Consider the following 144,179-nt stretch of genomic DNA (forward strand, 5'->3'; position numbering starts at 1 on the left):
AAGCTTAAACTCAATAATCCCATGGAGTCCTCAATTTCCTCCATTCCCCATTTATTCCATATTCTTCTATTTTTCTATCTAAGATCATTGTGTTATTATTGGCATATTCCCTCTTTATCATTCATTCACATCATATAGATTGCATTACTTATTTCATTTAGATAGTCATTTTTCCACAAAACATTTATCACATAGGTTGCACTTAGTTTGGATCGCATAAATAGAAGATACTTAGTCGTCCATGTAACATTACATTCAAATTGCATCATAAATCATTTTACATCTACAAATCCATCACACATTTGCATATGTTCATATCAGAAAGCATAAAACACTCATCTTGCATCCAAAAATGTGTCAACAAAAAATCATAAACATACATGTATAAGCATCCACACTGCATCACAAATACGTCAGTACAACATATCCATAGTGATATCCATACATCACATCACAAGAAAAACAAAGAGAGTTCATCATAATAGAAAGTACACATCATCCATCATCATCAAATCATGTACATATATAAAAAGAGGTAAATGTGTCTGTCATAATACAATGATTGCCCCAAAGGGTCAAAATATGATGCACAAGAAAAACAAGGAGCTAGCTCTCCTCTCCTATCTCTCCACCCCGCTCTACTGTACCTCCTCCACCTGATCCTCCTGCCTCCCCCCCTGCTGGTGGCTGAAAACCCACTGATCCCCCTGTCTTCTGACTCTGAGATTACTGCTAACTATGGGTCCTATGAGACCGCACACTCTTAGTGTACAAGGTTGCTTGCTGTGCTATAGGCACTTCTTTGCGATACAACCCCCTATAGTACTTTGCCTCTCTAGCTACCCTCTCTACCCTGTCCCACTATTGCATAATATCAACATATATCTGCGCCAGCCCTACAGGAACCAATATCTAGTGGGTTGCATCCCTCTCTCCCCACAGGCATGTCACATCCACCTCGACCCTTTGTACCTTGGCCTGTAGCCCTACTAACTCAGCATCCTACCTATGAATAACATTCTATAGCCTTGTAATGGCTATCCCTGTTTGGGCCTCCTCCAACATCCTCTCTGACTCCTCTTTCTCCTCCCTTAAGGCATCCACCTCTCCCCTTGTAGTATGGAGGCTCTTTGTCACATTAGATATCTCCTATGTCAACCACTCCACCTCTACTCCCATACTCACATACCTCCCGTAGATAAATATCAACTGCATCTAACTGATACTCAAGGATAACACCACGAATGAGGATCTTCAAGATCCTCCAAAAATCCAAAAGAGTAAATGTGGCCTCTCCAATCGAAAAATGGAAGGTGTTATACCGACTATCCCACCTCTCCACTAGTGCTATTATCATAGCAGTATGCACTTGTATCCTCGGCCACCTACCTACATAATGTAATCCCAGAGCATCTAGAACCTCTAGCTCATCATGGCCTAACTCATGATATAGGCTCATCATAGCAAGCCAATGCTCCCTCAAAGACAGCGGTCCCCTCTCCACCTAGATCCATCAAACCAAATCATTACTTCCATACCCAAAAAATTCTCTCCTTCCCTCTAGAACCAGCCATAGCCTCCTCCTATTACAAAATTCTAAGCCAAAACTTCATTTCCCCCTTCCCAAGCACACGCATTGATCCATATAGTACTTGTGCTAAAACCATGATGCTCGCACCAATCGGCAGGTGCTTGCGCCAACAAAGACTCCATCCTTGCTCTGACCCCCCTCCCGGACCCATCAATGGGAGTGCCCGCATAATCCCTTGGGTGCCCGCTAGTCGGTCGGTCAAATCATCAGATCATATCGGTGTGATGATCATGCACTGGAATGCGGTCCATCTCTCCTCTTCTTCTTTGCTCTGATTGGCTCCAAGGCTTGTGTGTAATAATGACTCCTCATTGGGCCCATTGTGGCTTATATGGGCCCCTATGAGGGCCCCTTTCCGCCATGGTCTTGCATTTTCTATTCTTCCTTTCAAATTTTCCATGGCTGCTTCATATTTCTTGCTCACTTATCTCTTCTACTCAAATTCTTCTTCCTTTATTTTCGATAATTTTTCATCTATTTTTTCGAAAAAATTCTCGAGGGGGCATACACCTCCCATGCTTTATGCTAGGGCATCATATTCTTCTTCTTTTATCTTCTACACATCGCCAAATTTTCCACTACGTAAAAGAGGGGCAAAATGTAGACACTTCAAAATAATTATTTTAATTATTTTTTAATTTCTCACATAATTAATTTATTAATTAATTATGCAAATTCTAATTCTCCTCAATATTAATTAATTATAATTAATATTGTCACTATAGTGTGATTGATTTATTTAATAAATCAATCCGTCTTTTTATTCTTCTAAAAATTAAATCTTCTCAAATCCTCCTCTTAGCTAATTAATTTCAATTAATTAGTTAACCTACATGATTCCTACAAATCATCTTCCTAATCCATCATTAACCTAATAAATTCTTCTAGAAACTCCCTAAACTCACTTAACCTTATTCTTCTAATTTTTAATTCTCTCCACTCATTCTCTCTCCTAGTCAAATCCTCCTACAAATCCTATCCCACCTAACCTTTCCACTAATCCCCCTCCTAATGAATTGCTAGTGGCTAATCATCATGATTAGCCATAAATTCAACTCCTTGTCCCTTCCATCCAACCACTATCCTTAAATGCTCTTTTCCCAGGTGAATGTGAGATTTTCAAAATATCACATTCCTCTAGGCATCTCATCTCCAAAGGAATTTTTAATTCCTTCTTATTCCTCCAATCCCCATGATCATCCCTTTTTGAAGAATTTTAAATTCTTCCTCCCCATTTTTCAAGCAATGTCCCATTTCTTGCTCTTCTCAAGACTCATTAGGAAGTCTTCCCAACGCACATTGAGGAGTGTGGAGATAAGAAATGCCTTTAAGGCATATCTCTTGGTCTCCACACCCTCTCTTGGGCCTTGTGTGAGCTCACAATAAATCCTGGCCCTCCATCTTGGATCCATCCTAGCCATCCATTTTTCCTCTCCTCTTCCTATAAATTGAGGACTCCATTCCTTCATTCATCATCTTCAAGGTTAGTAAGCTTATGTTGTTATTTTGAGCCTAGAAAATCACCATAGTATCCTTACCATGCCAAAATCATCCCTCATCCACACTTAGTCATCTCATCCATATCATTCCTTAAGATCCATTTTTAATCCATTTGTACTAAATATTGGAGAGGCATCCACATCAAGTTGGAGGCACATTGAGCACACTTCAACTCCATCTAAGCTCCATCTGAAGGAGAAGGTAAAAAGGTTGTGAGGTATATGCATTTTATTCATGTTTTCATTTGATTTGAGTTATGTCTTTTGATTTCATGTGTTTTCATGTTTGATTTGCATGTTTGCTATCTAATCCATCTCACTCTCCTTTTCACCATCTTCACAACCCTTTACCTGGTTCAACTATGTCCGATACATGGTCAAAATCCACTAATGCTTCAATCTGGTTCATTTGTAGTTCTCTAGGAAGTTGATATGTATCTAGGGTTTGCAAAGATATACAAGACTATTGGTCAACCCACTATTTTGATTCGCATTCATCCCACATAAAATGCATACACGAAGAGCAAAAGCATGCAATCTGTCTAGTATAAATAACTAGTGATGTTGCATTTGAACTTCTAAATGAATGCATGTCACTTGGTCCAGTAAGTGTACAATAATCTAGATAGTTTCAATGTTAGATTCACTTATTAACCAAAAATATCTAGAAACCATAGACTTACTTGCATTACCTGGTCCAATCGTAGAGTTACACCATTGCACAATTGTTTCTACATCTATCAACATTGCATGACCTTTGTACTTCAATTCCTCTTCGGTAAGGAGGTCTTTTCACACATGCTCCTACACCATCATGCTCTCCCTTTCCATGCCCCGCCTCAATGAAACAAACAATAGTGTCGAGGGGGAAAGTGTCCTTACACAACTTGAATTTCTCATCTAACCACCTAGCTCTATGTGTGTGACCTATATAATCATACACTAGTTTCTCTTGAAACATCTTCATAAAATCAGCTACACATATATCCCTTTTCACTAACTCACACCTCTTTAATTATTTTCCATCTTTAACACCATATGTGACTAACTTATATTTTCACAATGGTTCTTTCACTATTATTTTTGAAAGTTCTTAACCCCAAAATTTTCATTGTCTCTCAAAATTTCAGATTTTTAATCATTTCAACAACTAATTGGCATATTCCACTTTGATTTAAGTTTTCAAAATAGTAATTCCAAATTATTCTAACCGTTCTTCTACAAGTTCTTTCGGAAATTTTATCATGCATTGGCTTCACAATATTTTCATCAATATCTATTAGGAACTTTGGTTTTCTACAAATTATTCTAAGAGGTGTTAAGATTGGTGCATGCTCCTCATTTTCATTAGGTGCATTATGTGCATTGATCATATCAAATTCAAATGGTATATCTTCTTCAATTTAATTAAGATGTGCATTCACCGAACAATTTTCAAATGGTGTATGTTCATTGCATTCATTAGGTGCATTCACCATATGTATTTGAATTGGTGTATGTTGATCATTTTGATTTGGTGCATTCATCATATTGATTTCAATTGTTGCATGTTCATCACTTTCATTAGGTGCATTAGATGGTGTACCTTCACATAATCTCCTCATATGCTCCCTTTGTCTTTCCTTTGTTGCCTCTCTTTGTTCATTTTTTCCTCTCTTGTTCTTTCACATTGTCCTACACATAACATCATGATGACAATCCACAATTAAATAGAAACAAAACAACAAATGATCATCATTTTGTTATAATCTAAAGTAACAATAATAAAATAACTTTAAAAAAATAAAATACAAGACAAATCAATAATGATCAAAGCAAAAAAATAGAAAATGATCATGATTTTGTTATAATATAAAATAACAATGATAAAATAACTTCAAAAACAATCCAATATACAAGACAAATCAATCATTCGAAAGAAAAAGTGATAAAAGAATATGAAAACCTAACTGTTACCATCCTAGAAAATCATGTGCAAAAGCAGTGGGGCCTTCAAACAACTTGTAATGCTGGTTTTTAGGCCATTGGGACTAAAATATATTAAGATTTTCCCATAACCCATACGGGTTATGTAGAACTAGGAAAAGGAGAGGGGGAGAGGGAGAGGGAGAGAGAGGCAGATTGGGGAAAGGAGAAGCAGGGAGGGAGAGAGAGGGAGATTTGGAAAAGGAGAGGGGGAGAGGGAGGGAGAGAGTGAGGGAGAGAGAGAGAGAGAGAGAGAGAGAGAGAGAGAGAGAGAGAGAGAGAGAGAGAGAGAGAGAGAGAGAGATGGATGGAGAGGGAGAGAGGGAGATTGAGAAAAGGAGAGGGGGAGAGGGAGAGAGAGGGAGATTGGGAAAAGGAGAGGGAGAGAGAGGGAGATTGGGAGAGAGAGAGAGAGAGAGAGAGAGAGAGAGAGAGAGAGAGAGAGAGAGAGAGAGATGGAAAGAGAGGGAGAGAGGGAAAAGGAGAGGGAGAGAGGGAGAGGGAGAGAGAGAGATGGAAAGAGAGGGAGAGAGGGAAAAGGAGAGGGAGAGAGGGAGAGAGAGAGAGAGAGAGAGAGAGAATAGGGGATAGGAAGAGAGGGAGATTGAGAGAGAAAGAGAGAGAGAGAGAGAGAGAGAATAGGGGATAGGAAGAGAGGGAGATTAGGAATAGGGGATAGGAAGAGAGGGAGATTGGGAAAAGGAGAGGGAGAGAGGGAGAGGGAGAGAGAGGGAGATTGGGAAAAGGAGAGGGGAAGAGGGAGAGAGAGGGAGATTGGGAAAAGGAGAGGGAGAGAGGGAGATTTGGAAAAGGAGAGAGAGAGAGAGAGGGGGATGGAGATTACAAAAATAATCTACTTCATACATAACATATTTTTTAAACAAATTAATATAAATTTCTAAATATTTGTCTAGTATAGGTATGGATAAGATGGTTTTTTAACAAGATTATTAGGTTAGACTAGTTCATGAATATATAAAACAAGAACCCTTCTTAAAATAAATTTAAGATTTTGAATTTTAGAGTGGTCTGGTAAGTGAAATATTTAGAAAAATAAATTGATGCATATCTTTTAGCCACATACACAACTTTACCTACCACCAAGGTGGTTTCTAACAACACATGCATCTGGATACCACACACACAATTTTAATGATCATATATGTGCTAAGAACTACTTGTAGCATCATAAATTATCACTGGTATAATTTACACCTCATGTTTGCACTCCTGATTTAGTGCTTTAGCATGTCCTATACCCATCCCCTCTCTCGGTTTGAATTATGTCCTAATTGATAATTTACCTAGGGAACCCTAAATAAAGATATTTTTATCAATCTATTTTCATCTAAGAAATCAAAGTCTCCATTTACAAGCAATCTAATATTCATGCATCCTTGAAGAATTCATTATCAAACATTTTTAGATATCTTGAAGGTTGCATATTCATCCTTCAACCATTGTGAAGCAAAACTACATCAATCTTGTGTAAGGGTGTGTGTGTGTGTGTGTGTGTGTGTGTGTGTGTATGTGTGTGTGTGATTAGGGTTTTTCTATTCATGTGTTTGTCACATTACCATTACATACAACATCTGTGATTACATTCAAAGAGCAAAGCATCATCATCAATAATTGCATATCTGACGTACATCTATTCAACATCAATTTTAGTATTTGCATGATTTAATTCAAGGTTAATTCCTAAACCAAGGTTTGACTTAGGAAAATCCTTATTCCCAACAATTTCCCCTTTCTTTATTTGTGCAGGAAACAAGTACAAAGTTGCATTTGGGAGGATCAACAAAATTCATAGAGAAAAACAAGTTCAACTTTCAACAATGAGAAATTCAGAGGACCATAACAAATTGATAATACCTGATTCTGAAAAATCAGGTTGAACTTTTGGGAATAGATTCCAAACATATTATTTCACCTAGATCCATTTTGTTAGCTTCATATGACATTTGTAGCTCATTGTTTCTACCCATTGACTTCATTTATCACCTATTTTTCTCTAATCTTCAACAATCAAATCAACTCAATTTAAGGAGGAGAAAACCCTACCAAAAGGAACCAAGAATCTGACTAGAATCTTAGTCTTATGAGGATAGATCTATTAGATTCCTCTCATCCCTAATGTAATTGTTAATTAGGTCATTTGATCATTTTATTATCTTAATTTAACACTAACGCCTATTTTTTACCATTACACTACCAAGGATGCATTTGTAGGCCATATACACACCAAGACTGACCACATACACATTTTCTCCTAAACCTAATTCTATCGCATTTTTAGCTATCCTAACTTTGACTCTTATTAATGACACAATAAATACATGAAATTGACCAAAGGAAGATGTGCTTACTGGCTCATTGTACTCCTCTCTCATTGATATCGATGCATACGCTCGAAACTGTGGTATCACTCTGTTATGTCAACCATCTCTGCAACCACTATGCTCTCCTTTCTAAGCTCTGATTTGCACTATGATCTCTAAAAGTGATGGATGCAAATGAGGAGATCATTCCCTTAATCTTCTATATATAGGTGTTGTAATCCTAATTGGTCGTGGTACCCCTCTGTGATCTCCATGATCCCTCGTGACCTCTTCTAACCCTATTTTCTGCCAAACTAACCCATGCCTTTCATTGCTTGGTCTTCCCTATCATCTCTTTCTATCAAGTATTATCCAAACTTTTTCCAAATTTTCACCTAATCTCTCGATGGGGCATTATACAACACTCCAAACTAAGACAAGTATCAATTAAAAATTTTATTCTTTGAAACAATGTGATAAATTGCATTGTCTCAAAGAGAGGAAATTGTAAACCCCTTAAATTATCTTTTAATTACATAAATATTTATTTTATTTAATTAAATATTTATCCTAGTTCCTTCTATTAATTCAGTAAATATTTTTTATTATTTAATTAATTCATTAGCCTCTTCCATTATTAATTAAATAAATATCTTAATTTATTTAATTAATTCACTAAGCCTTTTCTTTATAATTTAAATAAATATTTATTATTGATTTAGATCTTGCCTCTCTCCTAAATTAAATAGATATTTCTATTTATTTAATTAATTCACTCTAGTTTTTCTTATTTTAATCTTAACCCTCTAACTTGTTCACATGGATCATAATCTAAATTCGTACACATGTGACAAGTGTCAATCATCTCTTCATTCACATTGTTTATTTGTTTTATTTATTTAGTATTTACTTACCCACCCTTTCTTACTATTGGTCCTTGGGAGTAGTATTTGAAGATAATATTATTTTAAATCATTTTCTCTCTATTTTTGGTGTCCAAGTATGGCTATGGTAATTTTCTTGGAAACAATAATGAAATTATATTTTTATGGTTCATTTATTTATTGTTTATTTGTTTATTTATTTAGTGTTTACTTACCTACCCTTTCTTACTATTGGTCCTTGGGAGTAGTATTTGGAGATAATATTGTTTTAAATTATTTTCTCTTGATTTTTGTGAAGGGTTGATAATTTTCTTATTATTTTTATTTTTGGTGTTGAGGTATGGCTATGATAACTTTCTTGGAAAAAATATTGAAATTATTTGTTTATGGTTCATTTATTTATTGTTTATTTGTTTATTTATTTAGTGTTTTACTTACCTACCCTTTCTTACTATTGGTCCTTGGGAGTAGTTTTTAGAGATAATATGATTTTAAATTATTTTCTTTCGATATTTGTGAAGGGTTGGTAATTATTATTATTATTATTATTATTATTATTATTATTATTATTTTGATTTTTGGTGTCGAGGTATGGCTATGGTATTAAAATATGATTGCCAGGAATTTTTGGCTAGGAAGTTTCTGGGGATGATTTGTGCATATGCTTGAAGATTTAGAGATTGGCCTTTCAAATTTTCTTGTTGTTGTGCATGCTTGGAAGGAGTTGGCTGGGATTCTGGATTTTGGCTGGTAAGTTTCTTTGGAGTTTTGATGTTGGATTTGGAGATGATTTTTGCATATACTTGAAGATTTGGATATTGGCCTTTTGAATTTCTTGTTGCTATGTATGCCTGGAAGGAGTTGGCTGGGATTGTGGATTTTGGCATCTCAAATTTGGTTGTACCTTTCTTCAAACTACTCTATTTTGCATTTGCTTTTACTATGGTTTCAAATTCTTAATATTTCAATTTTGTGCGATGCTCTATCCTGTATTTGTTGTTTGGGAAGGTTTGTTGTGATTGCCCTTGGAGGCTAATATTTGTGTTGCTGGGAATGAAGTTTTGTGTGATGTAAAATAAAATGCTTAACTATTATTAACTAGTCCAGAAGCTCTTAGACTGACAAAACAATGACATAATATATGATAAAATTTAAAATCATAAAAAATAACTAGACTAGTATTGAAAATAAGAATACCTTTCCACAATATAAGCCAAATTCTTACGTTTACTTTGGTTTCAAATTCTTAATAAGTGGAAGAGGAGGAAGAAGAAGAAGAAGAGGAAGCAGTAGCGCTAGACAATGAAGAAGAGAAAGAAGAATGGCTAGGATATATAAACTAGGGAGAAGCAGCTAAGGAGGATATATAAAATCATCCTCCAAAATTTATGAAGGGTGAAATGAAAGCAATTATTTTCTATTATTATCAGACGTAGGCATATCTGAGCTGTCAATGGTGTTGTTGCCATTCTGTGGTCACCATTGTGACTGTTAAGAAACCTTCGCAATCAATAGCTTACTGGATAACTTTTTATTTATTTCAGACCAGCCAATGGCTCTTTGGAAATACCTATGCTTATTTTATTTCATACTAGCTTCACATTCTGCTTTCATTTTATGTCTTAATATTCCACAACATCGTCACTCCATTTACTTTCATTCTTTTTGTTATTTCTTAATGTTGAATACTGTTTCATATTTCCTTGTTTTAAAATTTTTAAACATTGTCATAGGATGAGAATTGGTAAGATAGTTTTGACTTCCAAATATCAGATTATACATAACCATATAGAGCACAGCTGCACATATGTAATGGTAATTAATGTAATACAATATTTTCTAGGCTTATAAAGCTAAAGAATAAAAGAACTCATTCTTTATGATAGGATATGTAAAATAAAAATTTTGATTTTTTGATTGGTCTTTGATCTAATTTTGATTCTTTGATTGGTCTTTGATTGGTCTTTGATCTAATTGGGATACTGAGAAATAATGAGAAAGATAGGGATATAAAGATCATCTCTCTCCCTTAGCTTGCATGAGTAAGTGAGTTGGCTTGGGCAATGGGTTTGCTCCCCATCAGTCTTAGGTTTGACTCCCTTCTGAGTTTAAGAGGGGGGATTGCTTTTCGGCTACAGATTCACCCCCTAGGGGCTAGTCTCACCTCTAGCTCACCCTTTAGTGAAAACGCAAGGTCAGGGTCATTGGGATTGGGGATACCCTCAGTATCAATAAAAGAAAAGAGAAAAAATGATCTCTCTCCCTCTATATATATCCATTCATTTGTATTCCTCTCTCTATCTCGTTAACTCTCCCTTCATCTCCACCCCTCTCTTCTCTATCTTTATGACTATATCTACCTCTCAATCCCTCCCTCTTTCTATCACACTCTCTAATCTATATCTCTACTATATCATACCTCTATTTATCCCTGCCCCTCTCCTTCTCTATCTAACTATTTATATGTATTTGTCTCTCCCTCTATCTCCATATCTCTCTCTCACTCACAAAAACTTTGTTTCTCCCTCCCCATGTCTATCTCCATATCTCTTTCTCAAACATACACTCTTTGTATTCCCCTCCCTATCTCTATCTATCTACCCTCTATCTCCATTACTTATCTTATCACCTCCTTTATCTTTCATTCGTGCCCTCTCTCTCTCTCTCTCTCTCTCTCTCTCTCTCTCTCTCTCTCTCTCTCTCTCTCTCTCTCTCTCTCTCTCTCTCTCTCTCTCTCTCTCTCTCTCTCTCTCAAACACACACACATTATAGATCACATGTTCAAGTTCTAAGTCTTTATTGAAAATTTTCAAATTAAATTTGAATTTCATATATATTAAAAGATGGTGTTTTGGTGACCTTTTGAGATTTACAATATGTTGGTGATCTTGTACATCATCATGCTTATGTATCTTAAGAAAATAGACCTCCAGAGCTCATTTTGAACATGTAAATTTTTTAAGTACATGTACAAGTATTTTAACAAATTATGTGTGTGTATATGTATGTATGCATTCATGCATGTATGTATGTATGTATGGGTGAAACCACATTAATGGTTCCTAGTTTACCCATGAAGGAAATTTACGGGTGTGGGAATTTCTTTTAAAAAAGGTTCATATGAATTGAAAAGGTTCACTCGAACTACCCTTATGCATTCGAGCGAACCTTCTTATGGGGGGATAATTCAAGTGAACCCTAATTGAAAAATGGGTAAATGCATAAAATATTATTTTTTAGGAGGTTTGCTCAAACCCCCCTTCAAGAGAACCCCTAACAACCATTTTCAACTTGTCATCTGGTCTCCATTGAGGTGGTTAGAGAGAACCCTACATGGAGATTTTGTGAGTGAGTCCCATCAGCACTAGTCAGCGCTCCTTAGTAGTCACCATTCAACCTACGTTGTTCCTTTTTTCTTTTTTAATAGTGTTATTTTTTTATTAAATTTATTTTTAAAATTAGTAACTAAAATAGTTTTTGTTTGTTAATTAGATAATTGTATATTTATTATTTTTCTCAGCATTTTAGAAAAACGTTAGGAAAAACTTAGAAAACTTAGATATTAAACTAAAACATAGAAAAATGTTAGAAAACCTAGATAATAAATTAGAACATTATAAAATATAGAACCTCTATGACCCATTTAGCATCCTAGTACACAACATGACCCCTAAGGACACCATATGAACCCTTAGAACAATATGATGTCCTAAGGGGTCATATGATCTTCTAACACCATGTGTGACCCCTAACGACACCAAATGACCCCTTAGAACACTAAATGAACCATTAGGACCATATGATGTCATAATGGTTCATATGGTGTCCTAAAAGGTCATACAATGTTCTAACACAATGTGTGACCCCTTATGACCCCTAATGACACCAAATGACCCCTCAAGACACTATATGAACCATTAGGACCATACGATATCCTAATGGTTCATATGGTGTCCTAAGAGGTCATACGTATTTTAACACCATGTGTGACCTCTTAGGACCCCATATGACCCCTAACGACACATATGACCCTTTAAGACACTATATGATCCACTAGGACCATCTATATATATATATATATATATATATATATATATATATATATATATATATATATATATATACACTTCTTTACATATAATATTATTTAAAATACCTTATAGTATTAAATATAATTTTATCATCTATTTGTATTTAAAATATATAAAATGATTTATATTTATTATTATATATAATATTTAATATAATATAAATTATAATATTTTATATTTTGTATTATTTTTAAAAATATTTTTTAGTATTTATTTAGAGACGAAGAGATACTAGGAAATAATGACAAAGATAGAAATATAAAGATCATCTCTCTCCCTTAGCTTGCATGGGTAGGTGAGTTGGCCTGGGTGATGGGTTTGCTGCCCATCGGTCTTGGGTTTGACTCCCTCCTGAGTTTAAGAGGGGGGATTGCTTGTGGGCTACAGATTCACCCCCTAGGGGCTAGTCTCACCTCTGGCTCACCCTTAAAAGGAAACACAAGGCCAGGGTCATTGGGATTGGGGATACCATCGGTTTCAAAATAAGAAAAAAGAAAAAAAAATATCTCTCTCTGGCTATATATATCCATTCATTTGTACTCCTCTCTCTATCTCTCTCCCTTCATCTCCACCCCTATCTTCTCTATCTTTCTGACTATATCTACCTCTCAATCTCTCCCTCTTTCTATCCACCTCTCTCTCTCTACCTCTATTTCTATCACTCTCTCTAAATCTATATCTCTACTCTATCATATCTCTACCTCTCTCCTTCTCTATCTATCTATTTATATGCATTTCTCTCTCCCTCTATCTCAATATCTCTCTCTCTCTCACTCACACACACCTTGTTTCTCCCTCCCTATCTCTATCTCTCTACCCTCTCTCTCCATTACTTATCTTTATCACCTCTTTTATCTTTCTTTCTTGCACCTCTCTCTCTCTCTCTCTCTCTCTCTCTCTCTCTCTCTCTCTCTCTCTCTCTCTCTTATAGACACACACACATTATAGATCACACGTTCAAGTTCTAAGTCTTGATTAAAATTTTTGAAATCAAATTTGAATTTCATATATATTAAAAGGTGGTGTTTTGGTGACCTTTTGAGATTTACAATATGTTGGTGATCTTGTACATCATCGTGCTTATGTATCTTAAGAAAGATAGACCTCCAAAGCTCATTTTGAACATGTAAATTTTTTAAGTACATGTACAAGTATTTTAACAAATTATGTGTGTGTATATGTATGTATGTATGTATGGGTGAAACCACATTAATGGTTCCCACTTTTACCCATAAAGGAAATTTACGAGTGTGGGAATTTTGTTTTTTAAAAGTTTGAATATGAATTGAAAAGGTTCTCTCGAAATACCCTTATGGGTTTGAGTGAACCTTCTTGTGGGGGGGATGGTTCAAGCAAACTATAATTGAAAAATGGGTTCGCATAAAATATTATTTTTAGGAGGTTCGCTCAAACCAACCCCCTTCAAGAGAACCTTTAACGGCCATTTTTTTTAACTATCTATATAAACTAAAAATGACAGATGAACTTTCATTTTCAACTTGTCATCTAGGCTCCATTGAGGTTGTTAGAGAGAATGCTACGTGGAGATTTCATGAGTGAGTCCCATCAGCACTAGTCAACACTCATTAGTAGTCGTCATTCGACCTACGTTGTTCCAAGTGCACAAAATTACCTTTTTTCTTGTTTAATAGTGTTATTTTTTTGTTAAATTTATTTTAAAAATTAGTAAATAAAATAGTTTTTGTTTGTTAATTAGATAATTATGTATTTATTATTTTTCTCATCATTTTAGAAAAACGTTAGGAAAAAATTAGAAAACTTAGATACTAAATTAAAACATGGAAAAATATTAGAAAACCTAGATAATACATTAAAACATTATAAAAATTAGAACCTCGATGACCCATTTTAACATCCTAGTACACAACATGACCCCTAAGGACACCATATGAACCCTTAAAACAATATGATGTCCTAAGGGGTCATATGGTGTTCTAACACCATGTGTGACCCCCAACGACACCAAATGACCCCTTAGAACACTATATCAACCATTAGGACCATATGATGTCATAATGGTTCATATGGTGTCCTAAAAGGTCATACGATGTTGTAACACAAAGTGTGACCCCTTATGACCCCTAATGACCACTCAAGACACTATATGAACCATTAGGACCGTGCGATGTCCTAATGGTTCATATGGTGTCCTAAGGGTTCATACGGTATTTTAACACCATGTGTGACCTCTTAGGACCCCATATGACCCCTAATGACACATATGACCCTTTAAGACACTATATGAACCACTAGGAGCATATGATGTTCTAATGGTTCATATGGCATCCTAAGGGGTCATATGATGTTCTAACACCATGTGTGACACCTTAGGACCCCAAATGACTCCTAACGACACCATATGACCCCCTGGGACACTATATGAATCGTTAGGACCATATTATGTCCTAATGGTTCATATTTTGTCCTAAGGGGTCATACGGTGTTCTAACACCATGTGTGACCCCTTAGGACCCCATATGACCACTAACGACACCATATGTCCCCATAGGACATTATATGAGCCATTAGGATCATACGATGTCCTAATGGTTGATATGATGTCCTAAGGTTTCATACAGTGCTTTAACACCATGTGTGACGTCTTAAGATCCCATATGACCCCTAACGATACCAAATGACCCCTTAGAACACCATATGAACCATTGGGACCATATGATATCCTAATGGTTCATATGGTGTCCTCAAGGGTCATATGGTGTTTTAACACCATATGTGACCCCTTAGGACCCAATATGACCTCTAACAATACTATATGACCCCTTAGGACATTATATAAACCATTAGGACCATGTGATGTCCTAAGGTATCATACGGTGTTCTAACACCATCTGTGACCCCTCAAGACCACATATGACCCCTAATGACACCATATGACCCCTTAGGGCACTATATGAATTATTAGGAAAAATTTGATGTCCTAATGGTTCATATGGTTTCCTAAGGGGTCATACGGTGTTCTAACACCATGTGTGACCCCATATGACCCGTTAATACATTTTTGTACTATAAATATATTATTTTAATTAGTATATTATCTATTCTTCCCCTCTCTTCCCTTAATTTGAATACTCTTTATCTATTTTAATTTAGTGATCTTTAATGATCTCTCTCTCTCTCTTTCTCTCTCTCTCTATTGAATATTACATAATTAAGAAAAAATAAAAACTTAACAATTTTAATTTAATGTTTTAATTTGAATTCTCATCGTGTGTGTGTGCGCGCTCATGTACACTTACATAAATTCTAGCTTTATGGTCCACCTAGATAGATGGAGGATCAAGCTTCTCATGCATTGCCTACACAACATGAACATGTGCCAAATGGGTACCATATTTTATCACAATGACCAGGAGGTATAGAAATTGAGATCTATTCTAGATGAGCCATAAATGGACCAGTGTGTACAAGCATACATGCTAATCCATTTATGACATTTTGTAGACATTGAGGGATTGTTTGGGGAGACACACATCATATTCCCCACAGGTTATTGATTCTAATTTTAAACAATTGAGGGCTGAAGTGAGGGGTAGACATACCTTGGAGGATGTGCAAAAGGTAAACCCCAAGGAAATCATTAAAGAATAATTTTTTTCCTAGTATTAGGAAAAGAGTAAGGTGAGAACATACTAGGTGACACGATGCATTGAGCCACTAGTGGCAGCAAAGATATACCCATGTTTATTAGTTTCTCATGGACATTATCCTAATACTGATCAAATACCATTATAATTTGCTCAGCAGGTGTACACTGACACTCACTTGGGTATGAAACCCAACCACCTTGACTTGATAGGATATTACAAACAGGGGAGGGGTAGAGTTGACCTGATAGAGATTTATATCATAGGGGTGCAGCTTGTTGGTCAGATATTTCTAGCGATAGCCCCAACCCTCGCCCCAACAACTAAGCATATTTTGATTGCTTCTTAGAGAGAAGCAACTGATACCATATGAGATATTGCATCAACAACAACCATGCTTTTTTTAGATAAGCTGGGTAGATATATCATGACTTGACCGCGTTCGAGATCAGCCACAAGTGCATCTTCCAGTCACGGGGTGTCTGATTTAGAACAGTATATTACTTATGCCATCCCCACACAAGATGATATAGCAACTATATCAGGAGGTGCTCAGCATATACAAATATCTCAGTATTTATCCGAGGACCTCTTACATGAATACCATTTAATTTCATCCCAACTTCAGATACCATTGGTTGATGTTAAAGATGAGATTTTTAGAGGCATGCAAGCTACTGCATCAACTCATACGTAGGGACATTCTCAACATTCTCATCACTCTATGTATGTTCTGGGTGACCCACCTATAGTTCAATCTGTTGTTGCAAAGGAGGAGATACAAGTTGATCAGGTCCATACCATAGATGAGGGCTTGGATTTATTTGAGCAACAACTACAGGATTTCAGTCGGACTGGTTATATGGATATGCTACTAGCATTAGACACTTCATCGATGCCCAGTATATTTTAATAGTCTATTTGATAATTTAATATCCATACATGTAGAGATATTTAATTTATATTCTACTTTTGTAGTGGTCGATTGGACATCCATTAGACCAGGACTCTCACTCAGAGGGTCTCTTTGTTCATGGCTGACATGATTTAGACCCATCTAACACTTTCTAGCATGTGTCAGGCTGCAGTATATATGTTTATCTTTATGTATACATGGACTTTCATAGACAAAATTTTTTCATTCAAACTTACTTTATATATAGACTTTACTAGACATGTGTTGTTTGTTTACCTTTATATATACATTTGATAATTATGTATATAAATTTAAAATTAGATATATATACATCTTAATTGTACACATGTCCCCTTAAGACATGTATTCAAATTTACACATACATGTCCTAATTTAATATCTAATTTCATACAAATGCATTGAATGAAATGAATATGTATCCTAATTTAGTTTACATACATATTAAATTATTTAAATAAATTACAAATTATCATATAAATTTTACATTAGATATATGTACATCTTAATTGTACATGTCCACTTAAGACATGTACTCAAATTTACACATATATTTCTTAATTTAATATGAATTTTCATACAAATGCATTTAATTAAATGAATACATCCTAATTTACTAAAATACATACATACTAAATTATTTGAATAACTTACAAATTATGCACGTGCATTTAAAATTAGATATATACATCCTAATTGTACATGTGACCCCATTAAGACCTATTCAAATTTACATACATGTCCTCGTTTAATATCAAATTTCAGACAAATTTGTGCTTTTAATTGAATGAATACATGTCCTAATTTACTTTATAGACATGCTAAATTATTTTAACAACTTACAAATTGTGCATGTGCATTTAAAATTAGATATATACATCCTAATTCTGCATGTCCCCTTAAGATATTTTCAGCTCATACACATCCCAAATGACTTTACATACACATGTGTACTATTATTTAACATCTACATTAATCATAATCCTAATTTAATATAATTGAAAATTTCATATTTAACGAAAAGTATGTATGTATGTATGTATGTATGTATGTATGTATGTATGTATGTATGTATGTATGTGTGTGTGTATGTATGTATGTATGTATATATATGTATATGTATATGTATATAGGTTCTAGGATAAATTCTTGATTCTCTTTAGATTCATATGCAACATCATGTACATAATGCAAATAGCAGAGACCAAGTAATTTATAGACCTTGGCTATATAATTATATAAATTTGAACTTAGGTTTTTAAGAAGTACATGTCATAATTTGTAAATTAAATATATAAATGCATGTATATACATACATATGTAAGATATATTTATTTTAAAATTTTGCTTAGATATATTTATGTACTTTCTTATGTACAAAAAATGATGAAAAAATGGATCAAGACAAGATCCTGTTGGGAATTCAAATTTTATAAAATTTGAAGTACCATTGACAAGAAAAAGTGATTATAACATGCACAATATCAATGTTTGGAGACCAACTTTAGTGGACTATATTTGAAAATCAAGTGATCGTCATGACGAATGGCTTGGTAGGAACCTTTATATGTCATAAATGAATATACATGATAGGTTGTGGACCCTTGTGATCAGTATTTGATGCAGTCGATTTTTGTACTCTAAGAGGAAGCATTACTTTGCACATAGGATAAAATACATAAATGATCACACTTGAGGGTCAATATCTTAATGCCTAATGTGTTTCCTATCAAACCAATTATTCCCCACAATTTTCCTAACTATAAAGAAACCCTATGTCTATTTAGAGAACCTCGGGACACCATTTACTATTTTTCCCAAGTCTAGTCCAATTGCCATTTGTTCAGTTTATTACTTACACAATGTAAAGTTCATCAAAGTGGCCTTTTGTGGACATCAATATCTTGCATCTAGATGACTCCCATACCAAACCAATTTGTCCCTACAATTTTATATACTACAAGGAACTATTGTGCAAAATTTTCAAGGTCGTAGCAGCTCAATTGACATTTTTACAAAACCCAAACTGTATGTGATTTATTCAATTTTGAATATTTCAGTATGCAAGAACTTCCAAAATGCCATCTTAGAGAATTAATATTTTGACAACTATTAATCTTCAAGCAAAACCATATTGCAAACTTGCTTATGTCACTTCCATGTACATTCTTGCAAGTTTGCATGGTCATCGGATTCCATTTGATAGTTTTTCAAACCTCGGACTTTTCATGTTTTGAGTTTACAAAATAGCATTTGTTCAAGGCATCTTTAGAGGCCATCTTCGATAGTGAATATTTTACACACCAAGATGAGTTCTACAAAACCATTTGTTGTTGTACATTTTTTGTTTATATTCATGCATTCTCACCAATTTTCATGATCATTGGACATCATTTGATAATTTTTTGAAGCCAAAACCAGATGAAGTTTGCAGAGATTTGTTGAAGTTCATGACAGTTTCAGAATGATCGACTTTGACCTTGAATATCTTATAGAGAAATTGGAAATGTGCAAATCCCTTTGGCAAGATTATTCATTATATCTTAATAAATTCATATGTCTAATGGTGACCTCTGAGGTGAAGATTTGATATTTTTTCAAAGGTCATTTTGAATGCCGTAGAGACAAATTTTGACCAAAAAAAAGTTACAAATTTTAAAATTTAAAGAACAACCCAGTTCATAATTTTATCTCAAATAGGAGCAGCTTTAATTTCATGGGTCTAGGAATCATAAAATGCTCACAATAAAATCTCTAAACAGGACTAAAAGGACTTCATCTAAGAGACATTTTGAAGTCTCTTAGATATCTAAGAGGCATGACATATCTAAGAGATAGTTGTGGAGACTCTTAAATAAGTGAAGTTTCTTAGATAAGTTTCATCAAAGAAACATTTTGAAGTCTCTAAGATATCTAAGAGTCATGGCATATCTAAGAGACACTTTTGATGCCTCTTAGATAAGTGAGATCTCTTAGATAAGTTGTTATGTGAAATTATTTCATGGGAGAAAGAAATTTTGGATTTTTACTCAAAGATTTGTATTTTACCAGTAGAGTGAAAATGCAAAATAGAACTGCGATTTCATTTATCTAGAAGTGAAAATGAAAATATTCGCAGAATATGCTAATGTCTTATTTTTTAGCGAAGATATTGGAAGATAAAGTTAAATGTTTTCAAGGGAGATAATATGGGCAAAAAAAAAGCTGCCAAATGAAAATTGTTATTCACTAGAGGATCATGATAATGGAAAAACTGATTTTCTGCCAGCCCATACTATTTCACCCGAAAGTAAAATATTTTTATAGAAGATTACAAAGGTGGTAAAAAAAAAAATAAAGGATCATGGAAGAAAAATATTTACAAGCAGGAGATGAAATATTTTATTAATGAAACATATAATTATTTTAAGTCTTTATGTATTTAGGCAAATAATTAAATTAATAACTTTATAGCCAAACAATGTAACAATCTGAAATGCTCCTTCATTTTGTATAAGAAGGAAATCAGGACTAGTGAGGATAAAAAAAAGGGAAGAAATGGTAATAACACCATTATAAAAAGACTCCTATGAAATATTTATCTTCTTCTTAATATTGTGAACAAAATAGAATTGAATGCTTTCTAGATTTGGTTTCACGTTTTATATTTGCTAAAGTAGTCAAGATTATTTGAGGATTCCTATATATTGTGGATTTATTATTCTATTAGTTTGAATATCAAAGGTATTTCTGATTGACCAAAGAATTTTTAACATTTTTATATGATTTGTCTGTTTGGTTCTCTTAAGGAGAGATTCATACAAGGTATGAATTTAAAAACTATCTAATAGGATGCTGCAAAACCATTAAAGAGACATAAGATTGACTCTCGTGCCCAATGGATAGAAGGCACTGATCACCTAAAAAAAATCTTAAAATATTACTTTTACATATATTTTTCAGTTTCAGTTTTAGAGGTAGGAGTAGGAAGTAGGCTTGTACTTGCAACTATCTATTTCAGACATTCATGTCAGTTTGAAGTAGAGGGTGATTTAGTTAATGTTATTATAATCTTCTTAAACACATTGAAGGTACACCTACCTTGGTATTGCAAAACTAGAAGTACAAGGGAGTTTCATCATTTTTTATCAAACCTGTTCGTTGACAAAATTCGATGTTGAGCCTAATCACAAAACTTGGGATACTTTTAGGGTTCAACAACCTGCAATTTTGGGAACCAACAAATTGGTGACTCTATTTGGGACACACATGAAAGATTATCATTGAGGAGATTCTTGAATTGTTGAACATGGAGTTTATTGCAGCTTGTTTTGAAATTGTAAAAGGTGGCTCTACTAGAGTGATGAATCTATAAAATAATTTGGTACAGGTTGATCAGGTCCATATCATAGATGAGGGCTTGGATTTATTTGAGTAGCAGCTATGGGATTTGGGCCGGACTAGTTATATGGATATGCTACTAGCATCAGACAATTCATTGATGCCTTGTATATTTTAATAGTCTAATTGATAATTTAATATCCATACATGTAGAGATATTTTATTTATATTCTACTTTTGCAGCAGTCTATTGGATATCCATTAGACTAGGACTCTCACTCAGAGGATCTCTCTATTCATGGATGACATGATTTAGACCCATCTGGCACTTTCTAGCATGTGTCGGGTTGCGGTACACATGGACTTTCATAGACATATTGCTACATTCAAACTTATTTTATATATAGACTTTTCCAGATATGTGTTGTTTGTTTACCTTTATATATACATTTGATAATTATGTATATAAATTTAAAATTAGATATATATACATCTTAATTGTACACATGTCCCCTTAAGACATGTATTCAAATTTACACATACACATCCTAATTTAATATCTAATTTCATACAAATTCAGTGAATGAAATGATTATGTATCCTAATTCAGTTTACATACATATTAAATTATTTAAATAAATTACAAATTATCATATAAATTACAAATTAGATATATGTACATCTTAATTGTGCATGGCCCCTTAAGACATGTATTCAAATTTACACATATATGTCTTAATTTAATATCAAATTTCATACAAATGCATTTAATTAAATGAATACATCCTAATTTACTTAAATACATACATACTAAATTATTTGAATAACTTACAAATTATGCAGGTGCATTTAAAATTAGATATATACATCCTAATTATACATGTGACCCCATTAAGACCTATTCAAATTTACACAAATGTCCTAATTTAATATAGAATTTGAGATAAATTTGCATTTTTAATTAAATGAATACATGTCCTAATTTACTTTACATACATGCTAAATTATTTTAACAACTCACAAATTGTGCATGTGCATTTAAAATTAGATATATACATCCTAATTGTGCATGTCCCCTTAAGACATTTTCAACTCATACACCTCCCAATTTACTTTACATACACAAATGTACTATTATTTAACATGGACATTAGTCATACATCCTAATTTAATATATTTGAAATTTGCATATTTAACTAAATGTGTGTATGTATGTATGTATGTATGTATGTATGCATGCATGCATGCATGCATGCATGTATGTATGTATGTATGTATGTATGTATGTATGTATTTATGTATTTATATATGTATGTATGTATGTATGTATGTATGTACGCATGTATATGTATATGTATGTATGTATGTATGTATGTATGTATGTTTTTATATATATATGTATATACACATGTACATGTATATGTATATGTATATGTATATGTATATGTATATTAAATATATACATGCATTTATATACACACATATGTAAGAGATTTATTTTAAACATTTGCCTAGATATACTTATGGACTTTCTTATATACAAACAAAGATGAAAAAATGGATCAAGACAAGACCCTATTGAGAATTCAAATTTTGCAAAATTTGAAGTACCATTGACAAGAAAAAGTGATTATAACATACACAATATCAACGTCTAGAGACACACTCTAGAGGACTATATTTCAAAATTGGGTGATTGTCATGATGAATGGCTTGGTAGGAACCTTTATATGTCATAAATGGATATATATGACAAATTGTGGACCCTTGTGACCAGTATTTGATATAGTCAGTTTTGTACTCTAAGAGGAAGCATTACCTTGCACATTGGATAACATACATAAATGACCACCCTTGAGGGTCAATATCTTGGTTCCTAATGTGTTTCCTATCAAACCAATTATTACCCACAATTTTCCTAACTGTAACGATCCCCTATGTCTATTTGGAGAAGCTCATGACACCATTTACTATTTTTCCGAAGTCTAGTCCAACTGCCATTTGTTCAGCTTATTACTTGGGTAAGTGCACCAAGATGGTGAACAGAAAAGTGGCCACATGCTAAAAAAAAACCAATTTTTTCATAACTCGTGCGGGTTGTAAAAACTCAAAAATTTGCTAGGCTTGGTAACACCAAGCCTAGAGAAAAATAATTTAAAAAACCAAAAGTTCCTCAAAAACCATACGGGTTTTGAGAAACATTATTTTTAGGTGTAGGCCACGGGTTTTGGCCATTTTCAATGCCAAAACCCATGGAACAATAGCAAGGAAAAACCAAAAAAGCATAGAACCCGCACGGGTTTGCAACTATTTTGGATTTTCCCAACATTGAGAGCAATTTTCAACAATTGCACCCCATTGAATATGTAAGATTTGATTGGTTTAATTATTTTTGTTTGCATTTTAATTGAAGTAGGGTTTTTTAATTGATTTAAGTTTTGTTTTTATTAATTTGATGTTAGATTCTTCAAGCAATCCCCCATAACTAAATAGACAACAAAGACCTCCTCTTGCAGAAGCAACATAAGAAAACCATGTAAACATTGCACAAGAGCAACAAGAAAACCCTCAAAATCCTCAAAATGTTGCTCCTCAACAATCACTGCCACCACAAAACCCTCCATGTCCTCCATTAGATCATGTAGATGCCACACAAGAGGATCTCATCAATCGCCTTAAACAAATTAATACCAAAATTTCTATATTGGTGAATAGGTTGAGGTCCTCTAGCCTTGAGCACCACTCAATCCTCTCTAGAACACTAGAAACAATGGCTTATAGTGCAAATGAGGTATCTAGGGAGGTTACGAAATGGGGTTCATGGAGGGATAGATGTTGAACATTTTATGCGGATGGGTTGTCATATGATCAAGTGAAGAAAAAGGGCATAGGTAAAGTTGACATATGTGCTCTTTTCAGCAATCTTGTTACCAGTAACAACCTATAACTAAATAGGACTCAGTTTCCTATACATTGGTGTATTCATGCTAGACTGAAAGAATCTTTTTGGGATAGGTGGTATATGGTCTTTGACCAACCACCTTGTAATAATTGGGAGGTGATTCTATATTTTTTGAGAAAGTTTTACTGTGAGTTTATCCTCGGCGAGAAGCTGAATTACTTTGACATCCTATAATTTTAGGGTAGAGGGAGAGGCTCTTTGCATGATAGACCTAGGTCCCATAGGGTGGTAGAACCATAGCATAGGATATTTACAGCTCCTAAATCCATGGTTCATGTCATTGTTACTATATCCTTGAACGATTCTATGGAATTACAGACTCTTCAGGCAATTGTATTATTAACTGATGTCATTGTTCAGCATGGCACATAGTTGGTCAGAGCAGAGGATGTACCAACACCTACAACACCTCCTTCATTAGCAATACCTCCATCCTCAACGACACCTCCTTCATCAGCAACACCTCATGCATCATTTGGCATGAGCTAGCCCACTCAACATATGTGCCCCACCTACCACGGTGTATGTTTTGGTGTAGACAATGACACAAACAAGGATGGTTTGATATCTCATTCATGTACATGTTGCTGGAATAGATGTCATGCTTCCACTATAGAGGATGTGGCCCTCACCAACGAACTAATCAATATGTTGTACCCTCTCTATTAGACACAGGTGCGTTTAATTTTGTTTATGACATGTTATCAATTAAGTGACTAAATCTTATAAAAAGAAATGAATTTTTATTTTTAGAACAATTTAAAGTGACATATAAATAAAATACATTGTAGGGTGCAGTAGGTGGTTGGAGTAAACCACATACTTTTCAGTTGACTCCATGGTCACGAGTAGTTTCGCCACCAGAGGTAAAGATTTGTAAATTTGTTAAAAATATAATAATACATTGGTTTCAAAATATCTTTTGTTAATTATATGTATCATTACTTGGTATTTAATAGGGCTTATCAGTGGCTGAGATGTCCCAACTTGATGATATCATGCTTTCGTCCATTGAATTTGGCCAAGATAGCTTTACGGTACCATTTAGATTTATATATTTTTTACTTAAGTGATATATTAAATACATGCTCTTTTTCATTATTTTAATTTTTTTCCATTAGTTTACCCCACCTGCCTCAAGGACATCTCGTGTGAGAAAGCTATCCTCTAGCACTCCGAGGCAGAAAAAGATATCCTCTTGGACACCCAAATGACATAAGGTAATTTAGTACAATTTAAATTCATTTGTTGAAATGTATTATGATTAAACATGTATATGTAGATATTGATAAATGCACAAAATTTATTTGTTCTTTATACAAAAACATATGGGTTTTATAGAATTAATGAATGCACCTAATGTCGATGAGGTTCAATAGAGGGAAGAGGTGATATCTTCATATTCACTTTGGATTGCATTTTTTCTTGTTTGAAATAACTAAATCATGTTATGTCTATATCATATGTTATCATTTTTCATACAGGAAATGGTAATAGTTGCATTAGATTCGACTAGGCCTCCTGAAGCTATAGGAGAACTATATGAGGCTTCGGTGTGCATTTGTTCTACATATGTTAAAATATTTGTTTTATCTAGTTTGTCAACAACTTTGGGTTATTAACTTGTATGATTGTCTTTAACCTATTACAAGCCCCTCCCAAACTTCCTACTGTTATTATACCATTCCATTTCAGTAGAAGTCCTACACATATATTATGGGATCTATCTAACTATATATATATATATACACTTCTTTACATATAATATTATTTAAAATACTTTATAGTATTAAATATAATTTTGTCATCTATTTGTATTTAAAATATATAAAATGACTTATATTTATTATTATATATAATATTTAATATAATATAAATTATAATATTTTATATTTTGTATTATTTTTAAAAATATTTTTTAGTATTTATTTAGAGACGAAGACATACCAGGAAATAAAGACAAAGATAGAAATATAAAGATAATCTCTCTCCCTTAGCTTGCATGGGTAGGTGAGTTGGCATGGGTGATGGGTTTGCTCCCCATCGGTCTTGGGTTTGACTCCCTCCTGAGTTTAAGAGGGGGGATTGCTTGTGGGCTACAGATTCACCCCCTAGGGGCTAGTCTCACCTCTACCCTTAAAAGAAAACACAAGGCTAGGGTCATTGGGATTGGGGATACCCTCGGTATCAAAATAAGAAAAAAGAAAAAAAAAATCTCTTTCCCTCTATATATATCCATTCATTTGTAATCCTCTCTCTATCTTTCTCCCTTATCTCTATGATATTACCTCTCCCTTCATCTCCACCCCTCTCTTCTCTATCTTTCTAACTATATCTACCTCTCAATCTCTCCCTCTTTCTATTTGCCTCTCCCTCTCTACCTCTATTTCTATCACTCTCTCTAAATCTATATCTCTACTCTATCATATCTCTACCTCTCTCCTTCTCTATCTATCTATTTATATGCATTTCTCTCTCCCTCTATCTCAATATCTCTCTCTCTCTCTCTCACTCACACACACCTTGTTTCTCCCTCCCTATCTCTATCTCTCTACCCTCTCTCTCCATTACTTATCTTTATCACCTCTTTTATCTTTCTTTCTTGCACCTCTCTCTCTCTCTCTCTCTCTCTCTCTCTCTCTCTCTCTCTCTCTCTCTCTCTCTCTCTCTTTTAGATAAACACACATTATAGATCACACGTTCAAGTTCTAAGTCTTGATTGAAATTTTTGAAATCAAATTTGAATTTCATATATATTAAAAGGTGGTGTTTTGGTGACCTTTTGAGATTTGCAATATGTTGGTGATCTTGTACATCATCGTGCTTATGTATCTTAAGAAAAATAGACCTTCAGAGCTCATTTTGAACATGTAAATTTTTCAAGTACATGTACAAGTATTTTAACAAATTATGTGCGTGTATATGTATGTATGTATGTATGGGTGAAACCACATTAATGGTTCCCACCCTAAACCCATGAAGGAAATTTACGGGTGTCGGATTTTTTTTTAAACAGGTTCATATGAATTGAAATGGTTTGCTCGAACTACCCTTATGGGTCCGAGCGAACCTTCTTGTGGGGGGGATGGTTCAAGCGAACCCTAATTGAAAAATGGGTTCACATAAAATATTATTTTTTAGGAGGTTCGTTCAACACCCCCCCCCCCCCCCCTTCGAGAGAACCTCTAACAGCCATTTTTTTTAACTATCTATATAAACCGAAAATGACAGATGAACTTTCATTTTCAACTTGTCATCTAGGCTCCATTCAGGTTGTTAGAGAGAACGCTACGTGGAGATTTCATGAGTGAGTCCCATCAACACTAGTCAACACTCATTAGTAATCGTCATTCGACCTACGTTGTTCCTAGTGCACAAAATTACCCTTTTTCTTGTTTAATAGTGTTATTTTATGGTTAGATTTATTTTAAAAATTAGTAAATAAAATAGTTTTTGTTTGTTAATTAGATAATTATGTATTTATTATTTTTCTCATCATTTTAGAAAAATGTTAGGAAAAAACTAGAAAACTTAGATACTATATTAAAACATGGAAAAATGTTAGAAAACGTAGATAATAAATTAAAACATTATAAAAATTAGAACCTCTGTGACCCATTTTAACATCCTAGTACACAACATGACCCCTAAGGACACCATATGAACCATTAGGACAATATGATGTCCTAAGGGGTCATATGGTGTTCTAACACCATGTGTGACCCCTAACGACACCAAACGACCCCTTAGAACACTATATCAACCACTAGGACCATATGATGTCATAATGGTTCATATAGTGTCCTAAAAGGTCATACGATGTTCTAACACAAAGTGTGACCCCTTATGACCCCTAATTACACCAAATGACCACTCAAGACAGTATATGAACCGTTAGGACCGTATGATGTCCTAATGGTTCATATGGTGTCCTAAGGGGTCATATGGTATTTAAACACCATGTGTGACCTCTTAGGACCCCATATGACCCCTAATGACACATATGACCCTTTAAGACACTATATGAACCACTAGGATCATATGATGTTTTAATGGTTCATATCGAATCCTAAGGGGTCATATGATGTTTTAACACCATGTGTGACCCCTTAGGATCCCATATGACCCCTAATGACACCATACGACCCCTTATGACACTATATAAACCCTTAGGACCATATAATGTCCTAATGGTTCATATGCTATCCTAATGGTTCATATGGTGTCCTAAGGGGTCATACGGTGTTCTAACACCATGTGTGATCCCTTAGGACCCAAAATGACTCCTAACGACACCATATGACCCCCTAGGACACTATATGAATCATTAGGACCATATTATGTCCTAATGGTTCATATTTTGTCCTAAGGGGTCATACGGTGTTGTAACACCATGTGTGACCCCTTAGGACCCCATATGACCCCTAACGACACCATATGTCCCCTTACGACATTATATGAGCCATTAGGATCATACGATGTCCTAATGGTTCATATGATGTCCTAAGGTTTCATACAGTGGTTTAACACCATGTGTGACGTCTTAAGATCCCATATGACCCCTAACGATACCAAATGACCCCTTAGAACACCATATGAACCATTGGGACCATATGATATCCTAATGGTTCATATGGTGTCCTAAGGGGTCATACGGTGTTTTACACCATATGTGACCCCTTAGGACCCCATATGACCTCTAACAATACTATATGACCCCTTAGGACATTATATGAACCATTAGGACCATGTGATGTCCTAAGGTGTCATACGGTGTTCTAACACCATGTGTGACCCCTTAAGACTGCATATGACCCCTAACGACACAATATGACCCCTTAGGGCACTATATGAATTATTAGGACCATTTGATGTCTTAATGGTTCATATGGTTTCCTAAGGGGTCATACGGTGTACTAACACCATGTGTGACCCCATATGACCCCTTAATACATGTTTGTACTATAAATATATTATTTTAATTAGTATATGATCTATTCTTTCCCTCTCTTCCCTTAATTTGAATACTCTTTATCTATTTTAATTTAGTGATCTTTAATGATCTCTCTCTCTCTCTCTCTCTCTCTCATATTACATAATTAAGAAACAATAGAAACTTAACAATTTTAATTTAATGTTTTGATTTGAATGTTCATCGTGGTGTGTGCGTGCTCATGTACACTTACATAAATTCTAGCTTTATGGTCCACCTAGATAGATGGAGGATCAATTTTCTCATGCATAGCCTACACAACATGAACATGTGCCAAATGGGTACCATATTTCGTCATAGTGACCAGGAGGTGTAGAAATGGAGATCTATTGGTGCAGGAGCACCTAGCTCATTCTCAGCTTCTTTTTCATCGTAGGTTTGATTTGTGTTATTCTATGTTGGAAAGTTGTTTACCATGCTTTTTGAAGTTGTTCTAGGTTGTTTGGATGAGTTTTGAACTCATTGTGTGGTTTTGGTTTCCTATTTTCAACTTTTGCTCAAAATTGCCAGTTTTGGTGTTGCCTAGCAAAATGTTGTTAAAAGTGAGTTTTTAGTGTGTTTTTGTTTTTGAAAGGTTTTAGACATGTTTTATGTTTGGATTTAAGGTATAAGAAGTGTTTTTAGATGATGGTTAGTTATGGAGGTCAATCTTGTATTTTCTAGGCACCAAAAGTTGTCATTTAGGCATCAAAATGTCAAAATTAAGTGCCTTTGGACATGTACTTGTCCATATAGGAGGTTAACCAACTTGGAGAGGTGTTTAAACTCCTGTTTTAACTTTTGTAAGGGTTGATCATTCAAAGTTATGAGAAGTTTTACAAACTTGCACTGGTTTTTACTTGGTTTTCTCTAGTTTTTGGCTCCATGTGAACAACAGTCCGTACACCTGTTGTACTTGTCCGTACTGTTCTTGTATTTTCTGATTCTAACATGTTTTCCTAAAATTTTCCCTTTGGTGGCATTAAATTTGATTAAGTTTTGAAGTTGTAGTAAAATTGTTTTGATTTCACAGTTTCACTGCCCAGTCTAGGAATTTGGGCAAGAATGCTTGACTAACTTGGTTTCTTGGAGTCTTAAAGTGTTCATGGCTTCTCAAGAACCAGTTGGTCGATTTCTAAATTATGTAAATATGAGTTTTGGTTTCAAGGGTGCAGGTACAAGGTCTTTTGTGGCCATGGAGCCCTAGGCAAGTAAGCCATTTGGCTAGGGTCTTTGCACAAGTATGATGCTTTGCTCTCCCATAGCATTTGCATCCTTTTTGTGAACAGACATATGTGTTGTCTAAGTGTTGTGAGAAAGCAAAGAGACTTCCTAAGTCTGGAAGAGGAAGGTTATATGTTTCAGTTTCATGAATTGTAAGCCAAAACAGTGAGTCACTGTTTGGTAGTTGTTTTCTTTCCTAGTTTGCTCTCCACCATTCATTGGTGTGAAAACCTCTATCCATACTTTGTTTTCTTGTAAAAAAGTACAAGAAAGGAGTAAGCCCTACTCTTGGGTAATGTAAAAACCAAGATCAAACAATGATCTCCTTAGGCAAAAAAAAAAATGTAAAATGCCCAGCAGGCTGCCACAGTCAAGTATGACTTATTTTTGCATATTGTTGAAGTTGTAAATGGATTTTCTCCTCTTCAAATTGCAGGTATGAAGGAATTAATGTATGAATAAGACATATAATTTATTATAGAGCACAAACAAACCTTCAAATATGTGTTTTAACATTGCAAAGTGCAGGTCCAAAATGGAAAAACAGTGAAAAGAGGAAAAGTGCAGTCCCATTTACTTGACAGTGAACTATTTACCATTTGTACTTGCCTAATGCCTTTTGTAGAGGGAAAATTGGATTCCTTCTTGTCTCTAATGTCATTTATGTTCATATGCTTCTGTTATAATTGGAATTTTTCAAAAAAAAAGTGCTTGTGGAAGGCAAAAGTGTAAAATTGTCAAATGTTGCATTTCCTTTGTATGCATATCATGAAAATCTTGGTCTTCACTTTGTGAGGTTTAAACCTTTTTGGTTATGGTCTTTTTGGCCAACAGAAAGGTAGAAATAGGTGTCTTTGAATCATTTTGAGGTTCCCAAGCTTGAAATGTGGTTTTTGACAACAAACCCTTCCAAAACTCTCCTTTTATGCCCATTTTTGGGACAGTCATGGAGAAGGACTTAGCGACCCCCAAACTTGATGAATCTTCAAGAAATCCTAAAAGGGTATCCAAAAATATAAACCTTTCAGTCTGGAAGTCCATCACTTGAACAGGGTGAGCACAAAACCCCGAAAGGAGGGCTAATTGCTTGTAGCCTTTTTAGGCCTAAAAATTGAATTTTGGTCAAATCGAGTACACGAATGGTGAATGAAAAGCACAAAAGACATCAATGATAGTTGAAAAAAGTTTTCCTCACATGAATTTGACACCTTTTGTGGGACAGACCCCAAGAACATAGTTTTAGCAAGCCAGAGTGGTTATGGGGTTGAAGCCTTTCAGCATACAAGAGGTCTTCACTTAGGGAGGTGAAACAAGAGGAAGTTTGAGATGGTCTATGAACCTTTGCACTCTAATTACAGCAACAAATCCTTTAAAATAGTAAGGTCCTATACTTAGTGAACATATAAGTCACTTGAGCATTCCACTTGCACTGCCTCCCTATCATAGTGGTATCAGAGCTCAACTACACTTGAGATGAAGTAGCAGTTTGACAACCATGGTGACAAATGCAGAATTAGCAAAGAAAGTGGAAGACTAGGAAGAAGAAAATAGGTTACTCAAAGAGAAGTTAGATCTCTTAGAGCAGAAGTTGGGTGAAGTAGAAGTGAAGGCAGATGAAGCCAGTAATAAGATAGAGGGAACGGAAGGTAAGGGTAAGCTATTAGCTATAGAGGATGAGACCCCTATACCAGACCCTGTGATAGAGAATGAGCCCTTTTTGAAAGCCTTAAAGGCTATGAGTGGGAGAACACTAGAAGAAGTCCCACTATTCAGTGGTAAAATGGACCCAGAAGTGGTCATGGAGTGGATTGAGGGGCTTGAGAACCATTTTGAGTGTGATGGTGTGACAGAGGCCTAGAAAGTGAAGGTGGCTAAGTCCAGGTTGAGAGGAGCTGCCTTAACATGGTGGAAGTTCATTCAGGATGAATGTGAGAAAGAGGGAAAGAGGCCCATAGCAACCTGGAGGGGAATGTTGTCCAAGATCAGAGAGGCTTACATTCAAGAGGACTATGAAATACAGCTCCATAGGAGAAGGCAAAACCTTAGGCAAGAGGAGTTAGATGTCAACACCTACACTGAGGATTTTTAGAAGTTATGCCTTAGGTCAAAGATTCAAGAGGATGAGAATTTCAAGGTGGATAGGTATCTCAATGGTTTGAGATGGAACATACAGGAAGAGTTAAGTTTGTTGTGCGCCACAACAGTCCAGAAGTGCTATCAACTTGCACTCAAGGTAGAGGAAATGAGTAGGAAGAAGCAAGAGTAGCATAGCAGAGGTAGAGGAAGAGGCAGAGATGGTCGAGGCCATCAAGGCAGTTTTGGGGGAAGACATATAGACCAAAGGTCCCAGGAGGAATCTAAGCTTATTGAGCAAAGTGGGGATTCTCATAGCAAACCTAATTTTAGGGGAAGGGGATCAAGCATCCTAGGAAGGGGTAGGTCTAGTGGCCCAGGTAGAGGGTCTTATTTCTCCACAATGAAATGCTACATCTACCAGAAATTGGGTCATCCTGCTTATAGGTGTCCTGAAAAGCCTAGTTCTTCCCATGGAGGTGAAAGAAAAGTGAACTATGTTTAGGAGGAAGGGAGTAGTACAAGAACTCCAACAATGCACCTAGTACCCGAAGATGGTGAGAGTTTAATGATAAGGAGAGTATTGATGCAAGAACCTCATAAGTGTGAAGTGTCTCAGAGAAGAGCCTTGTTCAGGATAAAGTGCAAAATCTTGGGCAAGGTATGTAAGGTTGTTATTGACTCGGGCTCCATAGATAATATCATCTCAGAGGAGGTAGTTGGCAAATTGAACCTACCTAGAATGAAGCACAGTGAACCCTACAAGGTAACTTGGTAAAACAAGGGGCAACATGTCCTAGTGAATGAACAAGCATGGGTAGACTTCAATATAGGTGAGTACAAAGATAGGATTCTATGTGACATCCTTCCCATGGATGCTTGCCATCTACAATTGGGTAGACCTTGGAAATTTGACAAAAAGGCATGCCATGATGGTGAAAAAAACACATATTCCTTTCAAAAGAATGGCATTGTCTACAAAATTTAGTCCCTTAGTGAAGAGATAGAGAACAACAAACCACAGGCGCCTAAAGTTCCATTAGTCAAGGAAAAAGAGTTCATCCAAACCATGAAAGAGGGAGATGGGATTGGCTATGCACTTGTAGTGAAACCTAAGGAGGATAAGAAAGAAAAACAAGTAGAGATCCCACAAGAGGTGCAACAAATTCTTGATAGTTTTAAGAACATCATCAGTGATGGACACCCAACAACATTACCTCCTCCTAGAGCCATTAGTCATCAAATTGACTTTATACCAAGAGCTTCTTTGCCAAACAAAGCAGCATACAACATGACTCCTGAACAAAACAAAGAGGTAGCTAGACAGATTCAAGAGTTATTGGGTCAAGGATTAATCAGAAAGAGTATAAGTCCTTGTGCAGTGCCCACTATGTTAGCACCTAAGAAAGGGGGCACATGGAGATTGTGTACAGATTCCAAAGCTATCAACAAGATCACAATAAGATAGAGATTCCCCATTCCTAGGATAGAAGATCTGATGGATTGTTTAGGGGGTGCGAGGTATTTCTCCAAAATAGACTTAAAGAGTGGTTACCATCAGATAAGAATAAAAGAGGGTGATGAGTGGAAAACTACTTTTAAAACAAATGAGGGTCTTTATGAATGGTTGGTTATGCCTTTTGGACTCTCTAATGCTCCCAGTACCTTTATGAGGTTAATGAATGAAGTATTCTAGGATTTTCTTGGTAAGTTTGTCGTAGTCTACTTAGATGATATTCTCATCTTTAGTAAGACTAAAGAGGAGCATTTGAAACACTTAGCTATTGTTTTACAAAGATTATCTGATGAGCAGTTAACCATAAATCTTGAGAAATGTGATTTTATGCAGCAAGAGCTAGTCTATCTTGGTTTTGTTGTGTCCAGTGGAGATCTTAAGATGGATCATTCAAAAGTTGCAGCCATTAGAAGTTGGCCAACCCCACAATCAGCCAGTCAGGTTCAGAGTTTTCATGGTCTAGCCTAGTTTTATCGAAAGTTTATCAGAGGATTCAGTGAAATTTGTGCACCCATGTTAGATACAATAAAGGATGGTCATAAGGTTAAGTTTCAATGGACCGAAGCAACCAATAAGGGGTTTGAGTTACTAAAAACTAGAGTTGCTACATAGCCAGTGTTAATCCTTCCTAGCTTTGATAAGCTTTTTACCATAGAATGTGATGCCAGTCATCTTGTAGTAGGTGCAATCTTGAGTCAGGATAATAGACCAGTTGCCTTTTTTAGTGAAAAACTGAAGGATGCAAAGAAAAAGTATTCATCTTATGATTTAGATTTATATGCATTGGTGTAGGCACTCAGGAAGTGGAGGCATTACTTGCTTCCTAAAGAATTTGTTGTGTATACTGACAACCAGGCAGTCAGTTTCTTGAACTCTTAGGACAAACTCAACCATAGACATGTGAAATGGGTAGAGTACGTACAAGCATATACCTTCACTCTTAAGCACAAGAAAGGCCAATGTAACAAAGTAGCTAATGCTTTAAGTAGGAGATTGTTGACTATCTAGGAGATCCAAGTAAAGAGTGTTGGGATAGATTGCTTTTGAGATTTATATCCTAATGATGATGATTTTGCTAGTGCTTATAAAGTTTGTCTTGCTTTTGAGAATCATTTTCATAGTGAGTATGCTGACTATACATTGCATAATGGTTTGTTATTCAGGGAAGGACAACTATGTGTTCCTAAAGGTTCCATGAGAGAAAATCTCATTCAAGAGAAACACAATAGGTGTTTGAGTGGCCATTTTGGTCTCAACAAGACCTTAGAGTTGGTTCAACGTTTTTATTACTGGCCCAAGATGCAGAGAGATGTCCAGAGGTATGTTGAACAGTGCATGATATGTCAGAAGGCCAAAGGACATAGCACTAATGTTGGTTTATATCAGCCACTTCCCATTCCTTCTAGGCCATGGGAATGCATCAGTATGAATTTTGTTGTAGGCTTACCGAGGACAAAAATAGGGCATGATAGTATCTTTGTGGTTGTGGATAGATTTAGTAAAATGGCTCACTTTATTCCTTGCAAAACTACTAATGATGCTAGTCATATTGCTTTTCTTTTCTTTAAAGAGGTTGTCATAATATATGGTTTGCCATCTAGTATTGTATCAAATAGAGATGTTAAGTTTTTGGGTCATTTTTGGAAGACTTTGTGGAAGAAATTGGGTACTAACTTGTCTTTTGGCTCAACTTACCATCCACAGATAGATGGCCAAACAGAGGTGGTGAATAGAAAATTGGGTAATCTACTCAGATGTCTCACCAAGGATTATGGACAAAGTTGGGATCAACTTATCCCATAGGCAGAGTTTGCCTACAATGACAGTGCAAACAGATCCACTGGTAAGAGCCCATTTCATATTGTTTATGGTATGCATCCAAGAGGTGTTTTTGAGTTACATGATGTGACTAACTTGCAACATGTTAGTGGGACAGCAGAAGACATGGCACAATCTCTCAAAGAGATACATGAACAGGTTAAACAGTCTTTACAGGATACCACAGCAAGAGTCAAGGAAAGGGTGGATGCTTCAAAGAGGGATGTCCAATTTATAGTTGGGGATTTTGTGATGGTGCATCTCAACAATTCTAGATTATAGAAGGGAGTTCCTACCAAGTTACAGATGAGAATAATTGGACCTTGCAGGATTTTGGCTAAGTATGGTCCAAATGCTTATAAAATTGATTTACCTGCTGATGTTTCTTTATCTCCTACCTTTAATGTTGCAGATTTGGTACCTTTCAAGGGGTAGCCTCCAACAAAGAATCAAAGAGTTTCAAACATTTCAAATTCCTTTTCTAATCTACCTCTCCCCTCTTCTTCTTCTCTCATTCCTTAACAGGTACATGATTCCAGAATCATCAAGAAGACTAGAAGGCATGACTACTTTGAGCATTTGATCAAATGGAAAGATCAACCAGCTTTTGAAGCCACTTGGATACATAAAATTGACTTCACCAAGGCTGGTATTCCTCTCTCTATACTGCCCAAAGGAGTCACATGACTTCTTTGTCACCAGGGGAGTATGGTGTAGGAGCACCTAGCTCATTCTCAGCTTCTTTTTCATCTCAAGTTTGATTTGTGTTATTTTAAGTTGGAAAGTTGTTTAGCATGCTTTTTGAATTTTTTCTAGGTCATTTGGATGATTTTTGAACTCATTGTGTGGTTTTGGTTTCCTGTTTTCAACTTTTGCTCAAAATTGCCAGTTTTGGTGTTGCCTGGCAAAATGTTGTAAAAAGTGAGTTTTTAGTGTTATTCTATTTTTGAAAGGTTTTAGACATGTTTTATGTTTGGATTTAAGGTATAAGAAGTGTTTTTAGATGATGGTTAGTTTTGGAGGTCAATCTTGCATTTTGTAGGCACCAAAAGTTGTCATTTAGGCATCAAAATGTCAAAATTAAGTGCCTTTGGACATGTACCTATCCATATAGGAGGTTAACCAACTTGGAGAGGTATTTAAACTCCTATTTTAACTTTATTAAGGGTTGATCATTCAAAGTTATGAGATGTTTTGCAAACTTGCACTAGTTTTTACTTGGTTTTCTCTAGTTTTTGGCTCCATGTGAACAACAGTCCATACACCTATTGTACTTGTCCGTACTGTTCTTGTATTTTTTGATTATAACATGTTTTCCTAAACTTTTCCCTTTGGTGGCATTAAATTTGATTAAGTTTTGAATTTGTAGCAAAATTGTTTTGATTTCACAGTTTCACTGCCCAGTCTAGGAATTTGGGCAAGAATGCTTGACCAACTTGGTTTCTTGGAGTCTTAATTTGTTCATGGCTTCTGAAGAACTAGTTGGTCAATTTGTACACTATGTAAATATGAGTTTTGGTTTCAAGAGTGTAGGTACAAGGTCTTTTGTGGCCATGGAGCCCTAGCCAAGTAAGCCATTTGGCTAGGGTCTTTGCATAAGTATGATGCTTTGCTCTCCCATAGCATTTGCATCCTTTTGGTGAACAAAAATATGTGTTGTCTAAGTGTTGTGAGAAATAAAAGAGACTTCCTAAGTCTAGAAGAGGAAGGTTATATGTTTCAGTTTCATGAATTGTAAGCCAAAACAGTGAGTCACTGTTTGGTAGTTGTTTTTTTTCCTAGTTTTCTCTCCACCATTCATTGGTGTGAAAACCTCTGTCCATACTTTTTTTGCTTGTAAAAAAGTACAATAAATGAGTAAGCCATGCTCTTGGGTAATGTAAAAGCCAAGATCAAACAATGATCTCCTTAGGCAAAAAAAAAAAATGTAAAACGCCCACCAGGCTGCCACAGTCAAGTATGATTGATTTTTGCATATTGCAGGTATGAAGGACTTCATGTATGAAGAAGATAGATAATTTATTATAGAGAACAAACAAACCTTCAAATATGTGTTTTAACATTGCAAAGTGCAGGTCCAAAATGGAAAAATAGTGAAAAGAGGAAAAGTGCAGTCCCATTTACTTGACAGTGAACTATTTACCATTTGTACTTGCCTAATGCTTTTTTTGTAGGGAAAATTGGATTCCTTCTTGTCTCTAATATCTTTTATGTTCATATGCTTCTATTATAATTGGAATTTTGCAAAAAAAAAGTGCTTGTGGAAGGCAAAAGTGTAAAATTGTCAAATGTTGCATTTCCTTTGTATGCATATCATGAAAATCTTGGTCTTCACTTTGTGAGGTTTAAACCTTTTTGGTTATGGTCTTGTTAGCCAACAAAAAGGTAGAAATAGGTTTCTTTGAATCATTTTGAGGTTCCCAAGCTTGAAATGTGGTTTTTGACAACAAACCCTTCCAAAACTCTCCTTTTATGCCCATTTTTGGGACAGTCATGGAGAAGGACTTAGCGACCCCCAAACTTGATGAATCTTCAAGAAATCCTAAAAGGGTATCCAAAAATATAAACCTTTCAGTCTGGAAGTCCATCACTTGAATAGGGTGAGCACAAAACCCCAAAAGGAGGGCTAATTGCTTGTAGCCTTTTTAGGCCTAAAAATTGAATTTTGGTCAAATCGAGTACACGAATGGTGAATGAAAAGCACAAAAGACATCAATGCTAGTTGAAAAAAGTTTTCCTCACATGAATTTGACACCTTTTGTGGGACAGACCCCAAGAACATAGTTTTAGCAAGCCAGAGTGGTTATGGGGTTGAAGCCTTTCAGCATACAAGAGGTCTTCACTTAGGGAGGTGAAACAAGAGGAAGTTTGAGATGGTCTATGAACCTTTGCACTCTAATTACAGAAACAAATCCTTTAAAATAGTAAGGTCCTATACTTAGTGAATATATAAGTCACTTGAGCATTCCACTTGCACTGCCTCCCTATCATATATTCTAGATGAGCCATAAATGGACCAGTGTGTACAAGCATACATGCTAATCCATTTATGATAGTTTGTAGACATTGAGGGATTTTTTGGGGAGACACACATCACGTAGCTTGTTGGTCAGATATTTCTAACAATAGCCCTAGCCCTCGCCCCAACAACTAAGCACATTTTGATTGCTTCTTAGAGAGAAGCAACTGAGACCATATGAGATATTGCATCAACAAAAACCATGCTTTTTTTAGATAAGTTGGGTAGATATATGATGACTTGACCATGTTCAAGATTATCCACAGGTGCATCTTATGGTCATGAGGTGTCTGATTTAGATCAGTATATTACTTATGCCATCCCCTCACAAGATGATATAGCAGCTATATCAGGAGGTGCTTGGCATATACAGATATCTCAGTATTTATCCGAGGACCTCTTACATGAATACCATTCAATTTCATCCCAACTTTAGATACCATTGGTTGATGTTAGAGATGAGATTCTTAGAGGCATGCATGCTACTGCATCAACTCATATCTAGGGACATTCTCAACATTCTCATCACTCAATGTATGTTCCGGTTGACCCACCTGTAGATCAATCTGTTGTTGCAAAGGAGGAGATACAGTCTAATCAGGTCCATACCATAGATGAGGGCTTGTATTTATTTGAGCAATAACTATGGGATTTCAGTCGGACTGGTTATATGGATATACTACTAGCATTAAACACTTCATCGATGCCCAGTATATTTTAATAGTCTATTTGATAATTTAATATCCATACATGTAGAGATATTTAATTTATATTCTAGTTTTGTAGTTGTTGATTGGACATCCATTAGACAAGGACTCTCACTCAGAGGGTCTCTCTGTTCATGGCTGACATGATTTAGACCCATCTAAGACTTTCTAGCATGTGTCAGGCTACAGTATGCATGTTTATCTTTATGTATACATGGACTTTCATAGACATAAATTGTTTCATTCAAACTTACTTTATATATAGACTTTCCTAGACATGTGTTGTTTGTTTACCTTTATATATACATTTGATAATTATGTATATAAATTTAAAATTAGATATCTATACATCTTAATTGTACACATGTCCCCTTAAGACATGTATTCTAATTTACACATACATGTCCTAATTTAATATCTAATTTCATACAAATGCATTGAATGAAATGAATATGTATCCTAATTTAGTTTACATACATTTTAAATTATTTAAATAAATTACAAATTATCATATTAATTTTAAATTAGATATATGTAGATCTTAATTGTACATGTCCACTTAAGACATGTATTCAAATTTACACATATATGTCTTAATTTAATACGAATTTTCATACAAAAGCATTTAATTAAATGAATACATCCTAATTTACTAAAATACATACATACTAAATCATTTGAATAACTTACAAATTATGCATGTGCATTTTAAAATTAGATATATACATCCTAATTGTACATGTGACCCCATTAAGACCTATTCAAATTTACACACATGTCCTAATTTAATATCAAATTTCAGACAAATTTGAATTTTTTAATTAAATGAATACATGTCCTAATTTACTTTACATACATGCTAAATTATTTTAACAACTTACAAATTGTGCATGTGCATTTAAAATTAGATATATACATCCTAATTCTACATGTCCCCTTAAGATATTTTCAGCTCATACACATCCCAAATTACTTTACATACACATGTGTACTATTATTTAACATCTACATTAATCATAATCCTAATTTAATATAATTGAAAATTTCATATTTAACTAAATGTATGTATGTATGTATGTATGTGTGTATATATATGTATATGTATATGTATATGTATATGTATATGTATATGTATATGTATATGTATATAGGTTCTAGGATAAATTCTTGATTCTCTTCAGATTCATATGCAACATCATGTACATAATGTAGATAGTGGAGACTAAGTAATTTATAGACCTTGATTATATAATTATATAAATTTGAACTTGGGGTTTTTAAGAACTACATGTCATAATTTGTAAATTAAATATATAAATGCATGTATATACATACATATGTAAGATATATTTATTTTAAAATTTTGCTTAGATATATTTATGTACTTTCTTATGTACAAACAAAGATGAAAAAATGGATCAAGACAAGATCCTGTTGGGAATTCAAATTTTATAAAATTTGAAGTACCATTGACAAGAAAAAGTGATTATAACATGCACAATATCAATGTTTGGAGACCAACTTTAGTGGACTATATTTGAAAATCAAGTGATCGTCATGATGAATGGATTGGTAGGAACCTTTATATGTCATAAATAAATATACATGACAGGTTGTGGACCCTTGTTATCAGTATTTGATGCAGTCGGTTTTTGTACTCTATGAGGAAGCATTACTTTGCACATTGGATAACATACATAAATGATCACCCTTGAGGGTCAATATCTTAATGCCTAATGTGTTTCCTATCAAACCAATTATTCCCCACAATTTTCCTAACTATAAAGAAACCCTATGTCTATTTAGAGAACCTCGGGACACCATTTACTATTTTTCCCAAGTCTAGTCCAATTGCCATTTGTTCAGTTTATTACTTACACAATGTAAAGTTCATCAAAGTGGCCTTTTGTGGACATCAATATCTTGCATCCAGATGACTCCCATACCAAACCAATTTGTCCCTACAATTTTATATACTACAAGGAACTACTGTGCAAAATTTTCAAGGTCATAGCAACTCAATTGACATTTTTACAAAACCCAAACTATGTGATTTATTCAATTTTGAATATTTCAGTATGCAAGAACTTCTAGAATGCCATCTTGGAGAATTAATATTTTGACACCTATTAATCTTCAAGCAAAACCATATTGAAAACTTGCTTATGTCACTTTCATGTACATTCTTGCAAGTTTGCATGGTCGTCGGATTCCATTTGATAGTTTTTCACACCTTGGACTTTTCATGTTTTGAGTTTACAAAATAGTGTTTGTTCAAGGCATCTTTAGAGGTTGTCTTCGATAGTGAATATTTTACACACTGAGATGAGTTCTATAAAACCATTTGTTGTTGTACATTTTTTGTTTTTATTTATGCATTCTCACCAATTTTCATGATCATTGGACATCATTTGATAATTTTTTGAAGCCAAAACTAGATGAAGTTTGCAGAGATTTGTTGAAGTTCATGACAGTTTCAGAGTGGTCAACTTTGACCTTGAATATCTTATAGAGAAATTGGAAATGTGCAAATCCATTTGGTAAGATTATCATTATATCTTAATAAATTCATATGTCTAATGGTGACCTCTGAGGTGAAGATTTGATATTTTTTCAAAGGTCATTTTGAATGCCGTAGAGACAAATTTTGACCAAAAAAACTTTACAAATTTTAAAATTTAAAGAACAACCCAATTCATAGTTTTATCTCAAATATGAGCAGCTCTAATTTCATGGGTCTAGGAATCATAAAACGCTCACAATAAAATCTCCAAAGATGACTAAAAGGATTTCATCTAAGAGACATTTTGAAGTCACTTAGATGTCTAAGAGGCATGACATATCTAAGAGATAGTTGTGGAGACTCTTAAATAAGTGAAGTTTCTTAGATAAGTTTCATCAAAGAAATATTTTGAAGTCTCTAAGATATCTAAGAGTCATGGCATACCTAAGAGACACTTTTGAGATCTCTTAGATAAGTGAGATCTCTTAGATAAGTTGTTATGTGAAATTATTTCATGCGAGAAAGAAATTTTGGATTTTTACTCTAAGCTTTTTATTTTACCAGTAGAGTGTAAATGCAAAATAGAACTGCGATTTGATTTATCCAGAAGTGAAAATGAAAATATTTGAAGAATATGCTAATGACTTATTTTTTAGCAAAGATACTGGAAGATAAAGTTAAATGTTTTCAAGGGAGATAACATGGGCAAAAAAAAAGCAGCCAAATGAAAATTGTTATTCACTAGAGGATCATGATAATGAAAAAATTGATTTTCCGCTAGCCCATAGTATTTCACTCAGAAGTAAAATATTTTTATAGAAGATTACAAAGGTGGTAAAAATACAAATAAAGGATCATGGAAGAAAAATATTTACAAGCAGGAGATGAAATATTTTATTAATGAAACATATAATTATTTTAAGTCTTTATGTATTTAGGCAAATAATTAAATAATAACTTTATAGCCAAACAATGTAACAGTCTGAAACACTCCTTCATTTTGTATAAGAAGGAAATCAGGACCAGTGGGGATTAAAAAAAGGGAAGAAATGGTAATAACACCATTTTAAAAAGACTCCTATGAAATATTTATCTTCTTCTTAATATTGTGAACAAAATAGAATTGAATGCTTTCTATATTTGGTTTCACCTTTTATATTGGCTAAAGTAGTCAAGATTATTTGAGGATTCCTATATGTTGTGGATTTATTATTCTATTAGTTTGAATATTAAGGGTATTTCAGATTGACCAAAGAATTTTTAACATTTTTATATGATTTGTTTGTTTGGTTCTCTTAAGGAGAGATTAAATTCATGTTGATAAATCATAGTAATAAGGTAACTCATTGGATATGTAAGAAGTCAAATAAGTGACAGATTCATACAAGGTATGAATATAAAAATTGTCTAATAGGATGATGCAAAACCATTAAAGAGACATAAGATTGAATCTCGTGCCCAATGGATAGAAGGCACTGATCACCTAAAAAAGAATCTTAAAATATTACTTTTACATATATTTTTCAGTTTCAGTTTTAGAGGTAGGAGTAGGAAGTAGGCTTGTACTTGCAACTATCTATTTCAGACATTCATGTCAGTTTGAAGTAGAGGGTGATTTAGTTAATGTTATTATAATCTTCTTAAACACATTGAAGGTACACCTACCCTAGAATTGCAAAACTAGAAGTACAAGGGAGTTTCATCATTTTTTATCAAACCCGTTCGTTGACAAAATTCAATGTTGAGCCTAATCACAAAACTTGGGATACTTTTAGGGTTCAATAACCTGCAAATTTGGGAACCAACAAATTGGTGACTCTGTTGGGGACACACATGAAAGATTATCATTAGGGAGATTCATGAATTGTTGAACTTGGAGTTTATTGCAGCTTGTATTGAAATTGTAAAAGGTGGCTCTACTGGAGTGATGAACCCATAAAATAATTTGGTACAGGCTAATTAGGTCCATATCATAGATGAGCACTTGAATTTATTTGAGTAGTAGCTATGGGATTTGGGCCGGACTATTTATATGGATATGCTACTAGCATTAGACACTTTATCGATGCCTAGTATATTTTAATAGTCTATTTGATAATTTAATATCCATACATGTAGAGATATTTAATTTATATTATACTTTTGCAGCAGTCTATTGGACATCCATTAGACCGGGACTCTCACTCAGAGGATCTCTATGTTCATGGTTGTCATGATTTAGACCCATCTGGCACTTTCTAGCATGTGTCGGGTTGCGGTACACATGGACTTTCATAGACATATTGCTACATTCAAACTTATTTTATATATAGACTTTCCCATATATGTGTTGTTTGTTTACCTTTATATATACATTTGATAATTATGTATATAAATTTAAAATTAGATATATATACATCTTAATTGTACACATGTCCCCTTAAGACATGTATTCAAATTTACACATTAACATCCTAATTTAATATCTAATTTCATACAAATGCATTTAATGAAATGAATATGTATCCTAATTTTGTTTACATACATATTAAATTATTTAAATAAATTACAAATTATCATATAAATTACAAATTAGATATATGTACATCTTAATTGTGCATGCTCCCTTAAGACATGTATTCAAATTTACACATATATGTCTAAATTTAATATCAAATTTCATACAAATGCATTTAATTAAATGAATACATCCTAATTTACTAAAATACATACATACTAAATTATTTGAATAACTTACAAATTATGCATGTGCATTTAAAATTAGATATATACATCCTAATTATACATGTGACCCCATTAAGACCTATTCAAATTTTTCATAACCAATGTGGGTTCTAAAAATTCAAAAATGTGCTAGGCTTGGTAACACCAAGCCTAGAGAAAAATAATTTAAAAAAGCCAAAGTTCCTCAAAACCCGTACGGGTTTTGAGAAACATTATTTTTGGGTGTACGGCACGGATTTTGGCCATTTTCAATGCCAAAACCCATGGAACAACAACAAGGAAAAACCAAAAAAGCATAGAACCCACACGGGTTTGTAACTATTTTGGATTTTCCTAACATTGAGAGCAATTTTCAACAATTGCACCCCATTGAATAGGTAAGATTTGATTGGTTTAATTATTTTTATTTGCATTTTAATTGAAGTAGGGTTTCTTAATTGATTTAAGTTTTATTTTTATTAATTTGATGTCAGATTCTTCAAGCAATCCCCTTGAACTAAATAGACAACAAAGACCTCCTCCTGCATAAGCAACATAAGAAAACCATGTAAACATTGCACAAGAGCAACAAGAAAACCCTCAAAATCCTCAAAATTTTGCTCCTCAACAACCACCACCACCCCAAAACCCTCCATGTCCTACATTAGATCATGTAGATGCCACACAAGAGGATCTCATCAATCGCCTTACACAAAATAATGCCAAAATTTCTATATTGGTGAATAGGTTGAGGTCCTCTAGCCTTGAGCACCACTCAATCCTCTCCAGAACACTAGAAACAATGGCTAATAGTGCAAATGAGGTATCTAGGGAGGTTACGAAATGGGGTTCATGGAGGGATAGATGTTGAACATTTTATTCGGATTTGTTGTCATACACTCTCTATCAGACACAGGTGCATTTAATTCAGTTTATGACATGTTATCAATTAAGTGACTAAATCTTATAAAAAGAAATGAATTTTTATTTTTAGAATAATTTAAAGTGACATATAAATAAAATACATTGCAGGGTGCAGCAGGTGGTGGGAGTACACCACATACTTTTCAGTCGACTCCATGGTCACAAGTAGTTTCGCCACCAGAGGTAAAGATTTGTAAATTTGTTAAAAATATAATAATACATTGGTTTCAAAATATCTTTTGTTAATTATATGTATCATTACTTGGTATTTTATAGGGCTTATCAGTGGCTGAGATGTCCCAACTTGATGATATCATGCTTTCGTCCATTGAATTTGGCCAAGATAGCTATGCAGTACCATTTAGATTTATATATTTTTGACTTAAGTGATATATTAAATACATGCTCTTTTTCCTTATGTTAATTTTTTTCCATTCGTTTACCCCACATGCCTCAAGGACATCTCATGTGAGAAAGCCATCCTCTAGCACTCTGAGGCAGAAAAAGATATCCTCTCAGACACCCAAACAACAGAAGGTAATTTAGTACAACTTAAATTCATTTGTTGAAATGTATTATGATTAAACATGTATATGTAGACATTGATAAATGCACAAAATTTATTTGTTCTATATACAAAAGCATATGGGGTTTACAGAATTAATGAATGCACCTGATGTCGATGAGGTTCAGCAGAGGGAAGAGGTGATATCTTCATATTCACTTTGGATTGCATTCTTTCTTGTTCAAAATAACTAAATCCTCTTATGTCTATATCATATGTTATCATTTTTCATATAGGAAATGGCAATAGCTGCATCATATTCGACTAGGCCTCCTAAGGCTATAGGAGAACTATATGAGGCTTCGGTGTGCATTTGTTCTTCATATGTTAAAATATTTGTTTTATCTAGTTTGTCAACAACTTTGGGTTATTAACTTGTATGATTGTCTTTAACCTATTACAAGCCCCTCCCAAAATTACTATTGTTATTCTACCATTCCATTTCAGTAGAAGTCCTACACATATATTATGGGATCTAACACAACCAAGGGAAAAGGTATGTCTATCTTAGATCAAGTCCTTTTCACTAAGTGTACAACGAAGTTGAAACTGTCTAGTTAACTCCTTTTGGATCACTTACCATGGATATAGGAAATGGTCGCAACTGATTCCTCTATGACTTTGCCTCCTATGACCACAACACATCCATCTGAGGCTCCAGTATGCTTTAGTTTTTTAGTTTATTCATTTTTAGTTATTATGTGTTATTTGACATATATGTTATTAACATGTATTAATGTTGTTTTACCAGTTACAACCTCCTTCAGGACATCCCATGGATCCTTAGCCTCACACAATTGCAGAAGACAAAGATGAGGTAATCAACATTTAAACTTCAAACAATTTAGAGTTCAGTATTTAGTTATTTTGATGTTATATTGAGAAAATATATCTGATTCGACATCTAAATTGTCCTTGTGTATCCACATGCAGAGCCACATACTGCTTCGAAGAGGCTCGATTTTGATGATCCGCCACAGTTATAGATACCGATAGAGACATATAGTTATAGTTGTGGTCATTGAAGGACAATTTTTTTTATATATTTGACATTTGTATATGTATATATCGACTTTGACAGACATGACACATGCCACATTTTTGTAACTATTATTGATTTGGCATCTATGCCATTTTTTGATATGTACATAGTTATTGTTCATTTTGATATATATGAAACTTGATATTCGATCCAATTTGTTCATTGATATATATGAAACTTGATATTCTTGAAACTTAGTTATTTGCTATTGAAATGTGATCAAACTTGTTCATTGTGTATATGTCTTGAAATGTGATCCAATTTGTTCATTACTTGTAACTCATATGGTGTATACTTCTAAACTATCTATTGCTCATATTGTGTATACCCAAGTACTAACATTGGTAATGTTGATATTGTGTATTTTTATTGAGTGAATTTCCTTTGAGTCCTTTGTGCATGAAGAGATTGGAGTGAAATTATTTCATAAACTCATGCTTATGGAGCAAAGCTCATCATTTCAAAACCAATTAAGACAAGATTTGAGCACACAAAGCAGATTTGAAATTTATCTAAGGATGAGTTAGCTTAGGTAGTGTTTTCATTTAAATTTTATTCCATAACAAATCGGCCTTAGGGTAAGAGACACACCTATTCATCCAAATCACCTATAAAAGAAGAGTTGAAGAACTTATGGATGATCTATGTGAACCTATGGGGTCATGTTGTCACTGCCTAAAAAGGCCTCTCTTGGTTTTAGGCAACTCAATTTCATTTTCTTGTGGTGAGATTTTTTTTGTCGCATAAAAAACTGTCAGTGAGAGGTGGCAAAATAGTGCATCTTTCATTCTGCTTGTCGTGGGAATGAACTGTCAATGCAAGTGCATCTGGGTGGCTATTATTATGCTAGGTTTTCCCTTTTCTTTCTCCCCAAGATGTTTGATCCTTCTAAGCCACCTTGTAGCGACGTTTTCCCTTGAGCGCTCAAAGTGGAAAAAAATGGTTAAAATTTGACGATGCCTAACTCGGAGATCGTGGCACTTATAGATGATCAATTTGAACCTATGGGATCATTTTATCATTGCCTAAAAATACCTCTCTTAGTTACAGACAACCCAATTCCATTTTCTTGTGGTGAGATTTTTTCTGTCGCATCAAAAATCATCAGGGAGAGGTGGAAAAATAGTGCATGTTTCATTCTACTTGTCGTGGGAATGAACCGTCAATGCAAGCACATCCAAGTGGCCAGGTTTACTCTAGGTGTGCCTTTGTCTCACTCCCCAATACGTCTGATCATTCTACGCAACCTCGTAGCGAAGTTTTCCCTTGAGTGCTCAAAGTGGAAAAAAGGGTCAAACTTTGACGTCGCATAAATTGGAGACCATGGCACTTGTGGATGATCCATTTGAACCTATGGGGTCATGTTTTTCTACCTAAAAAGGTATCTCTCATTTTTGGGCAACTCAATTTCATTTTCTTGTGGTGAGATTTTTCCATCGCATAAAAAACTGTCAAAAACTGTTAGTGAGAGGTGGCAAAATATTGCATCTTTCATTCTTCTTGTCATGGGAATGAACCATCAGCACGAGCATGTCCATGTGGTTATGTTTATGCTAGGTGTGCCCTTTTCTTTCTCCCCAAGATGTCTGATCGATCTGAGCCACCTCGTAGCGACATTTTCCCTTGAGTGCTCAAAGTGGAAAAAATGCTCAAACTTTGACGTCGCATAACTCGGAGACCGTGGGACTTATGGACAATCCATTTGAACCTATGGGGTCATGTTGTTTCTACCTAAAAAGGATAATCTTGGTTTCAGACAACTCAATTCTATTTTCTTGTGGTGAGATTTTTTCCGTCGCATCAAAAACCGTTAGTGAGGTGGCAAAATAGTGCTTCTTTTGTTCTGCTTGTCATGTGAGCAAACCATCAACACGAGCATGTCTGGGTGGCCAAAATTTCACTAGGTGTGTCCTTGTCATGCTCCCCAAGACATCTAATCATTCTAAGTCACCTCGTATGGACATTTTCCCTTGAGTGCTCAAACTGGAAAAAATGATCAAACTTTGACATCACGTAACTCAGAGACCATGGAACTTATGGATGATCCATTTGAACCTATGGGGTCATGTTGTTGCTGCCTAAAAAGGCCAATCTTAGTTTCAGACAACTCGATTCCATTTTGTTGTGGTGATATTTTTTTTGTTGCATTAAAAACCATCAGTGAGAGGTGGCAAAATAGTGCATCTTTCATTTTGCTTGTCATGGGAATGAAACATTAGTGCGAGGGCATTTGGGTGGTGAGGTTTACACTAGGTGTAACCTTGTCTTTCTCCTCAAGACATCTGATCTTTCAAGCCACCTCGTAGGGACATTTTCCCTTGAGTGCTCAAAGTGGAAAAATGGTCAAACTTTGACGTCATGTAACTCGGAGAGCGTGGCCCTTATGGACGATCCATTTAAACATATGTGGTTATGTTTTTTCTACCTAAAAAGGCATCTCTCATTTTTGGACAACTCGATTCCATTTTCTTGTGGTGAGATTTTTTCTGTTGTATCAAAAATCGTCAGTGACAGGTGGCAAAATAGTGCATCTTTTGTTCTGCTTGTCATGGGAATGAACCATTAGTGCAAGCACATCTAGGTGGCCAGGTTTACACTAGGTGTGCCCTTGTCTCACTCTGCAAGGCATCTAATCATTTCAAGCCACCTCATAGTGACGTTTTCCCTTGAGCGCTCAAAGTGGAAAAATTGTCAAACTTTGATGTCGCGTAACTCGAAGACCATGGCACTTATGGAAGATCTGTTTGAACTTGTGGGGTCATGTTGTCGCTTCCTAAAAAGGGCTCTCTTGGTTTCAGACTATTCCTACTATCCCTTCAAATGGGATAATTCAACAATAACTCAAAACTTTCCCAAAACACATGGAAAAAAAATTGCATATTCAGATACCCATTTGCAATTTATTTAACATATGTTAGAATCAGACTCACTTATTTATAATCAAATAGTACAAATCTATAATCAAATGGTACAATTTTATTACAAATGTATTTATAATCAAATGGTACAAATTTGGGCTCTCAAAATTTGCAAATTAGCCCCATGGACTCTTTCATATATAAAATTTGGCATCTAATATAAATGATCAAGCTCATTACTATTTATATTTACACAAAATTTCATCTAAATATGCAAATTATAACTCATTGTTTTTTTTTTATACAAAAATTAGCATCTAGATATGCACATTACTACTCATTGTTGTTTTTTAATACAAAAATTTAGCATCAAGATATGCACATTACAACTCATTGATGTTTTTATATACAAAATTCGGCATCTACATATGCACATTACAACTCATATGCATGTAGAGCACATCCAAAAAAATGAAGTTACAACATTTCACAAAAGATATATACAAAATTGTCAAAATTATTCTACCATATTATAGAATTATTATTCTAGATGGCCCAAAATCAATCAAGTGAACCTTCTAGATCAGCTCTAACCCTTAGTGTCTCAAGTATTGTCTCATGGTTTGATTCACGAACTTTCCACAAATCCTTGTTAAGAGGTCTACCATGATATTTAATCAAATGAATATTTGTTGCAATAAGAAGGTTTGAGTAATGAAGAATATGTTTATGTGTCTCAAAGTCCTCAAACAACCAGGCATTAGAATTTTTTATAGGGTACCTACATTTTATAGAAGGATAAGTTAATGTCAAAATCAATACAACAACTACTAAATAAATGAGTTTAAGAGGTCTGAATACAACTCGACACAACAACGGTACCTTCTATGCCATGTCCCTTGTCATGCCCAACTTTCGGGCAAAAACACAAACAACAATTTTTTTTTGAACACTTTACATTCAACCTATGCTTAAATAGTTGTGACAACTTAACAAGTTGTTCCAAATGAATTCTTAATTGATATTAAAATGGGTTCCAAAGAAGCGATGGATTAGAATATAACTAGAAGCCTTAGGTTTCAATAAAACTCCTAGATGATAGAATTAGAATATTACTTACGTAACAATTATGATAACTCCTATTATCACATGGAACAAATTAATTCTATAAGGACAATAATAAATTCACTCAAATGTCCCTTCCATTTTAGTTGTGTTTTATAATACTTAATTAGATCAACTTCTACATTAATGTAATTAATTGGTTCAATTTCAATTATTTAACTAATATCAAGTTTCCTCCATCATTGTTATTATATTCTTCCTTTATAACTTAATTAAATCTTGCATCTATTAATTAAGTATTAATACAATTTTAATGTAATAATATTAATTAATTGAGCAAATAAAATTGGAGTGCCAAACGTTACTATGTTAAATTTATTTATTTAATATAAGGTTCCATATGGGTTAAATAAGTTCACAAGATCAAGTTCATTGACTTATTCTAGAAAAATAAATTATGCCCCTACAATGTCCTCTTACAGATAAACATTTAATAACCTATATTAAATTCTTCCATTTAATTATAAATATCATTAAAAATCTCTAAAAAATATTTATATAACTTAAATCAAATTGTTAAATATTACTCCTTCAAACATTAAATATTAAATATTTGATATTCAACATTTACATTACCCCTTGGTTAAATTTCCATCCTTATCTTGTATAAAAATTCTCATTAATAAACCTCTTTAATAAATTTAACCAAATATGAGATTAACCTTGCTATATAAAAATTAAAACTCAATCTCAATTATCATCCCTAAAATAGGTCAATTGAATAAAATAATATCTTAAACTAAATGGGTCAATTTCCATTTCAAATTTTGAAAAGCATTATTTCCCCCTTTTATTTATTTTATTATTGTTCTCTTTTATAACACTAACTAGGTTTTTATTTAAAATCCTTATGACACTCCTTTTTTTTCTTATTCTTTCCATTCTCTTTACTCTAACCCGTAATTGGGTTAGGGTTTATTTTTGGCAACAACTACAATCTCTTTCTTTTTTACATGCATGTGTGTAGGTGTGAAAGAAGGGGCGGGCATGGCCGAAAATAGAGGGTCGAAGTTCTTTATCACTAAGGGAGGGGCGCAGAGGCGGCGGCGGTTTGTAGGAGGCAGCCCCTATGGTACCCCATAGGGAGCGGCCGCTATCCACTGTGGCTCGCCACAGTGGCGGTTGCTGCCCACTGTGGGTTACCATAGTGGCAGCCACTGCCGTTGGGGGTCCCCCGCAGTGGCGGGTTTCGTCCTGCCCATTCCGGATGACCCACAATGAGTGATGGTCGCTCACTGTGGTTCTTGCAGTGGCGGGTTTTGCCCCACCCACTACGGATGACCCACAGCGAGCGACACTCGCTCACTATGGTGCTCACAGGGGGAAACAAAAGCCCCATCCCGACGGTGGGTAGGGTTTCTTAGCCCTCCCCCATCAGTCTGGTCCAAAAATAATTTATTAACTATTTTTTTTATTTTCTTTAAATGCTTTAAAACATATAACATATAAAATAATATATATATATATATATATATATGTATTTATGTATGTATGTATATACATATATATATATATACACATATGTATGTACACACACACACACACACACATATATATATATAAGTTAGTTATATAAACCAAATGTATATTTTGACAGAAAAAATGCGTGAGGATTTAAATAGATTAAATAACCAGAATGCTAAGATATGATTCATTTTTTTTATTTTTATTTTTTTTAATTTAATTTTCAACTTATCAACATTAATATATATATATATATATATATATATATATATATATATATATATATATATATATATATATATATATATATATATATATATATATATATATATATATATTAACAACAACCTATTCATCTCCTTAAATTCTAGATTACTCATTTATCATTAAATTTATATATTTATACTTTAATGTAAATATGCAGTTATTCTTTACTTTTAAAAATAAATACCACAATTTAGATGAAAATTTAAAACATTAGGGATGAACTTTGCATAGTATATATATATATATATATATATATATATATATATATATATATATATATATATATATATATATATATATATATATATATGATTATGATTAAATCTGCTAAGAATGGGATATATTTAAATAAACTTGTTTTCTATGAAAAACACATAGTTAACTTTTCATTTAAAATAATAGATCTAGACTTGTTTACTTCCTACCATACATGTATTTCAGCTGCAACTTATTTTTCTTTAGATATCATTAAATCAACAACAACAAGATAAATGCAAGATTAAAACTAAATCTTAGAATAACCATTAATTTGTGAGCATAAACTATAGATATAAAGGGATATTTCTTTTCATTTCTTTTCACATAACTACACTACTAACATTTCACCATTTCATTTTTTTTTTTTTTTAGCTTAATAAAGCATAAATAAATTTCATTTCCAATATATTTCAACAAGTAAATATTAATAAAGACTATCTCAAATATCTATAAGGAAATAACTCTATTTTTATTCTTTTCTTTGCAAGAATATGCTCAAGTAATTTACATCTTCATTTCATGATAAAAAAACTTAGACAAATAATTACATTTAATATATCATTGTAATTTTTACAATAGCTAGATTCCAAACTTAGCCTCTGATTTCTACTAAATGAGGGCTTCCCAAATATATACATTTTTGCAACTATAAACTAATAAAATTAGGATCAACTCATAGCCCTTTTTCTTTCCTTCCTTTTTCCAAGAAAACCTGCAATAAAAATCTTTTAAGTTGTGACCATGGAGGCTCACCTCCCAACCTAGGCTTACTAGAAGCCACCCCCGAGCTTGGAGAACCAAGATCTAAATAGGATACACACAAGTAATCCACAAACAAGCAAGACAACTTCATAACATTCACATTCCCATCCCAAGGCTGAACATCATCACTTATGTGATTATGAAAATGGCTGAAGGTGGACTAAGTACGTTGAGGAGAAAAACTGCAAATAGTACAAACACATTGCCATTGCAAGGCAACCAAGAACACATCACAAGTTCCAAACTTGTCCCAACCATTCCTTATGACCCCCAAGGCATACAAGCCAATAAATCTCCCCTTATGACCCCCAATGCATAAACAATCACTATGTAGCAAGGGTCACAAAAATCCCTTGAGAATCACTCTCTTCCAAAGAGAACCTCTCACTCTAAGGTTGTCAAAAAACCCTTCACACCAAGGCCACTTTACCCTCTCAAGGGTGAGTTTGGCCTTGAAAAATCTCAAAACATAAATATAATACTCAACCAAAAATAAAGGGAAGAACGCAACATTATTCCTTCACAAATAAAACAACAATGGGAGAAAACAATGAAATCATACAATCTTTCAAAATAAACTTACAACATACATAAGTAGGGATTCAACCAACCTTGAATCTACCAAAGGGATGCAAAGGATAGTTTGTACTAGAGCTGCCCAAATCCACACTTATTTCTTCTCAAGACTTAACCAAAATCCTATACTAAACTATCAAAACCTCAAGATTCTAAGTCTCCAAAGATGGAGAGTGGGTGATTACCATCCTAAGTCTCCAACCCTTGCCTAAGAAGGCTTCTCTCACTCTTTCCAACCTCTTGAATAAAGTGTGAGCTCTTATTTTTTGTTCTTCCCAACCTCTTATAGGTTACTACAACTGGGAAACTTGTAAGAGGGGAAAAGAAAATGGGGAAGAGGGAACTGACACAAGAAGGGAAGGTTAGCTAACCTAGGAAGAGTCTTCGAAGTTGGATTTTCCCTCATCTTAGGAAAACCAATTTTTGAGGTGTCAAATTGGTCACATGGGAGTGGTTACATGCTTAAAAATTCCCCTAAACTATATGTATACCATATGGACCTTTGGAAAATCCCCTAAACTAATCCTAGGAGTCCATTTGACCCCTTAGAAACCCACCTGAAGTTAACCTACGGGTCAAACTAGAGTTGACGACTCCAAAGACTCTCTGCCCAAGGAAAATCTTGGACCACACTCAAATATTTAAAAAGGTGTTGGTTGATACAATTTCCCTCCAAGAGACATGTCATTTTCCACACACTTTACAACACGTGTCAAGTGACACAATAAAAATACATTACATAATCACACATGGCAATTGTCTCTTTTTCGATTAAACAAATTAATAAATACAATTTAACACACATTCAAATATTTACATTTACAAATAAAACACGATACATACGGGGTGTTGTCTTTCCAAATAGACAACCCCTGGTTTTACAAATGCACAAAGGTCTAGGCTTGATTCTCCATATTGTTTCCATGGTCACATGGATAATTTTCCTAATCATCTCATTTTACACATTAGTAATTCCCAAATAACCACATATAAATTTAACATATAAAAGAATACAATTCAATCACACTGCATACAATTTCCATCATACCAATCAATTTACCATATATCCAATGCAATCCACATAAAGCAATTCATTTAATGACATTATCATAATCCTCATAAATTTCAACCATTCATAAGACATGCATCATATTTCTAACATCATAATAGAGTTTTGTAAATCAAAATAAATGGCATACATCATATCACGATTATCCAAATCAGTGGATCATATAGGATTTAAATCCATAATACATCTAAATGTACTCCATAAGGTGAAATGATTTTGTAACTTGGTTTAATTACTTTTCTCACTAATCTATCCATCTAACATAGCCCATCCTATTGAATTATAGCATTTATTAATATGGTTAACCATGTTCAACTAAGTTAACCAGAGCTTGATCGGGGAGGGGTTCTACATCCTCCTCCCTTAGAGTTCGACTTACTCCTAGAAGTCGCATGTGTAGAATATGAAACAAGGACATAACACTTCCCATAATTTCACTAAGTTACTCTAAACCGTATTTTGCCTACCAGGAAGATGTGTTACTAAAACTAACTTGCTATCATAATTGGCTTACTATCTTCATAAGGTTTAATTCTTAGCATTTTTATTACATTTCTCTTCAATTGTAGGTAGGTGTTTACAAAATTCTATCTTTCCACAACATCCAAATCATATCAATAACACACATCAACTCCCATAATCAAGGTTACACATAATAGTTTAATTATTTAATTTGTAGGAGTCCTACCTTTTTAAGGATTCATGTAAAAACATGTTTATCCCACTGTAATTTTCATCCATACTTGCCACTAAAGAAAATTGGCATCACAGTTTATCCAAAATGAATCTACTTATTTTACATCAAGGTGCCTCATAAGGGTGTTAATTACATATTTGATGAACCGTCCTCAGTGCATGATTTCTTCCAACATCCTTAGGCAACAAGGCATAATCAAGTTTAAGTTCTTCAAATCTACCCATAAGTAGGGTAATTTTCTACTTCTAGGGCCTACAATGCTTAGACTTCTAGGCACCAAGGTTTAAGTTACATAGGGTACATTATTCGCAAACCCCAAACATTAAGGTATATAACAATCCCATTTTAAGGGAGTGAAGAAAAATAATAATACATAATTTAGATATCATTCATGCAAACATCTCCATACAGATTACGAATTAACAAGTCTACAATTATCATCCCTTTTGCAATTCATTAGGGCTAGATCACCCCTTTTTTCTGTTATGAATTTTCTCGCTTAGATTACTCACAATTAATTTCATTTAGGAAGATATTCCTTCATTTATCTTAATTTGAAATAATATTATTTGTTTATTATTTGTTCCTAATTTCACTCCTTGCGGTATTCTCCCTTGACACACTATCAGTGGTTCAACAAACATGATAGACATTACACAAATCACATCACTAGGGCTAGCTATATCAATTGTCAAAATGACCACTTGACACTTTAAAAGATCAAAATAAAAGTTACTTTTTCCAAGTCCAATCAAAAGAAGAAAAATGTCGGCAATTGAAAGATATTAAAACTAGCAAAATGGCAAGTGCCATAGCTCCAATAAAAAGAACATAAATTTAGTGGTCCTTTCATCATAAAAAAAAATATAAAAGAAAGTACTAGCCCCTAGGTCACAATATACTATTCAAAGAATTTGAAAACACGATCGAATCAAAACTTGAAACAAGATGACCATATTAGCCATGCTATAGAGAGTAACCGCAACACATCACCCAAGATCACATGTCCTGAGTGTGTTAGGAAGTGATTATTAGACTCTCAAGGTTCTTAGATTATTTATATTCCTTTATTATTGTAACAACCCACCATGATTCATCCAACAAAAATTGAGTATATTTTTTTTTCTTGTTATGTTTTATTCAATTGCATACTCTGGGCATCCATCCAATAGGATTGGGCATTCATCCATTCGGGATGAGCTTCTAACCATACGGGTTAGGCAATTGTCCATACGGGACGTAAATTCCATCTATCCAATACGGGATAGGCATCTACCCATACGGGGTAGGCATCCATCCAAACGGGATAGGAGATGCTCTGGCCAGAGACTTAGACTCATCGGGACCATTCGGGTCCTGAGCCACTCACTAAGTAATACATTCTTCTAACAAGAATGCACCGAGGTCGCCGTCCTTAGGAGTAATAAGAAAATAATACAAGCTTGAATTCCGCCTCGGAATTTGGCTTAAAGCCTCGGGAAGTCAAGTGAATCCATACGGGATTCCTTCCGAGTATGCATTGGATTAAATTTGATTAACTTATCTTTCAATTAGGATTCTTACTCAACCAAGCCTAGACCCCACCCACGAACGCCTGAGTACGATGGACAACTCCATCCCAAGACTGCCTACATACCCGCTTCGGCACGGGATCAAGGCGTAAAGTATGTAGTTCTATTTTCTAATCTATGGTTTGATGTAAACTGATTTTTGTGGGTACGCAACCCTTTCTAGGGTCAGTGTCCCAGACAGTTTCTCTGCGGTTGCTACCCACAAAGGTAGCATTTAAGCGAAGGCTCAAGATGGCCCATTTCTTGTGGCCTAACAAAATAACTAGAACCTAATTCTTATCATGAGCGTCACCCAATTGCAAATCACCAATATCCCTTCGAGGTGAATAATTAAATAAAAAAATAAGTAAATTTCACGAGGGCTCTTAACTTGACCATCCCTAAGAGGGGTTTACTATGGTTTATCTCAACGGATGTGGAATTAAATTAAAAGTTATCTTATTAAATCATCGGTCCAAGAGGGATTACCCGCCCCTTGGATTTTTAACTTCCAAATGTCCCTTATTACTCCTCGATGATTTATAGGGACGATGCCACAGATGTCGTTAATGCAGCTTTATTAGGCGTTAAGTGCAGTAGTTCAACACGACGGCATTACCCGTAAGCGTGACCCAGAGGCACCGTATATACCGAACGCTGCTAGTTTTAGTTTTCCAACTCCATTTGTTTAGTTTTCTAAACTAACATCATACTTGAATATAATTATGAAATGGATGTACATAATTTAAACCATAACTACTATTTGAACAAAGAATATCATTATTCTACAATTAATTGGATTAATACATGTATTGGCATGGTAATGATAATTGTGAACTTACGAGTAATTGCATGAAAATTAAGGAATACGAAACAATCATAATGAAATGCAAAAGTAACGTCATTTATATTCAAAATGCAGAATGTTTTCTCTATCGCAAGACTTAATTAGTTATAAGGTTACAAATTTCTCATGAGTGACCAAATTGAATAATAATGAGACTTTACTTATCTCCAAAAATTATGGGTCAAATAATCCATTCATTTCTCTAAGGAATTGAAATAATACATTGAATTCAACTCTTGTTAATTTTAAGGAAATTAAATTTAACTAAACAAATGTACATGAAAAAGAAATTAATTTAATTTTAATTTAAAACGATACACAAAAATACTTAAATGTTAAATCGAATGTTAAAACTTCCATCGAAAATTCCTACGGCAATCTCGTTTATTAATATATATATAAAACTAGGGGGTGGGGACCACGGGTCCCGCCACTCCCTACGGTCATGCATGTGCAGGCCCGTAGGGGTTGACGGGGCCACGTGGTCCCCTCCACTCCCCTGCGGCCACTTGCAGTGACCGCAGGGTAGTGGGGGTACCACTAACCCTGCCGGCTTACGGTAACGCCTTTCTGCGCTCGAATGGTTATTTTCGGGCTCTGTGCGTACGTGCGGTTATTTTGGGGTCTGTGCGTACGCAGTGATTGATAATGTATCATTTAAATTGCAAATTGACAATGGGGTTATATAATCTATATATATATATATATTTGTATATATATATATATATAAATATATATATGGTTTCAAATTCTTTACAGGATAATTTTTATTCAAGAAGGTAGGAACAGGTAAAATAACTGAGTAATTCTTGGTTTGTCTCCTTACAGAAACCAGACCTTTAATGTATGTATATATATATATATATATTTTTTTTTTTTTAAATCAGAATCACAGAAAGAGAGAGAGAAAGATTTATCCAGCCATTACAGGAAGGGAGTTGTTCTCAGACTTCTCAGGAAATTGGTTTGTTTCCAGGGTTATTCTCAGAGTCCAGGAGGATTTATTCAACTGGTAATTTCAGTGAGCTCTTTATTCAATCCACAGAGAGTTTTCAAAAAGCAAATAATAATAAGAATACTCCTTAAATGAGATTTGGATAACAATAACCAGAGAGATGAAAGATGGTCCTTCTTAGCTAGAATCAAAAGAATAAGAGGAACAATTTAAATCTGGATCTAGATTTAATATTACATTATATATTTTTTTTTAAAAAAACAGTGAATCTAATTCTTTGTCAAGAAAATTTAATCTACTTCCTTATCAAGAATCTGAAACTATTAATCAACAATTGTTCTATTCTACTCCAAAATTTAAAACTAAATTTTATCAAAGTTTGAAACAATGAATCAACAAATTTATTTTTCTTTCTATCAAACATTTTAATCTACTCCAAATCTGAACTAAATTTTATCAAAATCTGAATAATGAATCAACAAATTTATTTTTCTTTCTATCAAACATTTTAATCTACTCCAAATCTGAACTAAATTTTATCAAAATCTGAATAATGAATCAACAAATTTATTTTTCTTTCTATCAAACATTTTAATCTACTCCAAATCTGAACTAAATTTTATCAAAATAATGAATCAACAATTTATTTTCCAAAATCAAGAATCCAAACAATGAATAAACAGTTTAAAACATTTTAATCTAATTCTTATCAAAGTCTGAAACTAATTTCACGAATGAATTTCATTTTCATAAAATAATCTAATCTAATTTACAACAAGAACAAGATGCACAAACTAAGCTTGAAGGAACCTGGATGCTTGCAAAAATGATGTAGAGTCTTCCTTGATCCTCCAAATTGAAGAGAAATCCTCCCAACAAAACCTTGGCTGCAAATGAAAAATGGACTACAAAGGAGAAATTGCAGAATTTTCTTATGGAATAGCTAGCTTTTCTTTTGAAACTTGTACCTATTTTATAAAGCAAATTTCAAATTCCCACTACCTAATTTTAAATTAAAAAAAAATGAGATTCTCTCCCAATTTGGCCTCCATGCAAATTAATTGGGCTTAGTGGGAGGAGTTACATGCAAGGAGGTGGAGAAGCCTCTAGAAGCTTCTTATTCCTCCTACAACATGTGCCTTAATGTGAGGGAAATTAAATAACTAAATTAAAATGCATTTTCCATGTGTGTGTGGTTTATTAATTTATTCCCTTACAATATTCAATAATTCATCCAAAGAGTATAAATAAAGTTTTGTATTTAAATCAAAAAAAATGATAAAGGAGGGTTGTGACAATTATTTATGAAGTATCTTATACACAAGAGATTGCAATCATTTTATAGATCATGTTCCATTTTAACCTTCACGTGATTACTATCACAAGCAACACTTTCTGATATAATCCGCTATCTATTTAGGGTTATTAACATCCATAATTATATTCTAACAGGTGATTGCACCAACTCTACCATTCTTCATCCATTCTTCTTGGACTTCCATTAATTATCTTAATATGCTAAACCTTGGTTCAATATTACATGGTAACTCATGCATTAACACTTTCATGTCTTACTTACACACAGGGTTGATAGTTTGGTACAAAATTGACACTTGTATACTTAGAAACACTTAGGGTTTGCATAATGTAATCATATAATTTTACTAGGGACCTCATTTGTTCTCTTAGAACCTTATGCTAGCTCCTTGTATTTTCACCTCTAACATCCATCTGATCTTGTCAAGTAGGAGCACATTGCCAAATTACTAACACTTATGGTTAAGAACCATTTGGGGTGGAATAATTGTCAAGTAAAATCAATAACAGTTGACAACTAATTCCTACCCACACATTTCATGGCATATTTCAAATAATGCGGAGAGTTGACTTACCCTCTCCTACTTAACTTATGCAACTTATGAATTCAAGGGGGTGTGCACTCGAGAAGTGACCAACACCCACCCTATTAATCAGAATTTGGTAAAAATAGGTTATCCCTTTCCATATTACTTATTTATATTTACTTACTAGCCAATTTTGGCATATCACAACCTTAGATTTTCTTCAATCCAAATAAATTACCTTATCATCATAATATCAAGTTACCTAATTACAATATAACATAAAGGTGTCCAATAATTACCAATGTCTTAAGACTCCCATAACTTCCAAGTTCTCCTTTAGCTAACCACATAATTCGGCTCCTTATCATTGTTCTCATAAAACATTTTATACTGCCAACTAATTTTCATTAAAACTTTTGGTATTATAATACTACTACACTACCTTTCCATAAGCCATTTCCATTTGCATTCGGTTTCATCCATACTTAATGTTTTTGCATACTTTCACACTTGAGCACCAAAATTTACAAACCTACTTTGGTTGTGCCAAGTAGTTATATTGTGTTCCATATTGTCTTGTATCTAGCTACTAGTCATGATTGGGTTGCACTTTTCTCCTTAGGTTCTGAACGGATATAAGTTAATCATTCCTAGATTATTAGACCATGATTCTTCTACATTCCTTGTACTTCAATAGGGATTTTTCATGATTCCCAAATTCTCTCTACTCTTTTCACCATTTTACTTAGTCCTTTCAAGACTATCTTCCCATAAGGGAACTAGTTGTGGCTTTGCTTTGCTTGTTTCCCCAATTATATAACTACAGAAGAAATTATGGTTTAATGCAATTATGTGTTTTAACCCAAGAAGTTCATGTCTCCTCTCTCCTTTTTTAATTCATCTATAGTATTACTAGGGTTCACTTATCAAGGAGATTGGCATTCATCATTTTAGTCCTTAACTTTAGGGTTATCCAACACTAGCTTCTCTGCATTGCTACGAGAAATTTCTAACAAATGTACTTAATAAGGAACCTAGCATGACCACATGGTTAAGGTACATATTCATTAGGATAGGTTAATGCTTCTTTCTGATATTCGCAAGAGTACCTATTAACTCTTCTTCATTGGTACCTCAAATGGCAGCTCTAGTTCTTGAACCACCATAATTTCACATAGCTTATAAAGTTAACTTCAACTATCTCTATCTTAATTATCTTGTTTATTGTGCCTTTATCTCATGTCTAACTATCTTTCTTGACTTGTCATGTCAAGAACATACCTTGATGGATGGTATTCTTTTAGTTACCTTCAGAGGTATTTTACTGAAGAATTAACTCCTCCTACTTGATTTGATTAGGGCAATTATTGCATTTAGGTTCCAATTGAATGGTAACCTCATAAGTACTAATGAACTAAATTTTGTTATTAAACACCCAAAAATATTTTCATATATATATATATATATATATATATATATATATATATATATATAATTTAAAATTTTCATAGCCTTTGGGGTCTTATTATGCCATAACCATTATGACTAATAAGTTTCAAATTTTAGGGCTTTTAGTGACCCTAGGAACCCCTTTAATTGATATATGTTGATCTGTTGGTTTAAAAGAATTTTCACTTATGTTTCACTTTTTTTATTTCGCAAGTTTCCACCTAGGTATTATAATTCAAAGCCATAGTTCAATTCAACTAAGTTATGAATGTAGCCCATGTTCACTAGTGTATGAACCTAGGGCTTTGATACCAAAATGTCATGCCCAAACTGTTGGGCAAAAACACAAACAACAAATTTCTGTTTGAACACTTAATTACATGCAACATATGCTTAAATAATTGTGACAACTTAACAAGTTGTTCCAAACAAATTCTTAATTGATATTAAAATGGGTTCCAAAGAAGTGATGGATTAGAATATAACTAGAAGCCTTAGGTTTCAATAAAACTCCTAGACGATAGAATTAGAATATTACTTACTTAACAATTAAGATAACTCTTATTATCACATGGAACAAATTAATTTTATAAGGACAATAATAAATTCACTCAAATGCCCCTTTCATTTTAGTTGCGTTTTATAATACTTAATTAGATCAACTTCTACATTAATATAATTACTTGGTTCAATTTCAATTATTTAACTAATAACAAGTTTCCTCCATCATTGTTATTATATTCTTCCTTTATAACTTAATTAAATGTTGCATTTATTAATTAAGTATTAATCGATTTTAACGTAAAAATATTAATTAATTGAGCAAATAAAATTGGAGTGCCAAACATTACTATGTTAAATTTATTTATTTAATATAAGGTTCCATATGGGTTAAATAAGTTCACAAGATCAAGTTCATTGACTTGTTCTAGAAAAATAAATTACGCCCCAACAATATCCTCTTACGGATAAACATTTAATAACCTATATTAAATTCTTCCATTTAATTATAAATATCATTAAAAATCTCTAAAAAAGTATTTATATAACTTAAATCAAATTGTTAAATATTACTCCTTCAAACATTAAATATTAAATATTTGATATTCAACATTTACATTACACCTTGGTTAAATTTTCATCCTTATCTTGTATAAAAATTCTCATTAATAAACCTCTTTAATAAATTTAACCAAATCTGAGATTAACCTTTCTATATAAAAATTAAAATCCAATCTCAATTATCATCCGTAAAAGAGGTCAATTGAATAAAATAATATCTTAAACTAAATGGGTCAATTTCCATTTCAAATTTTGAAAAGCATTCTTTCCCCCTTTTATTTGTTTTATTATTATTCTCTTTTATAGCCCTAACTAGGTTTTTATTTAAAATCCTTATGACTCCCTTTGTTTTTTCTTATTCTTTCCATTCTCTTTACCCTAACCCGAAATTGGGTTAGGGTTTATATTTGGCAATAGCTACAATCTCTTTCTTTTTTATGTGCGTGTGCAGGTGTGAAAGAAGGGGCTGCCATGGCCGAACACAGAGGGCTGAAGTTCTTTATCATTAAGGGAGGGGCAAGGAGGCGGCACCAGTTTGCAAGGTGCAGCCAATGTGGTACCCCAGAGGGAGCAGTCGTCATCCACTGTAGATCACCACAGTAGCGGCTACCATCGCTGGGGGTCACCCGCAATGGTGGGAATCACCCCGCCCACTGCAGATGACCCATAGCGAGCAGTCTTCGCTCAAATGGTGAGTTTCACCCTGCCCACTGTGGATGACCCACAGCAAGTGATGCTCACTCACTGTAGCACCCGCAGGGGGAACGAAAGCCCCATCCTGATTGTGGGTAGGGTTTCTTGGCCCTCCCCCATCGGTTTGGTCCAAAAATAATTTATTAACCATTTTTTTTCTTTAAATGCTTTAAAACACAAAAATATAAAATAATATATAATATAAATATATATATATATATATTATCAACCTGTTCATTTCCTTAAATTCCAGATTACTCATTTATTATTAAATTTATATATTTATACTTTAATGTAAATATGCAGTTATTCTTTTCTTTTAAAAATAAATACCACAGTTTAGATGAAAATTTAAAACATAGGGATGAACTTTACATAGTATCTATATCTATTTCTATGATTAAATATGCTCTTCCAAAGATAAGAATAGGATATATTTAAATAAGCAGAATGGAATAAACTTGTTTTCTATGAAAAACACGTAGTTAACTTTTCATTTAAAATAATAGATCTAGACTTGTTTACTTCCTACTATACATGTATTTCAGGTGCAACTTATTTTTCTTTAGATATCATTAAATCAACAACAACAAGATAAATGCAAGATTAAAACTAACTCTTAGAATGACTATTAATTTGTGAGCACAAACTATAGATATAAAGGGATATTTCATTTCTTTTCTTTTCACATAACTACACTACTAACAATTCACCATTTCATTTTAAAAATTTTTTTTTTAACTTAATAAGACAAATATTTTCATTTCCAATATATTTCAACAAGTAAACATTAATAGAGACTATCTCAAATATCTATAAGGAAATAACTTTATTTTTATTCTTCTCTTTTGAAGAATATGCTCAAGTAATTTACATCTTCATTTCATGATTATAAAACTTAGACAAATAATTACATTTAATATATCATGGTAATTTTTACAATAGCTAGATTCCAAACTTAGCCTCTCATTTCTACTAAATGAGAGCTTTCCAAATATATACATTTTCGCAACTATAAACCAATAAAATTAGGATCAACTCATAGCCCTTTTCCTTTCCTTCCTTTTTCCAAGCAAACCTGCAATAAAAAGCTTTTAGGTTGTGACTATGGATGCTCACCTCCCAACCTAGGCTTACTAGAAGCCACCCCCGAGCTTGGAGAACCAAGACCTAAATGGGATACACACAAGAAATCCACAAACAAGCAAGATAACTTCATAACATTCACATTCTCATCCCAAGGATAAACATAATCACATATGTGATTATAAAAATGGGTGAAGGTGGAGTAAGTACCTTGAGGAGAAATAAACACATTGCCATTGCAAGGCAATCAAGAACAAATCACAAGTTTCAAACTTCTCCCAACCATTCCTTATGACCCCCAAGGCATACAAGCCAATAAATCTCCCCTTATGACCCCCAATGCATAAACAATCACTATGCAGCAAGGGTCACAAAAATCCCTTGAGAATCAATCTCCTCCAAAGAGAGTCTCTCACTATAAGGTTGTCAAACAACCGTTCACCCCAAGGCCACTCTACCCACCCAAGGGTGAGTTTGGTCTTGAAAAGTCCCAAAAAAATAAATATAATACTCAACCAAAAACAAAGGGAAGAACACAACATTCTTCCTTCACAAATAAAACAACAATGAGATAAAACAATGAAATCATACAATCTTTCAAAATAAACTTACAACATACATAAGTAGGGATTCAACCAACCTTGAATCTGCCAAAGGGATGCAAAGGATAGTTTGTAGTAGAGTTATCCAAATCCACACTTCTTTCTTCTCAAGACTTAACCAAAATCCTATACTAAACATTCAAAACTTCAAGATTCTAAGTCTCCAAAGATTGAGAGTGGGTGATTACCATCCTAAGTCTCAAACCCTTGCCTAAGAAGGCTTCTCTCACTCTTTCCAACCTTTTGGATAGAGTGTGAGCTCTCATTGGTTGGTCTTCCCAACCTCTTATAGGTTACTAAAACTAGAAAAATTGAAAGAGGAGAAAAGAAAATGGGGAAGAGGGAACTGACACAAGAAGGGAAGGTTAGCTAATCTATACCATATGGCTCTTTGGAAAAGCCCCTAAACAAACCCTAGGAGTCCATTTGACCCCTTAGAAACCCACCTAAAGTTAACCTATGGGTCAAACTTTAGTTGACCACTCCAAAAACTCTCTACCCAAGGTAAATCTGGGACCACACTCAAATATTTAAAAAAGGCATTGGTTGAAACAATTTCCCTCCAAGAGACATGTCATTTTCCACACACTTTACAACACGTGTCAAGTGACACAATAAAAATACACTACATAATCACGCATGGAAATTGTCTCTTTTTGGATTAAACAAATTAATAAATACAATTTAAAACACATTCAAACATTTACATTTATGAATGAAACACGATACATACGTGGTGTTGTCTTTCCAAATAGACAACCCCTGGTTTTACAAACGCACAAAGGTCTAGGCTTGTTTCTCCATATTGTTTCCATGGTCACATGGATAATTTTCTTGCACATCTCATTTTACACATTAGTAAGTCCTAAATAACCACATATAAATTTAACATATAAAAGAATACAATTCAATCACATTGCATACAATTATCATCATACTAATCAATTTACCATATATCCAATACAATCCATATAAAGCAATTCACTTAATGACATTATCATTATCCTCATAAATTTCAACTATTCATAAGACATGCATCATATTTCTAACATCATAATAGAGTTTTGTAAATCAAAATAAATGGCATACATCATATCACGATTATCCAGATCAGTGGATCATATAGGATTTAAATCCATAATACATCAAAATGTACTCCGCAAGGTGAAATGATTTCATAACCTGGTTTAATTACTTTTCTCACTAATCTATCCATCTAACATAGCCCAACCTATTGAATTATAGCATTTATTAATATGGTCAACCATGGTCAACTAAGTTAAGCAGAGCTTGATTCAGGAGGGGCTCTAAATCCCTGTCATAACAATGGATCCTAGTGGGTACTCAATACCCTCTCCATCAGCCACTATAGAAGTCAATTTCTTTTTGGCCTCAAAACAACGACACAAAAAGTAATATGTTCCTTCTTCATTGTTCTCATCCGCAATAACTGTATATACATGACTTGCATTTAATAGAAGGATATAAGTTAATACCAAAATCAACATAAGTTAATACTAATAAATTAAGCATAAAATTGTAGCAAATCGCAACCTCTAGACACTTAAAAAAAATTATTTTAATTATTCTTAATTCCTCACATAATTAATTTATTAATTAATTATACAAATTCTAATTCTCCTCAATATTAATTAATTATAATTAATATTGTCATTATAGTGTGTGATTGATTATAAATCAATCCCTCTTTTTATTCTTCTAAAAATTAAATATTCTCAAATCCTCCTCTTAGCTAATTAATTTCAATTAATTAGTTAACCTACATGATTCCTACAAATCATCTTCCTAATCCATCATTAACCTAATAAATTCTTCTAGAAACTCCCTAAACTCACTTAACTTTATTCTTCTAATTTTTAATTCTCTCCACTCATTCTCTCTCCTAGTCAAATCCTCCTACAAATCCTATCCCACCTAACCTTTCCTCTAATCCCCCTCCTAATGAATTGCTAGTGGCTAATCATCATTATTAGCCACAAAGTCAACTCCTTGTCCCTTCCATCCAACCACTATCCTTAAATTCTCTTTTCCTAGGTGAATGTGATATTTTCAAAATCTCACATTCCTCTAGGCATCTCATCTCCAAAGGAATTGTTAATTCCTTCTTATTCCTCCAATCCCCATGATCATCCCTTTTTGAAGAATTTTAAATTCTTCCTCCCCATTCTTCAAGGAATGTCCCATCCCTTTCTCTTCTCAAGACATATTGGGAAGTCTTCCCAATGCACCTTGAGGAGTGTGGAGACAAGAAATGTCTTTAAGGCATATCTCTTGGTCTCCACACCCTCTCTTGGGCCTTGTGTGAGCTCACAATAAATCTTGGCCCTCCATCTTGGATCCATCCTAGCCATCAATTTTTCCTTTCCTCTTCCTAGAAATTCATGCCTCCATTCCTTCATTCATCATCTCCAAGTTTAGTAAGCTTATGTTGTTATTTTGAGCCTAGAAAATCACCATAGTATCCTTACCATGCCAAAATCATCCCTCATCCACACTTAGTCATCTCATCCATATCATTCTTTAAGATCCATTTTTAATCCATTTGTCCACAATATTGGAGAGCCATCCACATCAAGCAAGCAAGGAGAAAATAAACATCAAGTTAGAGGCAAATTGGGCGCACTTCAACTCCATCTAATCTCCATCCAAAGGAGAAGGTGAAAAGGTTGAGGTATATGCGTTTTATTCATGTTTTCATGTGATTTGAGTTATGTCTTTTGATTTCATGTCTTTTCATGTTTGATTTGCATGTTTTCTATCTAATCTATCTCACTATCCTTTTCACCATCTTCATTTTGGCATGCCTAGTGGGACCCACATCCCTAAAAACTAACATTTTTGTGAGTTTTAATGAGTTCTAAGACGCAGATTCTGGAACAGTACAATAGACTACAAATCAGCATGAGCGACTCAAGTTCAGCGCAACAGAAAACCTATTTCGGTGTGTGTGCATGCACATTAGCGCGAGCGCAAATGTATCAGTTTTATCTTTTTTTATTGGTTTTTTTTATTGTAGTGTGTACGCAGGTGTTTCAGTGCCTGTGCAGGCACTTTAGCGCATGCACTGTATGTGTAGTGCAGTGTGTACTAATTTATTTCTTTTAGTTTTAGTCAACTATCCAAGACCTTAAAAAATAGAAAAAATACTAATCCACATTTTTACAGGTTGCCTAGGAGATCCAACCAAACATTGTGCTTCTTTTTTTTTAACTAGGCACCTAGATGTTAATTAAAGGGTCAATGAATCTTTGTTTGATGTGTTTTGTGAAAAATGTAAAGGTAGGAGAATATGCTCTCGTCTAGCTAGACGACCAAAAATCAAGACCCTCCAAGTTTTTCAGGTTTGTCACGTGCTTACCCTTAGTGGGCCTGCTCTCCCAACTTTCTCTTTAAGAAGGTAAGAGGGGAACGACCCAAGTGAGTACACCCAGACCTGGGGTTCCCAACTCACTATAATAAATAGTCCATTGACTACGAAAGGGTCAATGGTTGGGGCTATATGAGAGTTCACTCTCACATTAGGTGCTTAGTAGGATCCTAGAGATCTCAATCAGGCTTATGTGACTACTAAGTTCTTGGTGCTTCGTTGGGCTATAGGCATCAATTGCACTTGCCCAATTGTGAAGGGTAGCTCCTAACAGGAAGCCATACTAAACACCTTGTGCATAGTGGCCAAAAACCTTCTAGTCATTGGTGCAGAAGGTCGGAACTCTGAAGCCACCCATATTTTTATGGCCCTTAGTAGAGACACAAAGTTTTCCATGAGAATTTTTCATGCGAATTAATGCTTGGCTACCCCAAAGAAGTGAGTTTCATGGAGGGGAGCTAGTGGGGTCAAGCATCTAAGTGTCCGCTCTGGGTAAGTGTACCTAGGAAACCAATTGGGATCCAATAACTATTGTCCTTGCTAGCCTTAAGAGTGTTGTATATGAGAATGAGTGTCTTTAAGTTAAAATGCATTTGATCATTGTGTTTTCTTTGTTTGATACATGCTCACCAAGAGTAGACTAAAAACACATCATTATCCTCAAACACTTTGCAAAAACACTTGTCCAAACACAAACAATTATCCAAGTCATTACCAACTCAAAGTCCAAAATTGTGTCAAAACTCCATCTGTCTCATGTTTCATAAGCCCAAGTTGTACAAATATCCTAAGAAGTCAATTGACCAACCCATCAATAAGAAGAAGCTCACACAAGCACAACTCCTTAGGCATCGAAAATTTTGGTATACCAACCGTAAACTCTTGCTCAAACATAGGACATTCTTGCATCATTACCATGATTACGTCCATGGTCATATAAATGAGTTTGATGCTAGTGATGAACTAAGAGTCTGTGCCCTCTATCAAGGTTCAAGTTTGTCATTCAACACCAATTATCATCAAAATCGGGGTGGTCATGTCCCTTCATACAATTTGCCATCTGAACCAATCATCTATTGAGTCATGTTCATGCAAAGAATAACCTAGTCACCAAATTCATTCTAGTCATCACTATCATACCTCTTCAATCAATCATCCTCAATTTCATAAGGACTTAGCACATCAAAGTAATCCCCCTCCATTATCAAAACAATTCTTAAAATCCAAATCAAATCATCCTTTAATCCAATATAACCTCACATTAAAGTTGCATGCCTTGTGAAGTTCCATTTAGACCTCATCATTAATCAATTGGCTCTTGTGTTTGAAGAAGAATCCTCTCTGAGTATCTTTTTCCTCATCCTTTTGAGTTGATCAAGACTCTTAACTTGTGCCTTTTCTTTGCGTAAGGTCATTAGTCAACCCTTAGTGGAAAAGAGGCTTTTTAATCATCATTCCAAGGTCTAAATTCTACCCAACTTGGTCATTACCTTGCTTGTGGTTTCATCCACCACCTAAAATCCTCATCCAAGGACTAAGGTGTCAACCATAATCAAATCCGGGCTCTCATCCAAGAACCCCACCAATCAGCAAAATCCCTTGTCATCAAAGAAAAAATCCAAAAATTCCACAAAAATCTTGCTAAGTCCTTTCATCAAAAAATTCTTCCTCCAAGCTTTTCTAAGGTTATTTGTGTATGGTCACAACTCGATCTTAAAAGAAAAACATGGCTGAACAATAATATGGCATGCTAGACATTAGTGTCCTATATGAAGATCCCACACGAGATCCTACACAAAGTGGGCAACCTAGCAACCAAGATCAAATCCAAAATCCTAATATGGTTAGCCAAGATGAACTCTCTCCGGAAGTGCACACTTTCCTAGCAGGTTCTTATAAACAAGAAATGATTGAAAAATTCATCCAACACAATCCTACGGCACTTCTAAAGACCCTCCTTGAAAATGGAGCTCAACTTTCACCTAGATTTGATAGACCTGCTCTTGGCCAACAACCACAAGGAGACCTTGCTCCTGCACAAAATGCTACACCTATTATTCAAACCTAATCAATTACAGCCCCATCAATCATCCACAAACTTCTCTTCCTGTCAACAATGTCGCAAACTTTATCTGAGTCACACTCAATCCTGTCACAACAGTTTGTGGACCGCAACCAACTATCACTCAAATCCCTGGGACATCGGTCATCACATCTCATATTCCCACCTCCTCATCATATCAATACATTGGTGGTGATGCACCTTCCTTGACTCATCCAATTCTTGGGGCAAATACAATTCATCATTATCAAAGTCCACAACAAGACCTCATCAAGGAAATTCAAGACATGAAAAATATCATCAAGGACATGAAAGAAGGGAGTAATAAGAGAAAACCTTACTCATTTGAAGAATTTTTTCGTTGTCCTTATGACCCATCTATATCAGTTGCACCCTACCCCCCAGGATTTGAGATCCCTAAATTTACTAAGTATGAAGGTAAAGAAGACCCCCATGACCATGTCTAGGAATTTCACATCTTATGTCAATAAGTCTCCTATAGTGACTTATACCTTCCCAGACTCTTTCCCAAAAGTCTTACAAGAGATGCCCTGACATGGTTTTCATCTCTACCATGAGGTTCCATTGTCTCATTTCCAAACTTGGCAAAGAAATTTGTAGCTCACTATGCCTACAACATGGCTAATGATGTTTCTATGATGGACCTATGTAACACAAAGAAAAGGCCTGGAGAGACTTTCACCAACTTCTTAAAAGATGGTGACATCTTATCAAGAAATTCCAGTGGGACATACCATAACAACATCAAATCAAATTATTTCAAAAGAACTTGGTACCCAAACTTTCAAGACCTCTAACATCTCAATGTATCAAATCCTTCCAAAAATTGACCAATAAGGGCCTCGCCCTCGAACATGTCTTGTTGGAGGAAGGAACCTTGAAACATTACCAAAAATCGACACAAAGTTCTTCCTCTTATCATAATGATAAACCAAAGTTTTGCTCTAAAAACAAAAACGTGGTCAATGATGGTGTAACTGATGTAAAGTGGGTCCAAACCATGACTGCTCCCCCAAAACCCACCACCAATAATCATCAAAACAATCAAAATCAATCACAAAAGCCTCATAACAATGTCTTAGTCTAGGGACGACCACCCCGATCGAATAATAGGACTCCAAGAAACTTCACTCCTCTTTCTAAGCCTATTGAAATGGTGTTTCAAAAACTTGTCCAAGCAGGTGCAGTGGTGTTTCCAATCACTCATCTGTTTGACTCCAATCAACCCAAACCTAAGTGGTATAATAAGAATGAGTATTCCGAGTATAGTCGTATCAAGGGACATGATACACGAAAGTGCATGAAGCTTAAAATCTATATACAAGATCTCATTGATAGGGGTGAGATTGAGGTAGCAAATGCAAAACCTGGTAATAACAATGACAAACTTAAAATGTACCAGGAACCCTTCCCAAAGAATGATAAAGGAAAAGGCTCATCATCTAATGCAGTGAGTTATGACTACACTAATCACATAACTAGCTTTGACTCTTTGGTAGGTCACATTGAGCCTACAGACAACCATGTTAATGTCATAACTATCCAAGGAGTTAATCCTCTCCCTTCCCAAAGCAAACCAAACCCTACTAGGATAGTCATTCAAGGTGCCATGCCTTCCACCTCCCATCCCCAAAATGATTGCAATGTAACCACATGCCGAGGTAAAGTCATCGTGCAAGGAGTTCCTTCCCCACCAAACCCCCCACCCATGTCTTAAACCCACCGATATGACCTCCTTGACCAACTTGGGAAGACCCCTACATAGATATCCATTCTAGAACTTCTCAAGACTTCCCCTATACATAAGGAAATTTTGGAACAAGCCCTCCTTGAGTCCCGCATTCCTAATAACATCAACGCTACCCAATTCCAAGCTCTCATTGGAATCCTTGCTACCCAACAACACCTTGTATTGACATCTAATGATCCTCCTATAGATGGAGACCACAACAAGCCTTTGCACATTGAAGCCCTTATCCAAAAACACAAGGTCAAACATATTTTGATAGACGGTGGATCTGGACTTAATCTCTCTACATACAAGTTTATAAAACAATTGGGACTTTCTAAGGACCTAGTAGACACATCAAGAAGGATCACAATAAAGGCATATAATGATGGGGAAAGAGTTTCGAAGGGCATGATCACCTTACCTCTTCAAGTGGGCCTTATTACAATTGAAACCCCTTGTCAAGTACTAGATCTTGATCTCCCCTACAACATTCTCCTCAGATGGCCATGGATTCACTCCTTGCAAGTCGTACCCTCCACCTATCACCAATGCATTGAATTCCCCTTCAATGGAAGAGAGATCACTATCAAAGGTGATCCACAACCTTTTCAATATTGAAAAATCTTAGAGGGGAAGCATCCATATCATTGCCCACTAAATAGACCCTCGCCAACGCCTCCATCTAACACATCAAATGTTGCGTCCACTTCATCCCAACCAGACACACAAATCAAGATCTTGGATAATGATTGTGGAGAATACAAATTGGGGGATGTCTTATTAATAGGTAACCCCCCTCTATCTCCTAAGTCATTTGGTAAACCAAAAGAGCTCAAAAAAGACCCAAAACTGGTCATGTAATGCCAAAATACCACCTTCTAGCAATGGGGCCCACTTGATGAGGAGAGTCTTGATGCAGATGTCTCTTCATGGTTATACCGAGATGAAGATGAAGATCCAACTAAAATATCCAAAAAGATGTACCCAAAAGCATCTGCCATAGTCAAAAAAATGGGTTATAAAGAAGATGGATTGGGACTAGAGGAGAAAGGAAGAAAAGAACCCATAAATCCTATCTCCTACAAATACAACAGAGGCTTGGGGTACACCTCGGTTCCCAAGATTACTATCATTAGTGCCCCTTCAAGTCCTTCTTTGGATGTCAAAAGTGTTGATGAAGAGGAGTTCTACAAAATACCTTATGAATATGAAGCAATATCTTCTTTGACACTCACATCAATGCCATCACCCCCATAACCCCTCCCACTCCACACTAGCTACATCTTGTCCATTTTGAACTCATAGACTGGGACCAACAACACAAACCCACTTTAGACATCTGCGCTAACAATAATGCTCTCATTACTCTCTTGACAGTGCGAAATTTGGAAGATTGTAACAGAGTAGAGGGTATTCAACTACACAAAAAGGGATACTTTGTTAGTCAGGTCAATGCCCTTAATCGCAAAAAAGATAATCAAAGAAAAAAACATGATTCCCTAGGTGAAAACCTCTTCGAGGCACCTTTGTATGAGAAAAAAATAAAAACAAAGGGCATATCCAAAAATAAAAACCTCGAAAAGGCACTTGACGATGAGTGACTTGACCTACCTACCATTGGTTACCTTCCACATGAAAGATCAAATTTGCTGATAGAAGAAATAGATAGCATCAACATGGGCACCAAAGTCACTCCGAAAAATGTGTTCATTGCCAAGCCCCTCATAGAAAAACAGAAACAAGATTTCATCAACTTCCTTATAGAGGTAAAAATCAATTTTGCATGCTCCTATGTTGATATGTCAGGGTTGGATCCTGCCTTGGTGGTTCACAATCTCGCTATCCACCCAAATGCAAAAACCTGTAAAGAAAAAATTGCACAAAATGTACCCACATATTGCATTCCTGGTCAAGGTGGAACTCCGAAAGATGTTAGATGCAGAATTCATCAAACCAATAGACTATGTTGAATGGGTCTCCAACATTGTACCTGTCGACAAACCCACTGGGGGCATCTGCATCTGCATAGATTTCTGAGATTTAAATAGAGCTTGTCCTAAAAATGATTTCCTACTCCCCAATATAGATATGATTATGGACCTTACAATAGGACATGAGATGTTGTTGCTTATGGATGGATTTTATGGATACAACCAACTCAGGATCATAGACAAGGATCAGCATAAAACTACATTCACAACACCATGGGGTACTTTTTGTTATCGGGTCATGCCTTTTGGCCTCAAAAATGTTGGAGCTACATATCAATGTGCCATGAAAATAATTTTTTATGACCTCTTGCATAAGATTATGGAGGACTATGTGGATGATCTGCTAGGAAAATCCAAGACAAGGCAAGAACACATCCCTATTCTAAAGAAAATATTTGAAAGATTGGAAAAATACAAACTATGCTTGAATCCCAAAAAGTGTGTGTTTAGGGTCACATCGGGAAAACCATTACGGTCCATTATTTCCCATAGAGGCATCAAGGTTGATCCTGCAAAGGTAAAAGCTATCATGGAAATGCCTCCACTGAAAACTCTCAGACAATTGCATAGTCTCCAAGGAAAACTCCAATCTATTAGACGTATTATTTCACAAGTAGTAGATAAGTGCCATCCATTTGCATACCTGTTGCATAAGGACCCAAGATTCAAATGGGACTTCTTATGTCAAAAGGCCTTTAATAAACTAAAATAATATCTACCATCACCTCCAGTGTTGATGCCTCCTACTCCTGGAAAACCTCTTATTTTGTATATATGTGCTTCTACAGTGGCATTGGGGCCATTACTAGCACAAACAGATGATTAAAGGAACATGCCATTTACTACATCAGTCGAACACTAGTAGGGTATGAACTCAATTATACCCCCATTGAAAGAGCATGTTTGGTATTAGTGTTTAGCACATAGAAACTCTGACACTATATGCTGAACAATAAAAAAAACTGATTGCTAAGATTGATCCACTTAAATATCTCTTGTCAAAAGCTTCCCTCATTGGCAGAACTGCTAAATGGGTCATGCTCTTAAGTGAATTTGATATTGATTATGTAGACAAAAAAGAAATCAAGGGACAAGTCATCACAGACTAGTTGGTCGATGCTCCACTTCCAGGTGACCATCCCATTCTCACAGAATTACTAGATGAGTTCATTATGATTGTTACCACATCCTCCACATGGGAATTATACTTTGATGGCTCTTGCACTCAAAATGGATCGGGGGTAGGAATATTATTGATCACACCTCAAGGAGATGGCATCCCAAAGTCATAAAAGATAGCTTTTACATTTACTAACAACATCACAGAATACGAGGCATTCATCACATGATTGCACTTGGCTATCCACTAAAAAATAAAGGAATTACAAGTCTATGGTGATTCCCAACTTGTCATAAAGCATGTCAATGATGAATACCAAACAAAAGATGACAAAATCCTTCCCTACCATACCATGGTTGAAGATCTTAAGTAGCACTTCATGACAATCAAGTTTGACCAAGTCCCACAAACAAACAATAGGGTTGCAGATGCAATGGCCACCATTGGCTCCCTCCTTTAGATGCTAGCACATAGTCAGAAGTGTGAGTTCTTGGTTGAGCAAAAATTTATACTAGCATATGACGTACCAGAGTCAGAAATGGTGTGTGTTCTCATTGGTCTAGAGTCCTCTTGGTACCAAGAAACCTTCGCTTTCCTAAACGACAACACCATTCCCCCACATCTCACCAAAACCCAACAACAAACCTTCATTCGCCGATGTGCTCATTACACCATCCTTGGAGACACCCTATTCAAAAGGCATTTTGATGGTTCCCTCCTAAGGTGTTTAGATAAACAAAAGGTGGAATGGGCATTACGCGAAGTACACGAGGACATCTGTAGGGCACACTCAAGTGGGATCACATTGGCTAAAAATATTTTGAGAACAGGATACTATTGGCCTAAAATGGAAGTAGATGCATATAACTATGTGAAGAAATACGTCCCTTGCAAGCAACATGGCGACAAGATTCATGCACCATCAGAAGAATTGCAGCCATTCATTAAACCATGCCCCTTCTCATAGTGGGGGCTCAATCTCATTGGGAAAATCCACCCTCCATCTTCAAACGGACATAAATTCATTATCACTACCACCAAGTATTTCACCAAGTGGGTAGAGGCTATCCCTCTTACTTTTACCACTGGTAAGCAGATATCCAAATTCATCCTGACCTTCTTGATCTACCGATATGGCATTCCAAAAGTTATTATCACAAATAATGGTAGAAAATTTAAAAACTAGGATGTCAAAGAACTTTGCCAAAAATTCAACATCCAACATCGCTTCTCCACCCCATATTACCCCCAAGGCAATGGCCAAGCTAAGGCTTCTAATAAAACCCTAATCAAAATCCTCAAAAATATAGTCAATGAAGCTAGACGTGATTGGCACCTCCAACTCCATCCTGGTTTGTGGGCCTACCGAACCTCCATCTGCATGCCCACAGGTGCCACTCCTTAATCCCTAGTCTTTGGCTCTGAAGCCATCCTTCCCCTTGAGATTGAGATCTCCTCTCTTGTTGGTATTTTGGATATATTGATATGGTTTTGTCATTGATGTCAACACCTATTATCACTTATCACTTTGGTTAACACTTGGAAAATTGGCAATGTTCACCGGCAAGCGACTTATGCACAGTCACCAGTATCTTGTTCACCAGTAGGAAAAATTGTACACCGGCACTTGGAATAACATGGAGAATACTTGGTTATGTTGAAGACATTGTTTGGACACTTTGTCTTAGAGATTTGTTCATTGGTATATTCATAATTGCATATTTGTTGTTACCGGCAAATAGGTCCAGGATAAGTACCGGTAGGCTTATCTATTCCAGATCAGCATGGTAGGCTATGGATATGATTTATTATTGTTGTAAATGCATTAAGCTAACATGTTATATCAGTTATTGCATTGCTTATTGTTTTATTTATAAATTGATTTTATTGTAATATCTTTTAGAGCTGACCTACTAAAATTGGTCTTAGGTTATGGTATAAATGTAAGATCTTATTTGTAAGATCAGTATGTGAATGTGAAAAGGATAGTAATTCGGTATATCCAAAAAATAAGTAGAGCTATACATGCAGATATCTCTTGAAGGTTGAAGGAAGGTTTTGTGAAGGCATATCAGAACTAAACTGGTACTAAATCCAGCATATGAAGATGCTATTTTGAGCAATACATCATCATTGGATTTAACCATCCAATTGTAGTCAATGTGACTCCCATTTGTGATTTAGCAGTGAGCTCCAGGCGCTTGGCCTTTCGGCATGTGTAGACCCCATTTATATACACATACTATCTGCAGTAGTACCATTTGACTGTGGGTAAGGTTTCCCACCATGGTTTTCTCCTTATAGGGTTTCCACGTACAAATATTGGTGTTATGTGTTGTGGATGTCTTTGTCTTTTTGTTTCATGCATTAATCCTTACTGATACTACTATTAACTAATAATATGTTTACTAGCATTAAGTTTTGGTTTACCAATACTATGCATTAAGGTTGGATAAGTTGTTTTGGTTTGAATTTTTTTGACAACTGATTCAACCCCCCCCCCTCTTAGTTTTCCCTAGGACCTAACAATTGGTATCAGATCATAGTCCTCTTTTGTACAAGTTTAACAGAATGATGGAACCAACTATGGGATATAGAAGATCAGGATGGAGACACATCTGGATTGCATTGGAAAGGATACCTAGGAAGTTACAAAGAATGGCTATACTGCTCCTACTCAAAGTCAGACTAAGCCACCAAATCTGACTAAAGATGAAGAAAATGATTGCAAGGCAAGAGAAGCACTTTTGAGTGCATTATCAGATCAGCAAATCATGGGATTATCAGATATATCTACTGCTAAAGCTATTTGGGACCATCTAGAAACATTGAATGAAGGAGATTCCACAGTCAAAGTTGCAAAACTTGAAAGCTTCCAGGTCAGGTATGAAAATCTGAAAAAAGGAAGAAGATGGAAGAATTTTTGCTTTTATGGAAAGAGTTAATGAAATTGTTTTAGGTATTAAATATTGCGGAGGAACCTTAAGTGAGGATGAAATTGTTTCAAGAGTTTTAAGAGGATTTCCACCGGCATACAAAAATGAAAGTTACTGCTATAAATTAACTTAGAACAATGCCTAATACATCAGTAACTAGGGACACATTGATTGGAAAACTTCCAGCCTTCAAAATTGAGGAATTTGGTCCTATTGCTACTATAGACACAGACTTAGCTTTTAAGTCATCAACATCATCTACATCATCATTTGATAAATTTGATTGGAAAGCTTTTTATGCAAGAGAACTTGAAGAAAGCAGGAGAGAAAATGAAGAACTTGAAGAACTTGAAGCACTCTTTGCAAGAAAAATGCCTAAAGGTCCAGTTGGAAGTAAGTATGAAGGTAAAGCACCCTTTAAATATTTTAACTGTAATAAGATTGGTCATATGGCTTCAAGATGCCCTGATAGACATGCAAGATTGAAGGAAGAAGCTAGAAGAACATACAAACCTAACCCTAAATATCAGAGATACAGATTTAAGAAGAATAAAGACAAATCTTGTTATCTTGCTGAGGAAGGAGTCACTAATGATTCTGATGAGGATCCGATAGACAATGGATGTGTCTTTGTTGCTATAACAGAATATCAATTAACACCTACTGTTCAACCGGTAGAGCAGGCCTTGGCAGCTAAAATAGAAGTTAAGGATGAATGGATCATTGATTCAGGATGCTCACATCATATGACTGGTGATAAAAATAAATTCTTAACTTTTCAGGAATATAATGGGAAGGTCTAGTAAGATTTGGAGATGATAAAGCTTGTTTGATCAAAAGAAAAGGTACAATATCTCTTGATGGTAAGCACAATACCGACAATGTTTACTATGTTGAAGGTTTAAAGCATAATCTTTTGAGTGTTGGTCAATTAGTTGAAAAAGGATTTCAGTTACAATTCAAAAATGGTAAATGCAAAATTATGAACAGATCTGGTTTGGAAATTGCAACCGGTAGTCAAACTAGAGGTAATATCTTTCATTTGAACAACAATGAAAAGACATGCTTGATTGCACATATTGATGAAAGTTGTCTATGGCATAAGAGATGTTGTTATGTAAATTTTGATTTCATTTTGAAAATTAGTACAACCAAGGTAGTAAGAGACTTACCTAAGATTGTTAAACCCCACAATCTGGTATGTAAGGAATGTCAATTTGGGAAACAAGTAAGAGAATATTTTAAAAGTATTCCAGAAAAATCCAATAATGCTCTTGACTTAATTCATACTGATTTATGTGGTCCAGCTAGAACTAAAATTTTACAAGGTGATAAATATTCCATGCTAATCATTGATGACTATTCTAGAATGTGTTGGGTTACTTTTCTCAGAGAAAAATCAGAAGCACTTGGGAAATTCAAATTGTTCAAGGCAATGGTAGAGAATGAAACCGGTAAGAAAATCAAATGTCTAAGATCAGATCAAGGAGGAGAATTTATATCTAAAGAATTTAATACATTTTGTGAAGTAAATGGAATCAGAAGACAGCTATCAGCACCCCGAACACCACAACAGAATGGAGTTGTAGAAAGGAAAAATAGAACCATCTTGGATGCAACAAGAAGTATGTTATTAGAAGCAAATTTACCACATGTATATTGGAGAGAGGAAGTAAGCACAACAATCTACACATTCAACAAAGTTCACATCAAAGGTGAAACCGATAAGACCCCTCAGGAACTATGGTTTGGTATCACTCCTACTCTTAAATATTTCAGAATTTTTGGAAGTAAATGCTATACTACAAGAGATGAGTATATTGGCAAATTTGATCCTAGAAGTGATGAAGGAATATTTCTTGGTTATTCATCTAAGAGCAAGGCATATAGATATTTTAACAAAAGATTGTAGAAAATTATTGAAAGTACAAATGTGAAGATTCATGAATAGTTTAGAGGAAACTCAAGGTATATAGATTCTGAACCGACAATAGAGATACTAACAAATGAACCTACACTGAACACACTGGTACAGAATGAAGATCCATTTACACCGGTATCATCTAAAAATTTCACTATAACTGAACAACAACAACAAACAAAGACACCTCAATATGTAAGATTGAATCACTCTGAAGATGAGATAATTGGGAACAAGTATCAAGGAGCTATGACAAGAGGAAGACTGGCAAATGAAGAGGTATGTCTTATTTATCAAATTGAACCATCATCAATTAATGAGGCATCTGAAGATAAACACTAGATTAAAGCTATGGAAGAAGAATGAGAACAAATTGAGAAGAATAACACATCAACATTAGTTCCCCGACCTAAAGACAAAAATGTAATTGGAACTAAATGGGTATTTAGAAACAAACTAAATGAAGATGGTAAGGTAATCAGAAATAAAGCAAGACTAGTGTGTAAGGGATATTCACAGAAAGAAGGAATTGATTATAATAAAACATTTGCACTGGTAGCTAGAATTGAGGCAGTTAGATGATTCCTGGCTTTTGCAGCACACAAGAACTAAAAAGTATATCAAATGGATGTTAAATGTACATTTCTGAATGGAGATCTTGAAGAAGAAGTTTGCATTGAACAACCTAATGGATTTTGTTTGACAGATAACAAAGATATGGTTTGTAGATCAAGGAAAGCTTTGTATGGGTTAAAGCAAGCTCTAAGAGCTTGGTATGCTAGATTGGATAAATATCTTTTAAAATTTGGTTTTTCTAAAGGTAATGCTGACAACAACTTATACTATATAGTGACTAACGATGACATCTTGGTTATAGAAGTTTTTGTTGATGATATAATCTTTGGAGGAGAAGATGGATTATGTAAGGACTTCTCTATTGAAATGCAGCAAGAATTTGAAATGTCTATGATTGGAGAAGTAAAATTCTTTTTAGGATTGCAGATTTCACAAACTAATTAAGGTATATTCTTAAGCCAATCCAAGTACTTGAAGGAGTTATTAAATAAATTTGTCATGGAGAACTCTAAACAGGTAAGCACACCTATGACTACAAATGACAAATTATCACTAAGGGATGAATCAACACCTGTTAATCTGACTAGGTACAAATCTATGATAAGAGGGCTACTATATTTGACACAAACAAGACTTGATATCATGAATGCAACATGTATTGTTTCAAGATTTTAGAGTAATCCTAAAAAAAATCATCTTTATCAATAGCAGAATCAGAATATGTTGCAGCAACAACTAACTGTACATAGGTATTATGGCTTAAACAAATGTTGAAGGATATAAAGGTAAAATGCAAGGAACCTATAACTATCTATTGTGATAATACAATAGCAATTGATATATCTTAGAATCCGGTACTACATTCTAAAACTAAACATGTTTCTATCAACTTAAATTTTCTAAAAAAGAATGTTGAAGTGAAAGAAGTAAAACTGGTTTATGTGAATACTAAAGAGCAGATTGCAGATATTTTCACTAAGCCTTTGCCTAAGGAGACTTTTGAAAATCTAAGAGATTAGCTTGGGGTCATACCCCCACCGGTAGAGACTTAGATAGTTGATGTTTGTCATCAACCAAAAAAACTAATAGAGAAATCTTTTACTCTAGTCCTTGATGAGGAGAGCTACTTCTCAGGGGGAGTAGTTGATATACTGAATAAGTTGGTATTTTGTATTTAAACCGAGTTTTTGTATTGCTTTGGCATTTGATGTCAAAGGGGGAGAGATTGATATGGAAAAACACATGTTACTCCTAGGGGGAGAGATTGTTATTTTAGGAGAGATTGATTACTCTCTCCATCTGAATTTTGTTATGATCCCTTTTTGGGAAATTGTTGGTTTTTGGTATTTGGCATTTTTGTTTTGTCACTTTGATGGTTTTTCCATCTTATGTTGCCATCAATGCCAAAGGGGGAGATTGTTGGAATTTTGGATATGTTGATATGGTTTTGTCATTGATGTCAACACCTATTAACACTTATCACTCTGGTTAACACTTGGAAAATTGGCAATGTTCACCGACAAGTAAGTGACTTATGTACAATCACCAGTATCTAGTTCACCGGTAGGAAAAATTGTTTGCCGACACTTGGAATAACATGGAGAATACTTGGTTATGTCAAAGACATCATTTGGACACTTTGTCTTGGAGATTTGTTCATTGGTATATTCATAATTGCATATTTGTTGTTACTGACAAATAGGTCTAGGATAAGCACTGATAGGCTTATCTATTCCAGATCAGCATGGCATGCTATGGAGATGGTTTATTATTGTTGTAAATGCATTAAGACGACATGTTATATAGGTTATTAAATCAGTTATTATTTTATTTGTAAATTAATTTTATTGTAATATCTTTTAGAGATGACCTACTAAAATTGGTCTTAGGTTATGGTATAAATGTAAGATCTTATTTGTAAGATCAATATGTGAATGTGAAAAGGATAATAATTAGGTATATTCAAAAATAAGTAGAGCTATACACACAAACATCTCTTGAAGGTTGAAGGAAGGTTTTGTGAAGGCATATAAGAACTAAACCGGTACAGAATCTAGCATATGAAGATGTTATTTTGAGCAATACATCATCATTGGATTTAACCATCCAATTGTAGTTAGTGTGACTCCCATTTGTGATTGAGCGATGACCTCTAGGCACTAAACCTTTCTGCATGTGCAGACCCCATTTTTATATACATACTATCTGCAGTAGTACCATCTGATTGTGGGTAAGGTTTCCCACTGTGGTTTTTTCCCTTGCAGGGTTTCCACGTACAAATATTGGTGTTATGTGTTGTGGATGTCTTTGTCTTTCTGTTTCATGCATTAATCCTTACTGGTACTGCTATTAACTAATAATTTGTTTACCGACATTAAGTTTTGGTTTACCAGTACTATGCATTAAGGTTGGTTAAGTTGTTTTGGTTTGAATTTATTTGATAACTGATTCACACCCCCCCACTCTCTGTTGTCTCCGGGACCTAACATCTCTAAGGATATTGCTGTAGTTTATCCTACCAGATGAAGAATACATAAATGCCCACTTACAAGAGCTAGAATTGTTAGATGAAAGGCACCTAAAGGCGTTCAACCATCTCCGGGAATATTAGAACCATCTGCGCATGAGTTATCACAAAAAATTTGAAACCCAGGAATTCCAAATTGGTGATCTTGTCCTCATGGAAAATTAGAAAAGCTTACAAGAAAGAGAAAAGAAAGGCAAGTTCGAGCCTAATTGTCTTGGACCATATGTAGTCACAACAAAATATGGATCAGGAGCTTATTAGTTGGCTACTCCTGAAGGCGATCCTTTGGATGATCTAATGAATATCATGCACCTCAAAAGATTTTATGCATAGTCCTCAAAAAATCTTAAATTGTCAAAAAATCAAGAAAAATACAAAAAAATGAGAAAAAGATCTTGAAAAAATCGCCACTTTGGTGAAAAATTGGCAAACAGGTTCCTTGTGACAAAAAAAAATTAAAAAATTAGAAAAATAAAAAAAAACAATTCGTCCATCAATGAAAACCACTTTGTGGCACTATGGACAAGTACCTTGGTGTAAACCTCTATGTAGGAGCTAAGGTAAATAACTGGATCCATTGTCTATCAGGTCAATACTGCAAAACACCCTCCATGCATTCCATCCCATTCGCAACATTCCTTCTTTTCCAATAAAACACGCGTATGATGATGAGTCTTCACCTAAGTCATAAATAAGGAATGTCCCATTAAACTAAGCTTATGTGCCTCTGTGTGAGCTTCGAGAAGTCTTAAGAACAGTCTTAAGTCCACAAGTCAATCTTCAAAACCATAGGATCACTTGCCTAATCCAAAAGTCCACTTTGCCCTAGGGATGAATCCTTCCCTCGCCTAGCAACCTAATCCTCCATCCTAATCCTACTCTTGGCAAGAGGTATCATCTAGTCACGAGTGAGTGACTTGTTACATTTTTGTGATTTTTCATGTAGACTTGCAGCTTTTGCCCTACGACTGAAACTATCTACGATTGCCTGGATTTGCCATAGAGAGATATTTTACAATAGGGGCATAATGGTGCATATTTTTCATAGCATGGCATGTTTTGAATCTCTCTTGTATAAACCGGTGACCTGGTATTAGTGTTTATCAACACTTACCTTCTAGTGTACAAGAGGTATCGGTGTGTTTGAAGGGTTTCCTTACATGTACTCACAACTTTGTATTAGTGTTTCTCAACACTTGCATAGCTGTGTGTAAGGAATTCCCATTTATCTGAGAGTCAGTCTATGCCTTGGGTTTCTCATGGCATCTTGATTCCTATAATTAGTGGTGCAAGTCACCCAAGGCAATATCAAACTAGGTTGGCTCTCCACATTTTTTGTGCACAAAATTTCACCATCATTCCATAAAAGCTTAAACTCAATAATCCCATGGAGTCCTCAATTTCCTCCATTTCCCATTTATTCCATATTCTTCTATTTTCTATCTAAGATAATTGTGTTATTATTGGCATATTCCCTCTTTATCATTCATTCACATCATATAGATTGCATTACTTATTTAATTTAGATAGTCATTTTTCCACAAAACATTTATCACATAGGTTGCACTTGGGTTGCATCACATAAATAGAAGATAGTTATTCATCCATGTAACATTACATTCAGATTGCATCATAAATCATTTTACATCTACAAATCCATCACACATTTGCATATATTCATATCAAAAAGCATAAAACACTCATCCTGCATCCAAAAACGTGTCAGCAAAAAATCATAAACATAGATGTATAAGCATCCACACTGCATCACAAATACGTCAATACAACATATCCATAGTGATATCCATACATCACATCACAAGAAAAATAGAGAGAGTCCATCATAATAAAAATTACACATCATCCATCATCATCAAATCATGTACATATATATAAAGAGGTAAATGTGTCTATCATAATACAATGATCCCCCAAAGGGTCAAAATATGATACACAAGAAAAACAAGGAGCTAGCTCTCCCCTCCTGTCTCTCAACCTCACTCTACTATACCTCCTCCACCTGATCCTCTTTCCTCCCCCCCTACTGGTGGCTGAAAACCCACTGATCCCCATGTCTCTGACTCTGAGATGACCGCTAACTATGGGTCCTATGAGAGCGCACAATCTCAGTGTATGAGGTTTCTTGCTATGCTATAGGCACTTCTCTGTGATACAACCCCCTATAGTACTTTGCCTCTCTAGCTGCCCTCTCTACCCTATCCCGCTATTGCATAATATCAACATATATTTGCGCCAACCCTATAGGAACCAATACCTAGTGGGTTGCATCCCTCTCTCCGCGTAGGCGTGTCACATCCACCTCCACCCTTTGTACCCTGGCCTGCAGCCCTGCTAACTTAGCATCCTACCGATGAATATCATCTTGCAACCCTGTAATGGCTATCCCTGTCTGGGCCTCCTCCAACATCCTCTCTAACTCCTTTTTCTCCTCCCTTAAGGCATCCACCTCTCCCCTTGCAGTATGGAGGCTCTCCATCACATCAAATATCTCCTATGTCAACCACTCCACCTCTACCCCCATACTCTCCTTCTGAGCCTACTCTACCTATAGCTCATCCTCAATAGAATGAAGCCTCACTAAAAAGGTATCTCGCTCCTAATGTAATCTATCAAAATCACCCTACGACACCCCTCCCCTCTCCTCCGCCTGTGCCTCGAGGACATCCATAGGTACAGCCCCCTCTCCCTCACCAACTGCAGCCTCCGCAACCTCTCCTACTGGGGCATCCTCTCTCTCCACATCTCCCTCCTCTGGATCCCTCCTCCATACCACTAGGACTCTCCACTTTTGTCCACCCACACCATGCCCTACATCAACTACAACTCTCTCTCCTAGGCCATCATTCTTCCTGCCAACTACTTGGTCAACCCTTGGCTGCAACTCCTCATCCTTGAAAACCCTAGGATACTAAGACGCACTGGCAAATACCCTTCCCACTAGCTCCTGTATCCACCTATGGTGCCTAGATCCTCCCCTTCCCCCATCTGCTCATCCCAAACCAAGTGAAATGATATCTGGAAGCTGGTCCATCCCTCCAAGGGACTCATTGTCGGGCCCCAATACCTAACCTCCTATGTAATCCAAGGATACACTAGAATATCCCCCACTATGTCCTGTATCTATCCAAGTTATCGGGCCACCCTAAATGGAGCATAGTACTCCATAATATATACAACTCTCCCAAAAATCCACATCTCCACTACCACCCAGTTTAGCTACCAGTCATCCCTCCACCTCTCACATCCCAAAAATGGCCTCCACGTAAACTATGTCAGCTCATCCAAAATCCTCTACCAGAACCATACAAATGTTGCCTGTGTATAGTGTAACAACCCCCTATATCTATCCACAAATGGCTGACGTGGCTGCCTGTCCTATACCCACAGTGGCTGAGTAACCTCAATATGCTCCCACGCCCAAATGTGTAGAAGTGTGACCCCTACAGATAGACTCGCATACTCCTTGTACACCACCAGATGCATATCATGATATAGCTAGGCTAGCATCACTGTGCCCCATGCATACTGCACACCATCATGAACCATGAAGTATACACACCGGCTCCATCCCATAGGAAATCCATGTCCACCCAAATCTAGAATGATCCGCCCACTCAATAATCCACAAATAACCAAAACCAATCAAGGAATCCACCAAATACCCATCGCCCGGTCCAAATGCATCCTTCTCCTATCCAACATCTATGGCGTCTCATACTCACATACCTCCCATAGATAAAAATCAACTACATCTAACTAATACTTGGGCATAACACCATGAACGGGGATCTTCAAGATCCTCCAAACATCCAAAAGAGTAAATGTGGCCTCTCCAGTCAAAAAATGGAAGGTGTTATACTGACTATCCCACCTCTCCCCTAGTGCTATTATCATAGCAGTATGGACTTGTATCCTTGGCCACCTACCTACATAATGTAATCCTAGAGCATCTAGAACCTCTAGCTCATTGTGGCCTAACTCATGATATAGGCTCATCGTAGCAAGCCAATGCTCTCTCGAAGACAGCAGTCCCCTCTCCACCTAGATCCATCAAATCAAATCATTACTTCCATAACCAAAAAATTCTCTCCTTCCCTCTAGAACCAGCGATAGCCTCCTCCTATTACAAAATTCTAAGCCAAAACTTCATTTCCCCCTTCCCAGGCACACGCGTTGATCCATATAGTACTCGCGCTAAAACCATGATGCTCACACCAATCGGCAGGTGCTTGCACCAACAAAGACTCCATCCTTGCTCTGACCCCCCTCCTGGACCTATCAATGTGAGTGCCCGTGTAATCCCTTAGGTGCCCGCTAGTCAGTCAGTCGATAACTAGTCAGTCAGTCAAATCGTCGGATCCTATTGGTGCGATGATCATGAACTGGAATGCGGTCCATCTCTCCTCTTCTTCTTTGCTCTGATTGGCTCCAAGTCTTGTGTGTAACAATGACTCCTCATTGGGCCCATTGTGGCTTATATCGGCCCCTGTCAGGGCCCCTTTCCATCATGGTCTTGCATTTTCTATTCTTCCTCCGAAATTTTCCATGGCTGCTTCATATTTCTTGCTCACTTATCTCTTCTACTCAAATTCTTCTTCCTTTATTTTTGATAATTTTTCATCTATTTTTCTGAAAAAATTATTGAGGGGGCATACGCCTCCCACGCTTTACGCTGGGGCATCATATTCTTCTTCTTCTATCTTCTACCCATCGCCAAATTTTCCACTACGTAAAAGAGGGGCAAAATGTAGACACTTCAAAATAATTATTTTAAATATTTTTTAATTTCTCACATTATTAATCACTTAATTAATTATGCAAATTCTAATTCTCCTCAATATTAATTAATTATAATTAATATTGTCACTATAGTGTGATTGATTTATTTAATAAATCAATCCCTCTTTTTATTCTTCTAAAAATTAAATCTTCTCAAATGCTTGTCTTAGCTAATTAATTTCAATTAATTAGTTAAGCTACATGATTCCTACAAATCATATTCCTAATCCATTGTTAACCTAATAAATTATTCTAGAAACTCCCTAAACTCACTTAACCTTATTCTTCTAATTTTTAATTCTCTCCACTCATTCTCTCTCCTAATCAAATCCTCCTACAAATCCTATCCCACCTAACCTTTCCTCTAATCCCCCTCCTAATGAATTGCTAGTGGCTAATCATCATGATTAGTCACAAAGTCAACTCCTTGTCCCTTCCATCCAACCAGTATCCTTAAATGCTCTTTTCCTAGGTGAATGTGAGATTTTCAAAATATCACATTCCTCTAGGCATCTCATCTCCCAAGGAATTTTAAATTCTTTCTTATTCCTCCAATCCCCATGATCATCCCTTTTTGAAGAATTTTAAATTCTTCCTCCCCATTCTTCAAGGAATGTCCCATTCCTTTCTCTTCTCAAGACTCATTAGGAAGTCTTCCCAATGCACATTGAGGAGTGTGGAGATAAGAAATGCCTTTAAGGCATATCTCTTGGTCTCCACACCCTCTCTTGGGCCTTGTGTGAGCTCACAATAAATCCTGGCCCTCCATCTTGGATCCATCCTAGCCATCCATTTTTCCTCTCCTCTTCCTATAAATTGAGGACTCCATTCCTTCATTCATCATCTTCAAGGTTAGTAAGCTTATGTTGTTATTTTGAGCCTAGAAAATCACCATAGTATCCTTACCATGCCAAAATCATCCCTCATCCATACTTAGTCATCTCATCCATATCATTCCTTAAGATCCATTTTTAATCCATTTGTACTAAATATTGGAGAGCCATTTTATTCATGTTTTCATTTGATTTGAGTTATGTCTTTTGATTTCATGTGTTTTCATGTTTGATTTGCATGTTTTCTATCTAATCCATCTCACTCTCCTTTTCACCATCTTCACAACCCTTTACCTGGTTCAACTATGTCTGATACATGGTCAAAATCCACTGATGCTTCAATCTGGTTCATTTGTAGTGCTCTAGGAAGTTGATATGTATCTAGGGTTTGCAAAGATCTACAAGACTATTGGTCAACCCACTCTTTTGATTCGCATTCACCCCACATAAAATGCATACACGAAGAGCAAAAGCATGCAATCTGTCTAGTATAAATAACTAGTGATGTTGCATTTGAACTTCTAAATGAATGCATGTCACTTGGTCCAGTAAGTGTACAATAATCTAGATAGTTTCAATGTTAGATTCACTTATTAACCAAAAATATCTAGAAACCATAGACTTATTTGCATTACCTAGTCCGATCATAGAGTTACACCATTGCACAATTGTTTCTACATCTATTAACATTGCATGACCTTTGTAGTTCAATTCCTCTTCGATAAGAGCTCTTTTCACACATGCTCCTACACCATCATGCTCTCCCTTTCCATGCCCCGCCTCAATGAAATTCCAAAAATGTTGCACACCACTTGTCATGTGTATCCTAGTCAACCAGTAGAACATCCTTGCATTCTTGAATTGTGTGGTGCAATTATTCGACCATATTAAGTGTTGGTTGTATCTTATATCTCTTTCCCTGAAACTATCATAGAAGACTATACAATATCCTTGCACAAACTCTAAGGAATGAGTACGATCATCGTTGATATAGAAGTGATATTCTCTTATAACCTTTATTTCCTCCTCGGTGCTATCATGTGCATGCATGAATGCTATGTGTACAAAAATTGTAACTTGTGTAGAGTGGTAATACATAGATTGTACTTCATTTTGTGGCTTTAGTGTATAATTATTAGAAAATTCAACAAAATAGACAATAGTGTCAAGGGGGAAAGTGTCCTTACACAACTTGAATTTCTCATCTAACCACCTAGCTCTATGTGTGTGACCTATATAATCATACACTATTTTCTCTTGAAACATCTTCATAAAATCAGCTACGCATATATCCCTTTTCACTAACTCACACCTCTTTAATTATTTTCCATCTTTAACACCATATGTGACTGACTTATATTTTCATAATGGTTCTTTCACTATTATTTTTGAAAGTTCTTAACCCCAAAATTTTCATTGTCTCTCAAAATTTCAGATTTTTAATCATTTCAATAACTAATTGGCATATTCCACTTTGATTTAAGTTTTCAAAATAGTAATTCCAAATTCTTCTAACCATTCTTCTACAAGTTCTTTCAGAAATTTTATCATGCATTGGCTTCACAATATTTTCATCAATATCTATTAGGAACTTTGGTTTTCTACAAATTATTCTAAGAGGTGTTAAGATTGGTGCATGCTCCTCATTTTCATTAGGTGCATTATGTGCATTGATCATATCAAATTCAAATGGTATATCTTCTTCAATTTAATTAAGATGTGCATTCACCAAATCATTTTCAAATGGTGTATGTTCATTGAATTCATTAGGTGCATTCACCATATGTATTTGAATTGGTGTATGTTGATCATTTTGATTTGGTGCATTCATCATATTGATTTCAATTGTTGCATGTTCATCACTTTCATTAGGTGCAGTAGATGGTGTACCTTCACGTAATCTCCTCATATGCTCCCTTTGTCTTTCCTTTGTTGCCTCTCTTTGTTCATTTTTTCCTCTCTTGTTCTTTCACATTGTCCTACACATAACATCATGATGACAATCCACAATTAAATAGAAAAAAAACAACAAATGATCATCATTTTGTTATAATCTAAAGTAAGAATAATAAAATAACTTTAAAAAAATACAATACAAGACAAATCAATAATGATCAAAGCAAAAAAATAGAAAATGATCATGATTCTATTATAATATTAAATAACAATGATGAAATAACTTCAAAAACAATCCAATATACAAGACAAATCAATCATTCGAAAGAAAAAGTGATAAAAGAATATGAAAACCTAACTGTTACCATCCTAGAAAATGATGTGCAAAAGCAGTGGGGCCTTCAAACAACTTGTAATGCTGGTTTTTAGGCCATTGGGACTAAAATATATTAAGATTTTCCCATAACCCATATGGGAATATGAATCTATAGCTTGTGGGCTATAGATTCACCCCCCAGGGGCTAGTCTCACCTCTGGCTCACCCTTAAAAGAAAACACAAGGTTAGGGTCATTGGGATTGGGGATACCCTCGGTATCAAAATAAGAAAAAAGAAAAAAAATATCTCTCTCCAGCTATATATATCCGTTCATTTGTAATCCTCTCTCTATCTCTCTCCCTTCATCTCCACCCCTCTCTTCTCTATCTTTCTGACTATATCTACCTCTCAATCTCTCCCTCTTTCTATCCGCCTCTCCCTCTCTACCTCTATTTCTATCACTCTCTCTAAATCTATATCTCTACTCTATCATATCTCTACCTCTCTCCTTCTCTATCTATCTATTTATATGCATTTCTCTCTCCCTCTATCTCAATATCTCTCTCTCTCTCTCTCACTCACACACACCTTGTTTCTCCCTCCCTATCTCTATCTCTTTACCCTCTCTCTCCATTAATTATCTTTATCACCTCTTTTATCTTTCTTTCTTGCACCTCTCTCTCTCTCTCTCTCTCTCTCTCTCTCTCTCTCTCTCTCTCTCTTATAGACACACACATTATAGATCACACGTTCAAGTTCTAAGTCTTGATTAAAATTTTTGAAATCAAATTTGAATTTCATATATATTAAAAGGTGGTGTTTTAGTGACCTTTTAAGATTTACAATATGTTGGTGATCTTGTACATCATCATGCTTATGTGTCTTAAGAAAGATAGACCTCCAGTGCTCATTTTGAACATGTAAATTTTTTAAGTACATGTACAAGTATTTTAACAAATTATGTGTGTGTATATGGATGTATGTATGTATGGGTGAAACCACATTATGGGTTCCCACTTTTACCCATGAAGGAAATTTACGGGTGTGGGAATTTCTTTTTTTAAAAGTTTGAATATGAATTGAAAAGGTTCTCTCGAAATACCCTTATGGGTTCGAGTGAACCTTCTTGTGGGGGGGATGGTTCAAGCAAACCGTAATTGAAAAATGGGTTCGCATAAAATATTACTTTTTAGGAGGTTCGCTCAAACCCCCCCCTTCAAGAGAACCTCTAATGGCCATTTTTTTTAACTATCTATATAAATTGAAAATGACAGATGAACTTTCATTTTCAACTTGTCATCTAGGCTCCATTGAGGTTGTTAGAGAGAACGCTGCATGGAGATTTCATGAGTGAGTCCCATCAGCACTAGTCAACACTCATTAGTAGTCGTCATTCGACCTACATTGTTCCAAGTGCACAAAATTACCCTTTTTCTTCTTTAATAGTGTTTTTTTTTGTTAAATTTATTTTAAAAATTAGTAAATAAAATAGTTTTTCTTTGTTAATTAGATAATTATGTATTTATTATTTTTCTCATCATTTTAGAAAAATGTTAGGAAAAAATTAGAAAACTTAGATACTAAATTAAAACATGGAGAAATATTAGAAAACCTAGATAATAAATTAAAACATTATAAAAATTAGAACCTTTGTCACCCATTTTAACATCCTAGTACACAACATGACCCCTAAGGACACCATATGAACGATTAGGACAATATGATGTCCTAAGGGGTCATATGGTGTTCTAACACCATGTGTGACCCCTAACGACACCAAATGACCCCTTAGAACACTATATGAACCATTAGGACCAGATGATGTCGTAATGGTCCATATGGTGTCCTAAAAGGTCATACGATGTTCTAACACAAAGTGTGACCCCTTATGACCCCTAATGACACCAAATGACCACTCAAGACACTATATGAACCATTAGGACCGTACGATGTCCTAATGGTTCATATGGTGTCCTAAGGGGTCATACAGTATTTTAACACCATGTGTGACCTCTTAGAACCCCATATGACCCCTAACGCCACATATGACCCTTTAAGACACTATATGAACCACTAGGAGCATATGATGTTCTAATGGTTCATATGGCATCCTAAGGGGTCATATGATGTTTTAACACCATGTGTGAGCCCTTAGGATCCCATATGAGCCCTAACAACACCATATGACCCCTTAGGACACTATATAAACCCTTAGGACCATATAATGTCCTAATGGTTTATATGCTATCCTAATGGTTCATATGGTATCCTAAGGGGTTATACAGTGTTCTAACACCATGTGACCCCTTAGGACCTGAAATGACTCCTAGCGACACCATATGACCCCCTAGGACACTATATGAATCGTTAGGACCATATTATGTCCTAATGGTTCATATTTTGTCCTAAGGGGTCATACGGTGTTCTAACACCATGTGTGACCCCTTAGGACCCCATATGACCACTAATGACACCATATGTCCCCTTAGGACATAATATGAGCCACTAGGATCATACGATGTCCTAATGCTTCATATGATGTCCTAATGGTTCATATGATGTCCTGAGGTTTCATACAGTGGTTTAACACCATGTGTGACATCTTAAGATCCCATATGACCCCTAACGATACCAAATGGCCCCTTAGAACACCATATGAACCATTGGGACCATATGATATCCTAATGGTTCATATGGTGTCCTAAGGGGTCATACGGTGTTTTAACACCATATGTGACCCCTTAGGACCCCATATGACCTCTAACAATACTATATGAACCCTTAGGACATTATATGAACCATTAGGACCATGTGATGTCCTAAGGTGTCATACGGTGTTTTAACACCATGTGTGACCCCTTAAGACCACATATGACCCCTAACAACACCATATGACCCCTTAGGGGACTATATGAATTATTAGGACCATTTGATATCCTATTGGTTCATATGGTTTCCTAAGGGGTCATACGGTGTTCTAACACCATGTGTGACCCCATATGACCCCTTAATACATGTTTGTACTATAAATATATTATTTTAATTAGTATATGATCTATTCTTTCCATCTCTTCCCTTAATTTGAATACTCTTTATCTGTTTAATTTAGTGATCTTTAATGATCTCTCTCTCTCTCTCTCTCTCTCTCTCTCTCTCTTGAATATTACATAACTAAGAAACAATAAAAACTTAACAATTTTAATTTAATGTTTTAATTTGAATGTTGATCGTGTGTGTGTGCGCTCATGTACACTTACGTAAATTCTAGCTTTATGGTCTACCTAGATAGATGGAGGATAAAGCTTCTCATGCATAGCCTACACAACATGAACATGTGCCAAATGGGTACCATATTTCATCACAGTGCCTAGGAGGTATAGAAATGGAGATCTATTCTAGATGATCCATAAATGGACCAATGTGTACAAGCATACATGCTAATCCATTTACGACAGTTTGTAGACATTGAGGGATTGTTTGGGGAGCCACACATCATATTCCCCACAGGTTATTGATTCCAGTTTTAGAAAATTGAGGGCTGAAGTGAGGGGTAGACATACCTTGGAGGATGTGCAAAAGGCAGTCCCCAAGGAAATCATTAAAGAATAATTTTTTTCCTAGTATTAGGAGAAGAGTAAGGTGAGAACATACTAGGTGACACGATGCATTGATCCAGTAGTGGTAGCAAAGATATACCCATGTTTATTAGTTTCTCATGGTCATTATCCTAATACTGATCAAATACCATTATAATTTGCTTAGCAGGTGTAAGCTGACACTCACTTGGGTATGCAACCCAACCACCTTGACCTGACAGGATATTACAGATAGGGGAGGGTTAGAGTTGACCTGATAGAGATTTATATCATAGGGGTGATAAACAGGTGCCCACACATAGGTAGCTTGTTGGTCAGATATTTCTAGCAATAGCCCCAGCCCTCGCCCCAACAACTAAGCATATTTTGATTGCTTCTCAGAGAGAAGCAACTGATACCATATGAGATATTTTATCAACAACAACCATACTTTTTTTAGATAAGCTGGGTAGATATATGATGACTTGACCACGTTCGAGATCATCCAAAAGTGCATCTTCCAGTCATAGGGTGTCTGATTTAGATCAGTATATTGCTTATGCCATCCCCTCACAAGATGATATAGCAGCTATATCAGGAGGTGCTCAGCATATATGAATATCTTAGTATTTATCCAAGGACCTCTTACATGAATTCCATTTCATTTCATCCCAACTTTAGATACCATTGGTTGATGTTAGAGATGAGATTGTTAGAGGCATGCAAGCTACTACATCAACTCATACGTAGGGACATTCTCAACATTCTCATCACTCTATGTATGTTCCAGGTGACCCACCTACAGTTCAATCTATTGTTGCAAAGGAGGAGATACAAGTTGATCAGGTCCATACCATAGGTGAGGGCTTGGATTTATTTGAGCAACAACTACAGGATTTCAGTTGGATTGGTTATATGGATATGCTACTAGCATCAAACACTTCATCGATGCCTAGTATATTTTAATAGTCTATTTGATAATTTAATATCCATACATGTAGAGATATTTAATTTATATTCTACTTTTGTAGTGGTCGATTGGACATCCATTAGACTAGGACTCTCACTCAAAGGGTCTCTATGTTCAAGGCTGACATGATTTAGACCCATCTAACACTTTCTAGCATGTGTCAAGCTGCAGTATACATGTTTATCTTTATGTATACATGCACTTTGATAGACATAAATTGTTTCATTCAAACTTACTTTATATATAGACTTTCCTAGACATGTGTTGTTTGTTTACCTTTATATATACATTTGATAATTATGTATATAAATTTAAAATTAGATATATATACATCTTAATTGTACACATGTCCCCTTAAGACATGTATTCAAATTTACACATACATGTCCTAATTTAATATCTAATTTCATACAAATGCATTGAATGAAATGAATATGTATCCTAATTTAGTTTACATACGTATTAAATTATTTAAATAAATTACAAATTATCATATAAATTTTAAATTAGATATATGTACATCTTAATTGTACATGTCCACTTAAGACATGTATTCAAATTTACACATATATGTCTTAATTTAGTACGAATTTTCATACAAATGCATTTAATTAAATGAAGACATCCTAATTTACTAAAATACATACATACTAAATTATTTGAATAACTTACAAATTATGCACGTGCATTTAAAATTAGATATATAAATCCTAATTGTACATGTGACCCCATTAAGACCTATTCAAATTTACACGCATGTCCTAATTTAATATCAAATTTCAGACAAATTTGCATTTTTAATTAAATGAATACATGTCCTAATTTACTTTAAATACATGCCAAATTATTTTAACAACTTACAAATTGTGCATGTGCATTTAAAATTAGATATATACATCCTAATTATGCATGTCCCCTTAAGATATTTTCAGCTCATACACATCCCAAATTACTTTACATACACATGTGTACTATTATTTAACATCTACATTAATCATAATCCTAATTTAATATAATTGAAAATTTCATATTTAACTAAAAGTATGTATGTATGTAGGTATGTATGTATGTATGTGTGTGTGTATGTGTGTATGTATGTATGTATATATATGTATATGTATCTGTATATGTATATGTATATGTATATAGGTTATAGGATAAATTCTTGATTCTCTTCAGATTCATATGCAAAATCATGTACATAATGCAGATAGTGGAGACCAAGTAATTTATAGACCTTGATTATATAATTATATAAATTTGAACTTGGGTTTTTAAGAACTACATGTCATAATTTGTAAATTAAATATATAAATGCATGTATATACATACATATGTAAGATATATTTATTTTAAAATTTTGCTTAGATATATTTATGTACTTTCTTATGTACAAGCAAAGATGAAAAAATGGATCAAGACAAGATCCTATTTAGGAATTCAAATTTTATAAAATTTGAAGTACCATTGACAAGAAAAAGTGATTATAACATGCACAATATCAATGTTTGGAGACCAACTTTAGTGGACTATATTTGAAAATCCCCTAGTACAAAAATGTATATACACTTCTTTACCTATAATATTATTTAAAATACTTTATAGTATTAAATATAATTTTGTCATCTATTTGTATTTGAAATATATAAAATGATTTATATTTATTATTATATATAATACTTAATATAATATAAATTATAATGTTTTATATTTTGTATTATTCTTAAAAATATTTTTTAGTATTTATTTAGAGACGAAGAGATACTAGGAAATAATGACAATGATAGAAATATAAAGACCATCTATCTCCCTTAGCTTGCATGGGTAGGTGACTTGGCCTGGGTGATTGGTTTGCTCCCCAATGCTCTTGGGTTTGACTCCCTCCTGAGTTTAAGAGGGGGAATTGCTTGTGGGCTATAGATTCACCCCCCAGGGGCTAGTCTCACCTCTGGCTCACCCTTAAAAGAAAACACAAGGCCAGGGTCATTGGGATTGGGGATACCCTTGGTATCAAAATAAGAAAAAAGAAAAAAGAAAATCTCTCCCTCTATATATATCCATTCATTTTTAATCCTCTCTCTATCTCTCTCCCTTATCTCTATCATATTACCTCTCCCTTCATCTCCACCCCTCTCTTCTCTATCTTTCTGACTATATCTACCTCTCAATCACTCCCTCTTTCTATCTGCCTCTCCCTCTCTACCTCTATTTCTATCACTCTCTCTAAATCTATATCTCTACTCTATCATATCTCTACCTCTCTCCTTCTCTATCTTTCTATTTATATGCATTTCTCTCTCCCTTCTCAATATCTCTCTCTCTCTCTCTCACTCACACACACCTTGTTTCTCCCTCCCTATCTCTATCTCTCTACCCTCTCTCTCCATTACTTATCTTTATCACCTCTTTTATCTTTCTTTCCTGCACCTCTCTCTCTCTCTCTCTCTCTCTCTCTCTCTCTCTCTCTCTCTCTCTCTCTCTCTCTCTCTCTCTCTCTCTCTCTCTCTCTCTCTCTCTCTCTCTCTCTCTCTCTCTCACCACACACACACACACACACACACACACACACACACACACACACACACACACACACACACACACACACAGACAAAAACACATTATAGATCACATGTTCAAGTTCTAAGTCTTGATTGAAATTTTTGAAATCAAATTTGAATTTCATAAATATTAAAAGGTGGTGTTTTGGTGACCTTTTGAGATTTACAATATGTTGGTGATCTTGTACATCATCATGCTTATGTATCTTAAGAAAAATAGACCTCCAGAGCTCATTTTGAACATGTAAATTTTTCAAGTACATATACAAGTATTTTAACAAATTATGTGTGTGTATATTTATGTATGTATGTATGGGTGAAACCACATTAATGGTTCCCACTTTTACCCATGAAGGAAATTTACGGGTGTGGGATTTTTTTTTAAATAGGTTCATATGAATTGAAATGATTCGCTCGAACTACCCTTATGGGTTCGAGTGAACCTTCTTGTGGGGGGGATGGTTCAAGCGAACCCTAATTGAAAAAAGGGTTTGCATAAAATATTATTTTTTAGGAGGTTCGCTCAAACCCCCCCCCCTTTGAGAGAACCTCTAACGACCATTTTTTTAAACTATCTATATAAACCAGAAATGACAGATGAACTTTCATTTTCAACTTGTCATCTAGGCTCCATTGAGGTTGTTAGAGAGAACGCTACGTGGAGATTTCATGAGTGAGTCCCATCAACACTAGTCAACACTCGTTAGTAGTTGTCATTCGACCTACGTTGTTCCTAGTGCACAAAATTACCCTTTTTCTTGTTTAATAGTGTGATTTTTTTGTTAAATTTATTTTAAAAATTAGTAAATAAAATAGTTTTTGTTTGTTAATTAGATAATTATGTATTTATTATTTTTCTCGTCATTTTAGAAAAATGTTAGGAAAAAATTAGAAAACTTAGATACTAAATTAAAACATGGAAAAATGTTAGAAAAACTAGATAATAAATTAAAACATTATAAAAATTAGAACCTGTGTGATCCATTTTAACATCCTAGTACACAACATGACCCCTAAGGACACCATATGAACCCTTAGGACAATATGATGTCCTAAGGGGTCATATGGTGTTCTAACACCATGTGTGACCCCTAACGACACCAAATGACCCCTTAGAACACTATATGAACCATTAGGACCATATGATGTCATAATGGTTCATATGGTGTCCTAAAAGGTCATACGATGTTCTAACACAAAGTGTGACCCCTTATGACCCCTAACGACACCAAATGACCACTCAAGACACTATATGAACCATTAGGACCATACGATGTCCTCATGATTCATATGGTGTCCTAAGGGGTCATATGTTATTTAAACACCATGTGTGGCCTCTTAGGACCCCTTATGACCCCTAACGACACATACGACCCTTTAAGACACTATATGAACCACTAGGATCATATGATGTTCTAATGGTTCATATGGCATCCTAAGGGTTCATATGATGTTTTAACACCATGTGTGACCCCTTAGGATCCCATATGACCCTAATGACACCATATGACCCCTTATGACACTATATAAACCCTTAGGACCATATAATGTCCTAATGGTTCATATGCTATCCTAATGGTTCATATGGTGTCCTAAGGGGTCATACGACGTTCTAACACCATGTGTGATCCCTTAGGACCCGAAATGACTCCTAACGACACCATATGACCCCCTAGGACACTATATGAATCATTAGGACCATATTATGTCCTAATGGTTCATATTTTGTCCTAAGGGGTCATATGGTGTTCTAACACCATGTGTGACCCCTTAGGACCCCATATGACCCCTAACGACACTATATGTCCCCTTAGGACATTATATGACCCATTAGGATCATACGATGTCCTAATGGTTCATATGATGTGCTAAGGTTTCATACAGTGGTTTAACACCATGTGTGATGTCTTAAGATCCCATATGACCCCCAATGATACCAAATGACCCCTTAGAACACCATATGAACCATTGGGACCATATGATATCCTAATGGTTCATATGGTGTCCTAAGGGGTCATATGGTGTTTTAACACCATATGTGACCCCTTAGGACCCCATATGACCTCTAACAATACTATATGACCCCTTAGGACCCCATATGACCTCTAACAATACTATATGACCCCTTAGGACATTATATGAACCATTAGGACCATGTGATGTCCTAAGGTGTCATATACTGTTCTAACACCATGTGTGACCCCTTAAGACTGCATATGACCCCTAACGACACAATATGACTCCTTAGGGCACTATATTAATTATTAGGACCATTTGATGTCCTAATGGTTGATATGGTTTCCTAAGGGGTCATACAGTGTTCTTACACCATGTGTGACCCCATATGACCCCTTAATACATGTTTGTACTGTAAATATATTATTTTAATTAGTATATGATCTCTTCTTTCCCTCTCTTCCCTTAATTTGAATACTCTTTATCTATTTTAATTTAGTGATCTTTAATGATCTCTCTCTCTCTCTCTTTTTCTCTCTCTCTCTCTCTCTCTCTCTCTCTTGAATATTACATAATTAAGAAACAATAGAAACTTAACAATTTTAATTTAATGTTTTAATTTGAATGTTCATCGTGTGTGTGTGCGTGCTCATGTACACTTACATAAATTATAGCTTTATGGTCCACCTAGATAGATGGAGGATCAAGTTTCTCATGCATAGCCTACACAACATGAACATGTGCCAAATGGGTACCATATTTCATCACAATGACCAGAAGGTGTAGAAATGGAGATCTATTCTAGATGAGCCATAAATGGACCAGTGTGTACAAGCATACATGCTAACCCATTTACGACAGTTTGTAGACATTGAGGGATTGTTTGGGGAGACACACATCATATTCCCCACGGGTTATTGATTCTAGTTTAAGACAATTGAGGGCTGAAGTGAGGGGTACACATACCTTTTAGGATGTGCAAAAGGCAGTCCCCAAGGAAATCATTAAAGAATAATTTTTTTCCTAGTATTAGGAGAAGAGTAAGGTGAGAACATACTAGGTGACACGATGCGTTGATCCACTAGTGGCAGCAAAGATATACCCATGTTTATTAGTTTCTTGTGGTCATTATCCTAATACTGATCAAATACCATTATAATTTGCTCAGCAGGTGTAAGCTGGCACTCACTTAGGTATGAAACCCAACCACCTTGACTTGAAAGGATATTACAGATAGGGGAGGGTTAGAGTTGACCTGATAGAGATTTATATCATAGGGGTGATAAATAGGTGCCCACACACAGGCAGCTTGTTGGTCAGATATTTCTAGCGATAGCCCCAACCCTCACCCCAACAACTAAGCATATTTTTATTGCTTCTCAGAGAGAAGCAACTGATACCATATGAGATATTTTATCAACAACAACCATACTTTTTTTAGATAAGCTGGGTAGATATACAATGACTTGACCACGTTCGAGATCATCCACAAGTGCATCTTCTAGTCACAGGGTGTCTAATTTAGATCAGTATATTACTTATGCCATCCCCTCACAAGATGATATAGCAGCTATATCAGGAGGTGCTTGGCATATACAAATATCTCAGTATTTATCCGAGGACCTCTTACATGAATACCATTTCATTTCATCCCAACTTCAGATACCATTGGTTGATGTTAGAGATGAGATTCTTAGAGGCGGGCAAGCTACTGCATCAACTCATACGTAGGGACATTTTCAACATTCTCATCACTCTATGTATGTTCCGGGTGACCCACATATAGTTCAATCTGTTGTTGCAAAGGAGGAGATACAACTTGATTAGGTTCATACCATAGATGAGGGCTTGAATTTATTTGAGCAACAACTACAGGATTTCAATCGAACACTTCATCGATGCCCAGTATATTTTAATAGTCTATTTGATAATTTAATATCCATACATGCAAAGATATTTAATTTATATTCTACTTTTTTAGTGGTCGATTGGACATCCATTAGATCAGGACTCTCACTTAGAGGCTCTCTCTGTTCATGGTTGACATGATTTAGACCCATCTAACACTTTCTAGCATGTGTCAAGCTGTAGTATACATGTTTATCTTTATGTATACATGAACTTTCATAGACATAAATTGTTTCATTCAAACTTACTTTATATATAGACTTTCCTAGACATGTGTTGTTTGTTTACCTTTATATATACATTTGATAATTATGTATATAAATTTAAAATTAGATATATATACATCTTAATTGTACAAATGTCTCCTTAAGACATGTATTCAAATTTACACATACATGTCCTAATTTAATATCTAATTTCATACAAATGCATAGAATGAAATGAATATGTATCCTAATTTAGTTTACATACATATTAAATTATTTAAATAAATTACAAATTATCATTTAAATTTTAAATTAGATATATGTACATCTTAATTGTACATGTCCACTTAAGACATGTATTCAAATTTACACATATATGTCTTAATTTAATACGAATTTTTATACAAATGCATTTAATTAAATGAATACATCCTAATTTACTAAAATACATACATACTAAATTATTTGAATAACTTACAAATTATGCATGTGCATTTAAAATTAGATATATACATCCTAATTGTACATGTGACCCCATTAAGACCTATTCAAATTTACACACATGCCCTAATTTAATATCAAATTTCAGACAAATTTGAATTTTTAATTAAATGAATACATGTCCTAATTCACTTTACATACATGCTAAATTATTTTAACAACTTACAAATTGTGCATGTGCATTTAAAATTAGATATATACATCCTAATTCTGCATGTCCCCTTAAGATATTTTCAGCTCATACACATCCCAAATTACTTTACATACACGTGTACTATTATTTAACATCTACATTAATCATAATCCTAATTTAATATAATTGAAAATTTCATATTTAACCAAAAGTATGTATGTATGTATGTATGTATGTATGTATGTATGTATATATGTATGTATGTATGTATGTATGTATGTATCTATGTGTCTATGTGTGTATGTATTTATGTATATATATGTATATGTATATGTATATGTATATGTATATGTATATAGGTTCTAGGATAAATTCTTGATTCTCTTCAGATTCATATGCAACATCATGTACATAATGCAGATAGCGGAGACCAAGTAATTTATAGACCTTGATTATATAATTATAAAAATTTGAACTTGGGTTTTTAAGAACTACATGTCATAATTTGTAAATTAAATATATAAATACATGTATATACATATATATGTAAGTGTGGCATCCTAAAATTGTTACACTTGCAATTTCAACTGCATTTGGGTCTTCACGATGGCGACGCAACGTTGAACCTGAATGGAGACCCTGAAACTTGTTTACGACATCAAAAACTGCATCTTTTCTGCACCTTGGCCTAATCCTCCTTGCACCCTGTTGTCCCGGGAGGTGGGACCATGGCGCCCAGCGCCCTGGTCCCTCAGGACCATGGCACCTAGCGCCCTGGTCCTTGGCCCTATTTTGGGCCCAGTTCCTTTTTGGGCATCGGGTCTTCAAGTTTGCAAATTGGAAAATAATCTTCCTAGGTCAGCCTAAGGTCGGAAAAATCAATCTCCTAACCCTAATTGACAATTATATAAACTACATTTCCCCTCTCAGAAAGGGTAGAGATGGTAGATGAAAGAAACATACGTAGCGGAAGCAATATTGAAACATTCAAGCATTCAAGCATCCCTTCAAGCAATTGAGCATTCTAAATCTCCATTCAAGGCTGAGTGTTGCATTCAAGACAAGGATTCAACCATTGAAGAGGTGATCACATACAACATACAACATACAACATCATTTACACCTTAGCATGTAAGAATACAAACATTCTTACAACAAGAGACGAATAGATCCCCCTTCGTTTCGCGGATTTTTCAGAGCACCGTGTGGACGCCGGGCACCATCATCCCATCAACTTTCACTCAAACTTGTAGGACAACATCATCTCAACATTTTACTACTAATTCTAGTTCCGCAGCTTCATCCCATGTTTCTATTTCTATCTGCAAACGAATCTTTCTTACTTTCACCTAAACTCCTAATTCAATCCTTCTATCTACATTCTTTACAAAAGAGGGTAGCCTTGCTGTCTCAACCCTTGAAAATCATTTAGAATTCAATCTTGCATTGTGTGAGATTGGATCTTGTGAGCTTCAAGCCCTCTTTTGAATGTAAAGTCTCTCCTAAGTGAAAACCGTCAATCCTAGTGACCTCCTTTCTCTCTCTTTGGAGTGGGGGGGGGAACACCTAGGGTTCAATTTTCCACTTTACATTTTGGTGAACCCGAGGTGAACATCCTAATTCTAATTATTCATGGTTAGATCTAAAAAATTTTCTTCCTTAATTGCATTTCCATCTTTTGCAAATTTTAGAGGTTAATTGCATAAAAACCCTAAATTTTCTTTTTTGTAATTAAGCTTGTGAAATGTTTAATTGTTAATGCTTGTTTCAGATCTACCCTTCTATTGCAAATTGTCAATTCATATTTGTGCTTTAATTCTAAAAATTAAGTGGTTAAGTGTCAAAACCCTAATTTTTAAAACCCTCTTGATTCAACCTTTGATCGACAATTTCACTGATCAAAACACCTCCAAATCGGCTGTAACTTTGGATTCCGCAACAAAATCATAATATCTCTCATCCCTGAAAATTTTGAAAAAAGTTGCGAGGACTGTGTGCACCCCGAGTGCCATTGTCCTTGACATTTTTTCTGAAATTTCGGGAGCTAGATCTTACTGTATTTTTCTGCTAGAATCCAGGACCTTGGCTGATTTCATCAAATCTAACACTTTCAAAATTAAAGTCAAAATTGGTTTAGTGATTGCTTGGATTAAGGCTTCTAATCATTCAAAAATTGGTGAAATTGAAATTTTGTGTCAAAATTGTGTTCTTACTGTCCTAAATCTGAAAAGTGTGTTGGCATTCATTCAAAGTTTCAATGCTTTATTCAAATTTTTGCAATTTGTGACTTTTGAAATTAATTGTTTAATTGCACCAACCTTGATTTCCGCTTTCAAAATTGAATTTTGCATGAAATTGAGTCAACTTTTAAATTTCAAAGCTTGCATTGCTCTTAGTATTCCCTCTAAAATCATAAAATTCAAAATTTCAGTTTCCCTCTCTTTTTCAAAATTCAAATTTTGCATTTTTCAACAATCTTGGTAGGGTTCAATTTTGAGATTGCAAATTTAATTTGGCCTATCTACATATCATAAAATCACTCAATTTTTTTAGATTAGCGTTAAAATCATCATAACTTTCATCCCTGAAAATTTCGAAAAAAGTTGCGAGGACCGTGTGCACTCTGTTCGCCATGGTCCCTAACATTTTTTCCAAAATTTCGAGAGATTGTCGTGATTTCATTTAATAGCTTAAATCTAGGAGATTGGTTGATTTTATTGAAATTTTCTACCTCTAAATTCAAAATCTTCTCTCCCTCTAGTGCATGAGTTTTACAACAATAAGCCCTACTTACACTATTCTTGTTAGACGAAGCCTTAGAATTAAGTCTTTCCAAGGTTTAATTACCGAGGAGATGGAACCTAATTTGAATGGCCTTTTTAACCAGGACATGGGTAATTCCTCTAATCCTCCTAATGATGAAGAAGATCTCCATGAGGTTTCTGTAGAACAACTTTCGAAATTGGATAACCAATTTGATGGTTTTCAGCAATGGGTGTCTCAAGAATACCCTGATAGTCAAGCTCTTTCATTAATTAAGGGTCTAAAACGTATGGTTCAAAGTGATAAGAATGGAATTGATATTTTGCGTAGTATTGCACACATTGTGGATTCGAATGTGATGCCTATGAAGAGTCGTGCTGAAATTTTAGGTTATACACAACCTCCTACTCAAGTCAATCATTCTATTCCTTTGACAACTTCTATTGCTAGTATACCTACTTTTACATCAAACATAATGACTACTTCAATACAAGACATTCTGCCTATGATCACCAGTCATGGGGGCAATCCTTCCTCTTCAGTCAACCCTCTTCCTTCATTCAATCTGACTTCTTCATTCATTCCTTCAATGAGTGTCCCTATTACATCTCCACAAATGAACATGACGCAAGGGGGCAATTCATTCAACCATTCCATTCCTCCTTGTAGTGCTCCTCTTTTCCAATCATCTCCTATGACTAACCCTCATAGTGTCCCACCACCTTACTCTCAATCAATACCTTCTTTTAATAACATAATACCTCCATCACACTCTAACATGTCTAATATGATCTCTTCGACTGAAGTGACCATTAACAATCTTGCACAAACTGTCTCTTCTTTACAGCAACAAATTGCCTCTATGAATCAATCTAAGTTTAGTGTGCCCACATTTGATGTTGCGAGCCCACTTTCTCTTGACATTGTTCGAGCTATCCCTCCTAAGCATGTTGAAATCGCGCAGTTGGAACTTTATAATGGTAAAGGTGATCCTCTAACACATGTTAAGACCTTTCAAACAATATGTACCGATTTTGCTCATGACCAAAGGTTGCTTGCAAAACTATTTACTAGAACATTAAGAGATAAGGCTCTACAATGGTATTGCTCATTGCCTTCCTATTCTATTACTTCTTTCCAACAACTCGCAAATGCTTTTATTCAACAATTTCAAAACAATATAGGTCCTAAAGTTACTTTGATTGATTTAATGCATTGTAAACAAGGTGTTAAAGAAAAAGTGACTGATTTCATTGGTAGATATAAGCATTTGTGTGCTCAAATTTCTTTTCCAGTACCTGAAAATGATATTCAAAGAATCTTTATTTCTAATTTACAAAAAGATATTAGAGAAAAACTTCTGTTTTCTGAGTTTACTTCTTTCCAACAGTTGTGTGCAACTCTTCACAATTATCAACTGACTGTGAGTCAAATGGAACAAGCAAATCCTATGGCTCCGAGTGATAAGGGTGATAGTAGTCAACAACCATTTGGGAAGTTTAAACCAAACAGAGAGTTTGTTAAGTTCAATGAAAACATCATCAACAACAATGTGAATGCAGCATCAGGTGTGCCTCCTATTTCTAAGTTTTTCAAGAAAGAAAGAAAGTTTACTCCTTTGAATGAATCATTGCATAGTATTAAGAATAAGTTATTGGAACAAAATGTGCTTACTCTCCCTCCTATAAAGCAAATAGATCCTACAAAGATTAATTCACCCTATTTTGATAACAAATCTTTTTGTCAATTTCATCGTCAACTTGGGCATGATACTGAAAAATGTTTTCCTTTAAAGGGCAAAATTCAAGGTTTGATTGATAATAATACTATCTCTATTTCTAGTGTGAATGATAAAGGTAATACATTTGTAGCTCCTCCTAACCAAAATCTTAAGATTTTTACTGATCCATTACCTTCTCATACCTCTAATGCGATTGAGACTAATGATTCCTCTTTCTCACCTGATGGTCTTGTGTCTATGACTCCGAATGTGATTAACTTTGTAGAGCAACAGAAAATCCCTAAAGAACCTTCCATCACATTTGATTCCAATGAAACTATCAAAGCACCTGATGGTCCTTTATATATAGTTGCAAAAGTCAAGAATACACCTTGTTGTGGAGTGCTTATTGATCCTTCTTGCATGGTTAATGTCATTTCTGAAGAATTTCTTTTTACTTTGCAATTGAATCAAGTGATCTATGACAAAACAAATGTGGTTGTGAAACTATTTGATGCATTTTCTTCTCCTGCAATTGGTTCTATTACATTACCTATTGAGGTTCATAACAAATCCCTTGATGTGAGCTTTGCTATTATTCCATCATCTAAACAATTTTGTGTGAAGCTTGGCTATCCTTGGCTATCTTCCATGAAAGCTATTGCTTCTCCTATTCACAAGTGTTTGAAATTTCCCCATAATGGTGAAGTTGTTACTATCAATCATAGTCTCTTTAAACCAGCTGAAAGAACTTCTAGCATTCTTATTGATTATTTTTGGCCTAAACAATTCCAATCTCTTCCACTGCGAAGTGATCATCTTTTCAAATCTTATCAAAAGTGGAAAAAAGATATGATCCTATCTCTAAGTGAACCTAGAACACCCAAACTTGATATTCCTATTGTTCTTGAGAAGGAAGTTCTTCCTTTGAAAGATAAAACTAATGTCTTTCCTCAAGAAGATTCCCAACCCATTCCTATGGATGTGACTATGTCTATGTCTAATAAAATTTCTAAAAGTAGACCTATACCTCCTCATCATGATGGACTTGGTCTCCTTCCTAAACCAAATATTCCTCCTTTATATGGAGTAGTTCCTCCTCCTTCCTCTTATAAAGAGAAGAGACCTTCCTCTTCTCCTATTGACCAACCTAAGAGACCACAACCTAAACACCCAAGTGATAAGGATGAGAACATTCCTCCTCCTCAATCTTCTCAACTTCCTACTAAGACTAGATGAAATCGTTCTACGCGCGAACGCCGACGAAAGCGTCATCTTAGAGCTTGTGCAGCTGCTTCTCAAACTTTGCAATCTCCAAAAACACCTTCAGCTAGTATTATTCCATTTTCTCCTCAGTCAAAAATTGAGCCAAAATCTCCTAAACATAAGATGCATGATGGTTTTGATCCTGTGCGAGTTAAAGATTCTATTTTTATAAATCTTGATGATGATATAGATGAAAATGTTATTTATGATGAAAATACTACTTCTCTTTCTTCTGATAATGAATATGAATTTGTTGATATTGATAACCATTTATCTAATGAATTTTCTAAAGCACTTATCCTAGCTCCTAGACAAGAACAACATGGCTTGGAACATGAACATAGCCCTTGTTTGGATCTTGTGATAGCTCCATCTACTGTGTTGGATGTTCCTCCTCTAGTGTGTTTCCTGCCTTCCCAAAATATTGATCAGCAAGATCGGGGGGTGGATGACGTGCTAGACTAGTTTCATTAGCATAGCAGACTCTCTCCTCCTCTCTTTCTTTTGTTACTTCTTCTATGTGTTATTCTCATTCTTCTATTTGTTGTCCTTAATGTTGTCTACTTGAGGACAATGCAAAGCGTTGAGATCTCTTTTGGTCTCTCTCATGTTGACTCAAAAGACACATGTGTTCCCTTCTTCTAGGTGACCTTCCTTGATTGGGGAATGAAGAATAATTATGCATACATACATATGATATACATGAATTATCATACAGCATACTGACCCTGACGAAAGCAAAGTCACCTCGTGCTTTATGTTTTGTGTCTATTATCCTTGGGTTTATCTCACACTTGGGGGATAAATCTTTGTGATAAAGTGCTCCTTTCCCTTCTCATTTCTTATGTGTATCACTACCTTAAAGCAATCACCCCCATTGAGGCATGTACGATCACTTTAACGTAGGGGGGCATACACCCCGTCCATATCCCTTCAGGATACTTGAAAATTTCTTCACAAACTTAGCTTTGCCTTGAAAATTTTAGTATTGTTCTTGCATGACTCATAGTGAGAGAACCTTACTACTGACAGTCATGGTTCTCCCTCGCGATCTTCCCTTTTACTTTGTCAATCGAAGCCATAAGATCCGTAGTCCACTAGGGGCTTGGTGTATCTTGCCTCCTTGACGTGGTGAAAGTCTTTCAAATGTTGTTTCCTTGTACTTTACCAGAAGTATGGGCATATGCTTATACTCCCACTAAAGTGGGGGCTAAATGTAGCATCCTAAAATTGTGACACTTGCAATTTCGACTGCATTTGGGTCTTCACGATGGCGACGCAACATTGAACCTGAATGGAGACCATGAAATTTGTTTACGACATCAAAAACTGCATCTTTTCTGCACCCTGGCCTAATCCTCCTTGCACCCTACTGTCCGGGGAGGTGGGACCATGGCCCCCAGCACCCTGGTCCCTGGCCCTATTTCGGGCCTGGTTCCTTTTTGGGCATCGGGTCTTCAAGTTTGCAAATTGGAAAATAATCTTCCTAGGTCGGCCTAAGGTCAGAAAAATCAGTCTCCTAACCCTAATTGACAAGTATATAAACTACATTTCCCCTCTCAGAAAGGGTAGAGATGGTAGATGAAAGAAACATACGTAGCGGAAGTGATATTCAAACATTCAAGCATTCAACAATCCCTTCAAGCAATTGAGAATTCTAAATCTCCATTCAAGGCTAAGTGTTGCATTCAAGACAAGGATTCAACCATTGAAGAGGAGATCACATACAAAATACAACATACAACATCATTTACACCTTAGCATGTAAGAATACAAACATTCTTACAACAAGAGACGAACAGATCCCCCTTCGTTTTGCGGATTTTTCGAAGGACCGTGTGCACGCCGGGCGCCATCGTCCCGTCAACTTTCGCTCAAACTTGCAGGATAGCATCGTCTCAACATTTTACTACTAATTCCAAGTCCGCAGCTTCATCCCATGTTTCTATTTCTGTCTGCAAATTAATCTTTCTTACTTTCACCTACACTCCTAATTCAATCCTTCTATCTACATTCTTTACAAAAGAGGGTAGCCTTGCTGTCTCAACCCTTGAAACTCATTTAGAATTCAATCTTGCATTGTGTGGGATTGGATCTTGTGAGCTTCAACCCCTCTTTTGAATGTAAATTCTCTCCTAAGTGAAAACTGTCAATCCTAGTGACCTCCTTTCTCTCTCTTTGGAGTGGGGGGGGGGGAACACTGAGGATTCAATTTTCTGCTTTACAGTAAGATATATTTATTTTAAAATTTTGCTTGGATATATTTATGTACTTTCTTATGTACAAACAAAGATGAAAAAATGGATCAAGACAAGATCCTATTTGGGAATTCAAATTTTATAAAATTTGAAGTACCATTGACAAGAAAAAGTGATTATAACATGCACAATATCAATGTTTGGAGACCAACTTTAGTGGACTATATTTGAAAATCAAGTGATCATCATGACGAATGGCTTGGTAAGAACCTTTATATGTCATAAATGAATATACATGACAGGTTGTGGACCCTTGTGATCAGTATTTGATGCTATTCATTTTTCTACTCTAAGAGGGAGCATTACTTTACACGTTGTATAAAATACATAAATGATCACCCTTGAGGGTCAATATCTTAATGCCTAATGTGTTTCCTATTGAGAGAACCTCAGGACACCATTTACTATTTTTCCCAAGTCTAGTCCTGTTGCCATTTGTTCAGTTTATTACTTACACAATGTAAAGTTCATCAAAGTGGCCTTTTGTGGACATCAATATCTTGCATCCAGATGACTCCCATACCAAACCAATTTGTCCCTACAATTTTATATACTACAAGGAACTACTGTGCAAAATTTTCAAGGTCGTAGCAGCTTAATTGACATTTTCACAAAACCCAAATTGTATGTGATTTATTCAATTTTGAATATTTCAGTATGCAAGAACTTCGAGAATGCCATCTTGGAGAATTAATATTTTTACAACTATTAATCTTCAAGCAAAACCATATTGCAAACTTGCTTATGTCACTTCCATGCACATTCTTGCAAGTTTGCATGGTCGTCAGATTCCATTTCATAGTTTTTCAAACATCGGACTTTTCATGTTTTGAGTTTACAAAATAGCGTTTGTTCAAGGCATCTTTAGAGGCTGTCTTCAATAGTAAATATTTTACACACTGAGATGAGTTCTACAAAACCATTTGTTGTTGTACATTTTTCATTTATATGTATGCATTCTCACCAATTTCATGATCATTGGACATCATTTGATAATTTTTTTAAGGCCAAAACTAGATGAAGTTTGCAGAGATTTGATGAAGTTCATGACAGTTTCAGAATGGTCAACTTTGACCTTGAATATCTTATAGAGAAATTGGAAATATGCAAATCCCTTTGGCAAGATTATTCATTGTATCTTAATAAATTCATATGTCTAATGGTGACCTCTAAGGTGAAGATTTGATAATTTTTCAAAGGTCATTTTGAATGCCGTAGAGACAAATTTTGACCAAAATACAAATTTTAAAATTTAAAGAACAACCCAGTTCATAATTTTATCTCAAATATGAGCAGCTCTAATTTCATGGGTCTAGGAATCATAAAACGCTCACAATAAAATCTCTAAAGAGGACGAAAAGGACTTCATCTAAGAGACATTTTGAAGTCTCTTAGATATCTAAGAGGCATGACATATCTAAGAGATAGTTGTGGAGACTCTTAAATAAGTGAAGATTCTTAGATAAGTTTCATCAAAGAAACATTTTGAAGTCTCTAAGATATCTAAGAGTCATGGCATATCTAAGAGACACTTTTGATGCCTCTTAGATAAGTGAGATCTCTTAGATAAGTTGTTATGTGAAATTTTCATGGGAGAAAGAAATTTTGGATTTTTACTCAAAGATTTGTATTTTACTAGTAGAGTGAAAATGCAAAATAGAACTGCAATTTCATTTATCTAGAAGTGAAAATGAAAATATTTGTAGAATATGCTAATGACTTATTTTTTAGCGAAGATATTGGAAGATAAAGTTAAATGTTTTCAAGGGAGATAATATGGGCAAAAAAAAAGCCGCCAAATGAAAATTGTTATTCACTAGAGGATCATGATAATGGAAAAACTGATTTTCTGCCAGCCTATAGTATTTCACTCGAAAGTAAAATATTTTTATAGAAGATTACAAAGGTGGTAAAAATACAAATAAAGGATCATGGAAGAAAAATATTTACAAGCAGGAGATGAAATATTTTATTAATGAAACATATAATTATTTTAAGTCTTTATGTATCTAGGCAAATAATTAAATTAATAACTTTATAGCCAAACAATGTAACAATCTGAAATGCTCCTTCATTTTGTATAAGAAGGAAATCAGGACTAGTGAGGATAAAAAAAAGGGAAGAAATGGTAATAACACCATTATAAAAAGACTCCTATAAAATGTTTATCTTTTTCTTAATATTGTCAACAAAATAGAATTGAATGCTTTCTAGATTTGGTTTCACCTTTTATATTCGCTAAAGTAGTCAAGATTATTTGAGGATTTCTATATATTGTGGATTTATTATTCTATTAGTTTGAATATCAAGGGTATTTCAGATTGACCCAAGAATTTTTAACATTTTTATATGATTTGTCTATTTGGTTCTCTTAAGGAGAGATTAAATTCATGTTGATAAATCATAGTAATAAGGTAACTCATTGGATATGTAAGAAGTCAAATAATTGACAGATTCATACAAGGTATGAATCTAAAAAATGTCTAATAGGATGATGCAAAACCATTAAAGAGACATAAGATTGGCTCTCATGTACAATGGATAGAAGGCACTGATCAGCTAAAAAAAAATTTTAAAATATTACTTTTACATATATTTTTTAGTTTTAGTTTTAGAGGTAGGAGTAGGAAGTAGGCATGTACTTGCAACTATCTATTTCAGACATTCATGTCAGTTTGAAGTAGAGGGTGATTTAGTTGAGATATTATAATCTTCTTAAACACATTGAAGGTACACCTGCCTTGGTATTGCAAAACCAGAAGTACAAGGGAGTTTCATCATTTTTTATCAAACCCATTCGTTGACAAAATTTGATGTTGAGCCTAATCACAAAACTTGGGATACTTTTAGGGTTCAACAACTTGCAATTTTGGGAACCAACAAATTGGTGACTTGGATGGGGACACACATGAAAGATTATCATTGGGGAGATTCATGAATTGTTGAACTTGGAGTTTATTGCAGCTTGTTTTGAAATTGTAAAAGGTGGCTCTACTGGAGTGATGAATCCATAAAATAATTTGGTATAGGTTGATCAGGTCCATATCATAGATGAGGGCTTGGATTTATTTGAGTAGCAGCTATGGGATTTGGGCCGGACTAGTTATATGGATATGCTACTAGCATCAGACACTTCATCGATGCCTAGTATATTTTAATAGTCTATTTGATAATTTAATATCCATACATGTAGAGATATTTAATTTATATTCTACTTTTGCAACGGTATATTGGACATCCATTAGACTAGGACTCTCACTCAGAGGATCTCTTTGTTCATGGCTGACATGATTTAGACCCATCTGGCACTTTCTAGTATGTGTCGGGTTGCGGTACACATGGACTTTCATAGACATATTGCTACATTCAAACTTATTTTATATATAGACTTTCCCAGATATGTGTTGTTTGTTTACCTTTATATATACATTTGATAATTATGTATATAAATTTAAAATTAGATATATATACATCTTAATTGTACATGTGTCCCCTTAAGACATGTATTCAAATTTACACATACACATCCTAATTTAATATCTAATTTCATACAAATTCATTGAATGAAATGAATATGTATCCTAATTTAGTTTACATACATATTAAATTATTTAAATAAGTTACAAATTATCATATAAATTACAAATTAGATATATGCACATCTTAATTGTGCATGGCCCCTTAAGACATGTATTCAAATTTACACATATATGTCTTAATTTAATATTAAAATTTCATACAAATGCATTTAATTAAATGAATACATCCTAATTTACTAAAATACATACATACTAAATTATTTGAATAACTTACAAATTATGCATGTGTATTTAAAATTAGATATATACATCCTAATTATACATGTGACCCCATTAAGACCTATTCAAATTTACACACATGTCCTAATTTAATATAGAATTTGAGATAAATTTGCATTTTTAATTAAATGAATACATGTCCTAATTTACTTTACATACATGCTAAATTATTTTAACAACATACAAATTGTGCATGTGCATTTAAAATTAGATATATACATCCTAATTGTGCATCTCCCCTTAAGACATTTTCAACTCATACACCTCCCAATTTACTTTACATACACACATGTACTATTATTTAACATGTACATTAGTCATACATACTAATTTAATATATTTGAAAATTGCATATTTAACTAAATGTGTGTATGTATGTATCTATGTATGTATGCATGCATGCATGTATGTATGTATGTATGTATGTATGTATGTATGTATGTATGTATGTATGTATGTATGTATGTATGTATATGTATATGTATGTATGTATGTATGTATGTATGTTTATATATATTAATATATATATGTATATGTACATGTACATGTATATGTATATGTATATGTATATGTATATGTATATGTATATGTATATTAAATATATACATGCATTTATATACACACATATGTAAGAGATTTATTTTAAACGTTTGCGTAGATATACTTATCGACTTTCTTATATACAAAAAAAGATGAAAAAATGGATCAAGACAAGACCATATTGGGAATTCAAATTTTGTAAAATTTGAAGTACCATTGACAAGAAAAAGTGATTATAACATACACAATATCAATGTCTAGAGACCAACTCTAGAGGACTATATTTCAAAATCGGGTGATTGTCATGATGAATGGCTTGGTAGGAACCTTTATATGTCATAAATGGATATATATGACAAATTGTGGACCCTTGTGACCAATATTTGATATAGTCAATTTTTGTACTCTAAGAGGAAGCATTACCTTGCACATTGGATAACATACATAAATGACCACCCTTGACGGTCAATATCTTGGTGCCTAATGTGTTTCCTATCAAACCAATTATTCCCCACAATTTTCCTAACTATAACGAACCCCTATGTCTATTTGGAGAAGCTCACGACACCATTTACTATTTTTCCCAAGTCTAGTCCAATTGCCATTTGTTCAACTTATTACTTGGGTAAGTGCACCAAGATGGTGAACAGAAAAGTGGCCACATGCTAAAAAAAAACCAAATTTTTCATAACTCGTGCGGGTTCTAAAAATTCAGAAATGTGCTAGGCTTGGTAACACCAAGCCTAGAGAAAAATAATTTAAAAAACCAAAAGTTCCTCAAAACCCATACAGGTTTTGAGAAACATTATTTTTGGGTGTAGGCCATGGGTTTTGGCCATTTTCAATGCCAAAACCCATGGAACAATAGCAAGGAAAAACCAAAAAAGCTTAGAACCCACACGGGTTTGCAACTATTTTGGATTTTCCCAACATTGAGAGCAATTTTCAACAATTGCACCCCATTGAATATGTAAGATTTGATTGGTTTAATTATTTTTGTTTGCATTTTAATTGAAGTAGGGTTTTTTAATTGATTTAAGTTTTGTTTTTATTAATTTGATGTCAGATTCTTCAAGCAATCCCCCATAACTAAATAGACAACAAAGACCTCCTCTTGCACAAGCAACATAAGAAAACCATGTAAACATTGCACAAGAGCAACAAGAAAACCCTCAAAATCCTCAAAATGTTTCTCCTCAACAACCACCGCCACCCTGAAACCCTCCATGTCCTCCAATAGATCATGTAGATGCCACACAAGAGGATCTCATCAATCACCTTACACAAAATAATGCCAAAATTTCTATATTGGTGAATAGGTTGAGGTCCTTTAGCCTTGAGCACCACTCAATCCTCTCTAGAACACTAGAAACAATGGCTTATATTGCAAATGAGGTATCTAGGGAGGTTACAAAATGGGGTTCATGGAGGGATAGATGTCGAACATTTTATGTGCATGGGTTGTCATATGATCAAGTGAAGAAAATGGGCATAGGTAAAGCTGACATATGTGCTCTTTTCACTGATCTTGTTACCAGTAACAACCTATAATTAAATAGGACTCAGTTTCCTATACATTGGTGTGTTCATGCTAGGCTAAAAGAATCTTTTTGGGATAGGTGGTATACGGTCTTTGACCAACCACCTTTTAATAATTGGGAGGTGATTCTATATTTTTTGAGAAAGTTGTATTGTGAGTTTATCCTTGGCGAGAAGCTGAATTACTTTGACATCCGATAATTTTAGGGTAGAGGTAGAGGCTCTTTGCATGATAGACCTGGGGCCCATAGGGTGGTAGAGCCATAGCATAGGAGGCTTATAGCTCCTAAACCCATGGTTCATGTCATTGTTACTATATCCTTGAAGGATTCTATGGAATTACGGACTCTTCAGGCAGTTGTATTATTGACTGATGTCATTGTTCAACATGGCACACAGTTGGTTAGAGTAGAGGATGTACCAACAGCTACAACACCTCCTTCATTAGCAATACCTCCTTCCTCAATGACACCTCCTTCATCAACAACAACTCATGCATCATTTGGCATGAGCTAGCCCATTCAACAAATATGCCCCACCTACCAGGGTGTATGTTTTGGTGTAGACACTGACACAAACAAGGATGGTTTGATATCTCATTCATGTACATGTTGTGGGAATAGATGTCATGCTTCCACTATAGAGGATGTGGCCCTCACCAATGAACTGATCAATATGTTGTACCTTCTCTATCAGACACAGGTGTGTTTAATTCTATTTATGACATGTTATCAATTAAGTGACTAAATCTTAAAAAAAGAGATGATTTTTTATTTTTAGAACAATTTAAAGTGACATATAAATAAAATACATTGCAGGGTGTAGCAGGTGGTGGGAGTACACCACATACTTTTCAGTCGACTCCATGGTCACGAGTAGTTTTGCCACTAGAGGTAAAGATTTGTAAATTTGTTAAAAATATAATAATACATTGGTTTCAAAATATCTTTTGTTAATTATATGTATCATTACTTGGTATTTAATAGGGCTTATCAGTGGCTGAGATGTCCCAACTTGATGATATCATGCTTTCGTCCATTGAATTTGGCCAAGATAGCTATACGGTACCATTTAGATTTATATATTTTTGACTTAAGTGATATATTAAATACATGCTCTTTTTCCTTATTTTAATTTTTTTGCATTAGTTTACCCCACCTTTCTCAAGGACATCTCATGTGAGAAAGCTATCCTCTAGCACTCGAAGGTAGAAAAAATATCCTCTTGGACACCCAAGTGACAGAAGGTAATTTAGTACAATTTAAATTCATTTGTTGAAATGTATTATGATTAAACATGTATATGTAGATATTGATAAATGCACAAAATTTATTTGTTCTTTATACAACAACATATGGGTTTTACAGAATTAATGAATGCACCTGATGTCGATGAGGTTCAGCAGAGGGAAGAGGTGATATCTTCATATTCACTTTGGATTGCATTCTTTCTTGTTTGAAATAACTAAATCATGTTATGTGTATATCATATGTTATCATTTTTCATACAAGAAACGGTAATAGTTGCATCAGATTCGACTAGGCCTCCTGAGGCTATAGGAGAACTATATGAGGCTTCGGTGTGCATTTGTTATACATATGTTAAAATATTTGTTTTATCTAGTTTGTCAACAACTTTGGGTTATTAACTTGTATGATTGTCTTTAACCTATTACAAGCCCCTCCCAAACTTCCTACTGTTATTCTACCATTACATTTTAGTAGAAGTCCTACACATATATTATGGGATTTATCTAACTATTTATGAAACCATTTACTATTTTTTCCAAGTCTAGTCCAATTGCCATTTGTTCAACTTATTACTTGGGTAAGTGCACCAAGATGGTGAATAGAAAAGTGGCCACATTCTAAAAAAAAACCAAATTTTTCATAACCCGTGCGGGTTCTAAAAATTCAAAAATGTGCTAGGCTTGGTAACACCAAGCCTAGAGAAAAATAATTTAAAAAACCAAAAGTTCCTCAAAACCCATACGGGTTTTGAGAAACATTATTTTTGGGTGTAGGCCATGGGTTTTGGCCAATTTCAATAACAAAACCCGTGGAACAATAGCAAGGAAAAACCAAAAAAGCTTAGAACCTGCACGGGTTTGCAACTATTTTGGATTTTCCCAACATTGAGAGCAATTTTCAACAATTGCACCCCATTTAATATGTAAGATTTGATTGGTTTAATTATTTTTGTTTGCATTTTAATTGAAGTAGGGTTTTTTAATTGATTTAAGTTTTGTTTTTATTAATTTGATGTCAGATTCTTCAAGCAATCCCCCATAACTAAATGGACAACAAAGTCCTCCTCTTGCACAAGCAACATAAGAAAACCATGTAAACATTGCACAAGAGCAACAAGAAAACCCTCAAAATCCTCAAAATGTTTCTCCTCAACAACCACTGCCACCCCAAAACCCTCCATGTCCTCCATTAGATCGTGTAGATGCCACACAAGAGGATCTCATCAATCGCCTTACATAAAATAATGCCAAAATTTCTATATTGGTGAATAGGTTGAGGTCCTCTAGCCTTGAGCACCGCTCAATTATCTCTAGAACACTAGAAACAATGGCTTATATTGCAAATGAGGTATCTAGGGAGGTTACGAAATTGGGTTCATGGAGGGATAGATGTCGAACATTTTATGTGCATGGGTTGTCATATGATCAAGTGAAGAAAATGGGCATAGGTAAAGCTGGCATATGTGCTCTTTTCATTGATCTTGTTACTAGTAACAACCTATAACTAAATAGGACTCAGTTTCCAATACATTGGTGTGTTCATGCTAGGCTAAAAGAATCTTTTTGGGATAGGTGGTATATAGTCTTTGACCAACCACCTTGTAATAATTGGGAGGTGATTCTATATTTTTTGAGAAAGTTGTATTGTGAGTTTATCCTTGGCGAGAAGCAAAATTACTTTGACATCTGATAATTTTAGGGTAGAGGGAGAGGCTCTTTGCATGATAGACCTGGGGCCCATAGGGTGGTAGAGCCATAGCATAGGAGGCTTACAGCTCCTAAACCCATGGTTCATGTCATTGTTACTATATCCTTGAAGGATTCTATGGAATTACGGACTCTTCAGGAGCTGTATTATTGACTGATGTCATTCTTCAAAATGGCACTCAGTTGGTCAAAGAAGAGGATGTACCAACAGCTACAACACCTCCTTCATTAGCAATACCTCCTTCCCCAATGACACCTCCTTCATCAACAACAACTCATGCATCATTTGGCATGAGCTGGCCCATTCAACAAATGTGCCCCACCTGCTAGGGTGTATGTTCTGGTGTAGACACTGACACAAACAAGGATGGTTTGATATCTCATTCATGTACATGTTGTGGGAATAGATGCCATGCTTCCACTATAGAGGATGTGGCCCTCACCAACGAACTAATCAATATGTTGTACCCTCTCTATCAGACACAAGTGCGTTTAATTCTGTTTATGACATGTTATCAATTAAGTGACTAAATCTTATAAAAAGAAATGAATTTTTATTGTTAGAACAATTTAAAGTGACATATAAATAAAATACATTGTAGGGTGCAGCAGGTGGTGGGAGTACACTACATACTTTTCAGTCGACTCCATGGTCACAAGTAGTTTCGCCACTAGAGGTAAAGATTTGTAAATTTGTTAAAAATATAATAATACATTGGTTTCAAAATATCTTTTGTTAATTATATGTATCATTATTTGGTATTTAATAGGGCTTATCAGTGGCTAAGATGTCCCAACTTGATGATATCACGCTTTTGTCCATTGAATTTGGCCAAGATAGCTATACGGTACCATTCAGATTTATATATTTTTGACTTAAGTGATATATTAAATACATGCTCTTTTTCCTTATTTTAATTTTTTTCCATTAGTTTACCCCACCTGCCTCAAGGACATCTCGTGTGAGAAAGCTATCCTCCAGCACTCCAAGGCAGAAAAAGATATCCTCTCAGACACCCAAACGATAGAAGGTAATTTAGTACAATTTAAATTCATTTGTTGAAAAGTATTATGATTAAACATGTATATGTAGATATTGATAAATGCACAAAATTTATTTGTTCTTTATACAAAAACATATGGGTTTTATAGAATTAATGAATGCACCTGATGTCGATGAGGTTCAACAGAGGGAAGAGGTGATATCTTCATATTCACTTTGGATTGCATTCTTTCTTGTTCGAAATAACTAAATCATGTTATGTCTATATCATATGTTATCATTTTTCATACAGGAAATGGTAATAGTTGCATCAGATTCAACTAGGCCTCCTGAGGCTATAGGAGAACTATATGAGGCTTTGGTGTGCATTTGTTCTACATATGTTAAAATATTTGTTTTATCTAGTTTGTCAACAACTTTGGGTTATTAACTTGTATGATTGTCTTTAACCTATTACAAGCCCCTCCCAAGGTTCCTACTATTATTCTACCATTCCATTTCAGTAGAAGTCCTACACATATATTATGGGATCTATCTAATATATATATATATATACACTTCTTTACATATAATATTATTTAAAATACTTTATAGTATTAAATATACTTTTGTCATCTATTTGTATTTAAAATATATAAAATGATTTATATTTATTATTATATATAATAATTAATATAATATAAATTATAATATTTTATATTTTGTATTATTTTTAAAAATATTTTTTAGTATTTATTTAGAGACGAAGAGATACTAGGAAATAATGACAAAGATAGAAATATAAAGATCATCTCTCTCCCTTAGCTTGCACGGGTAGGTGAGTTGGCCTGGGTGATGGGTTTGCTCCCCATCGCTCTTGGGTTTGACTCCCTCCTGACTTTAAGAGGGGGGATTTCTTGTGGGCTATAGATTCACCCCCCAGGGGCTAGTCTCACCTCTGGCTCACCCTTAATAGAAAACACAAGGCCAGGGTCATTGGGATTGGGGATACCCTTGGTATCAAAATAAGAAAAAACAAAAAAAAATATCTCTCTCCCTCTATATATATCCATTCATTTGTAATCCTCTCTCTATATCTCTCCCTTATCTCTATCATATTACCTCTCCCTTCATCTCCACCCCTCTCTTCTCTATCTTTCTGACTATATCTACCTCTCAATCTCTCTCTCTTTCTATCCACCTCTCCCTCTCTACCTCTATTTCTATCAGTCTCTCTAAATCTATATATCTACTCTATCATATCTCTACCTCTCTCCTTCTCTATCTATCTATTTATATGCATTTCTCTCTCCCTCTATCTCAATCTCTCTCTCTCTCTCTCTCTCTCACTCACACACACCTTGTTTCTCCCTCCCTATCTCTATCTATCTACCCTCTCTCTCAATTACTTATCTTTATCACCTCTCTCTCTCTCTCTCTCTCTCTCTCTCTCTCTCTCTCTCTCTCTCTCTCTCTCTCAGACAAACACACATTATAGATCACACGTTCAAGTTCTAAGTCTTGATTGAAATTTTTGAAATCAAATTTGAATTTCATATATATTAAAAGGTGGTGTTTTGGTGACCTTTTGAGATTTACAATATGTTGGTGATCTTGTACATCATCGTGCTTATGTATCTTAAGAAAAATAGACCTCCAGAGCTCATTTTGAACATGTAAAATTTTCAAGTACATGTACAAGTATTTTAACAAATTATGTGTGTGTATATGTATGTATGTATGGGTGAAACCACATTAATGGTTCCCACTTTTACCCATGAAGGAAATTTACGGGTGTCCAGGATTTTTTTTTAAACAGGTTCATATGAATTGAAATGGTTCGCTCGAACTACCCTTATGGGTTTGAGTGAAGCTTCTTGTGGGGGGGATTGTTCAAGCAAACCCTAATTGAAAAAAGGGTTCGCATAAAATATTATTTTTTAGGAGGTTCGCTCAAACCCCCCCCCCCTTCGAGAGAACCTCTAACGGCCATTTTTTTAAACTATCTATACAAACCGGAAATGACAGATGAACTTTCATTTTCAACTTGTCATCTAGGCTCCATTGAGGTTGTTAGAGAGAACACTACGTGGAGATTTCATGAGTGAGTCCCATCAACACTAGTCAACACTCATTAGTAGTCGTCATTCGACCTACGTTGTTCCTAGTGCACAAAATTACCCTTTTTCTTGTTTAATAGTGTTATTTTTTTGTTAAATTTATTTTTAAAATTAGTAAATAAAATAGTTTTTGTTTGTTAATTAGATAATTATGTATTTATTTTTTTTCTCATCATTTTAGAAAAATGTTAGGAAAAAATTAGAAAACTTAGATACTAAATTAAAATATGGAAAAATGTTAGAAAAACTAGACAATAAATTAAAACATTATAAAAATTAGAACATGTGTGACCCATTTTAACATCCTAGTACACAACATGACCCCTAAGGACACCATATGAACCCTTAGGACAATATGATGTCCTAAGGGGTCATATGGTGTTCTAACACCATGTGTGACCCCTAACGACACCAAATGACCCCTAAGAACACTATATGAACCATTAGGAGCATATGATGTCGTAATGGTTCATATGGTGTCCTAAAAGGTCATACGATGTTCTAACACAAAGTGTGACCCCTTATGACCCCTACTGACACCATTTGACCACTCAAGAGACTATATCAACCATTACGACCGTACAATGTCCTAATGGTTCATATGGTGTCCTAAGGGGTCATATCTTATTTAAACACCATGTGTGGCCTCTTAGGTCCCCATATGACCCTTTAAGACACTATATGAACCACTAGGATCATATAATGTTCTAATGGTTCATATGGCATCCTAAGGGGTCATATGATGTTTTAACACCATTGTGACCCCTTAGGATCCCATATGAGCTCTAACGACACCATATGACCCCTTACGACACTATATAAACCCTTAGGATGATATAATGTCCCAATGGTTCATATGCTATCCTAATGGTTCATATGGTGTCCTAAGGGGTCATATGGTGTTCTAACACCATGTGTGATCCCTTAGGACCTGAAATGACTCCTAACGACACCATATGATCCCCTAGGACACTATATGAATCATTAGGACCATATTATGTCCTAATGGTTCATATTTTATCCTAAGGGGTCATACGGTGTTCTAACACCATGTGTGACCCCTTAGGACCCCATATGACCCCTAACGACACTATATGTCGCCTTAGGACATTATATGACCCATTAGAATCATACGATGTCCTAATGGTTCATATGATGTCCTAAGGCTTCATACAGTTGTTTAACACCATGTGTGATGTCTTAAGATCCCATATGACCCCTAATGATACCAAATGACCCCTTAGAACACCATATGAACCATTGGGACCATATGATATCCTAATGGTTCATATGGTGTCCTAAGGGGTCATACGATGTTTTAACACCATGTGTGACCCCTTAGGACCCCATATGACCTCTAACAATACTATATGACCCCTTAGGACATTATATGAACCATTAGGACCATGTGATGTCCTAAGGTGTCATACGGTGTTCTAACACCATGTGTGACCCCTTAAGATCGCATATGACCCCTAACAACACAATATGACCCCTTATGGAACTATATGAATTATTAGGACCATTTGATGTCCTAATAGTTGATATGGTTTCCTAAGGGGTCATACGGTGTTCTACCACCATGTGTGACCCCTTATGACCCCTTAATACATGTTTGTACTATAAATATATTATTTTAATTAGTATATGATCTATTCTTTCCCTCTCTTCCCTTAATTTGAATACTCATTATCTATTTTAATTAGTATATGGTCCACCTAGATAGATGGAGGATCAAGTTTCTCATGCATAGCCTACACAACATCAACATGTGCCAAATGGGTACCGTATTTCGTCACAGTGACCAGGAGGTGTAGAAATCGAGATCTATTCTAGATGAGCCATAAATGGACTAGTGTGTACAAGCATACATGCTAATCCATTTACGACAGTTTGTAGACATTGAGGGATTGTTTGGGGAGACACACGTCATATTCCCCATAGGTTATTGATTCCAGTTTGAGACAATTGAGGGTTGAAGTGAGGGGTAGACATGCCTTGGAGGATGTACAAAAGCCACTCCCCAAGGAAATCATTAAAGAATAATTTTTTTCCTAGTATTAGGAGAAGAGTAAGGTGAGAACATACTAGGTGACACGATGCATTGATCCACTAGTGGCAGCAAAGATATGCCCATGTTTATTAGTTTCTTGTGGTCATTATCCTAATACTGATCAAATACCATTATAATTTGCTCAGCAGGTGTAAGCTGACGCACACTTGGGTATGAAACCCAACAACCTTGACCTGATAGGATATTACGGATAGGGGAGGGGTAGAGTTGACCTGATAGAGATTTATATCATAGGGGTGATAAACAAGTGGCCACAGACATGCAGCTTGTTGGTCAGATATTTCTAGCAATAGCCCCAGCCCTCGCCCCAACAATTAAGCACATTTTGATTGCTTCTCAAAGAGAAGCAACTGATACCATATGAGATATTGCATCAACAAAAACCATGCTTTTTTTAGATAAGCTGGGTAGATATATGATGACCTAACCATGTTCAAGATCATCCACAGGTGCATCTTCTGGTCACGGGGTGTCTGACTTAGATCAGTATATTACTTATGCCATCCCCTCACAAGATGATATAGCAGCTATATCAGGAGGTGCTCGACATATACAAATATCTCAATATTTATCCGAGGACCTCTTACATGAATAACATTTCATTTCATCCCAACTTCAGATACCATTGGTTGATGTTAGAGATGAGATTCTTAGAGGCACACAAGCTACTGCATCAACTCATACGTAGGGACATTCTCAACATTCTCATCACTCTATGTATGTTTCGGGTGACCCACCTACCATTCAAACTATTGTTGTAAAGGAGGAGATACAAGTTGATCAAGTCCATACCATAGATGAGGGCTTGGATTTATTTGAGCAACAACTACAGGATTTCAGTCAGACTAGTTATATGGATATGCTACTAGCATCAGACACTTGATCGATGCCCAGTATATTTTAATAGTCTATTTGATAATTTAATATCCATACATGTAGAGATATTTAATTTATATTCTACTTTTGTAGTGGTCGATTGGACATCCATTAGACCAGGACTCTCACTTAGAGGGTCTCTCTGTTCATGGCTAACATGATTTAGACCCATCTAACACTTTCTATCATGTGTCAGGCTGTAGTATACATTTTTATCTTTATGTATGCATGGACTTTCATAGACATAAATTGTTTCATTCAAACTTACTTTATATATAGACTTTCCTAGACATGTGTTGTTTGTTTACCTTTATATATACATTTGATAATTATGTATATAAATTTAAAATTAGATATATATACATCTTAATTGTACACATGTCCCCTTAAGACATGTATTCTAATTTACACACATGTCCTAATTTAATACCAAATTTCAGACAATTTTGCTTTTTTAATTAAATTAATACATGTCTTAATTTACTTTACATACATGCTAAATTATTTTAACAACTTACAAATTGTTCATGTGCATTTAAAATTAGATATATACATCCTAATTCTACATGTCCCCTTAAGACATTTTCAGCTCATACACATCCCAAATTACTTTACATACACATGTGTACTATTATTTAACATCTACATTAATCATAATTCTAATTTAATATAATTGAAAATTTCATATTTAACTATATGTATGTATGTATGTATGTATGTGTGTATGTATATATATGTATATGTATATTTATATAGGTTCTTGGATAAATTCTTGATTCTCTTCAGATTCATATGCAACATCATGTACATAATGTAGATAGTGGAGACCAAGTAATTTATAGACCTTGATTATATAATTATATAAATTTGAACTTGGGTTTTTAAGAACTACATGTCATAATTTGTAAATTAAATATATAAATGCATGTATATACATACATATGTAAGATATATTTATTTTAAAATTTTGCTTAGACAAGATGAAAAAATGGATCAAGACAAGATCCTATTGGGAATTCAAATTTTATAAAATTTGAAGTACCATTGACAAGAAAAAGTGATTATAATATGCACAATATCGATGTTTGGAGACCAACTTTAGTGGACTATATTTGAAAATCAAGTGATCGTTATGATGAATGGATTGGTAGGAACCTTTATATGTCATAAATGAATATACATGACAGGTTGTGGACCCTTGTGATCAGTATTTGATGCAGTCAGTTTTTGTACTCTAAGAGGAAGCATTACTTTGCACATTGGATAACATACATAAATGATCACCCTTGAGGGTCAATATCTTAATGCCTAATGTGTTTCCTATCAAACCAATTATTCCCCACAATTTTTCTAACTATAAAGAAACCCTATGTCTATTTAGAGAAACTCGGGACACCATTTACTATTTTTCCCAAGTCTAGTCCAGGTGCCATTTTTTCAATTTATTACTTACACAATGTAAAGTTCATCAAAGTGGCCTTTTGTGGACATCAATATCTTGCATCCAGATGACTCCCATACCAAACTAATTTGTCCCTACAATTTTATACACTACAAGGAACTACTGTGCAAAATTTTCAAGGTCATAGCAACTCAATTGACATTTTTACAAAACCCAAACTGTATGTGATTTATTCAATTTTGAATATTTCAGTATGCAAGAACTTCCAGAATGCCATCTTGGAGAATTAATATTTTGACACCTATTAATCTTCGAGCAAAACCATATTGCAAACTTGCTTATGTGACTTTCATGTACATTATTGCAAGTTTGCATGGTCATCGGATTCCATTTGATAGTTTTTCAAACCTCGGACTTTTCATGTTTTGAGTTTACAAAATAGTGTTTGTTCAAGGCATCTTTAGAGGCCCTCTTCGATAGTGAATATTTTACACACCGAGATGAGTTCTATAAAACCAATTGTTGTACATTTTTCGTTTATATGTATGCATTCTCACCAATTTTCATGATCATTGGACATCATTTGATAATTTTTTGAAGCCAAAACCAGATGAAGTTTGCAGAGATTTGTTGAAGTTCATGATAGTTTCAGAATGGTCAACTTTGACCTTGAATATCTTACAGAGAAATTGGAAATGTGCAAATCCCTTTGGCAAGATTATTCATTGTATCTTAATAAATTCATATGTCTAATGGTGACCTCTAAGGTGAAGATTTGATATTTTTTCAAAGGTCATTTTGAATGCCGTAGAGACAAATTTTGACCAAAAAAAAGTTACAAATTTTAAAATTTAAAGAACAACCCAGTTCATAGTTTTATCTCAAATATGAGCGGCTCTAATTTCATGGGTCTAGGAATCATAAAAAGCTCACAATAAAATCTCCAATGATGACTAAAAGGACTTCATCTAAGAGACATTTTGAAGTCTCTTAGATATCTAAGAGGCATGACATATCTAAGAGATAGTTGTGGAGACTCTTAAATAAGTGAAGTTTCTTAGATAAGTTTCATCAAAGAAACATTTTGAAGTCTCTAAGATATCTAAGAGTCATGGCATATCTAAGAGACACTTTTGATGCCTCTTAGATAAGTGAGATCTCTTAGATAAGTTGTTATGTGAAATTATTTCATGGGAGAAAGAAATTTTGGATTTTTACTCTAAGATTTTTATTTTACTAGTAGAGTGAAAATGCAAAATAGAACTGCAATTTCATTTATCCAGAAGTGAAAATGAAAATATTTGCAGAATATGCAAATGACTTATTTTTTAGCAAAGATATTCGAAGATAAAGTTAAATGTTTTCAAGGGAGATAATATGGGCAAAAAAAAAGCCGCCAAATGAAAATTGCTATTCACTAGAGGATCATGATAATGAAAAAACTGACTTTTTGCCAGCCCATAGTATTTCACTCGAAAGTAAAATATTTTTATAGAAGATTACAAAGGTGGCAAAAATACAAATAAAGGATCATGGAAGAAAAATATTTACAAGCAGGAGATGAAATATTTTATTAATGAAACATATAATTGTTTTAAGTCTTTATGTATTTAGGCAAATAATTAAATATTAACTTTATAGCCAAACAATGTAACAGTCTGAAACACTCATTCATTTTGTATAAGAAGGAAATTAGGACCAATGGGGATTAAAAAAAGGGAAGAAATGGTAATAACACCATTATAAAAAGACTCCTATAAAATATTTATCTTCTTCTTAATATTGTGAACAAAATAGAATTGAATGCTTTCTAGATTTGGTTTCACCTTTTATATTGGCTAAAGTAGTCAAGATTATTTGAGGATTCCTATATGTTGTGGATTTATTATTCTAATAGTTTGAATATCAAGGGTATTTCAGATTGACCAAAGAATTTGTCACATTTTTATATGATTTGTCTATTTGGTTCTCTTAAGGAGAGATTCAATTCATGTTGATAAATCATAGTAATAAGGTAACTCATTGGATATGTAAGAAGTCAAATAATTGACAGATTCATACAAGGTATGAATTTAAAAATTGTCTAACAGGATGATGCAAAACCATTAAAGAGACATAAGATTGACTCTCGTGCCCAATGGATAGAAGGCACTGATCAACTAAAAAAAAATTAAAATATTACTTTTACATATATTTTTCAGTTTCAGTTTTAGAGGTAGGAGTAGGAAGTAGGCTTGTACTTGCAACTATCTATTTCAGACATTCATGTCAATTTGAAGTAGAGGGTGATTTATTCAAAGTTATTATAATCTTCTTAAACACATTGAAGGTACACCTACCTTGGTATTGCAAAACCAGAAGTACAAGGGAGTTTCATCATTTTTTATCAAACCCGTTCGTTGAAAAAATTCAATGTTGAGCCTAATCACAAAACTTGGGATACTTTTAGGGTTCAACAACCTGCAATTTTGGGAACCAACAAATTGGTGACTCTGTTGGGGACACACATGAAAGATTATCATTGGGGAGATTAATGAATTGTTGAACTTGGAGTTTATTGCAGCTTGTTTTGAAATTGTAAAAGGTGGCTCTACTGGAGTGATGAATCCATAAAATAATTTGGTACAGGCTGATCAGGTCCATATCATAGATGAGGGCTTGGATTTATTTGAGTAGCAACTATGGGATTTGGGCCAGACTAGTTATATGGATATGCTACTGTTGAGAAAAATGGTGTCTCAACCTTGCATTTATGTGAAGTTACTATTTATAGTAAGTTTTCATTTGAGCACGAAATGGTGCGAAACTCTCCCTGAAGCTTCTGGTTGGCTAGATAAGCATTCCGGTAAAGTTTCGTCGCAAGGTCACAGCTAGTTTTGAAGATATTAAAGTTTTCGTCTTGGAGGGGTGCAATAAAATATTTAAACTTAATTTTGGGGACTTTAGAGGCTCTAAAACTCCCTGAAAATTGGCCATAATTGGTGAAGCAGGTTACGAGGTGATAGAGCACTTGGCAAGCTTTTCGGCGCTTCAAACGGTTCGTCAATCGGACACCCAGTTCTCAAGTTATGGCCTCCGGAAGTTTGTACTCCTGAAATAGGAAAAATAATTTGTATCGAATACATAAATGAGCTATAAAAGGGAGCGACACATGTTGATGTGTGCTTTAACATGTCATAGAAGGGAGATAAGGTCAGCTACACCTTATTGGGTGGTTTTAGCCCATGGTTTTGTAATACCGTTTGACGGTTTCTTGTATTGTATCTCCTATTTATGAGGTGTGTGAGATAGAGGTTGTGTGTAAGAGTCTTATGGCTATTGAGTTGCCTCTGAATCTCTGATTAGTGGTACTCCTGCGAAGAGCTTGCTCTGCAAGTATGTTGTAATCTGTTTTTGATTGCTGAATAAAATATTGAGCTGCTTTTGGAGGGTGGGGTTTTTCTCCCGAAAGGGTTTTCCCCACGTAAATCACTGTGTTGTGGTATGAATGCTATTATATCTATTTCTATTTTCTGTAACTGTTGTAATGATCTGAAAAAGTTTTGCATTACCCTCCTCTCAAGGTTAGTGTAGGAAGTTGTTTCCGCTACTTAACTTCCTTACAGCTACTAGCATCAAACACTTCATCGATGCCTAGTATATTCTAACACACTAATATTATAACACACTAGAATTTCATAATAAACATATGAGATCTTTTTAAGCATACTTAATTTCCTTAACAACAATTGAATATATTCCATTACTCTAAGTTACATTCTTTCATATTCCAATTTATTGCATTTTAAAAGACAATTGCATACATGCATCTATGATAAATCTCATCTAAACCACTTATGCATTCAATCAAAATGGCATTCAAGAAAGGACTGCATATAAGCATTTAAATTTAATTCCATCTTATCCACTTATACATTCTACATAAGCTATTCATACATGATAAAGTTGAATAAAGGAAACATAAGAGAATAACATCACATAACACCATAATGATCTCGGAGTTCACCCCTAAAAGGCTACATCTCCGGGTCCACTCAACTGCAAGACCCCTCTGATAATTAATAAAGTTAAGAATACATGAGGTTCTCATAATTTCCAATCTAGCCATCAAGGCGAAACATAAACAATATACAAGTGACCGCATCGATCAATAAATACATAAACGATCCCTGAAAAGAAAAGGATCCAACTAAACATAATCAAAGCTAATACAAAGGTCCATTGGAGCATCCACAAAACTAAGTCATCACCACCCAAGGTCTAACATGAAACCAATACTCATAAGGGAAAAGACAATAGGGCAACCCACAAACATGCTCCTAATAGAACAATATGACAACACACTAGAGAACGTAGGGACAAGTGTCATCACACAACCTGGTATGGTTACCATGGTAGGTCTTCATAGGTCTCGGCCCAAAACACTGGGTTACCCTGGCAACCTAATCCGAGCCTCCGGCCCATCCAAGCCTCATGTGGACCCACACATCCTCTCGTGAAGACGACGATGATGGTTTGCCATTTTAGGCCTTCTCACAACATGTCGAGTCTATGTTAGCACTCGTCCCATGCATAAGGCACAATTATCTTACTTAGAGATTACATTCTAATCTACTGATAGGTTATCTCTTATTAGACTCACTTTCGATGGGTTACCCAACAACCACTTTAGGTGCGGCCCGCAATCAAAAGCAGGTTATCTCTTATTAGACTCACTTTTGATGGGTTACCCAATAGCCACTTTAGGCGCGGCCCCCAATCAAAAGCCACTTTCCCATATGACACTACACTAAACTCGGATGAACTCAAAACCCAAGGAATACACATGGTGAGACAAACAGAGTTCAAAAAGGAGGGAACAACCATCTGGTCAAACATGACTCAAAAGTGGTACACTTACTGACGATACTCTAACTAGAGGCCTGACCAACTATGGTCAACCACAAATCATCATTCGACACCCACACAAAGGATATGACCAAATACGACACTACCACAAAACAACAGTCAACTCAGAACTGAGGACTGAAATAGGTACCCCAAATCAATCCATATGACAGGGTCCTATCAAACAAAGCACAACTTGCCATCACATAAGCAAAAGCGAATACAGAAATTAAACTCGCAAAGGCAATAACCGGAAAAGACAATATTTTCTCATATTGATTTGAACATTAATAGTCAACCAAGTTTTCTAATAATCTAAGTTTTCGAATTGCATTGACATAAAAATCATCGTTACCAGGAGAATACAATACCATAATTCCAATGGTCTATTCACCTATGTCTCAAAACAAAGGAAGATTATAACTATACCATTTACTTTACAAATTGAAAATACCATTAACTCACCAACATTCCAAACAATACACTATTACTTTCCAATAGTATATCGTTTAAATGATCAAAATATCCAATGATAAAATATTTCATTTACTTCTCAATTACTCAAATGATATGTTCTTGAATATTATTTAACATAATCAATTAGTAAATATATCATATTTCAACAATTTTCCAATAACATAATATTCTATTTTTTTTAACACAATACTTCCTCAATGAGACAAATACCCAAATTAGCTATTAATTAAGGTATATATTTATTAATCCAAGATTAATCAAAATATAACCAGTTAATAATCAATTGCAAAATTAACAATTCTAGAATTTAATTAGAAAAAGTGCGTTAATCATAAAACAAAATTTGAATATTAATTAACGTATATATTCCATTATACAATTAATTAATATCAAATTAGTCATGAATTAAAAATTTATGCTACATTAATCATAATTAAAAAACTTAATTTAAATTTACCATTAAATAATATTAAAATATTATATATATTTTTTTTTGAATAAAAAAATACATTTTAAAAAAACTAACAAAAAACCATATTTAAATGGGGGAGGGTACCCACGTGGGGCCCCCCCTTGGGAGCTCACGTTGCCTCCCAATGGGAGCACACAACCCCCATGGGAGCGCTGTTGTTCCCAAAGGGAGCACGCAGCCCCCATGGGAAGTGTTGCTGCCCATTGGACACGCAACACCCCTCCACGTGGTGGGGAACTCTCCCACATGGTCGGGGTTTCAACAATTTTTCATTATTATTTTTTTTTTACTGATTACTGTGTAAAACACAGTCTAAAACAAACAGTCTCCCAAAGACTAAAGAATTATTTTTTATTTTTTATTTTATTTTTATATACTATGAATAAAAAACACAATCAATCTCCCAGAGACTTAAAACAAATAATTTTTTCTTTTAATCTTAAAACCAACACAGACTTTTCCAGAATATGAGAGGTTTTCAAAAATTGAAAGGATAATTCTTTTGGGCATAAGAAAGCTCATTTTCCATGCAAGGATGCAAACAATAAACCAATACCAACTAATTCCACAATGATTCATAACCTTGAGACAATCAATGGAGAAATTAAAACCAAATAGCATGAAGAACATCCAATGCCCATTTTTTAAAAAAAAAATTTAAACAATAACTAACTGATAACCAGAATTCCTACCTCAGTAAGCATTCCTAGAAAGGATCTAATGAAGAGCCCCAACCTGCAGCTCAAGAAATTCTTCTCCTTCCAAAATCCCCAAATCTTTCCTCCAAATATTTTCCAAAAATATTTTTTTTTCTCCAAAAAAGAATTCCATCCTCTATATTTTCCAAAAGTCTAGGTTATAAGGAAGAGTTGACCAAAATTTCAGTGTTTTGGAATTAAAATTTTTATTTAAAAATAATTCTTTTCCAACTATATCAATAAATTGAATTGTTTTTCCCATTTAAAATTGATTTTCTCACTCAACTGAAATTTAACCTTTCTATTTCCAAAATGCCAAGAAGATAAAATTAATTCTATTTCAATTAAAATTAAATCTTTCTTTTCGAAGGCATAAACATAATACATTTAATATTACAATTAACCATACACACCAAGCATGCAAACCAAGAAAGTCAACCAGACAGACAACTCGCAAACCCAAACAAAAAGGGAATACCAACGACGACTAATGATTGCTTACTTGAGCACAACTATGGTCAACTAGGGTCTTACAACCACCTAATCCAACTCTAAGGATTAAAGAGGTACACTCAAACCTGCACATCCAGGTGAAGACGAACCTCGCACTTATGCGGTGTTGTACTTGAAATCTCCTGCAACCAAGAGTCATACATGCATACATATATAAACTTAATGAAAGCATTAGCTCGGTTTTAATACCATGAAATAGGAACACTGAGCAACTTGCATACAACTAGTGTGAAAACCACATCAACAACTATGCATTAAATCAAACATCTGACTATAACATTATATTAAGATAAACTGACCAAGATTAAACTGAGATTAGAAATTGATTAGGGCAAGGGTACTACATTCTTCCCCCCTAGGTTCTGACTTACTCCTGGAAGTCGTAAGGTTAGATGGAGAACATGTTGTATGCATCAGCCCTGAAACTCATTCAACAAAGATCAAATTGCACATAGGAATCTTTCCATAATCAAATGAAATATTATTGCAAAATCCTTTACAAACGCCATTATCCATTGGCAAGACACATCTAAATCTGTACATTCCTTAAAATATTCTAGGAATTATCAATAATCATAGCAGAGAAACAAGAATTTTCTCCCTTTCAATACACCAAATTAAAGCATTATAAGAGGTAAACAACAATTACCATACTCATCTATCAAACATGACAATAAAACATGCCATCAAGATCAATTTCTTTTACCAATACATCTTTATCATAAAATTTCATTGCATAGAACTAGCTTTAAATATCAATTTCTACAACCAATTTAACTTTCAATAAATAAGTGCAACAAAAAAAATAACTCAATTGATTACACTTGCCAGGCATAAGAAAACCTTTCCAATGACTATGTCCCATAACATAGTGACAAGTTAACACAATTTACTCCATGATAAAAATGATAACCATCCACATAAAGGAATGCATAACTCAAAAGGCCACATGTGAGCATGTCTAATGCTCGGTTAAAGACAACATGCATGATCAAGATCTCTATGCCTGATCTCAGAACAACAATACGATCATAAATATCCAATATCTCACTCAAGGCTCGATGGTGCTAGGCACACCATAGCGGTGCTACCTTCCATACAAGACCTTCGTGAACATCTCTTGTTAAGTAAGGTGGTTAGCCTCCAAGAGATAGTCACCACACATAGGTAGGTAGTGGATCCTAGCTGCATCACAGCCTCACATACCCCCATCCTCAAGGTTCCTTACAACCACTTCCTCATACACACTCTACCAAATCCATATCATACATCCTTGGAGAGGAATTTCACATTTCAACACAAGACCAACATATGAAAACAATAAGGATAAACTAGTTTAGCCACCAAAGTACAGATGAATAAAGGTAATAAATCATCAATTCCAACAATAAGGAAAGAAAATAATCCGAAATTGCAACACCAAGTCAAAAGTGCAAAAGATTAGAAGATCATGGCTAAACCTTCAAAGTCAAAGTAAAAGTAAATTGCTGCTCCCCAAAGAAATATAAAGAATATCACAACTGCACATAACATCACTGTGTGACTAGCATCTATCCACCAACAAGGAAGGAAGGAACAACTGACTAGCCATTGCAGTAGCTCATCATGTGGTGCGAAATAGTCACACTACCCACATGGCATGGCCGTGTGCTCCTCGACATCACCCCGCATCATGTCGTCACGCATCATGTCATCACGCGGCATGGCAATACCCCAAGCAGAGAAGACAAGCAATGGGCATATCCCGCATGGTAGTATACCTCACGAAAAAAGCACACGCAGGTCACATCCCGCATAGCGATGTATCTAGAAGGATACCCACTGTAAGTCAAAGGTATACATGACTAGGGTCCACCCACATGCCCACCAACACGTACTAACTGGCAGCTCATGTGGATAAACCTACCTTTCATGAAGACAAGGCAAAGGATCCTCCAAATTACACCATCACTATACACAAAAATCACCATCCATATGCTCAAATAAAGGAGATGAATAGGCTATCACACATAAACCTATAAATAGATTCATCAAAAGGGAAAGTATTGAGCACACCTCTGATATAGTTTAATAGTACAACTCTATCATTCCTCGAAGTAGAGAAGCTAAAGTCACTTTGCGCCAACATTACTCATACACCAATCCATACTATTCAAGGAACGGTTACTTTGAATACTACCCCTTAACATACTGAGTTACCCACAACCTGAGGTTTGGTACTCAGTAGGGAAACAAATAAGCAACATCACATAAACAGTATGGTTTCCCCTACTCATAAGCAACACATCCTCCATGGTTGATTACTTCACCAATCCATGGGCACATATAATAAGCACTGGTTTCTTACAATACACATGAAAACACCAGTACTGGTTTAGTCACATTTACAGGGAGTACTTTTCAGTATGCTAACATCTATTCAAGGAAGATTTTAATTATGCTTTCTACATAAATAACTGAATAAAGTTTACTCTAGATTTAGGTACTGAAATTATTAACAATTCACAATTATATAAGGAAATAACATCATTCCTATATCTTTATCAAATTTCACTAAGCATCCGTAACTAAATTACTTAGCTATGCAAATTATTTTCCCAAAGAGGACTTTCATCTATCACTATGAAGCCAAAATGCAATAGTACAATTTACATGTTTTATAAATACTCTATTTAAATAAATGCATTCTTTGTAGTATTTCTAACAATCTTATGATTAGGCAAAGAGAAGGGAAAGAGATTTTGATAACCAAACTATTTCCTACAAAAACGCAAGATCAACAGATCACACTACATTATAAAATTTCTCACTGAAGGCCTATCATTTTAATTACACGGTTTTCATTTCGCTACTGTTTAGAAGGATGACAATCAGCCTAACAAAACATTTCCAATAATTATGGTTGCAATAGGAGGTTCTAGTTTTCCAAACAAAACAGAGATCAAGATAGGCAATCTTTTCAATAATACCAGACCTCTTGAGAACACTCTCTTATTCTTAATACAATACAGACACATGTCATAATTTGCAACGCATTATAGAAAATCACATTACGATCAAAGGGGTAGGCAAGGAACTATCAACCAAATAATACATATTAGTGCATACACATCAAACAAGCTTTTCATTCACACTTTCTAAACATAATAAGACAATTACATATATTCAAAAGCAAGTTCAATGGAGCATTGCTAAAATAAATTCTCGATCAAACTGGTTTAATGAAACACATAAAACAATCTTTCGAGGAACACATTAATACTCTCTCGAAACTACAATAACATGCTCCCTTTAATACTTCTTCTACAAACCAAGCAGTCTCACATAATTCAACTATTCGCATATTAATGCACCTTACTAAGATAGAATTTAATTATGTTACTCCTACAAAACACATGGAGAATACTTTAAATGCACACATACAATTTTCTCCCAATAGCCAATACTAAATTTCAAACCCAAAGCCCTTTTATTATTTAAAAACACATAATCATCATGAGGTTCAAACAAGGGCTCAAGAAGTCACAACCTTTCTCTTGCAAAATATAGAAAACTCAAATCAAAGATAATTACACACATCCCAAACATTTTAATTTCTAGAAAGAGAGAGAGAAGGAAGGGTGATAATCATTCAATTTTCTACAAAATAAGCATTCCATATTTGCCATACTAGTCTTTCAAATGGACAACACTAAGCTAGATCATAATCTTAAACAAACACAATTCGCACTTTTAGATTCAAGACAAGCACTGACCAACCCAAATGGATTAGTCTATAGAGTACAACACTCAAAAAGGAAGGTACATACGACTCTCTTTCAGAATATGAGTAATCGTAGACCAAGACATCAATAAGCACATAAAGCACAATCAATCACTCAAAACACCAACATCAAGAAGGTGAGAACAAGGTGTGAACACACATGTTACACACAAGTTAAGGTCTGCTCAATCACTCATATACAAACAGGAGGACAAGCATGCACATAAGGTTGATACACCTCACACCAACAGAGGGCACATGCGACACTAGAGATCCTAGTGTTTGCAACCTGGCTCTGATACCAAATGTAGTGCCCCGCCAGGAAACCCCGAAGGGATTAAGCCAAAAATAAGAATAGAGTGCAATAATTTTTATTTTTTTTTGTCGTAACACAACATTAAGATACAACAAGATATCAAAGATTTAGATTACATAGCGGAAGACATCAACTAACACCTAAAGAGTTTCCCAACGAGATTACTTAAATTTCACAATTCACATAACTCACACAATTAATCCAATAAGCTGATTATCTTAGTAATGAGATAATTCTTAATCAGGATAATCTCTTTCAGAAGATGGAAATATAAATCGCAAGCAAAGATTCATCTATTAAGATCTATTCATAATCTTCATTCAAGTTGTTCATTAAAATACAAGCCATACATCTAATATTCTAACACACTAGAATTTCATAATAAACATATGAGATCTTTTTAAGCATACTTAATTTCCTTAACAACAACTGAATATATTCCATTACTCTAAGTTACATTCTTTCATATTCCAATTTATTGCATTTTAAAAGATGATTGCATACATGCATCTACGATAAATCTCATCTAAACCACTTATCCATTCGATCAAAAAGGCATTCAAGAAAGGACTGCATATAAGCATTTAAATTTAATTCCATCTTATCCACTTATACATTCTACATAAGCTATTCATACATGATAAAGTTGAATAAAGGAAACATAAGAGAATAACATCACATAACAGCATAATGATCTCGAAGTTCACCTCTAAAGGGCTACATCTCCGAGTCTGCTCAATTGCAAGACCCCTCTGATAATTAATAAAGTTAAGAATACATGAGGTTCTCATAATTTCCAATCCAACCATCAAGGTGAAACATAAATAATATACAAGCGACCGCATCGGTCAATAAATACATAAATGATCCCTGAAAAGAAAAGGATCCAACTAAACATAATCAAAGCTAATACAAAGGTCCATTGGAGCATCCACAAAACTGAGTCATCATCACCCAAGGTCTAACATGAAACCGATACTCACAAGGGCAAAGACAATAGGGTGACCCACAAACGTGCTCCTAACAGAACAATATGACAACACACTAGCGAACGTAGGGACAAGTGTCATCACACAACCTGGTATGGTTACCATGGCAGGTCTTCATAGGTCCCGGCCCCATACACTAGGTTACCCTGGCAACCTAATTTGAGCCTCCGGCCCATCCAAGCCTCATGTGGACCCACACATCCTCTCATGAAGACGAGGATGATGGTTTGCCATTTCAGGCCTTCTCATAACATGTCGAGTCTGTGTTAGCACTCGTCCCATGCGTGAGGCACAATTATCTTACTTAGAGATTACATTCTAATCTACTGATAGGTTATCACTTATTAGACTCACTTTTGATGGGTTATCCAATAGCCACTTTGGGCGTGGCTCCCAATTGAAAGCCACTTTCCCATACGACACTACACTAAACTCAGACGAACTCAAAACCCAACGAATACACATGGTTAGACAAATGGAGTTCAAAAAGGAGGGAACAACCATCTGGTCAAACATGACTCAAAATTTGTACACTTACTGACGGTACTCTAACTAGAGGCCTGACCAACTATGGTCAACCACAAATCATCATTCAACACCCACACAAAGGATATGACCAAATACGACACTACCACAAAACAACAGTCAACTCAAAACCGAGGACTGAAATAGGTACCCCAAATCAATCCATACAATAGAGCCCTATAAAACAAAGCACAACTTGCCATCACATAAGCAAAAGCGAATACAGAAATTAAACTCGCAAAGGCAATAACCAGAAAAGACAATATTTTCTCATATTGATTTGAACATTAATAGTCAACCAAGTTTTCTAATAATCTAAGTTTTCGAATTACATTGATAGAAAAATCATCGTTACCAAGAGAATACAATACCATAATTCCAATGGTCCATTCGTCTATGTCTCAAAACAGAGGAAGATTATAACTATACCATTTACTTTACAAATTGAAAATACCATTAACTCACCAACATTCCAAACAATACACTATTACTTTCCAATAGTATATCGTTTAAATGATCAAAATATCCAATGATAAAATATTTCATTTACTTCTCAATTACTCAAATGATATGTTCTTGAATATTATTTAACATAATCAATTAGTAAATATATCATATTTCAACAATTTTCCAATAACATAATATTCTATTTTTTTTAACACAATACTTCCTCAATTAGACAAATACCCAAATTAGCTATTAATTAAGGTATATATTTATTAATCCAAGATTAATCAAAATATAACCAATTAATAATCAATTGCGAAATTCACAATTCTAGAATTTAATTAGAAAAAGTGCATTAATCATAAAACAAAATTTGAATATTAATTAACGTATATATTCCATTATACAATTAATTAATATCAAATTAATCATGAATTAAAAATGTATGCTACATTAATCATAATTAAAAAACTTAATTTAAATTTACCATTAAATAATATTAAAATATTATATTTTTTTTTTAAAATAAAAAAATACATTTTAAAAAAACTAACAAAAAACCATATTTAAATGGGGGAGGGTACCCACGTGGAACCCCACGTGCCCCCCCCCCTTGGGAGCTCACGCTGCCTCCCAATGGGAGCACGCAGCCCCAATGGGACCGCTGTTGTTCCCAAAGGGAGCACACAACCCCCATGCGAAGCACTGCTGCCCATTGGACACGCAGCACCCCTCCACATGGTGGGGAACTCTCCCACATGGTTGGGGTTTCAACAATTTTTCAGTATTGGTTTTTTTTACTGATTACTATGTAAAACATAGTCTAAAACAAACAGTCTCCCAGAGACTAAAGAATTATTATTATTTTTATTTTTTTAATTTTTATATACTGTGAATAAAAAACACAGTCAGTCTCCCAAAGACTTAAAACAAATAATTTTTTCTTTTAATCTTAAAACCAACACAGACTTTTCCAAAATATCAGAGGTTTTCAAAAATTGAAAGGATAATTCTTTTGGGCATAAGAAAGCTCATTTTCGATGCAAGGATGCATACAATAAACCAATACCAACTAATTCCGCAATGATTCATAACCTTGAGGCAATCAATGGAGAAATTAAAACTAGATAGCATGAAGAACATCCAACGCCCTTTTTAAAAAAAAAAAATTTAAACAATAACTAACTTATAACCAAAATTCCTACCTCAATAAGCATTCCAGGAAAGGATCTGATGAAGAGCCCCAACCTGCAACTCAAGAAATTCTTCTCCTTCCAAAATCCCCAAATCTTTCCTCCAAATATTTTCCAAAAATATATTTTTTTCTCCAAAAAAAATTCCATCCTCTATATTTTCCAAAAGTCTAGGTTATAAGGAAGAGTTGACCGAAATTTCATTTTTTTGGAATTAAAATTTTTATTTAAAAATAATTCTTTTCCAACCATATCAATAAATTGAATTGCTTTTCCCATTTAAAATTGATTTTCTCACTCAACTGAAATTTAACCTTTCTATTTCCAAAATGCCAAGAAGATAAAATTAATTCTATTTCAATTAAAATTAAATCTTTCTTTTTGAAGGCATAAACATAATACAATTAATATTAAAATTAACCATACACACCAAGCACGCAACCCAAGAAAGTCAACCAGACAAATGACTCAAAAACTCAAACAAAAAGGGAATACCGACGATGACTGACGATGCTTACTTGAGCACGACTATGGTCAACTAGGGTCTTACGACCACCTAATCCAACTCTAAGGATTAAAGAGGTACACTCAAACCTACACATCCAGGTGAAGACGAACCTCGCACTCAAGCGGCATTGTACCTGAAATCTCCTGCAACCAAGAGTCATACATGCATACATATATAAACTTAATGAAAGCATTAGCCCGATTTTAATACCATGAAATAGGAACACTAAGCAACTTGCATACAACTAGTGTGAAAACCACATCAACAGCTATGCATTAAATCAAACATCTGACTATAACATTATATTAAGATAAACTGACCAAGATTAAACCAAGATTAGAAATTGATTAGGGCAGGGGTACTACAAATTACAAATTAGATATATGTATATCTTAATTGTGCATGCCCCTTTAAGACATGTATTCATATTTACACATATTTGTCTTAATTTAATATCAAATTTCATACAAATGCATTTAATTAAATGAATACATCATAATTTACTTAAATACATACATACTAAATTATTTGAATAACTTACAAATTATGCATGTGCATTTAAAATTAGATATATAAATCCTAATTATACATGTGACCCCATTAAGACCTATTCAAATTTACACACATGTCCTAATTTAATATAGAATTTGAGATAAATTTGCATTTTTAATTAAATGAATACATGTCCTAATTTACCTTACATACATGCTAAATTATTTTAACAACT

The sequence above is a fragment of the Cryptomeria japonica genome, chromosome 10 (genome assembly GCF_030272615.1).
Source record: "Cryptomeria japonica chromosome 10, Sugi_1.0, whole genome shotgun sequence".
Classification (NCBI taxonomy): Eukaryota; Viridiplantae; Streptophyta; class Pinopsida; order Cupressales; family Cupressaceae; genus Cryptomeria; species Cryptomeria japonica.